This window comes from Nicotiana tomentosiformis, chromosome 8, assembly GCF_000390325.3.
Source record: "Nicotiana tomentosiformis chromosome 8, ASM39032v3, whole genome shotgun sequence".
NCBI classification, from domain to species: Eukaryota; Viridiplantae; Streptophyta; class Magnoliopsida; order Solanales; family Solanaceae; genus Nicotiana; species Nicotiana tomentosiformis.
The window spans coordinates 108,957,118-109,101,296 of record NC_090819.1 but is presented as its reverse complement, the minus strand read 5'-3'; the positions used below and the strand labels follow the sequence as shown (position 1 = coordinate 109,101,296).

The 144,179-nt window shown below is 38.5% G+C and overlaps 5 protein-coding genes across 25 annotated transcripts; 4 read left to right on the top strand and 1 right to left on the bottom strand.

The window, feature by feature from the left end:
- The first annotated feature begins 39,044 nt into the window (after positions 1-39,044).
- Positions 39,045-40,304, top strand: LOC138897977 (uncharacterized). The gene is made up of 2 exons (XM_070184005.1): positions 39,045-39,191; positions 39,696-40,304. The coding sequence occupies exons 1-2, from the start codon at positions 39,045-39,047 to the stop codon at positions 40,302-40,304; spliced, it is 756 nt and encodes a 251-aa protein (XP_070040106.1).
- A 12,559-nt stretch (positions 40,305-52,863) lies between these two features.
- Positions 52,864-53,544, top strand: LOC104101421 (uncharacterized). The gene has a single exon (XM_009608860.2). The coding sequence runs from the start codon at positions 52,864-52,866 to the stop codon at positions 53,542-53,544; it is 681 nt and encodes a 226-aa protein (XP_009607155.2).
- Positions 53,545-66,082: 12,538 nt separating this feature from the next.
- On the top strand, positions 66,083-75,918 carry LOC104095962 (pentatricopeptide repeat-containing protein At5g64320, mitochondrial). Of its 10 annotated transcripts, none has more exons than XM_018770722.3 (5): positions 66,083-66,395; positions 71,453-74,623; positions 75,135-75,163; positions 75,237-75,418; positions 75,691-75,918. In XM_018770722.3, the coding sequence occupies exon 2, from the start codon at positions 71,572-71,574 to the stop codon at positions 73,753-73,755; it is 2,184 nt and encodes a 727-aa protein (XP_018626238.1). In that variant the 5' UTR covers positions 66,083-66,395; positions 71,453-71,571; the 3' UTR covers positions 73,756-74,623; positions 75,135-75,163; positions 75,237-75,418; positions 75,691-75,918. The 10 variants fall into 10 exon arrangements, with proteins under 10 accessions (XP_018626238.1, XP_009600516.2, XP_018626239.1 ...); XM_009602221.4 differs by having other exon boundaries at positions 75,121-75,163; XM_018770723.3 differs by lacking the exon at positions 75,135-75,163.
- A 3,311-nt stretch (positions 75,919-79,229) lies between these two features.
- Positions 79,230-89,583, top strand: LOC104095964 (uncharacterized). Of its 12 annotated transcripts, none has more exons than XM_070182638.1 (10): positions 79,230-79,249; positions 79,819-79,939; positions 81,466-81,600; positions 81,900-82,009; positions 82,526-82,601; positions 83,007-83,102; positions 83,182-83,971; positions 84,076-84,181; positions 84,732-84,937; positions 85,193-85,632. In XM_070182638.1, exons 7-10 carry the CDS (start codon positions 83,262-83,264, stop codon positions 85,305-85,307), a joined length of 1,137 nt encoding a protein of 378 aa, XP_070038739.1. In that variant the 5' UTR covers positions 79,230-79,249; positions 79,819-79,939; positions 81,466-81,600; positions 81,900-82,009; positions 82,526-82,601; positions 83,007-83,102; positions 83,182-83,261; the 3' UTR covers positions 85,308-85,632. The 12 variants fall into 12 exon arrangements, 9 of the variants coding, with proteins under 9 accessions (XP_070038739.1, XP_070038737.1, XP_070038742.1 ...); XM_070182636.1 differs by having other exon boundaries at positions 79,247-79,313; XR_686222.3 differs by lacking the exons at positions 79,230-79,249; positions 85,193-85,632 and adding exons at positions 89,022-89,110; positions 89,334-89,583 and having other exon boundaries at positions 79,266-79,939.
- A 692-nt stretch (positions 89,584-90,275) lies between these two features.
- On the bottom strand, positions 90,276-94,997 carry LOC104095965 (butanoate--CoA ligase AAE1). Its single transcript, XM_009602236.4, has 2 exons — positions 94,645-94,997; positions 90,276-91,880 (listed from the first exon to the last, which is right to left on the bottom strand). The coding sequence occupies exons 1-2, from the start codon at positions 94,840-94,842 to the stop codon at positions 90,414-90,416; spliced, it is 1,665 nt and encodes a 554-aa protein (XP_009600531.1). The 5' UTR covers positions 94,843-94,997; the 3' UTR covers positions 90,276-90,413.
- Between the last annotated feature and the right edge of the window lie 49,182 nt (positions 94,998-144,179).

Here is a 144,179-nt window from a genome sequence, read left to right as displayed (position 1 = left end):
CTCGATCTCGGGAGCTCGATTTTGTCCGGGAACTCGATTTTGTTAGGGGTTCGATTTTTGTCAGGCAGCTCGATTTTGACAGGCAGCCCGATTTTGACAGCATTTCCAGCAGAAAAATTACAATTGTTTTTGCAGTAACTAAGTCCTACTTTTGATCCGTTAACCATCCGAAATTCACCCGAGGCCCTCGGGACCTCAACCCAAAACACCAACAAGTCCTAAAACATCATAAAAACTTATTTGAAACCTCAAATCACATCAAACAACGCTCAAATCACGAATCATGCTCCAATTCAAGCTTAATGAAACTTAAAATTTTCAACTTCTACATTCGATGTCGGAACCTATCAAATCAACTCCGATTGACCTCAAATTTTATACACAAGTCATAAATTACATAATGGAGCTATGAAAATTTTTGGAACTGGATTCTGACTCCGGTATCAAAAAGTCAACTCCCCGGTCAAACTTTCAAACTTTAAATTCCTATTTTAGCCATTTCAAGCCTAATTTCACTACAGACTTCCAAATAAAATTCCGATCACGCTCCTAAGTCCAAAATTACCATACGGAGCTGTTGGAATCATCAAAATTCTATTCCGGGGTCATTTTCTAAAAATATTGACCGAAGTCAAACTTAGCACTTTAAGGCCAACTTAAGGAACCAAATGTTTCGGTTTCACCCCAAACACTTCCAAATCCCGAACCAACCATCCCCGCAAGTCATAAATAATTACAAGTACCTATAGGAAGTTTTATTTTAGGGAACGGGGTTCTAAAAGTTAAAATGATCGATTGGGTCATTACATTCTCCACCTCTTAAACAAACGTTCGTCCTCGAACGGGTTTAGAATTATACCTGGAGTGCTGAATAAGTGTGGATATCTGCTCCGCATGTCTTCCTCGGCCTCCCAAGTCGCTTCCTCGACTGGTTGGCCCCTCCACTGGACTTTTACTGCAGAAATCCTCTTGGACCTCAACTGGCGAACCTGTTTATCAACAATGGCAATTGGCTCCTCTTCATAACCCAAGCTATTATCTAGCTGAACTGTGCTGAAGTCTAACACATGTGATAGGTCGGCATGATACTTCCGGAGCATAGATACATGAAAAACCGGATGAACTCTCGATAGGCTGGGAGGCAAGGCAAGCTCATAAGCAACCTCCCCAACTCGTTTCAACACCTCAAATGGGCCTATAAACCTTGGGCTCAACTTGCCCTTCTTCCCGAATCTCATAATTCCCTTCATCGGCAAAACCTTCAAGAGAACTTTTTCACCTACCATAAATGATATATCACGCGCTTTCTGATCCGCGTAACTTTTTTGTCCGGACTGTGCTGTACGAAGTCGCTCCTGAATCAACTTTACCTTTTCCAAGGCATCCCTTACCAAATCAGTACCATATAACTTAGCCTCGCCTGGCTCAAACCATCTGATAGGTGAACGACATCGCCGACCATATAAAGCCTCAAATGGAGCCATCTCGATACTGGATTGGTAACTGTTATTATAAGCAAACTCGGCCAAAGGCAGGAAACGATCCCACTGACCTCCAAAGTCAATCACACATGCCCTGAGCATATCCTCCAAAATCTGAATTGTCCTCTGTGACTGTCCATCGGTCTGCGGATGAAAGGTTGTGCTGAGCTCTACACGGGTCCCCAACTCACTCTGTACTGCTCTCCAGAAATGTGAAGTAAACTGAGGGCCTCTATCTGATATGATGGAAATTGGCACACCGTGCAACCGAACTATCTCCTGAATATAAATCTGGGCCAACCTCTCTGAAGTATACGTAGTCACAATAGGAATAAAATGTGCCGACTTGGTCAACCTATCAACAATCACCCAAACTGCATCAAACTTTCTCAAGGTCCGCAGCAATCCAACTACAAAATCCATAGTAATTCGTTCCCATTTCCACTCGGGTATGGTCATCTGCTGGAGTAGGCCACCTGGCCTCTGGTGCTCATATTTAACTTGCTGGCAATTTAGACACCGAGCTACATACTCAACTATGTCCTTTTTTCATTCGTCGCCACCAATAATGTTGACTCAAGTCACGATACATCTTAGTAGCACATGGATGAATAGAATATCGAGAACTGTGTGCCTCTTCTAGGATCTTTTTCCTCAGCCCATCCACATTAGGAACACATAGACGATCCTGGAGTCGCAGAACACTATCCGCTCTAATAGTAACTTCCTTGGTATCACCTCGTAGTACCGTTTCACGAAGAACCACCAGGTGTGAGTCATCATACTGGTGAGCCTTGATCTGCTCCAATAGTGAAGATTGGGCCACAACACATGCAAGAACTCGGCTGGGCTCTGAAATATCCAGCCTCATAAGTCTGTTAGCCAAGGACTGAATATCTGAGGCTAATGGCCTTTCCTCTGCTGAAATGAAAGCCAAACTACCCATACTCTCCGCCTTTCGCTCAAGGCATCTGCAACCATATTTGCTTTGCCCGGATGATACAAGATAGTAATATCATAATCTTTTAGTAACTCCAACCATCTGCGATGTCTCAAATTTAGGTCCCTTTGCTTGAACAAATGTTGCAAACTGTGATGATTAGTGTAAACTTCATAAGACACCCCATAAAGATAATGCCTCCAAATCTTAAGAGCGTGAACAATCGCAGCTAACTCCAAATCATGAACCGGATAATTCTTTTCGTGGGGCTTTAGCTGACGTAAAGCATATGCAATAACTTGCCCTTCCTGCATCAATACACAACCCAAGCCAACACGCGAAGCGTCGCAATATACTGTATACATCCCCGAACTGGAAGGCAACACTAACACTGGTGTTGTAGTCAATGATGTCTTGAGCTTCTGAAAGCTCACCTCACAATCATCGGACCATCGGAATGGGGCACCCTTCTGGGTTAATTTGGTCAAAGGTGTTGCAATAGATGAAAAACCTTCCACGAACCGACGATAATAACCTGCCAAACCCAGAAAACTCCTGATTTCAGTCGCCGAAGTGGGACGATGCCAATTCTAAACTGCCTCAATCTTTTTGGGATCAACTTTAATACCTTCGCCCGATACAATATGTCCCAAAAATGTTACAGACTCAAGCCAGAACTCACATTTAGAGAACTTAGCATATAGCTTTTGTTCCCGCAATGTCTGAAGCACTAATCTCATATGCTGCTCATGTTCCTCCTTACTGCGCGAATAGATTAATATGTCATCAATGAAGACAATGACAAACAAATCAATATATGGCATGAATACCTTGTTCATCAGATCCATAAACGCTGCCAGGGCATTAGTTAAACCAAAAGACATTACCAGAAACTCATAATGACCATATCTAGTACGGAAAGTAGTCTTCGGAACATCCGAATCCCGAATCTTCAACTGATGGTACCCCGACCTCAAGGCGATCTTAGAGAATACCCTAGCACCCTACAACTGGTCAAATAGATCATCAATACGCGGCAATGGGTACTTGTTCTTAATAGTGACTTTGTTCAATTGGCGATAATCAATACACATCTGCATTGTTCCATCCTTCTTTTTTACAAATAATACTGGTGCACCCCAAGGCGATACACTCGGTCTGACGAACCCTTTGGCTAGTAACTCTTCAAGTTGTTCTTTTAATTCTTTCAATTTTTTCGGAGCCATGCGATACGGTGGGATAGATATAGGCTGGGTATCTGAAGCCAAGTCAATATAGAAATCAATATCACGATCAGGTGGCATACCTGGAAGATCTAATGGGAATACATCGGGGAACTCCCGAACTATAAGCACCGAATCAATAGCCGGAGTCTCTGCAGTAGTATCCCGAACATAGGCTAGATAAGCCAAACAACCCTTCTCAACCATGTGTTGAGCCTTTATAAAAGAAATAACTTGATTAAATGAACTAATAGGTGAACCTTTCCACTCCAGCTTAGGCAATGCTGGAATATCCAAGGTAACAGTCTTGGCATGACAATCTAGAATAGCATGATATGGAGATAACCAGTCCATGCCCAGAATAATTTCAAAATCGGTCATCTCAAGCAATAGGAGATCTGCTCTAGTTTCATAACCACATAATGTAATAATACAGGACTGGTAGATCCGGTTCACAACAACAGAATCGCCCACAGGAGTGGACACATATACAAGAGTACTCAAGGACTCATGAGAAACACCCAGGAATGTAGCAAATAGTGATGACACATATGAATACGTAGATCCTGGATCAAATAATACTGAGGCATCTTTGCCACAAACAGAAATAATACCTGTAACCATAGCATCTGAGGCCTCTGCATCTGGTCTAGCCGGAAAAGCATAGAACCGAGCTGGAGCGCCAACTGTCTGGCCTCCGCCTGGCTGACCTCCACCTCTAGGATGGCCCCTACCCACCTGTCCTCCACATCTGGGTGGTCGGACTACTGGTGGAGCAACTGGTCCGGTAAGCATAGGCTGCTGACCCTGCTGTACTGGTCTATCTCGAAGCCTGGGGCAAAACCTCCGCATATGACTGGGATCCCCGCACTCGTAATAACTCTTCGGTGCGATGGGCTGCTTACTAAGTGTCTGGCCCTGGAGACCTGAATACCCACTGGGAGGACCCTAAATAGCTGGTGGGCAGTAAGAACTCCCATGGACAGCACTGAGATAAGGTCGCACTGGAGCACCTCGAGGAGGTGGTGGTGCTGGATATGGGGGTCTGCTGGACTGTCCCCTCACGAACTAACCTCTGCCCCTGGACGGAGCACCTCTGAACTCTCCAGAGTAACTGAACCGCTTATCTCTCATAATCTGCTCTCGGCTCCGCTGACGTACACCCTCAATCCTTCGGGCTATCTCCACAACTCGCTCATAAGAAGTACCCATCTCAACCTCTCGAGCCATAGTGGCCTGAATACCAGTATGTAAACCGGCTACAAACCTTTGCACTCTCTCCGCCTCAGTAGGGAGTATCATTAGTGCATGGCAAGATAATTTAGAAAACCTCACCTCATAATCGGTCACTGACATCTGACCCTGCTGGAGCTGCTCAAACTGAAACCACAACTCTTACCTCTGGGAGGGTGGAATATACCTGTCCAAGAAGATACGGGTGAACCTGTCCCAAGTCATGGGAGGAGAATCTGCTGGTCTGCCAAGAACATAAGACTGCCACCATCTACGGGCTCTACCCTCTAGCTGAAAAGTAGCGAAATCAACCCCATGGGATTCCAATATCCTCATGTTGTACAGTCTATCCTTGCAACGATCAATGAAATCCTGTGGATCCTCATGTCACTCACCCCCGAAGACAGGAGGATGTAGTCTAGTCCATCTGTCCAATAATTTCTAAGGATCCGCGGCTACAGCTGGCCTGGGCTCAGGTGTGCTAGACTCCACCCACGGGTAGTGCACCCTAGGTATGATATACAGCAGCTGCTTGTCCATGAGCCTGCGCGGTAGGGGTCTATGCTCCCCCGCCCGCCTGAGATGTGGCTGGGTCTGCCGGAAATAAACCGGCCTGAGTCATATTATCCATGAATCGCAGCATACGACCCATGACATCCTAAAATCCCGGTGCAGATGTGAAGTCCACCGGAGCTGGCTCTGCCACAGGCACCTCACCCTGCTCCTCAATAATGGGATTCTCTACTGGATCCACTAGCGGCATAGAATAGTCCTGGAACGTCCTCGCCCTCTACCACGGGCTGGAGCCCTCCCTCGGCCTCTAGCAACTGGGGGAGTAGCTCTTCCCTGGTCTGGAATCTCATTAGAGCGTGTTCTCACCATCTGTGAGAGAATAAGAGAAGGATATTTAGTACTACATCAATTGCACGATAGAATATGAAGAAAGGTAGTTTCCTAACAACATATAGCCTCTCGAAGATAAGTACAGGCGTCTCTGTACCAATCCGCAAGACTTTATTAGGTATGCCCATAACTTGTGAGACCTACGTGAACCTAGTGCTCTGATACCATGTTGTCACGACCCAATTTCACCTATAGGTCATGATGGCTCCCAACACTACAGCTAGGCAAGCCAACTAATAAGTCATACGTATATTGGTTAAACTTTTATTTCAAGAAAATAATAAAATACCAACTTCTACCAATGTGTGTGTGCCAAGACCCGGTATCACAAGTGCATGAGCATCTAGTAGATTATACAAAACTCCAAATACTGTCTGAAATGAAATAGACAGAATATAAATATAAGAAGAGACACTGGTAGCTGCAGAACGGCTCAGAAAGGCAGCTCACCACTATGCCTCGGGATGACGTGGGTATGTGATTATAGGTCCTCCACTAGTACCTGTCTCAGATCCTGCAAAAAAAGTGCAACAAGTATAGTATGAGTACGTAAACAACGTGTACCCAGTAAGTATCAAGCCTAATCTCGAAGTGGTAGAGATGAGATGACCGATTTTGACACTCACTATGGGTCAATAATAATAACTGAAATATAACTAGAATATTTAAATCAGCATGATTTACAGAATTTACAATAATTTGTTTAATCAGCAGAGATATTCAAATTCCTTCAAATGTAACAATTCTCAATATATTAATTAAATTCCTTCAATTCAAAAAAATTCCAATTTATCAATTTAAATCTCATTTATAGGAGTAACAATTAATTCCATAAACAAGCAAGAATAATAATTCATTAAATTCCAAGGATTTTCCAATTTATTAATTAGCTTCTCAAACTGAAATAAATTATTAAAGTATCGTGTAATTATTATTATTAAGCACGATTTCTGCCGAGAACGTACGGCCCGATCCAGAGTGTCGTGTACACTGCCGAAGGACGTGCGGCGCGATCCATAGATGCATCTATCCTGCCGAGGCGTTCGGCCCGCTCCACAAGAAAGGAGGACATTTTCTTATGTGCCTCCGGAAGGACAGTATGTTTATTATAAGATAAATTTGGAAGGAGAACAATTTCTTTTGATAATTAATTGATTTAAATAGAAAATCAAGCCTATGAAATTTCCATCCTTTAGTATCTTTATCAAACAATTCACAATATATTCATATATGTTAATTAATATTAATTAATCAAAGAATACAATTTACACAAGTAATACATGCTTTGAGTCCTAAACTACCCGGACTTTAGCATTAATAGTAGCTACGCATGGACTCTCGTCACCTCGTGCGTACGTAGCCCCTACAATTAGCAATAATTATTTAATCTTAATCACCTATGAGGTAATTTTTCCCTCACAAGATTAGACAAGAAACTTACCTCGTCTTGCTCCAATTTAATCCACTATAAGGACTTTTCCACGATTATCCAACTCCGTCTGGCTCGAATCTAGCCAAAATAATTCGATACAATCACAAAATATTATAGGAATCAATTCTATAAGAAAATACTACATTTTAAAGAAAAGATCCGAAATTAATTAAAAATTTGCCCGCCGGGCCCACATCTCGAAATCCGGCGAAAGTTATGAAATCCGACAACCCATTCAATTACGAGTCCAACCATACCAGTTTCACTCAAATCCGACTCTGAATCGATACTGAAATCTCAAAATTTCGTTTCTATGAGATTTCTAAACTTTTCCAAATTTCAATCTCAAAACACTAATTAAATTGTGAAAACAATGATATATTCGTATATATTGATCAAATCCGAGTTAGAATCACTTACCCCAAATGTCTTTCCTTGAAAATCTGTCAAAAGTCGCCTCTATTCAAGCTCAAGTTTGTCAAAAATGGCAAATGGGTTGAATGCCTCTGTTTTTATAACTTACAGATCTGCCCAGTTCGATCTTGGGAGCTCGATCTGTCCAGTTCGATCTTGGGAGCTCGATCTGTCCAGTTCGATCTTGGGAGCTCGATCTTGGGAGCTCGATCTCGGGAGCTCATTCTTGGGAGCTCGATCTCGGGAGCTTGATCTCGGGAACTCGATCTCGGGAGCTCGATTTTGTCAGGGACCTCGATTTTGTCAGGGGTTCGATTTTTGTCAGGCAGCTCGATTTTGACAGGCAGCCCGATTTTGACAGCATTTCCAGCAGAAAAATTGCAGCAGCTTTTGCAGTAGCTAAGTCCTACTTTTGATTCGTTAACCATCCGAAACTCACCCGAGGCCCTCGGGACCTCAACCCAAAACACCAACAAGTCCTAAAACATCATACAAACTTATTTGAAACCTCAAATCACATCAAACAATGCTAAAATCATGAATCATGCTCCAATTCAAGCTTAATGAAACTTAAAATTTTCAACTTCTACATTCGATGTCGGAACCTATCAAATCAACTCCGATTGACCTCAAATTTTACACACAAGTCATAAATTACATAATGGAGCTATGAAAATTTTCGGAACTGGATTCCGACTCTGGTATCAAAAAGTCAACTCCCCGATCAAACTTTCAAACTTTAAATTCCTATTTTAGCCATTTCAAGCCTAATTTCACTATGGACTTCCAAATAAAATTCCGATCATGCTCCTAAGTCCATAATCACCATACGGAGCTGTTGGAATCATCAAAATTCTATTCCGAGGTCGTTTTCTAAAAATGTTGACCGAAGTCAAACTTAGCACTTTAAGGACAACTTAAGGAACCAAATGTTCCGGTTTCACCCCCAAACACTTTCAAATCCCGAACCAACGATCCCCGCAAGTCATAAATCATTACAAACACCTACAGGAAGTTTTATTTTAGGGAACGGGGTTCTAAAAGTTAAAATGACCGGTTGGGTAATTACAACAGTACACCAAAACAACTCCTAACAACATATCCACAATCCAACAAAACACCACAATCTATATATCAATAACACTAATCTCATCATTACAAGCACTGTATTATCACAATGATATCAGGACATGAAGCACATCATATGTATGCTCATCACCACATCTTTGGTCTTAAAAGCTTTTCATAATTTATTCCAGCATCATCAATTAATCTCATATTAACCACCACCTCATTTCGAATTTCATAACACTGACAACAGAATGTGAGGCACGAAGACCTCATGATTACTTACTCGGATCAATGAGTCACCTTTAACGCCACATGGGCACTCATCTCATAGGTTAAAACTCAATGTTTACAGCACGAAAATGGCTGAATATGCACAGAAAATATACAAGAACTATCAAATAAGCCTAACAGGCATGACTCCCTATTAATACTATTGTACAATTAAATTTCACAAAGGGAGAATTTTAAACTCATAAATATTTCACCACAAGGACCTCGTCCTTATATAACTTCCATCGTGGCTTGTAGCCCGGTTTAAATATTTCACATCATATATAAAAAAATGCGAGGATCTCGTCCTCAACTCCGAATCACAAGTATTTTGCACATAGTGCCAACTAAAATTTCAATTTCCTTTCTTTCTTCTTTTCAATATATTTCATAAATAGTTTTCACAACACATAATGAACCCTCATATCGGTAGGGCCTATCATTCATAAAAATTAGAATCAATTATTCCGAAACACATTAAACCCACTGTAATGAATAATAAAAATTATTTTTTGGACTTATAGCCCTCAATGGTGTACAAAAATAAAATGACAGACACGGGCTCACATCTTCAAATCTCCCAACAGGGATAAGCATATAAGTGGGTCACAAGAATTACGAAGCTCACCCATAAGTGGAGCATAATAGGAGGATTCACCTCAATATTCAGATCCGAATCGAACTAAGGGAAAATATTCTTTTATAACAAAATCAGGATCGTACCTGTAATGACACCATGTGTATTGGTCTCAGCCAAATCATAGTGATTATATCAACGGGTCGGGCCTCCACCTCTTAGGCGCCTACTACCCGCCTGTCCTCCACCTCTAATTGACTGTGCACGTGGAGTATTAACTAGAATAAAGCTTGTAGCTTGAGTGCTCTGATGAAATTCACCCTCTCCCAAGTTTGGGACAATCTGTCATGATGTGCCTAGTATCACCACACTCATAACAACCCCTCTGAGGTCGTGACTGCTTGTACTGAGTCTGTGCCGGATAATTGGAATAACCACTGTAAAAATCTCGTGTCGGTGGTGCGTGTTAAGAACTTACTGGAGCACTCTGAGTAATCTGATATGCGGACTGAGCTGGCCGACTGCTCGAGCCTCCGCTATAATGGGTCCTAGCTGAAGAGTAAAATCCACTGAACCCTCCAGATCTTCAAGATCTTTTGGCCTCCTTAGACTCCCTCTCCTCGTCTAAAACACCCTCAATCTTTCTCGCAATCTCCACTACTTGTTGAAATGGAGTATCAGTTTGCAATTCTCAAGCCATGCATATTTTAATATCATAATCGAGGCACTCAATGAATCTACAGACCCGTTTTCTGACTGTACGAACCAAGATAGGTGCATGACGGGCTAACTCACTAAACCTGATAGCATATTTTGACACTGTCATAGTGCCCTGATGCAATTGTTCAAACTCTGCGCGCCACGCATCTCGGAGAGTTTGGGGAACAAACTCTTTCAAGAATATTTCCGAAAATTGAGCCCAAGTTAGTGGTGTTGCATCGGCTGGTCTACCTTCTTCATAGATTTGCCACCACTGATACGCTACGCCTGACAGTTGAAATGTAGTAAAGGCAACTCCGCTCACTTCCACAATACCCATGGTGCGGAGAATACGGTAACAATTTTCTAGAAATCCTTAGGCATCCTCTGTAGCTGTGCCACTGAAAGTAGGTGGACTATACCTCTTAAACCTTTCAAGTCTCTTTTGTTCTTCTTCTGATGCCTCTGGCCTGACCTCAGGCCGAACCGGAATAACATGTTGTACCGGTATTGCACCTGAAACCTGATCAACGTGAACCTGCTGCTCTGGAATTGTGGTAGGAGTCGGAGCTACTCCCCCAATTTGCAAAATATTTGGTGCAACAGAGGTCAATCCCGCCTGGGTTAATGTACCAAACATATTCAGGAACAGTGCTAAAGTCTCCTAAAGTCCGGGAGTAACAACAGGTGCTTCTAGTACCTATCCCCCAACTGGAGCTACTGGCGGCTCCTCAACTGTTGTTCTGACAGGTGCTCTAGTCGCGGCATGTGCCCTTCCTCGACCTCTACCTCGGCCCTGGCCTCTTGCAGCCCTAGCAGTATGTGTGGATGACTGCTCAGCTAACCCGGTAGCACGTGTTCTCACCATCTGTGAGAGAATAGAGATACAAAGGCTCAAATTCTACAATCAACAAATCCGCACGACAGGAATGAAAGAAGTGGAAATTTCCTAACAGTTCTGTAGCCTCTCGAAGATAAGTACAGACGTCTCCGTACCGATCCGCAAGACTCTACTAGACTCGTTCGTGACTCGTAGAACCTATGAACCTAGAACTATGATACCAACTTGTCAAGACCCAAAATCCCACCATAGACGTCGTGATGGCACCTAGTCTCTAAGACTAGGTAAGCCGATTATAATTACATTTCAAGCCTCTTTTTTTTAAATTAAATAAGTAATCAAAAATAACAGCGGAACAAATATGAATATAACAACTTCCCAAGACTGGTAGTACTGAGTCACGAACTCTAACTGAATACATGGGATGATCACGAGGACTGAATATACAATAATGTTCGATTAAAAACTAACAGTACAATGAAATAAAAGACTCCAAGGTACTGCGACGACCGAGCAACTCTACCTTGAATTCTTATGATCCCGCTTAAACTCTGCCGAAGTCCGATATCTCCAATACCTGGCTCTGCACAAAAATGTGCAGAAGTGTAGTATGAGTACACCACGGTCGGTACCCAGTAAGTATAAAGACTAGCCTCAATGGAGTAGAGACAAGGTACAGTCAAGACACTCACTAGTCTAATAACCTGTGCAATATGATATACAAAATAATAGGAAACAAATAACAATAAGGGCAATATAAAACAACCAGTGATATGCACAGTAAGACAATAAAATCACCATTAATATTGCTCAACAATTGATAAATATAATTACACCCATTTAAATCAAGTTCTTTAATTAAATATCTTTCACATATAATTCTTACGAATAAAACTCTTTTTCAAATATAATTTTCTCAAATAAATATCTTTCGAATATAAAATTCTTTCACTAAATCTCTTCAAATATAATTCTTTCATATAATTCTTTTTGAATAAAAATCCTTCCAAATAAATATTTTGAATATAATTCTTTCAATTAAAAAGTTACCATGTGACACCTCATTTCATAATCATAAAAATACGGGTCTCAGCCCATTTTCATATTTTTCATAAATACGGGTCTCAGCCTATTTTCATATTTCCACGGCACTTCGTGCCCATAAATAAATCATCATATTTTTCCGGCACCTCATGCCCACTTTTCATATCACAATTGCATGGATAGTTCACGTGCCAATATTATTATCATCATTGTATATAAGATCTGCATGATCAATTCATTTTCAATAAAGTAAGGTAAAAATCTTTAAATCAATTAAGAAATCAACAAAAAGATAAGTTTATTTTAGAAATCGTTTGAGTGAAGAAAATGACATTTTCATTAAAATAAAGCATCAGATAAACTACTGATTTGGATATAAAATTTATTAAATTAAAATATACTAAAAAATTTCTTACACTTAAAATAACTCAATCATCAAAACAAGTACAACCCAAAAATACAAATCCTCAAAGTCTCGTACGAAAAAGTCAAGGTCAACACAATACATCAAGAAATATAAAACACTTAATATTAAGTGAAATAATACATCACGGAGAACACAAGAATTTAGAAATTACGGAAAAATAAAATTACCAAACGCAAGTACAGCCATAGAGAAATATCAACAAAAGGGCACTCCCGAGGTACCGCCTCGTAGTCCCAAATCATTAATAAATTCACAATCTTTCATTTTCTTATATCACCGCGGGAGCCTTCACGTTAAATATTTTTAAAAAATCATTTTTTTCACGAAATAGCATCCCGTGTTTTAGCCACCCTTATCACACCAGAACCCGACATAAGTCAACGCGGGGCCCGCCCCTCGGAACCCGATATATTTTTCATAAAATCCGAACACCCATTCCGATACGAGTTCAAACATACCAATTTTATCGAATTCCATTAACAACTCGACCTCCAAAACTTAAATTTTCGTTTTTGGAAGATTTAACAAAAATCTTGATTTTCCTATATTAGAATCTGAATTAAATGATGGATTCAAAGGAATAATCATGAAAATTAATCAAAACTGGATAAGAATCACTTACTCCAAACACCCCTGCAAGAATCTCTCCAAAAATCGCCTTCTACCGAGCTCCCAATTTAATTTTTGTGTTATGAACTCAAACCCCCGTTTTAGGACTTTTAATTCTGCCCAGGCATTTTTCTTCTTCGCGAATGCAAAACCCCCCTCTCGCGTTCGCGTAGCACAAATCCGTCTGCTGCCCCAAGTCTTCTTCGCGAACGCGATGCTTATCTGGCCCTTAACTTCATGAACGCGTAACACAATTGCAAACGCGAAGACCAAATGCGATGGGTCTCAGCTGCCTCTTCTTCCTCTTCGCAAATGCGAGCTCCAATACGCGAACGCGATGCCCATCTTTATACACCTTCGCGAACGCGGAACCTACATCGCGAACGCAAAGGCCAAATTCAAGCATCACTCAAACTTCCTCTACGCGAACGCGAGAGGACCTACGCGAACGCCTAGAAGGAAAGCACTAGCAAAATCTGATGCTTCAGCTATAACACCAAGCCCGATTCTAGTCTGTTACCAATCCGGAATACACCCGAGTCCCCCGGGACCTCAACCAAATACACCAACAAGTCCTAAAACATCATACGAACTTAGTTGAATCCTCAAATCACATCAAACAATATCAAACGACGAATCACGCCTCAAATCAAAATTTATGAACTTTGAACTTTTAAATTCTATATCTTGTGCCGAAACACATCAAATCAATCCGGAATGACTTCAAATTTTGCACATAAGTCATAATTGACATAACGGAGGTATTCAAATTTTTAGAATCTGATTTCGACCCCGATATCAAAAAGTCAACCCCTCGGTCAAACTTTTCAAAAATTCATCTTTCGCCATTTCAGGCCAAATTCCTTTACAGACCTCCAAATAATTTTCCGTATACGCTCCTAAGTCTATAATCACCATACGGAGTTATTGACATCATCAAAATTCTATTCCGGAGTCGTTTACTCAAAAGTCAACTCTCCGATCAACTATTTCCATTTAAGCTTCTAAATAAGGATTGTTCTTTTCCTTAAATTCCGAATCTTCAGTAAATTAAACTCGATCATATCTGCTGGTCATAATACATATTGCGAAAGTTCTCAAGACCTTAAGTCACTGAACGGGGCATTAATTCTTAAAACAACAAGTCAGGTTGTTATAGTCATCGTCAGAGGCTCGACCTCTACGCGATCGTTCCTCCCGTCCTCCTCGTGATCGTTCCTCCCGTCCTCCCCGTGATCGTTCTTCGCGTACTCCACAAGACCGTTCTCTATACCGCCTTGTAGATTAAAGTTCATCAGATGGTGATGATGATATTGTACAAAACACCCCTTGACCAATACTTTTAAATACTTTGAACTAGACTAATAAAATCAGTTTTGAATTAGATTGAACAATTTTGAACTTGTTGTAATTAGTTTTCACTTGGTTTTAGATTGTTATGTTCAATTGAACTTTAATTTGTTAGTTTTAAAGTATTAATTGGATGTTTGGTTGTTATTGTCGTAGTTTTGGGTTTTTGGTTGGATTTGTGGTGATTTGGTGGTGGTTAGAGTTGAATTGGGGGGTATTGGTATGCTCTTTTGATTTGGCATGTGGTGTAGCTACCAAAACAGGCATTTTCTGCCAAAATTAAACCCAGAAAACCGACCAACCTTGGTCGGTTACTAATAAAAATAAAATTAAATTGCAGTTTACCGACCAATGTTGGTCGGTTAATGTACAATGAATTCCCAGAATTCAACATCACCGACCAACTTTGGGTGGTTTTCTACCTACCCAATCCAGTTTATTGACCAAAGTTGGTCGGTTTTTTTAAATTTTAATAATTTAAAAAAAATATTTTTCAATACCGACCAACTTTGGTCGGTACAAAAAATTAATAAATTTAATACACTGACCGATCTTGGTTGGTTAAGTTAAATTAATAAAATAATATTCCGACCAATTTTGGTCGGTAATCCTATTAAAGTGTCAGATGGTCGTGTAGAGCATACCGACCAAGGTTGGTCGGTAATTTTCGACTAACTTTGGTCGGTATTCCTTTTCAACCTCTAAAATACCGTCCACACGTAAATGGTCGCATTTAAGACGGTTATTGGCCATTACCGACCAAAGTTGGTTGGTTTTTTTGGTCGATTTGTACCGAATTTCTAGTAGTGAAAGCCCTCTGGTACTGTCCAATGTACCCTCCTGAGTAACAATGTACATGGATGTTTCACTCCTGAAATCAACAAAATTATAAAGCTATTTTATTAGTCCAAAGAAGTCTACTGCAAACTAGTAGACTCTGACCTGAATAGCATAGCAAGCATTCGCGTAACGCGCCATGTAATCAATAGTTGAAAATTCAAACATCTCTAGCAAATTATTCATTAGTAGGCAGCAGACCTCATGGCAAAAATTTAGACTGGTTCTAGGCAAGAAAAATTGGGAGATATCTGTTTAGTGTATCCAGTTAATTACTAAGTAGTATAACATTAAGTCTGGCAACTTCTGCTGCAAGATCTATTGCTGATTTTTGGAATCCAATAACAGTGACGCACTTATCTTTGACCAACTCAGTTGCACGAGTACTTCGCATTTTAGCATAATCCATGGAGTGTATAATCTTGCCATCGAACACCTCCGGCCCTTTGTTCATAGGAAAGTGAGGGATATTTGGCAGGCCACTGAACTTTCCAATGCATAAGATTACAAAATCAACTTCATAAACCTACTGATTCACCGTGCTTAGTAGAGTTTTGTTCATGGGTATGTAGGCGCCCATACTTATGATCTTGAGGCTACTAAGCATTTAGGATGTTTTCCTTTTTTTCCTTCCTTGATCGTGCGTTGAGATAACTTGAGTTTGACTTTGGATTGTTTCTTTCGTAGATGGATAGGTCACGCACACCCTTATCTGCTAGACGTGATGCTGGACGAGGTACTACCCGAGGTGGTGGTCAAGTTGGGGCTCATCAGACTAGAGCTCAGACTAGTAGACATGCCGCTCCTCAGCCAGAAGTTGTGAATACGGGTCAACCCCAAGCTACTATGCCAGATCGAGTGCAAGAACAAGTGGTTCATGATGCTCCTCCACCAGTCCCAGTTGATGTGCCTAATGTTACCTTACCTGCAGATGTAGTGGTGAGGTTGTTGAATGTGTTAGAGGCGTTAGTGCCTACTCAGGGTGGACTTCCAGCTCCTCAGACTACTTCGCAGGCGCAAGCACATATTCAGCTGAATGTTGCAGCTCCTCAGATAGCCCCTAAACAAGTCGTTCAACCAGTTGCAAACACGGGGCAGTCTAAGGATCTTAAGAATTACATGGATCTTAAGCCACCAGAGTTTGATGCTACACAGGCTTCTATTGAGCCCCAGAAGTTCATTCAGCGTTATGAAAAGATACTATTTACATTGGGGCTGAAGGAGACTCGAGGAGTGGAGTTTACTACTTTTCTATTTTTAGGATCTGCAGAGTCATGGTGGAATTCAGTTCAGAGAGGTAGACGAGCAGGGTTGCCACCTATTACTTGGTCGTGTAGAGCATACCGACCAAGGTTGGTTGGTAATTTTCGACTAACTTTGGTCGGTATTCCTTTTCAACCTCTAAAATACCGTCCACACGTAAATGGTCGCATTTAAGACGGTTATTGGCCATTACCGACCAAAGTTGGTTGGTTTTTTTGGTCGATTTGTACCGAATTTCTAGTAGTGAAAGCCCTCTGGTACTGCCCAATGTACCCTCCTGAGTAACAATGTACATGGATGTTTCACTCCTGAAATCAACAAAATTATAAAGCTATTTTATTAGTCCAAAGAAGTCTACTGCAAACTAGTAGACTCTGACCTGAATGGCATAGCTAGCATTCGCGTAACGCGCCATGTAATCAATATTTGAAAATTCAAACATCTCTAGCAAATTATTCATTAGTAGGCAGCAGACCTCATGGCAAAAATTTAGACTGGTTCTAGGCAAGAAAAATTGGGAGATATCTGTTTAGTGTATCCAGTTAATTACTAAGTAGTATAACATTAAGTCTGGCAACTTCTGCTGCAAGATCTATTGCTGATTTTTGGAATCCAATAACAGTGACGCACTTATCTTTGACCAACTCAGTTGCACGAGTACTTCGCATTTTAGCATAATCCATGGAGTGTATAATCTTGCCATCGAACACCTCCGGCCCTTTGTTCATAGGAAAGTGAGGGATATTTGGCAGGCCACTGAACTTTCCAATGCATAAGATTACAAAATCAACTTCATAAACCTACTGATTCACCGTGCTTAGTAGAGTCTTGACCATGGGTATGTAGGCGCCCATACTTATGATCTTGAGGCTACTAAGCATTTAGGATGTTTTCCCTTTTTTCCTTCCTTGATCGTGCGTTGAGATAACTTGAGTTTGACTTTGGATTGTTTCTTTCGTAGATGGATAGGTCACGCACACCCTTATCTGCTAGACGTGATGCTGGACGAGGTACTACCCGAGGTGGTGGTCAAGTTGGGGCTCATCAGACTAGAGCTCAGACTAGTAGACATGCCGCTCCTCAGCCAGAAGTTGTGAATATGGGTCAACCCCAAGCTACTATGCCAGATCGAGTGCAAGAACAAGTGGTTCATGATGCTCCACCACCAGTCCCAGTTGATGTGCCTTATGTTACCTTACCTGTAGATGCAGTGGTGAGGTTGTTGAATGTGTTAGAGGCGTTAGTGCCTACTCAGGGTGGACTTCCAGCTCCTCAGACTACTTCGCAGGCGCAAGCACATATTCAGCTGAATGTTGCAGCTCCTCAGATAGCCCCTAAACAAGTCGTTCAACCAGTTGCAAACACGGGGCAGTCTAAGGATCTTAAGAATTTCATGGATCTTAAGCCACCAGAGTTTGATGCTACACAGGCTTCTATTAAGCCCCAGAAGTTTATTCAGCGTTGTGAAAAGATACTATTTACATTGGGGCTGAAGGAGACTCGAGGAGTGGAGTTTACTACTTTTCTATTTTCAGGATCTGCAGAGTCATGGTGGAATTCAGTTCAGAGAGGTAGACGAGCAGGGTTGCCACCTATTACTTGGTCGTGTAGAGCATACCGACCAAGGTTGGTCGGTAATTTTCAACTAACTTTGGTCGGTATTCCTTTTCAACCTCTAAAATACCGCCCACACGTAAATGGTCGCATTTAAGACGGTTATTGGCCATTAACGACCAAAGTTGGTTGGTTTTTTTGGTCGATTTGTACCGAATTTCTAGTAGTGAAAGCCCTCTGGTACTGTCCAATGTACCCTCCTGAGTAACAATGTACATGGATGTTTCACTCCTGAAATCAACAAAATTATAAAGCTATTTTATTTGTCCAAAGAAGTCTACTGCAAACAAGTAGACTCTGACCTGAATGGCATAGCTAGCATTCGCGTAACGCACCATGTAATCAATAGTTGAAAATTCAAACATCTCTAGCAAATTATTCATTAGTAGGCAGCAGACCTCATGGTAAAAATTTAGACTGGTTCTAGGCAAGAAAAATTGGGAGATATCTGTTTAGTGTATCCAGTTAATTACTAAGTAGTATAACATTAAGTCTGGCAACTTCTGCTGCAAGATCTATTGCTGATTTTTGGAATCCAATAACAGTGACGCACTTATCTTTGACCAACTCAATTGCACGAGTACTTCGCATTTTAGCATAATCCATGGAGTGTATAATCTTGCCATCGAACACCTCCGGCCCTTTGTTCATAGGAAAGTGAGGGATATTTGGCAGGCCACTGAACTTTCCAATGCATAAGATTACAAAATCAACTTCATAAACCTACTGATTCACCGTGCTTAGTAGAGTCTTGTTCATGGGTATGTAGGCGCCCATACTTATGATCTTGAGGCTACTAAGCATTTAGGATGTTTCCCTTTTTTCCTTCCTTGATCGTGCGTTGAGATAACTTGAGTTTGACTTTGGATTGTTTCTTTCGTAGATGGATAGGTCACGCACACCCTTATCTGCTAGACGTGATGCTGGACGAGGTACTACCCGAGGTGGTGGTCAAGTTGGGGCTCATCAGACTAGAGCTCAGACTAGTAGACATGCCGCTCCTCAGCCAGAAGTTGTGAATACGGGTCAACCCCAAGCTACTATGCCAGATCGAGTGCAAGAACAAGTGGTTCATGATGCTCCACCACCAGTCCCAGTTGATATGCCTAATGATACCTTACCTGCAGATGCAGTGGTGAGGTTGTTGAATGTGTTAGAGGCGTTAGTGCCTACTCAGGGTGGACTTCCAGCTCCTCAGACTACTTCGCAGGCGCAAGCACATATTCAGCTGAATGTTGCAGCTCGTCAGATAGCCCCTAAACAAGTCGTTCAACCAGTTGCAAACACGGGGCAGTCTAAGGATCTTAAGAATTTCATGGATCTTAAGCCACCAGAGTTTGATGCTACACAGGCTTCTATTGAGCCCCAGAAGTTCATTCAGCGTTGTGAAAAGATACTATTTACATTGGGGCTGAAGGAGACTCGAGGAGTGGAGTTTACTACTTTTCTATTTTCAGGATTTGCAGAGTCATGGTGGAATTCAGTTCAGAGAGGTAGACGAGCAGGGTTGCCACCTATTACTTGGTCGTGTAGAGCATACCGACCAAGGTTGGTCGGTAATTTTCGACTAACTTTGGTCGGTATTCCTTTTCAACCTCTAAAATACCGTCCACACGTAAATGGTCGCATTTAAGACGGTTATTGGCCATTACCTACTAAAGTTGGTTGGTTTTTTTGGTCGATTTGTACCGAATTTCTAGTAGTGAAAGCCCTCTGGTACTGTCCAATGTACCCTCCTGAGTAACAATGTACATGGATGTTTCACTCCTGAAATCAACAAAATTATAAAGCTATTTTATTAGTCCAAAGAAGTCTACTGCAAACTAGTAGACTCTGACCTGAATGGCATAGCAAGCATTCGCTTAACGCGCCATGTAATCAATAGTTGAAAATTCAAACATCTCTAGCAAATTATTCATTAGTAGGCAGCAGACCTCATGGCAAAAATTTAGACTGGTTCTAGGCAAGAAAAATTGGGAGATATCTGTTTAGTGTATCCAGTTAATTACTAAGTAGTATAACATTAAGTCTGGCAACTTCTGCTGCAAGATCTATTGCTGATTTTTGGAATCCAATAACAGTGACGCACTTATCTTTGACCAACTCAGTTGCACGAGTACTTCGCATTTTAGCATAATCCATGGAGTGTATAATCTTGCCATCGAACACCTTCGGCCCTTTGTTCATAGGAAAGTGAGGGATATTTGGCAGGCCACTGAACTTTCCAATGCATAAGATTACAAAATCAACTTCATAAACCTACTGATTCACCGTGCTTAGTAGAGTCTTGTTCATGGGTATGTAGGCGCCCATACTTATGATCTTGAGGCTACTAAGCATTTAGGATGTTTTCCCTTTTTTCCTTCCTTGATCGTGCATTGAGATAACTTGAGTTTGACTTTGGATTGTTTCTTTCGTAGATGGATAGGTCACGCACACCCTTATCTGCTAGACGTGATGCTGGACGAGGTACTACCCGAGGTGGTGGTCAAGTTGGGGCTCATCAGACTAGAGCTCAGACTAGTAGACATGCCGCTCCTCAGCCAGAAGTTGTGAATACGGGTCAACCCCAAGCTACTATGCCAGATCGAGTGCAAGAACAAGTGGTTCATGATGCTCCTCTACCAGTCCCAGTTGATGTGCCTAATTATACCTTACCTGCAGATGCAGTGGTGAGGTTGTTGAATGTGTTAGAGGCGTTAGTGCCTACTCAGGGTGGACTTCCAGCTCCTCAGACTACTTCGCAGGCGCAAGCACATATTCAGCTGAATGTTGCAGCTCCTCAGATAGCCCCTAAATAAGTCGTTCAACCAGTTGCAAACACGGGGCAGTCTAAGGATCTTAAGAATTTCATGGATCTTAAGCCACCAGAGTTTGATGCTACACAGGCTTCTATTGAGCCCCAGAAGTTCATTCAGCGTTGTGAAAAGATACTATTTACATTGGGGCTGAAGGAGACTCGAGGAGTGGAGTTTACTACTTTTCTATTTTCAGGATCTGCAGAGTCATGGTGGAATTCAGTTCAGTGAGGTAGACGAGCAGGGTTGCCACCGATTACTTGGTCGTGTAGAGCATACCGACCAAGGTTGGTCGGTAATTTTCGACTAACTTTGGTCGGTATTCCTTTTCAACCTCTAAAATACCGTCCACACGTAAATGGTCGCATTTAAGACGGTTATTGGCCATTACCGACCAAAGTTGGTTGGTTTTTTTGGTCGATTTGTACCGAATTTCTAGTAGTGAAAGCCCTCTGGTACTGTCCAATGTACCCTCCTGAGTAACAATGTACATGGATGTTTCACTCCTGAAATCAACAAAATTATAAAGCTATTTTATTAGTCCAAAGAAGTCTACTGCAAACTAGTAGACTCTGACCTGAATGGCATAGCAAGCATTCGCTTAACGCGCCATGTAATCAATAGTTGAAAATTCAAACATCTCTAGCAAATTATTCATTAGTAGGCAGCAGACCTCATGGCAAAAATTTAGACTGGTTCTAGGCAAGAAAAATTGGGAGATATCTGTTTAGTGTATCCAGTTAATTACTAAGTAGTATAACATTAAGTCTGGCAACTTCTGCTGCAAGATCTATTGCTGATTTTTGGAATCCAATAACAGTGACGCACTTATCTTTGACCAACTCAGTTGCACGAGTACTTCGCATTTTAGCATAATCCATGGAGTGTATAATCTTGCCATCGAACACCTCCGGCCCTTTGTTCATAGGAAAGTGAGGGATATTTGGCAGGCCACTGAACTTTCCAATGCATAAGATTACAAAATCAACTTCATAAACCTACTGATTCACCGTGCTTAGTAGAGTCTTGTTCATGGGTATGTAGGCGCCCATACTTATGATCTTGAGGCTACTAAGCATTTAGGATGTTTTCCCTTTTTTCCTTCCTTGATCGTGCATTGAGATAACTTGAGTTTGACTTTGGATTGTTTCTTTCGTAGATGGATAGGTCACGCACACCCTTATCTGCTAGACGTGATGCTGGACGAGGTACTACCCGAGGTGGTGGTCAAGTTGGGGCTCATCAGACTAGAGCTCAGACTAGTAGACATGCCGCTCCTCAGCCAGAAGTTGTGAATACGGGTCAACCCCAAGCTACTATGCCAGATCGAGTGCAAGAACAAGTGGTTCATGATGCTCCTCTACCAGTCCCAGTTGATGTGCCTAATTATACCTTACCTGCAGATGCAGTGGTGAGGTTGTTGAATGTGTTAGAGGCGTTAGTGCCTACTCAGGGTGGACTTCCAGCTCCTCAGACTACTTCGCAGGCGCAAGCACATATTCAGCTGAATGTTGCAGCTCCTCAGATAGCCCCTAAACAAGTCGTTCAACCAGTTGCAAACACGGGGCAGTCTAAGGATCTTAAGAATTTCATGGATCTTAAGCCACCAGAGTTTGATGCTACACAGGCTTCTATTGAGCCCCAGAAGTTCATTCAGCGTTGTGAAAAGATACTATTTACATTGGGGCTGAAGGAGACTCGAGGAGTGGAGTTTACTACTTTTCTATTTTCAGGATCTGCAGAGTCATGGTGGAATTCAGTTCAGTGAGGTAGACGAGCAGGGTTGCCACCTATTACTTGGTCGTGTAGAGCATACCGACCAAGGTTGGTCGGTAATTTTCGACTAACTTTGGTCGGTATTCCTTTTCAACCTCTAAAATACCGTCCACACGTAAATGGTCGCATTTAAGACGGTTATTGGCCATTACCGACCAAAGTTGGTTGGTTTTTTTGGTCGATTTGTACCGAATTTCTAGTAGTGAAAGCCCTCTGGTACTGTCCAATGTACCCTCCTGAGTAACAATGTACATGGATGTTTCACTCCTGAAATCAACAAAATTATAAAGCTATTTTATTAGTCCAAAGAAGTCTACTGCAAACTAGTAGACTCTGACCTGAATGGCATAGCAAGCATTCGCTTAACGCGCCATGTAATCAATAGTTGAAAATTCAAACATCTCTAGCAAATTATTCATTAGTAGGCAGCAGACCTCATGGCAAAAATTTAGACTGGTTCTAGGCAAGAAAAATTGGGAGATATCTGTTTAGTGTATCCAGTTAATTACTAAGTAGTATAACATTAAGTCTGGCAACTTCTGCTGCAAGATCTATTGCTGATTTTTGGAATCCAATAACAGTGACGCACTTATCTTTGACCAACTCAGTTGCACGAGTACTTCGCATTTTAGCATAATCCATGGAGTGTATAATCTTGCCATCGAACACCTTCGGCCCTTTGTTCATAGGAAAGTGAGGGATATTTGGCAGGCCACTGAACTTTCCAATGCATAAGATTACAAAATCAACTTCATAAACCTACTGATTCACCGTGCTTAGTAGAGTCTTGTTCATGGGTATGTAGGCGCCCATACTTATGATCTTGAGGCTACTAAGCATTTAGGATGTTTTCCCTTTTTTCCTTCATTGATCGTGCGTTGAGATAACTTGAGTTTGACTTTGGATTGTTTCTTTCGTAGATGGATAGGTCACGCACACCCTTATCTGCTAGACGTGATGCTGGACAAGGTACTACCCGAGGTGGTGGTCAAGTTGGGGCTCATCAGACTAGAGCTCAGACTAGTATACATGCCGCTCCTCAGCCAGAAGTTGTGAATATGGGTCAACCCCAAGCTACTATGCCAGATCGAGTGCAAGAACAAGTGGTTCATGATGCTCCTCCACCAGTCCCAGTTGATGTGCCTAATGTTACCTTACCTGCAGATGCAGTGGTGAGGTTGTTGAATGTGTTAGAGGCGTTAGTGCCTACTCAGGGTGGACTTCCAGCTCCTCAGACTACTTCGCAGGCGCAAGCACATATTCAGCTGAATGTTGCAGCTCCTCAGATAGCCCCTAAACAAGTCGTTCAACCAGTTGCAAACACGGGGCAGTCTAAGGATCTTAAGAATTTCATGGATCTTAAGCCACCAGAGTTTGATGCTACACAGGCTTCTATTGAGCCCCAGAAGTTCATTCAGCATTGTGAAAAGATACTATTTACATTGGGGCTGAAGGAGACTCGAGGAGTGGAGTTTACTACTTTTCTATTTTCAGGATCTGCAGAGTCATGGTGGAATTCAGTTCAGTGAGGTAGACGAGCAGGGTTGCCACCTATTACTTGGTCGTGTAGAGCATACCGACCAAGGTTGGTCGGTAATTTTCGACTAACTTTGGTCGGTATTCCTTTTCAACCTCTAAAATACCGTCCACACGTAAATGGTCGCATTTAAGACGGTTATTGGCCATTACCGACCAAAGTTGGTTGGTTTTTTTGGTCGATTTGTACCGAATTTCTAGTAGTGAAAGCCCTCTGGTACTGTCCAATGTACCCTCCTGAGTAACAATGTACATGGATGTTTCACTCCTGAAATCAACAAAATTATAAAGCTATTTTATTAGTCCAAAGAAGTCTACTGCAAACTAGTAGACTCTGACCTGAATGGCATAGCAAGCATTCGCGTAACGCGCCATGTAATCAATAGTTGAAAATTCAAACATCTCTAGCAAATTATTCATTAGTAGGCAGCAGACCTCATGGCAAAAATTTAGACTGGTTCTAGGCAAGAAAAATTGGGAGATATCTGTTTAGTGTATCCAGTTAATTACTAAGTAGTATAACATTAAGTCTGGCAACTTCTGCTGCAAGATCTATTGCTGATTTTTGGAATCCAATAACAGTGACGCACTTATCTTTGACCAACTCAGTTGCACGAGTACTTCGCATTTTAGCATAATCCATGGAGTGTATAATCTTGCCATCGAACACCTCCGGCCCTTTGTTCATAGGAAAGTGAGGGATATTTGGCAGGCCACTGAACTTTCCAATGCATAAGATTACAAAATCAACTTCATAAACCTACTGATTCACCGTGCTTAGTAGAGTCTTATTCATGGGTATGTAGGCGCCCATACTTATGATCTTGATGCTACTAAGCATTTAGGATGTTTTCCCTTTTTTCCTTCATTGATCGTGCGTTGAGATAACTTGAGTTTGACTTTGGATTGTTTCTTTCGTAGATGGATAGGTCACGCATACCCTTATCTGCTAGACGTGATGCTGGACGAGGTACTACCCGAGGTGGTGGTCAAGTTGGGGCTCATCAGACTAGAGCTCAGACTAGTAGACATGCCGCTCCTCAGCCAGAAGTTGTGAATATGGGTCAACCCCAAGCTACTATGCCAGATCGAGTGCAAGAACAAGTGGTTCATGATGCTCCACCACCAGTCCCAGTTGATGTGCCTAATGTTACCTTACCTGCAGATGCAGTGGTGAGGTTGTTGAATGTGTTAGAGGCGTTAGTGCCTACTCAGGGTGGACTTCCAGCTCCTCAGACTACTTCGCAGGCGCAAGCACATATTCAGCTGAATGTTGCAGCTCCTCAGATAGCCCCTAAACAAGTTGTTCAACCAGTTGCAAACACGGGGTAGTCTAAGGATCTTAAGAATTTCATGGATCTTAAGCCACCAGAGTTTGATGCTACACAGGCTTCTATTGAGCCCCAGAAGTTCATTCAGCGTTGTGAAAAGATACTATTTACATTGGGGCTGAAGGAGACTCGAGGAGTGGAGTTTACTACTTTTCTATTTTCAGGATCTGCAGAGTCATGGTGGAATTCAGTTCAGTGAGGTAGACGAGCAGGGTTGCCACCTATTACTTGGTCGTGTAGAGCATACCGACCAAGGTTGGTCGGTAATTTTCGACTAACTTTGGTCGGTATTCCTTTTCAACCTCTAAAATACCGTCCACACGTAAATGGTCGCATTTAAGACGGTTATTGGCCATTACCGACCAAAGTTGGTTGGTTTTTTTGGTCGATTTGTACCGAATTTCTAGTAGTGAAAGCCCTCTGGTACTGTCCAATGTACCCTCCTGAGTAACAATGTACATGGATGTTTCACTCCTGAAATCAACAAAATTATAAAGCTATTTTATTAGTCCAAAGAAGTCTACTGCAAACTAGTAGACTCTGACCTGAATGGCATAGCAAGCATTCGCGTAACGCGCCATGTAATCAATAGTTGAAAATTCAAACATCTCTAGCAAATTATTCATTAGTAGGCAGCAGACCTCATGGCAAAAATTTAGACTGGTTCTAGGCAAGAAAAATTGGGAGATATCTGTTTAGTGTATCCAGTTAATTACTAAGTAGTATAACATTAAGTCTGGCAACTTCTGCTGCAAGATCTATTGCTGATTTTTGGAATCCAATAACAGTGACGCACTTATCTTTGACCAACTCAGTTGCACGAGTACTTCGCATTTTAGCATAATCCATGGAGTGTATAATCTTGCCATCGAACACCTCCGGCCCTTTGTTCATAGGAAAGTGAGGGATATTTGGCAGGCCACTGAACTTTCCAATGCATAAGATTACAAAATCAACTTCATAAACCTACTGATTCACCGTGCTTAGTAGAGTCTTATTCATGGGTATGTAGGCGCCCATACTTATGATCTTGATGCTACTAAGCATTTAGGATGTTTTCCCTTTTTTCCTTCATTGATCGTGCGTTGAGATAACTTGAGTTTGACTTTGGATTGTTTCTTTCATAGATGGATAGGTCACGCATACCCTTATCTGCTAGACGTGATGCTGGACGAGGTACTACCCGAGGTGGTGGTCAAGTTGGGGCTCATCAAACTAGAGCTCAGACTAGTAGACATGCCGCTCCTCAGCCAGAAGTTGTGAATATGGGTCAACCCCAAGCTACTATGCCAGATCGAGTGCAAGAACAAGTGGTTCATGATGCTCCACCACCAGTCCCAGTTGATGTGCCTAATGTTACCTTACCTGCAGATGCAGTGGTGAGGTTGTTGAATGTGTTAGAGGCGTTAGTGCCTACTCAGGGTGGACTTCCAGCTCCTCAGACTACTTCGCAGGCGCAAGCACATATTCAGCTGAATGTTGCAGCTCCTCAGATAGCCCCTAAACAAGTCGTTCAACCAGTTGCAAACACGGGGCAGTCTAAGGATCTTAAGAATTTCATGGATCTTAAGCCACCAGAGTTTGATGCTACACAGGCTTCTATTAAGCCCCAGAAGTTTATTCAGCGTTGTGAAAAGATACTATTTACATTGGGGCTGAAGGAGACTCGAGGAGTGGAGTTTACTACTTTTCTATTTTCAGGATCTGCAGAGTCATGGTGGAATTCAGTTCAGAGAGGTAGACGAGCAGGGTTGCCACCTATTACTTGGTCAGAGTTTTCAGCTATGTTTATGGATAGGTTCGCTCCACTGAGCAAGCGAGACAACATGAGAAGTCAGTTTGAGTAATTGCGCCAGGGCACGATGACAGTTACAGAGTATGAGACCAAGTTCACTAACTTTACCAGTTATGCACCTTTTCTTGTTGCGGATGAGCATGAGAAGGTTCGTGGATGGGCTTGAGCATCGCTATCGTGGTCTGGTGGTTAGGGATGTTCGAGGTGGTTCCTACAAAGAGTTAGTTGATACTGCTCTTCGTTATGAATCCTATCAAGAGAGGGACGGTACCGAGCGAGAAAGCAAAAAGGGCTCGTAGCACCGGCGGGTTTAGTAGAGCTCCATCTGGAAGCAAGAGTGGTTTTAATCGTTGGCAGTCCAAGCCCACTCAGTCAGAGTCAGTGGTGCAGTCTTCTAGGAGTGCTTATCTAGTTAGACAGAGACAACAGCAAATACAGAGCAAGGGTAATAGCTCATATTAGTCAGGTAAATATCCGAGGTGTTCGAATTGTAGTAGAAATCATAGTGGTCGTTATTTTAGAACAGATGGGGCTTGTTTTACTATGGTCAAAAAGGGCATATTGCTAAGTATTGTCCTAGAGGAAATTCTGCTACTATTCATGCTACTCCCCAACTGCAGAGAACGTTTACAGGTGCACAAACTCAAACTCAGCCAGCTAGAGCCGCTCCGCAGGTTGCTCGTAGACAGTGTCGACAGGGTACACAAACTGCTCAGGGAGCGGGTGGACCGCCGAGATTCTTTTCTATGGCCATACAGGATGCTAAGGCATCTAATGTAGTAGTCATAGGTATTATCACTATCCATTCTTATGGGGCTTACTGTCACAACCCGCACTTTGGGGTTGTGACTTCGGCCAAGAACTGGTGAGAAAAGGCTCTTCTGATTGTCAGACGTAGACTTGTCTACTCAGGTAACTTAGGTTTTTTAATTTTAAGCATATATAATGGGGGTATAGGTGTTGAAAGCTCAACCTGCCTCCCCCACACGTGCTGCCACCAAGCCATATCTAATGAGCGACCTTGAGGGGAACCTCAAGGGCTTGCCTGGATAACTCAAAGGAGTGTCCTAGGTATCCATACGAGTTAGGGAACTCTATGGAGGGTGCGACGCCTTCGGGCTAGCGTTGGGTAACAAACGGGCACTGGAGGCTCGATGTGTGGGACGGCCTGCCTCGCGGGATGCCAAAATATTAGAAGCAGACCTCTGTGTTGATTGGATACTTGAAGCACCTATCTTAGGGGTATCATGTGTCGACTTATGAGTATGGCTTCGGTTCAGTCATGCGAGTAAGGGTCCGTTGGCCTAAACGTGCAGTTGTGGAGCGACACTGCACTATTCTGGATGGAAGTGTGTCGCGAGGGCTATGTATGGGCATGGAATAAAAGACGCGCACGACAATGGCCAAGGACTAAAGGTTGCCTTACTCAGGCGAAGCACAAGTCAGTTGTGGATGCACTAGGCGAGTGTCAAGCTTGAGGATTGGGCTGTGCACGCGAGAGCGATGCTCAGTCTTAGGTGAAGGACAATACATGTCCTAAGCCAACCCTCAGGACGCGCATGGATTATGATCCTAAGACGAGAAGCGCCACAACATATCTAGGGCCAAGTGCCTAGACATCCTACGGGCGGCACAATTAGAGCATGTCTTCCAGGCAGGCTTCACCACAGGCACAGGATCGTGCTTGAAAACCTGGGAAAGGAGATAGGGTGGCCTGCAGCAAGGGGAACTGCAGGCGCCACATGGGCAATTCGGTGCCACTGGCGAGCGTAAGGAAACGGGCCTGTGACATTACACTCTTATTGATCCTGGTTCTACATATTCATATGTATCTCTATCTTTTTCCATATACTTAGAATGAGGAGTTGAGTCTCTTAATGTGCCATATATTGTGGTGACCCCAGTGGGGGAGACTATATTTATGGATAGAGTCTATAGATACTATGTGATATTTATTCAGGGAAGGGACACCGTAGTTGATCTAGTGTTGCCTATGTCCGACTTTGATGTGATTATGGGTATGGATTGGTTAGCGTCATGTTATGCTTCAGTTGATTGTCATTCCAAGCTTATACGTTTTAATTTTCCTGGAGAACCATGTTTAGTATGGAAAGGCATAACTCCTCTGACTCAGGTAAAGATAATATCCTATGTAAAAGCACGTTGAATGATTAATAATGGGTGTTTGGGTTTTTTTGCTACCGTTCATGATACACGCTTGGAGGATGTTACTATTGATAGTGTTCAAGTGGTTCGAGAATTTGTTGATATGTTTCCAGAAGATTTACCCGGGCTACCTCCGATGAGAGAAATTGAGTTCAGTATTAATTTTATGCCAGGAACTCAAGCTATCTCTATTCCTCCATATCGTATGGCTCCAGCGGAGTTGAGAGAATTAAAGGTTCAACTTCAAGAGCTACTTGATAAGGGATTGATCAGGCCTAGTGTGTCGCCTAGGGGTACACCTGTGTTATTTGTTAAAAAGAAAGATGGCACGATGAGAATGTGTATTGCTTACAGGAAGCTGAATATGGTGACGATCAAGAATAAATATATTTTGCCACGTATTGATGATCTATTTGACCAGCTACACGGTGCAACTCACTTTTCAAAAATTGACCTGAGATTGTGTTACCATCAGCTGAGCATTAAGACTGAGGATATATCCAAGACAGCGTTTCGGACCAGGTACGGGCATTTTTAATTTTTGGTGATGTCCTTTGGGCTTACTAATGCCCCCGCAGCATTTATGGTCCTCATGAATAGGGTATTCAAGCCATTCTTAGATTATTTTATGATTGTATTTATTGATGATATTTTGGTCTACTCTCGAAGTGAGGCAGAATATGAACAACACCTGAGAGTTGTGCTACATACACTTAGACAACGAAAGCTTTATGCCAAGTTCTCAAAGTGAATTTTGGTTGGATACAATCTCCTTTTTGGGACATGTGGTGTCACGAGATGGGATTTAAGTTGATCCAAAGAAGATAGAGGCAGTTCGAGATTGGCCTCGACCCACTACTCCTACAGAGATACGTAGCTTCTTAGGCCTAGCCGGATATTACAGAAGGTTTGTTGAGGGTTTCTCAAGGATAGCCACTCCATTGACACGATTGACTCAGAAAGGTATTGTATTTTAGTGGTCAGATGAGTGTGAAGAAATTATTCAGAAATTGAAGACCGCATTGACTACAGCTCCTATTTTGACACTACCTATAGGTGCAGCCAGTTTTACTATTTATTGTGATGCGTCTCGAGTCGGTTTGAATTGTGTGCTGATGCAGAATGGCAAGGTGGTAGCTTATGCTTCTCAACAACTAAAGAGCCATGAAAAGAATTATCTAACTCATGACTTGGAATTGGCTGCGATCGTATTTGCACTTAAGATTTGGCATCACTATCTTTATGGTGAGCCGTGTGAAATCTATGTTGATCACAAGAGTCTGCAATATATATTCAAGCAAAGAGATCTGAATCTGAGGTAGAGACAGTGGTTAGAGTTACTTAAAGATTATGATCTTAGTATTTTATATCATCCCGGGAAGGCGAATGTGGTGACAGACGCCTTGAGTAGAATGTCTATGGGTAGCTTGGACCGATTTACTGCTGAAGAACGACCTATGGCTATGGATATTCAGGCATTGCCCAATCGAGGAGTGCGTATTGATCATACATTATCGGGCAGGTTACTTGCGGGTTTGGTAGCACAATCATCCTTGGTTGGACAGGTCAAAGCTCATCAATTTGAAGATTTTCGTCTTGCTAGACTCCGAGATCGAGTGTAGAATGGTGGTGTTAAGTCATTTGTTGTTGATAGTGAAGGTGTGTTACGTAGACATGGGAGATTGTGTATCCCCATGGTGGGTGATGTGAAACAGTTGATTCTTGAAGAGGCTCATAGCTCCCGATACTCTATACATCCATGTGCTACTAAAATGTATCAAGACTTGCGTGAATTGTACTGGTGAAAAGGTATGAAGTACGATATTTTGAAACATGTGACTAGTTGCTTAAATTGTCACCAGGTGAAATATGAGCACCAAAAATCAGGCGGTGTGATGCAGAATTTGATTATCCCGGAGTGGAAGTGGGAAAGGATTACTATGGATTTTGTAGTTAGGTTGCCACGTAGTTTTAAGAAACATGATTCAGTATGGGTGATCGTGGACAGACTCACAAAGTTTGTGCATTTATACCGGTTCGAGTTACTCATACTAAAGAACAATTAGCAGATATTTACCTTCGAGAAATAGTTTGGCCTCATGGCGTACCTATTTCTATAATATCATATCAGGGTACACAGTTTACTGCCAAATTTTGGAATTCTTTTCAGAAGTCATTGGGTTCTCAGGTTGAGTTGAGCACAGCTTTTCATCCACAGAGGGATGAACAGTCTAAACGGGTTATTCAGATCTTGGAAAACATGCTTAGTGTTGATTTTATATATATATATATATATATATATATATATATATATATATATATATATATATATATATATATATATATATATAGTGCATATGCACCATCATTTGATCTACAAGCATTTTTTATAATTTTTTATGATTTTTAAAGGCTTTAAATAAATTTATTCCAACATTTTATTATATAAATATCTATTAATTATTTTATAAATTATTTTTATGATGATTTTATCATCTACACTTTTCATTTACATCCATATTAGGTTTTAAATATTTTATTTACATTTTGTTATAATTACATTTGTATTTTTAGGCTAAATTGTATATTTTGCAATAATAGCCCTTATGTACTTATAATTACTTTATTTATGCAAAAAATAACTTTTATATTTTTTATAATGTTAAACAATTGTTTTTAATCATTTGCATACACAAATAATATATTTTGTTATTTATTTATTATTTTTATAAATTATTATTTATTAAAATCGGGTATTTAAAATATGACCCTAAATCTATAACTAATTCGGACCTAAAAATCCCCAATACCCCCAACTCAATTACCCTTACCCATTCATTAAATCGAACCCCAATCAGCCTAAATCATGGCCGTTGATCGAAAATGATTAACGACCTACAACTAACGACCCCCTTCCCTTATATCCCTCCTCTCTACCCTAATCCTCACTTTTCTAAAAAATCGCCGCCCTCATTTCCCCTCCCCTGTTGAACCCTAACGCTGCTGCCTCACCCAAATCCTAGTCCTAATGGGATTCTTACCCTATTGCCTTACCATTTTAGGGTTCTTCCCTTATTTGGTGCTAGATTCCGGAATAACTTAGGTACTTGCCTAAATATGGCAAGCACCCCAATTTGATTCCGTCCAAATCTGTGTTTATCTTTTGAATCCGGTTAAATCTCGAGTCCAAGTACGTTATTTGTGATGATTCTCTCATATCTCTCTTGATTCGCACTAAGCCCTAAAGGTTAGGGTTTCAGATCTTCTTTGATTTGAACCAAATCTGGTTCAAACTCTAGGGTTTTTAACATTTCTTCGTCTATATTTGCTCAATTACTTATGGGTCTGTTGATTTTCGCTGATTTTGTGACTTACCTAATTTAGGGTTTAAAACCCCTTTTACTTGAACCAAATATGGTTCGTTTATAAGTTTCCTTTTTTAAGTTCCTATATATGTTTATTTTATGCTAATATGGGTTCTTTTCCTTTATTCTTGCTGATTTTGTGTTTTACCCAAAATTAGGATTTCAGTCCCTTTTTACTCGAACTAATCTGGTTCAATTTCATGTCTCTTTTGAATAATCCCTGTCTACGTTCATTTGTATGTGTTAATACATGATTCTTTGCCATTATTCTCTGCTAATTTCGGGGTTTACCTAATTTAGGGTTTTCAACCTTTTTTACTTGAATCAAATCTGGTTCGATTGAGTATTCCTTTTACAATGATCTCTTGTCTGCCTGATGTGATTCTTTACCTTATTTTCTACTGGTTTTGTGTATTTTTTCACCTAAAACTTAGGGTTCAACCCTACTGATTTAAACACTGACCTCAGTATTTAAGTGAGGAATTCTTTAATGCTAGAACATTATTCGAACCCCTCCCCACTCCCCTTTGAAATAAAGTTTAGAACTCAAGTTCTTTCACTCGTAGCAATACTACTCTGTGCTTTTGATTCCTGGCCGGCTGGAAGCCAAGGCCAGAAATCCTAAACTGTTTTGCTTCTGTTGGTAACAATTGCTACACTATTGGATTCCTTTTTCCTGTTTTATCTTAACTGGTGAGTTTATTGAATCATTTGCTATTCCATTATGATTACCTGCTTAATGTGTTACTGTTATCAAACCATGATACCCCAAGTACTATTACCTGTATTTAAGACATGTTGAACTCAGTTTGAATCTGCCTAACTCTGTGTAATTTAGGGCTATTCTTTAGCCTTAAATACCTTCATACCTTTCCTAAGGACTGTTTAGCTGTGTGTGCCTTAACAGATTCATCAGTTTATTTATTGAACCTGTCACCATGTGAATTGTTTAGTTCTGCACTCACTATGTTATGATACCTCTGCTAAATTATTTAATCAGTTCTTAATACTAATTAGTGTGTTCCTGGCCTACTGTTAATCAATGAGCTTTCTTTCTATGACTTAGTTTGATCTACAGTCTTTGTTATCACTATGAACATGTTTATGAATTGGTCTTATTAGCATGTGACTTTGTTAACTTCTAAAAACTGGATTAAGTCTTCCTAGGTTCAAATGTGTTGCTATTTGTTTGTGTTCTATGTGTGATTCAGTACCCCCTAATCCCATCCTACTCTCCTGAATTCTCACTCTTTGCTGGTTGAAAGCCAAAGCAATTTAGGTTCTTTCCCTTGGCCTCCCTAGTGTGAGCACTACTCAGGGTTCATATGAGACCCTCGTGAACTCTGACACACTAGGATTTGGTCCCTAGTCTTCTTTGAACTATTCTGATCATTCTTCTCTAGTGTGAGCACTGCCCTGGGTTCTTGAAGCCCTTGGGAACTCTAACACACTAGAGATTTGGGTTATGTATGCTTATCCTTGAGATATGGGTGAATCATTCACCGCTGGTTACTGTGTCTCTATGAACATGGGCTTTTGGAGCTACTGTGAGTTGAAGGCCTGGCTTGTCCAGGTGTATTTGGGCCTGCTGCAGGCTTTCTATAGTTTTTATACTTTGTAATTCATTCACTCAATTCTGGTCTGTAATAATTATTTGTAATAACAATTGGGGCATTAGTAAATTGGAAAAGTGGGTTTATTTTAAGATTTGCATGAGAATGGGTAGAAATCCTACCTATATGTGTTTACTTTGCTCATTCTGCTATTGTGTTAGATAACCTGCCTATAGGTGTTTACTTTGATCATTCTGCTATAGTATGTCAGATAACCTTGCTATAAGTGTTTACTTTATTCAAATACATTCTGCTATTGTATGTTAGATAACCTTCCTATAGGTGTATATTTTGCTCGAATATGCTTTGTAGATAACCTGCCTATAGGTGTTTACTTGCTCGAATAAGCTCTGTGGATAACCTTCCTATTCTGCTTTTTAGATACCATGCCTATAGGGAATAAAATAATCAAAGTTCAATTTGCATTGCAGCATATTCATCAGGCACCATGATCATAGTGTCATTTATAAATCTGTATTTTTAAAGTCATGCCCATAGGGCTCTTAATTGATTGATATACTATTGTCATACTTGCTCATTTAGTATATAAGAACTAAAACCAGCTTCAATCATCAAGGGTAGGAATCATGTCTATAGGGTAATCACTATCTGTGTTAAGCGCTAAAATCAGGGTTTAAAACACTGCCTCGTTGAATGCCAGTAGAAAGCATGCCTATAGGAACAACTGAGTAATTCTGAATATCTCTCATGTTTATTACTGCCAAATACTGAGTAAATCACCTAGATAGCATGTTTATAGGTTTCAACCGCTTATACTTATAATCAGTAGACAATTGTGCAGTCACTTAAAAATTACTTTGCATAACTGCTCGCATGATTAAAATCAAGAATCATATAGAAATCATGTCTATAGGGCCTAACGACTTCAATTGTTGAAACTATCAAAACGCCTAATTTGTTTGCGTGCATTTGCTGCCTAAGTGTGGAGGCTAACCTGAGCCCTTATTTGCTTTTACATGAAAGTCTAATTTGTTTTATATGTCACCTAGTTTTTATCATTTTGAGCAACCTAAGTTAAGTCTAGAACCATCCCAAAATAGAGGTCCAAACGCCTCCTGGGCCATAGGCAAGGGATGGGTAGTGCACGAATAAGGTACGATTTAGAATTGATTAGAGCGTTTTAGGTAAATAACTTAAAGATAGTAATCGGGTAGCAGGAGATGATAATTTGTGCCCGCATAATAATATGAGTAACACCCCCATCTTGGGGGAGTTACGAAGTATTATTTATGTTGCACGGGGTAATCCTTTAGGCTAAAAAACTTAGGACCCCCCACTCCTATTAAAATAATTCTTTATGTTTCTCTTATCTCTTAGACTAATACACATGATTTAAGTTCGGTCGGGACCCACCATTGTGAATCTCGAGGAGTGTCTAACACCTTCTCCTTGAGGTAATTTGAGCCCTTACCCAATCTTTGATGACGCAAACTAGTAAACCCGAGTCATTTGCAAAAAGTGCCCTAACGCACCTTAATCCGTTAGGTGGCGACTCTCTTTTAATACCCTTCCTTTTAAAAGAGTTGTCAACGTCGAAACCTGATTTCGCAAGAGAACGGGGCGCGACAGCATGGCGACTCTGCTGGGGATATCTTTAGGCTCTTACCATAATGAACTTGGTCTGTGTGTATTAATCTTCCTCGATAAGCATGTCTTTATTATTTTATGCTCGAATTCACTGTTTATTTGCTACATGCACACCTCATTCCCTATTTTCTCTTTTACATGAATTTACATGCAACTTTTCATTTAACCTTGTTCGCTGGCTTCAATCTTTATGTATTTCCCAACCCCTACCCCTTTTACCGCTTTATTATAATTTTTCCATTATGCGAACTAACTCTTTCTTTGTTTTTCTTTCTTTCGTGTCTTTACATTTATTAAATATCGCATTTATCGCTTTCATCATGCAAAATACTTGATAAGGTGTTGTTTTATTTTTTTCATAATTACATGCTTTGCAATATATTCCACTTGTGCGCAATTAATACCATAACAACACTTGATGAGTGTCCGCGCTCTTCCTATCTTACCCTTTTTAAATTTGGAAAGGCTTATTTGCGGTAAAACTAGTCGATCAGCGGTGCAGTCGACGGTTTTGTGCCTTTCCCTCTCAAGTTGTCCGCTTGAGGGTACCGGTCTAGACTTCTATAGAAAACCCTACTCTGATGTTAACTGTGCATGCATCATGTCCAAACCTAGCATGAGTTAGAATGTTGTTCGCATAATAACTCTCTAAGGAAAGCCTTGTCCAAATTCCATCGGGATTTCCATAATCCCAACGGGCACGATCATCATACATGCATTATTTAGATAAAATGTGTGGATATGCTAATCATTAATGTGTAAGTAGTCAAACCCGGAGGGGGAAAGGGCTAACTTTATTTGTTTTGCAGAAATGAGGCACGAAGTCCCCAGGTTCGGCATGGTCCGAAGTATCTCACCTCTATTGCTAGACTGGTGGGAAAATATCTCGCCAAGCGACAAAAACCATGTGAAAAACATTCTGGGAAATTTACCTTCTTTGCTGGACATTCGGCCAAACAAATGTACTGATCGAGGCCGCTACTATGTTCTGGGATGAAAAGAGGGTTGTTTTCCGTTTTGGTAACATAGAGATGACTCCCCTTCTTGAGGAAATTGGAGGTTTTGTCGGGCTACCCTGGGATAGCCCTGGTCTGTTGGTACCGGAAAATCGTACTTCTAGGGGATTTCTGAAAATGATGGGTCTTAGAAAGAATGACGAGTTAGTCTGCTTGAAGAAGTTCTACATACCTTTCGACTTCCTCTACGAGCGTTATGGGCACAATACATCCTATTGTATCTATCATGATGAGTTTGCCATCACTTCCCTGGGATGGACTCATCGTCAGGTTTTTGTGTTCATCGTCTGTTTTCTGGGTATGATAGTATTTCCAATTCAAGGAGACAGGATTCACACTCGTTTGGCTATGGTTACCAAGACCTTAATGGAAGGGATTGAGGGACAGACTTACACTATTGTCCCAATGATCGTGGCAGAGATATACCGAACTTTGGACTGCTGTAAGAAGGGATTCAAACATTTTGAGGGTTGTAATTTGTTACTGCAAATATGGTTGTTGGAGCATCTTCAAAGAGGACAGTACCGTCAGGAATTTACGCGGCGACCATGGAATGACCACATAGCATTTCACCATCCAAAAAGAATGACTTTCATCCCAGACAGGTTTGCACAATCGAAAAACGTCATGGATTGGGTACACTTCTTTAGAAATTTGACTGATGACAAGGTCCATTGGATGTTCAAGTGGTTCCCTACTAGCGAGTTCATCATCGGGTCCAGGGATGTTCCTCACTTAGTAATGATTGGGTTGAGGGGTATCTACCCTTATGCTCCTATCAGGGTCATGAGACAGGCTGGGAGAAAACAAGTCATACCGCGAGTTTCTAAGATAGTTCACTACAAAGCAGACTTTCAGGGTGGTGCCATTCCATTCAAGTGTGAGGCCCAACACATGTGGCATCTGAAGATTATTGTGGAAAAGGATACCATCGAACCCAATCGGTACCACGTCGGTCAGGTGTATTTCTACCTATCATGGTTGTATGATAACATAGTAGAAGAAGTCGAGCCAGGGATCAATCGAGGAAACAGGGTCATAGACGATGCTACTAAAGCACAAGTAAAATACAAGAGGTTGCACAAGAGAATCCTTGAGTCCGAAACCAGACATTTGGAACAACACAAGATAGACATGGAATCAATCAATGAATGGAGGAAAGTTGCTACAAAATCAACAGAGAGGTTGGAGTACTTAGAGCAGGGTCTGATGGGACTTGAAGAGAAGATGAGGAAAAGGATCGTAGATTGTCAGAATGCAGAGGGCAATGAAGAAGGACACCTAGTAAGGGCGTATCTACTACTGGACATGCACGACCTGGGGAATCTGATCGATAGGGCCAAAAAGGCCAAGCTTGGAGAGGGTCCCTCCGGGACCAAATAGAATAGAATTGTTGTTTATTTGCTTTTCTAGAGTCATTTTAGAAATTGATTGTAATAAGGCAAATGCCACTAGCAACTCTTTATATTATTGTCATTTTAGAGGTTTGATCTATTTATTACATTAATGAAATGAGGCAATTGTCGGCATCAAGTTTCTCCAAATCTATGTGTCACTAGGCCTACCTCAGGCACAATGAGGTCCCCAAATTAGGACGCGAATTTATAATTCCGCAATACATGTTTAAATACTGTAAATATCCTTCCAAAATCTCCTACTACTTGTTTACCTTTTTGCTTTTCTTTGTTTTGATTATTCCTATCCCCTAAGGTTGGTTCTTGCATACTGGCATCATCAGCGTATCATACTAGATCCAGAGGCCCTCCACCTCCTCCTCCTCTAAGTGATCCTAAAAGTAAGGGAAAGGCTAAGATGGATGACATGAGTGGTATCAGGAAAGATAACGCTGCGCATGCGGAAAATGTTGAAACTTCAGATGGTCAGAGTACTCCGGCACAGAATGATTTGGTTCTACAGTTGGAGCAGAAAATACTGGAATTGCAAGCGGAACTTGAGCAGGTCCGCCATTTGGCAAACCTCTCCCTCACCTTAAACGTCAAGGATATTAACCAACAGAATGCCTAAAACCCAACACCTCCTCAAAACATACCAAACCAACATCCACAAAATCCTCCCGCACCTCATCAATACGCCACACCTCCTCAAAATCCTAACCCTCCACCAGTGCTAACTCCTCCTCAACACCAACATCTTCCGACTCAGTATCCACAAACTACTACCTACCATACTCCTCAAAATACACTGCAACCTACCCCCGATTCGCAGAACTCAACCAATGATCATCACTATACCCAAATCCCTGGTATCTACCAAAGTAACTCCATATACGTAGAAACTCTACCTCGCCCCACTCAACAAACCCCATACACACCAGAATCCACCGAGAAGGACCTGCTTATCAAGAATATGGCAGAGGAACTTAAGAAGCTCACAAGCCGAGTCTAGGGTGTCGAAGGGGGTAAAGGCATTGAGGGTTTGAATTATGAAGATGTGTGTATTCAGCCAGACGTAGAACTGCCAGAGGGTTACAAACCTCCTAAGTTCGAGATGTTTGACGGAACAGGTGACCTAGAGGTACATCTAAGGACATACTGTGACAAGCTCGTAGGAGTTGGAAAGGATGAGAGGATTCGAATGAAGTTGTTCATGAGAAGTCTCACTGGAGACGCCCTATCTTGGTACATTAGTCAAAATCCCAAGAAGTGGGTTAGTTGGGTAAGCATGGCATTGGATTTCATGGATCGATTCAAGTTTAATACGGAGAATGTACCAGACATATTCTACATACAGAATTTCAAGAAGAAGCCAACGGAGACTTTCCGTGAGTATGCTACTCGATGGAGATCGGAAGCTACGAAAGTAAGGCCTGCATTGGAAGAAGAACAGATGAACAAGTTCTTCGTCCGGGCTCAGGATCCACAATACTATGAAAGGTTAATGGTTATCGAGAATCACAAATTCTCTGACATCATCAAATTGGGGGAAAGGATTGAAGAAGGGATCAAGAGCGGAATGGTAACTAATTTTGAGGCATTACATGCTACAAACAAAGCATTGCAGTCAGGGGGTATATCCAAGAAGAAAGAAGTAGGGGTCGTGATGGTAGCCTAAGGTCCAAAATCTCCTCTTACAAACCAAACACCTCCACCCACATATCAACCTTCACCTCCTAGATATCTATAACCCGCCACTACCTACCACATTATAACACCCATCCAGCATATTATCACTCACCGCCAGCCCGCCAAAACTATCAAAAACCAAGACCAAATTTCGACCGCAGGCTACCTAGACAATACACCCCTATTGCTGAACCCATCGATCAATTATACGAGAGACTGAAAGCTGCTGGATATGTCACCCCTACTCCCGTTGTTGCCATGGAAAACTCTTCTCAATGGGTCAATCCAAATAAAACATGTGCCTACCACTCCGGCATGAAAGGTCATACTATTGATGAATGTCACACCCTGAAAGACAAGATCCAGACACCAATCGATGCCAAGGTTATACAAGCAAAGGAGGTTGCACCTAACATCTGCAACAATCCCCTCCCGGATCATAGGGGCGAGGGAGTAAATATGATACAGACTGATGAAGAATGGAACCCAGAAGGGTCGATTGGGCTTATTCGAGAAGGGAATGACCTAAAGAAATATGCGGTCACTCTTACTCTTATTGTGGTATAGATACAGTCATCAATTGAAGTTGAGGTAGCTGCACCAACTCCGTTTGAGGTTGAAGTAACAACACCCTTCACCGTGATGGTAGCACCTACACCATCTTATAAGTCTAAAGCTATACCATGGGATTATGTTGCAGAAGCAAGAAGGAAAGAAAAGGGGAAAATGGAAGAAACTGGTGCAACACAAGGTATGACCAGAACTGGTAGGGTTTACACGCCCGAGCATTTGGGGGGAACAAGTAAAGAAGCCGCTTCCAAGCAGCCCATCATTGAAACTGGCCCGGATGATCTTTGGAGAAAGGTGCAAGCAAGGGAATACTCTGTAGTGGAACATCTTAACAAAACCGCTGCTCAGATATCCATTCTATCATTACTGCAGAACTCTGAAGCACATATGAATGCTTTGATGAAGGTATTGAATGAAGCTTACGTGCTCAACAATATTACCAGTGGAGAGATGGCCAATATGGTAGGACAAGTGTTGGAAAACCACAAGATCACTTTTCATAAAGACAAGCTACCACCAGAAGGACTAAGTCACAACAGGGCACTGCATATCACAGTGCAATTTGAGGATAAGTTCATTTCCAGAGTCCTGATAGATAGGGGTTCGAGTCTTAACATATATCCACTAACTACTCTGAAAAGATTAGGTAAAGTCCTGCATGAGATACGAGCAGGAAGTATGAATGTGAAAGCATTTGATGGGTCTCAAAGGGCCACAATTAGGGAGACCAACCTCAGCCTACATATGGGCCAAACCTAGTTTGATGTTGAGTTTAAAGTGTTGGACATATATGCTACCTACAACCTATTGTTGGGACGACCTTGGATACATGTTGTTAGGGCCGTAGCTTCTACTCTACATCAGGTCATGAAGTTTAAGTGGAACCATCAGGAAGTGATCATCCATGGGGACGGAAGTAATCCCATTTACACTAGTCAAACTGTTCCGCTCATCGAGAATAGAAGGGAGTTGGATGGAGAAACATACCATCGCATCGAGCGCGTCAACGCAATTGAAAAGGACAAATGGTAGAGCAGTAAGATAGAAGGCATATTGGCATGGACAGGGTATGAGCCTGGCAAAGGTCTCGACAAGAATCTCCATGGGATCACCAAACCAATACAGCTAAAGCGTCACGGCACAACCTTTGGGCTTGGTATGAATACACCTGGCACTAGTATCAGAATTTTGTCGCCATTATGGCGTGGTCCTTATTACCCTCTAGAGCAACCAGTACCACATTTGAGCCAGTCATTTCACCAAGCTGACATGATGTGGGAGTCCGAAGAAGATGAAGTTCTAGCCGGTATAAGGAATCTATTTCTGGATGATGGAGACATGGATTGCAGTGCAATAGTTGAGGAGGAGGAAGAGGAAGGCCTCATTATTCAGACCATAGAGAAAGGAGTTGTTCTCAAGAACTGGACTGCTGCACCATCAAGGGCCCATCAAGTTCCTGGGTAGCCTGGCAATTAGCATCACTTATTTTTAAAAGCAATTTTTATGAGCATTTAAGACGTTTTCAGCATTTTGTTTTAAGCATGTTCTGTTTTGAAATAATTGCTCGGGTCATCGAGCCGCACCTGTTTGACGTTTTAAAGATTTATCTAAATGCATTGATGTTTTTAGTATTTATTATTATTCTTTACGTTTTTTTTATCTACAGCATTATTATTACTTATCCCGATGAACTTACGACTGTGACATGTAATGAGACAACGCAACATAAGGATAATGATTCAGAGGATTTGGAAGAGGATATAATACCCGGGAAAATTGTCAAAGAAGTGGAAAACTTTAAAAACAAGACTAATTCCAATTTGGATGAGACCGAAACATTTAATCTAGGAGACTCCGAAACAGTCAAGGAAACACGTGTAAGCATTCACCTGTCACCATCAGATAAAGAAGAATACACTCATTTCCTGAAGGAATATGAGGATATCTTTGCATGGTCCTATAATTATATGACCGGTTTAAGCACGTCCATAGTGGATCATAAACTACCTACCAATCCAATGTGTCCGCCAGTAAAGCAGAAGCTCAGAAAGTTCAAGCCACATATGAGTTTGAAAATCAAAGAAGAAATCACCAAACAAATCAAAGCTAAGGTTCTCAGAGTGGTTGAATATCCAACTTGGTTGGCTAACATCGTGCCAGTTCCGAAGAAGGATGGGAAAGTCAGAGTATGCATCGATTATCGGGACCTAAATAGAGCAAGTCCCAAAGATGATTTCCCATTACCCAACATACACATACTGATCGACAATTTCGCCAAGCATGAACTCCAATACTTTGTGGATTGCTTCGCGGGATATCCTCAGATCTGGATGGATGAAGAGGATGCTGAAAAGACAGCTTTTATCACACCATGGAGGGTGTACTGCTATAAAATGATGTCGTTCGGTATGAAGAATATTGGGGCCATTTATATGAGGGCCATGACAACTATTTTCCACGACATGATACATAAGGAGATAGAGGTATATATGGATGACATCATCATCAAATCCAAGAAGAGTACAAATCACATAGTAGACTTGAGGAAATTTTTTGATCGGCTTCGGAGGTATAATTTGAAATTGAATCCCGCAAAATGTGCCTTTGGGGTCCCCGCAGGAAAGTTATTAGGGATCATCATCAGCCGCCGAGGAATTGAGCTAGACCCATCAAAGGTCAAGACTATCCAGGATTTGCCGCCTCCAAAGAACAAGAAAGACGTGATGAGCTTCTTGGGATGTCTTAATTACATCAGCCGCTTCATAGCACAATCAACCGTGATATGTGAGCTAATTTTCAAAACGTTAAAGAAGGATGTCTTAACCAATTGGGTTGAAGACTGCCAGAAAGCTTTCGACAGAATCAAAGAATATTTGTCCACACCGCTAGTTCTGGTCCTGCCAGAACCTAGTAGACCACTGCTACTCTATCTCTCTGTATTAGATGGGGCTTTCGGTTGTGTCTTGGTACAACACGACGAGACGGTAAAGAAAGAATAGGCCATATACTATTTGAGTAAGAATTTCACACCCTACGAAGCATGGTATTCTTTGCTGGAATGCACCTGTTGTGCTTTGACCTAGATAGCCCAGAAATTGAGACACTACTTCTGTGCCTATACCACATATCTCATATCAAGGATGGACCCTCTGAAGTACATCTTCTAGAAACCCATGCCTACAGGAAAGCTGGAAAAATGGCAGATATTGTTGAGTGAATTAGACATTGTCTATGTGACTCAGAAGGCGGTTAAGGGACAAGCATTAGCGGATCATCTCGCGAAAAATCCTGTAGGAGGAGAATACGAACCACTAAAAACGTATTTTCCTGATGAAGAAGTATCATTCGTAGGAGAATATATCGTCGAAGCCTACGACGAGTGGAAAATGTTTTTCGATGGAGACGCAAACTTCAAAGGAGTGGGTATTGAAGCCGTTTTGGTGTCAGAAATAGGTCAACATTATCCGGTATCCGCGAAACTCAAATTTCCGTGCACCAATAATATGGCAGATATGAGGCTTGCATATTGGGGCTTAATTTGGCTGTTGACATGAATATCCAGGAATTACTAGTAATTGGCGATTCAGATCTGGTGGTACATCAGGTGCAGGGAGAATGGGCTACAAAGAATATCAAGATATTACCATATCTATATCATGTGCAAGAGATGATAAAGAGGTTCACGAAGATAGAGTTTAGACATGTCCCGAGAATCCAGAATGAGTTCGCAGACGCATTGGCCACTTTGTCCTCCATGATACAGCATCTGGACAAGAATTTCATCAACCCCATTCCGGTAAGGATTCATAATCAGCCGTCTTACTACGCTCATGTTGAAGAAAAAGCAGACGGGAATCCATGGTTCCATGATATCAAGGAGTACTTGGCAAAAAGAGAGTACCCGAAGCATGCAAATCATACTAAAAACGCACGCTCCGAAGATTATCCAACCATTTATTCCAAAGTGGAGGGATTATGTATAGAAGGACCCCAAACTTAGGATTATTACGGTGTGTTGACGCCAAGGAACCTTCCAAATTGCTCGAAGAGATACACTCTAGAACTTGCGGCCCACATATGAATGGTTTCGTCCTAGCTAGGAAGATACTCAGAGTCGGATACTTTTGGATGACTATGGAAACAGACTGCATCTGGTATGTCCAGAAATATCATCAGTGCTAGATACACACAGGTATGATACGGGTACCTCCAAATAAACTTAATGCAACAAGCGCACCTTGGCCTTTTGCTGCCTGGGGAATGGATGTCATTGGACCGATCGAGCCCACCACTTCAAACAGGCACAGGTTCATTCTAGTGGCCATCGACTATTTCACAAAGTGGGTTGAAGTTGCATCTTACAAAGCTGTAAGCAAGAAAGTCGTCGCATATTTTATCAGGGACTGTATTGTTTGTTGATTCGGGGTTCCAGAATCCATCATCACTAACAATGCCGCCAATCCCAACAGTGATCTAATGAAAGCCATGTGTGAAACCTTTAAAACCAAGCACAAAAACTCCACAGCATACCGACCCCAAATAAATGGAGCCGTGGAGGCCGCCAACAAGAACATTAAGAAAATACTAAGAAAGATGGTAGAGAATCACAAGCAATGGCATGAGAAGTTACCATTTGCCTTATTGGGATACCGCACCACAGTCCGCACGTCAACCGGGGCAACTCCTTATCTATTGTTCTACGGTACTGAAGCCGTCATCCCCGCCGAGGTAGAAATTCTTTCTTTGAGAATCATACAAGAAGCTGAACTTAGTGATGCATAATGGATAAAGAGCCGCTATGAACATATAGCTCTCATTGACGGGAAAAGAATGAATGCAGTGTGTCATGGTCAGCTCTATCAAAACAGAATGTCCAGAGCTTTCAACAAAAGGGTCAAACCTAGACAGTTCGCACCGGGGCAGCTGGTGCTGAAACGGATCTTTCCACATCAAGATGAAGCCAAAGGAAAATTCTCACCCAATTGGCAAGGACCCTACATGGTTCACAGGGTACTAACAGGAGGAGCACACATACTCGCAGAAATGGATGGAGAAATTTGGCCAAAGCCTATCAACTCAGATGCAGTCAAAAGATATTATGTTTAAACTGTTTACATTTCTTCATATGATGTAATTGAACTACACTTGACCTGATTCCCGTTTAAGAGGGGATACGTAGGCAGCCCTGTGGGTTCGATCACAATTCAATAAAATTTCATTTTCCCCATAATCGGAAACTGGGGCAGAATTTTGAGGAGGACCCTCAAAATTCCGAAGCAAGTTCAGCCAATGGCACCGTATGCGGAATAGCCAGAAGTTCGTCTAGATAACTGGGGCAGAATTTTGAGGAGGACCCTCAAAATTCTATGCCAAGAAGGTCGCAATGTCTCTAATAATGTCACAGTTACCGGTTCATCTAATCAATTTTAAATTGCATATTACTATGTTTTGAATAACTATGCATGCATATTTTTCAAAAACTTTATTCTTAGCCAGATGCTACCCATGGTAACTCGGACAAGATTTCAATGTGGAACAGAGCAAAGCAAGCAGACAAAGGCATGAACCAACCTCCCCCGCAAAACTCATTATTTTTCTTTGAATGCAGAAACAACAAATAGTCGACAGTACGTGCGCACCTTAGAATCACTGTCTTCATAACAACAAAGCTACTGAACTCATCTCCAGCTTAGAAATACTCCGCTATCACTTATTATCTATTCATTGCATGAGACTAAGCATTGTCTCAAAATTTTCATGAGGCTAAGCCCTGCATCCTCAACTACATGAGACTAAGCATTGTCTCAACCTTGCATGAGGCTAAGCTCTGCCTCCTTAATTGCATGAGGCTAAGCACTGCCTTCCCACTGCATGAGACTAAGCATTGTCTCAACCTTGCATGAGGTTAATCCCTGCCTCCTTAATTGCATAAGGCTAAGCTCTGCCTTCCCATTGCAAGAGACTAAGAATTGTCTCAAACCATTTCATGAGACTAAGCATTGTCTCAAATCTTTGCATGAGGCTAAGCCCTGCCTCCTTAATTGCATGAGGCTAAGCACTGCCCTCCCATTGCATGAGACTAAGCATTATCTCAAATCTTTGCATGAGGCTAAGCCCTGCCTCCTTAATTGCATAAGGCTAAGCTCTGCCTTCCCATTACATGAGACTAAGCATCGTCTAAAATCTTTGCATGAGGCTAAGACATGCATCCTTAATTACATAAAGCTAAGCACTGCCTTCCCATTGCATGAGACTAAGCATTGTCTCAAATCTTTGTATGAGGCTAAGCCCTGCCTCCTTAATTGCATAAGGCTAAGCATTGCCTTCCATTTGCATGAGACTAAGCATTGTCTCAAATATTGCATGAGGCTAAGCCCTGCCTCCTCAACTGCATAAGGCTAAGCATTGACTTCCATTTGCATGAGACTGAGTATTGTCTCAAATATTGCATGAGGCTAAGCCCTGCCTCCTCAACTGCATAAGGCTAAGCATTGCCTTCCATTTGTATGATACTAAGCATTGTCTCAAATCTTACATGCGGCTAAGCCATGCCTTCTTAATTGCATAAGGCTAAGCATTGCCTTCCATTTGCATGAGACTAAGCATTGTCTCAAATCTTGCATAAGGCTAAGCTTTGTCTTCCCAGCATGAGACTAAGCATTGTCTCTCCTTGCATGACCATAAATGTTGCTCTATTCCAAACCTTGCATTATACTCTTCTCTCGGGACTAAGCTCTGCTCCCAACTCTACATAGGACTAAGCTCTATCTCGTTTTATCTCAAGCATCATGTCTCTGCATCTCATGGGCTGACATATAGCCAATTTGTCCGAAGGCGTCATAGTCCAAAGGCATCATCCTCATAGCCGGAAGACACCATGCCATGGCCTGAGGATCTCTTAATCTTGCACATCATTATTCAAAGGCATCATGGTTCAGAGGCACCATCTTCATAGCCCGAGAACATCATTTCTTGGCTTGCGGATACTTTACCGCACAATTCATGGCCCAGAACATCATGGTCTAAGGACGTCATCCTCACCATCCAAAGACAATCTCCATGGTCCAAAGGAAATTTGTATCATGTTTAAATTTATGCGATAATCTATATGCATGCATCGTATTTTGAATTTGCAGGTGATCCAGGAAGTAACCGTTATCGTAACGGGAGCAATCTTCGCTCCAGTTTCCATTCAACGTCCATATCCTTCAATTATTTCAAACGTAACCAATCATCGTCCGTTACCCATTCTCATTTGATACCTACTAAAGTATCCATAACCATTCTCAATCCCGATTTATCCTATCCAGAATATTTTGTCCGTTCTTACAACAACTCCATCAGTTCGTTCCACTGTTGGATCCAGAACTACACATGGCCTGATTCCTATAAAACCAGGGATATGTAGGCAGCTCAGAGACCAAAGTGCGGCCTACATTTTTTCAAATCACCCCATTCGGTCAAAATCGGTCATCATTTCTTTACCCGACAACTCTTTCATCCTTCCCGGGTAAAGAGGGGCAACTGTTGATCCCCAATTTTTTCCTCATATTTTTCTATATATATATATATATATATATATATATATATATATATATATATATATATATATATATATATATATTCAAAATAGTGCATATGCACCATCATTTGATCTACAAGCATATACAAGCATTTTTCATAATTTTATATGATTTTTAAAAGCTTTAAATCAATTTATTCCTACATTTTATTATATAAATATCTATTAATTACCTTATAAATTATTTTTATGATGATTTTATCATCTACACTTTTCATTTACACCAATATTATGTTTTAAATATTTTATTTACATTTTTTTATAATTATATTTGCATTTTTAGGCTAAATTATACATTTTGCAATGATAGCCCATATGTACTTATAATTACTTTATTTATGCAAAAAATAACTTTTATATTTTTTATAATGTTAAACAATTGTTTTTAATCATTTGCATGCACAAATAATATATTTTGTTATTTATCTATTATTTTTATAAATTATTATTTATTAAAATCGGGTATTTAAAATCTAGACCTAATTTTATAACTAATTCGGACCTAAAACTACCCAAACCAGGCCAAGCCCAATACCCTTAACTCAATTACCCTTACCCATTCATTAAACCCAACCCCAATCAGCCTAAATCCTGGACGTTGATCAAAAATGATTAACGGCCCACAACTAACGACCCCCTTCCCTTATATCCCTCCTCTCTACCCTAATCCTCACTTTTCTAAAAAATCGCCGCCCTCATTTCCCCTCCCCTGTTGAACCCTAACGCCGCCGCCTCACCCAAATCCTCCCAAATCCCGGTCCTAATGGGATTCTTACCCTATTCCCTTACCATTTTAGGGTTCTTCCCTTATTTGGTGCTAGATTCTAGAATAACTTAGGTACTTGCCTAAATATGGCAAGTACCCCGATTTGATTTCATCCAAATCTGTGTTTATCTTTTGAATCCGGACAAATCTCGAGTCCAAGTACGTTATTTGTGATGATTCTCTCATATCTCTCTTGATTCGCACTAAGCCCTAAAGGTTAGGATTTCAGATCTTCTTTGATTTGAACCAAATCTGGTTCAAACTCTGTTTTTTTTAACATTTCTTCGTCTATATTTGCTCCATTACTTATGGGTCTGTTGATTTTCACTTATTTTATGACTTACCTAATTTAGGGTTTCAAACCCCTTTTACTTGAACCAAATCTGGTTCGTTTATAAGTTTCCTTTTTTAAGTTCCTATATATGTTTATTTTGTGCTAATGTGTGTTCTTTTCCTTTATTCTTGTTGATTTTGTGTTTCACCCAAAATTAGGGTTTCAGCCCCTTTTTACTCGAACTAATCTGGTTCAATTTCATGTCTCTTTTGAATAATACATGTCTACGTTCATTTGTATGTGTTAATACATGATTCTTTGCCATTATTCTCTGCTAATTTCGGGGTTTACCTAATTTAGGGTTTCCAACCTTTTTTACTTGAATCAAATCTGGCTCGATTAAGTATTCCTTTTACGATGATCTCTTGTCTGCCTAATGTGATTCTTTACCTTATTTCCTACTGATTTTGTGCATTTTTCACCTAAAACTTAGGGTTCAACCATACTGATTTAAATACTGGCCTCAGTATTTAAGTGAGAAATTCTTTAATGGTAGAATATTATTCGAACCCCTCCCCACTCCCCTTTGAAATAAAGTTTAGAACTCAAGTTCTTTCACTCCTAGCAATACTACTCTGTGCTTTTGATTCCTGGCCGGCTGGAAGCCAAGGCCAGAAATCCTCAATTGTTTTGCTTTTGTTGGTAACAATTGCTATACTGTTGGATTCCGTTTTCCTGTCTCATCTTAACTGGTGAGTTTATTGAATCCTTTGCTATTCCATTATGATTACCTGCTTAATGTGTTACTATTATCAAACCATGTTACCCCAAATGTTATTACCTGTATTTAAGACATGTTGAACTCAGTTTGAATCTGCCTAACTCTGTGTAATTTAGGGCTATTCTTTAGCCTTAAATACCTTCATACCTTTCCTAAGGACTGTTTAGTTGTGTGTGCCTTAACAGATTCATCAGTTTGTTTATTGAACCTGTCACCAAGTGACTTGTTTGGTTCTATGCTCACTATGTTATGATACCTCTGCTAAATTATTTAATCAGTTCCTAATACTAATTAGTGTGTTCCTGACCTATTGTTAATTAATGAGCTTTCTTTATGTGACTTAGTCTGATATGCAGTCCTTGTTATTACTGTGAACATATTTATGAACTGGTCTTATTACATTTGACTGTGTTAACTTCTAAAAACTGGATTAAGTTTGCCTAGGTTCAAATGTGTTGCTATTTGTTTGTGTTCTATGTGTGATTCTGTACCCCCTAATCCCATCCTACTCTCCTGAATTCTCACTCTTTGCTGGCTGAAAGCCAAAGCAATTTAGGTTCTGTCCCTTGGCCTCCCTAGTGTGAGCACTGTTCAAGGTTCATATGAGACCCTCGTGAACTCTGACACACTAAGATTTGGTCCCTAGTCTTCTTTGAACTGTTCTGATCATTCTTCTCTAGTGTGAGCACTGCCCTGGGTTCTTGAAGCCCTTGGGAACTCTGACACACTAGAGATTTAGGTCCTGTATGCTTATCCTTGAGATATGGGTGAATCATTCACCGCTGGTTACTGTGTCTCTATGAACATGGGCTTTTGGAGCTACTGTGAGGTGAAGGCCTGGCATGTCCAGGTGTATTTGGGCCTGCTGCAGGCTTCCTATAGTTTTTATACTTTGTTATTCATTCACTCAATTCTGGTCTGTAATAATTATTTGTAATAACAATTGGGGCATTAGTAAATTGGGAAACTGGGTTTATTTTAACATTTGCATGAGAATGGGTAGAAATCCTGCCTATAGGTGTTTACTTTGCTCATCTGCTATTGTGTTAGATAACCTGCCTATAGATGTTTACTTTGCTCATTCTGCTATTGTATGTTAGATAACCTGCCTATAGGTGTTTACTTTATTCAAATACATTTTGCTATTGTATGTTAGATAACCTGCCTATATGTGTTTATTTTGCTCGAATATACTCTGTAGATAACATGCCTATAGGTGTTTACTTGCTCGAATAAGCTCTGTGGATAACCTGCCTATTCTGCTTTTTAGATATCATGCCTATAGGGAATAAAATAACCAAAGTTCAATTTTCATTGCAGCATATTCATCAGGCATCATGATCATAGGTTTATTTATAAATCTGCATTTTTAGAAGTCATGCCCATAGGGTTCTTAATTGATTGATATGTTATTGTCATACTTGCTCATTTAGTATATAAGAACTAAATTCAGCTTCAATCATCAAGGGTAGGAATCATGTCTATAGGGTAATCACTATTTGTGTTAAGCACTAAAATCAGGATTTAAAACACTGCCTCGTTGAACGCCAGTAGAAAGCATGCCTATAGGAACAATTGAGTAATTCTGAATATCTCTCATGTTTATTACTGCCAAATACTGAGTAAATCACCTAGATAACATGTTTATAGGTTTCAACCGCTTATACTTATAATCAGTAGACAACTGTGCAGTCGCTTAGAAATTACTTTGCATAACTGCTCGCATGATTAAAATCCAGAATCATATAGAAATCATGTCTATAGGGCCTAACGACTTCAATTGTTGAAACTGTCAAAAAGCCTAATTTGTTTGCGTGCATTTGCTACCTAAGTGTGGAGGCTAACCTAAGCCCTTATTTGCTTTTACATGAAAGTCCAATTTGTTTTGTATGTCGCTTAGTTTTTATCATTTTGAGCAACCTAAGTTAAGTCTAGAACCATCCAAAAATAGAGGTCCAAACGCCTCATAGGTCATAGGCAAGGGACGGGCAGTGGACGCATAGGGTATGATTTAGAATTGATTAGAGCGCTTTAGGTAAATAACTTAAAGATAGTAATCGGGTAGCAGGAGATGATAGTATGTGCCCGCATAATAATATGAGTAACACCCCGTCTTGGGAGAGTTAAGAGGTATTATTTATGTTGCACGGGGTGATCCTTTAGGCTAAAAAACTTAGGACCCCCCACTCATATTAAAATAATTCTTTCTGTTTCTCTTCTCTCTTAGACTAATTCACATGATTTAAGTTCGGTCAGGACCCACCGTTGTGGACCTCGAGGAGTGCCTAACACATTCTCCTCTGAGGTAATTTGAGCCCTTACCCGATCTTTGGTGACACAAACTAGTAAGCCCGAGTCATTTGCAATAGGTGCCCTAACACACCTTAATCCGTTAGGTGACGACTCTCTTTTAATACCCTTCCTTTTAAAAGAGTTGTCAACGTCGAAACCCGATTTCGTAAGAGAACGGAGCACGACACTTAGCGTTTGTGCGATTGATTTTGGTGGCCATTGGGACGATCAGTTGTCGTTAGCAGAGTATGCTTATAATAACAGCTATCAATCGAGTATACATATGGCGCCGTTTGAAGCTCTATATGGTCGTAAATGTCATTCACCAGTTGGATGGTTTGAACCTGATGAAGCACAGCTATTGGGTTCGGATTTGGTTCAACAAGCTTTGGAGAAAGTTACATTGATACGAGAACGACTTCGGACAGCTCAAAGTAGACAAAAATTCTATGCAGATAAGAGAGTTCATGATTTGGAATTCATGAAAGGAGAAAAAGGCTTTTTGAAGGTGTCCCCTATGAAAGGAGTCATGAGATTCGGGCGCAGAGGCAAGCTAAGCCCGAGGTATATTGCTCCGTATGAGATTTTAGATCGAATCGGATCGGTGGCGTATAGACTTGCTTTGCCTCCGAGGTTATCTATAGTTCATCTTGTATTTCATGTGTCTATGCTTAGACGATATATTAGTGATGATAGCCATAAGATTCAGCCTGAGGATGTGGAGCTTGATGAGGACTTGACTTATGAAGAAAGTTCGATAGCTATTCTTGATACGCAAGTGCGACAATTGAGGTCGAAGAAGGTTGCTTCAGTGAAAGTGTTGTGGCGCAACCATCCCACAGAAGAAGCTACGTGGGAGTGTGAAGCAGATATGCGAAGCAAGTATCCTCAGTTGTTTGAGACGTCAGGTACAATTTCTAAATGGTTCGAGGACGAACGCTTGTTTAAGTGGGGGAGAATGTAATAATCCTAAATATTTTATACACTTATTAATTAGGAGATTGGAGAACTAATTTAATTTATAGATATTGGGGTCAAATATTAAGTTATGGAAGGAAATTTTGTTACTATATGAGATATGATACTAAATAAGTGGTTAGTGGCTATTTTTTAAAACTATACTTATATAGTTGATTTTGGTTATTTATTAAATAAATAGGAGTGGGCTAAGCCCATTATCTTATGGCTGCCACGTTTTTAGTGACCTAAAGAGTAGAAAATTTGGGTAATTAGTTCCTGGCTCTTGAAACAAAGAGGCAAAATACTCAGAGAAGATTCGTATTGGGGAAATTAGCAGCGGCATCGTAAGACGCTAGGTGGTTAGCTTTTATAGTGTATGTATGTCGATTAGTTCACTGCTGTATAAATAAAAATTATTCTGCACATTAGTTTTGGTAAAGAAGTGTAATGATGGTTCAATACCAAGCCATGATGTGATATTAATTAGGGGATACAATAATTATACAATGATGGGCAATTCTTTAGAACAAAAAGTTAGAGAAATTAGCTGTGCATATGTGTGAATTTTCGGCACTGTTCAAACTCTCCTCACAGTGCATCAATTTTTAATTGTTTTACAAACCTTAGGATTTTGGCCATAATAGGTGTCAATCATTCTGTAATGATTAGTAGGATTAGAGATAGGGATTTGAATTTTTAATGAGAACTCCATTAACAAAATTTGCATCAGATTTTTTACTCAATTATTTAATGAAAACTTATTTGAATTTTTGGACTTGCCCCTTTTAGCTACTGCTCATTATTTTTCTAATGTATGAAGAATCGTTTGGATATCTTCCCAAAGGCATAGGATACGAGCAATCACATACTAGGCTAAACCTTACCTTACTAATCATATTGAGGCATAAAATAGCCTCTCCTATTAGCAAGCATGAAGAAAAAATGAACTACTAAGAACTAAGAACTCTATGATTTTTACGGTCCCTTCTATTTCTATTTGATTTCATTTATTATTTAGTCAAATATAAAGGCTTTTTCATAAAATTCTCTTTGTAGTGGGATTAGTCTAATTATTTCTGATAGACATTCTAATATATATTCTATATATTCTATATCTTGGGTTCTTTGATATTCTTCTATATTAGTTTTTACTAGATTTGTCAGTAAATTTATATTATCGGTAGTTTGTTGCCAATATTGTAGATATGTATGATTCATTATGTGTTATCAAAATATAGATCTAATTCATATAAGTCTGTTTCTGGTATAATTAATTCTGTCCAATTTTGATTCATTAGTTCTGTTATTTCAGTTTTAAGTAATTTCTCATAGATTGTTCTTCTTACATCATTATCGATATTTCTTAGTATATACAGTATAAGTGTTTTATAATTAAGATCATCATCTATTAAATAAGTGTTCATTTTATCATATGATTTGCTAAACATATTCCTTTTAATCTCTATGTCTATTATCCTTATTCATCATATTATAATAAGTTATTTTAATCATCTTTTCCGGTCACTACCATGATTTTCTGCTTCAATCAGTTACCCTAACAGCGCTTCAACTTTTGTTTACTCCCCTAAACGGCCTCTCTGCCTACTGGTTTCAACCTTAGGATGCATAGTCTGGGCTTACCTACTCTTAGCATATTTTCATGGCAAACTTACTCAAGATGATTTCTATAACAGTACTATTATATGATGGATAATTATAATTTACATGTAAGAGATTATCAGGAATATATCAATTTAGCTACTCATGATTATAGTGTGACATACCTGTTTTTGTAAGTTCTTGATATCTTCTTGTTGATCCATAGCTTTCATATCTTCTTGTTTATCCATAGCTTCCCTGTATTTTATCTTTGAATATATTAGAGAGAAGAGAGAGATTTGGATGCTAAGTTGCAGCCTGTTCTTTTATTGATAATTGAAAGACTTATTTAAAGATTACAAAAGTGACTCTTACTGTTCATGAACGACCTTTACTGTTTATGAGACTGACTCTTACTCTTACTATTCATGAACGACCTTTACTGTTCATGAGACTGACTCTTGACTCTTACTATTCATGAACGACCTTTACTGTTCATGAGACTGACTCTTACTATTTGTAAAGTAAAAGACTATTTACTTTACGACTTTTACATTAAAGAAAAGAAAAAGAAAAGAATCTAGTAATTCTTTCAGAAAAGAAAAGAATCTAATAATTCTTTTACTTTATCTTGTCTGCCATAGCTTTTGTCGTTTTTTGTCGTCTTCTTCTTCAGTAATCTTCTTCTCGATTATTCCAGTTGTACGTCTGAAACAATGTTATCTTCTCCTTTGCATTTTGAGCATATGTGGTCTGGATATTTGTGACTGATTAGCTTGCAGTATCTTGTTAACAGTTCTGGAGAAATGAAATTCGTCCTTATAGCTCTTGTAGTTATGTAGGTTGTTCTGGTTTTAAAAGACTTAAGACCCATTGTCTTAATTCTTCCATATCTGCTTCTCGTATTTCTCTGCAATTTGAATATATCATTGTTTGTTCTCTTGAATAATAACTCCAAATCGCATTCTGGTTTAGGTAGTTGTTTGCCAGTTCATTTAGTATAGTAGATATTCCAATAATCCTTTTATTTGCATAAAAGTCTGGAATATTTATTTTTTCTATCTCTTCTTGTTCTTCTATTCTTTCTGGTATGAGCATTTCTCTTGTAAGTCCGATCTTGATAACTTGTATGATAGGCTTTATTTCTTCATATAATATCTCTGCTGTAGCTGAATAAAATCGTATATAGAATAACGTTCCTTTAGTTATTCTTCTGTATTGCATAAATGCTCTGTGTAACTCCGGTATGGTAGCTATCTCCTGTCCTGTTTGTGTGTATACAGTATCTAGTAATCCATAATTGTAGCAAGTGGCTACTAGTTTTGCATTTGTATTTGGTAGGGCTATTAGTTTATTGTATCCTGTTAGATAATGGGTAATATAATCTTTATTTTGGTTCTGGGTAGTTTGGGATCTTGAGTTTTTGTTTAGAAAGTTTTGTATTTTGTATATGTTGTCTATGTATGTACGGGTTATATGGTTGTATGTCTTTTTGGTTTGGTTCAGACTTTCTTTGTAGGTGTTTGTTTGTAGTGGTATGAATATTTCGTTCTGGGTATTTTGGATATTTTTCTGTGTGAATGGTTTTGAAAATAGATTGTTCATATTTATATTTGTGTATTTGGGTTTAATTTCTTCCTTCTTCTTTGCAGATGAACTGCTAGCTGTGCTGCTTCCTGCAACTGCATTTAACAAACTGTTATGAGTTTTTAGGTGTTTCTCAACGTCACCTTCTAGCTCTGGAATTTTAGAGATTTCCGATCGTCTTATCTCCGCATTTTTTGAGTCATGCTGCTGACTATTAGCTGTTTTCTTTATTATCTGTATCTCTTCGTCCATACTTTCCACTTTCTTACAAAGTGTAGTCATGGCTAAGAGTAGATTTTCCATTGTATTATCTGGTTCAGTTTGGGTAGCTTTGTCTTGACAAGTAATCTGCAACAACATTCTTGTTAGTAGTAATTATTTCAATTGTAAATGTAAAGTTTAATATATTTAATACCAGTCTTCGTATTTCTTTTGTTGTAACTGAATCTTGTACTTTTCTGGTTATCCACCATTTTACTTGGGTATTATCTGTTCTTACAATAAATCTGTTGTAAACTATATATGGTTCAAATGCTAATAAACATTTATATAATGCAAATAATTCTTTTCTATTTATTTCCCATCTTTCTTGTGGTTCAGTATAAGATCCTGAATAATATCTGCAATGATGTTCTATTTTTTCTTTATCATATTTATATTTAAGAACTCCTCCATAACTATGATTACTCGAATCTGTTTCTACAATATAAGTAAATTTCTTATTTTCATCTGGGAAGTATAATTTTGGTAATTTCTTGCACAATATTTTAATCTTCCTTATTTGTTCCTTATCTTTTTCATCGAACCCATATTCTACATCCTTTTTTAGTTTTTTCTGTAAAGGTTTTAGGTTTTCTGCTAATTTAGGTATATATTCTCTTACTTGGTTTACTAATCCTAAAAATGATTGTAATTTCTTTTTTGTATCTATGTTTTCATCAAGATTGATTATTTTTTGTACTATGTGTGTTTGCATTTTTATTCCATTTTTATCTATTTGTATTCCTAAAAATTCTATCTGATTCTTCATAATTTCTGCTTTGGTTTTGCTTAAGCTTATACCAGAGTTTTCTATAATATGTATGAATTTTTCTAATAATTTTATATGTTCATCTTGTGTTCTTGAATATAGTAATATATCATCTATATATACTATACAATTCTCTAGTTGGTTAAAATAATTGTCCATAAAATATTGGTATCTTCCTGGTGCATTTTTATATCCAAATGGTAAAACATTCCATTCATAAAATCCTTGTGGCACTGTAAATGCTGTTAGTTTTTTAGATTCATCTTCTAGTTTTAGATGGTAAAATTCTGATTTACAGTCAAATTTACTAAAGTAATTATATCCTTGGATTTGTCTTATTTTTAATATCTTGTTAGGTATTGGGTAATTATATGTTTTAGTTTTTGCATTTAAATTTCGGTAATCTATAACCATTCTACTTTTTCCTCGTTTTTGTTCACTATGTTTATTTACTATAAATGCTGGACTTGTATGTTTACTATTACTTTCTTGTATATAATTGTTATCTAATAGTTCTTTTATATGCATTTTAAATTCTGCTAAATCATCAAAGTTATATTTTAAGGGTTTTTGTGTTATTATACTATTTTCTTCTATTAATTCTATTTTTATTTTTGTCTTATGTTTATTCCATCCTTTTAGAGGGTTATCATTATATAATTTTTCTTAATTCATTCTGGATTATTTTTACTTTGTCTATTGTGAATATAATAATTTCTAATTGAGTAGTTGTATTTTTACTTATATTTTCTAATTTTTGTGTGATTTTTTCATTTCCTCGTATCCATTCTGTAGTTTTTCGTTGTTTATTATTTACTCTTTTTGCTCCTACTTTATTTTTACATGGTGTGGTAAACCACCAGTATGTTCTTGTTATTATGTGTGGGTATAATTTGTCTAAAAATGGCATTCCTAGTAATATATCTTTCGTAGTGAATTCAAAGTTATATATTTCTTCTATAGTTAATATTTTATCCCATACTTGTATTTTTACATTTTTGGCTTTGTAGTTAATCATACTACCTTCATTATTAAATCCTGTTACTACCATAGGTGTTTTTAATTTTTTCCATTTATCTGTTGGTAAACAATTATATTTACATATATTAGCTTCTGCTCCTGTATCTATCATTGGTGTATAGTATCTATTATAATATCCTTCTACTATGATTTTTGCGAGTATATATATTTTCATTCTTCTGTTCTTTTTATTATTATTTTCTTATCTTTGTATGTTATGGTTAATTGCTTATCTCCTAGACTGTATGGTTTTACTTTTTCTAACCATTTTATTCCTAGTGTAATATTTTCATTTTCATTTTCTTGACATATTTTAAATTATATTATTAAAGGTATTCCTCCAATAATTATTTCTTTTTCTGTTATTTCTTCATTTATTATTAATTCTTTAGGTAATTCAGGGCATAATTGTTCAGTAGTTATTATTTCAGTTTCTGTTACTAATTCTCTTGTGATATAGTTTTCTTCTTGTCCTGTATTTATTAATATTTGATATTTTCTTTGTTCCATGATTTCAGTTATATAGTAGTGGTATGTATTTATTTTTTCTTTTGTGTTTTTTATTAAATTTTTTGGGATTATATATTCTCTTCTTGATGTACTTATTCTTGATGATGTTGGTGTTTCATAAGTTAATTGGTTTGGTATACTTGATGTACTTAATCTTTCTTTTACTATTTCTAAATCTTCTTCCATGTCAATTTCTTTATAACTATATTCATTATTGTCAATAACTGTAACTATTCTTTCAAACGGGTTTTCTATTTTGATTTTATTAATTTTATTTTTTGCTGCTATTTTATGTTTTGTTGTTAAGACGTATAGATTTTTACATCTAGCTGTAAATATTTTACTTCCAGGTGTTAATTCTATTCCTGACATTTTCCAGTATAATACTAATGATTTATCTATATTCTTATCGTTTATTGCTATTGAATAATTGGTACTTATTATGAATTTGAATTTTTGATATATGAGATTTCCTTTTATTGCACTTATTATGCTTTTTTCTATAGGTTGAATTATTCTATCATCTGCTAAATATATTTCTATAGGGGTATCTATTCCTTCCCTGAAACATGCTTTTATTAGTATTTCAGTTCCTCCTAGGTGTACATATTTAATTGGGTTTTTTGCCTTTATATCTTGTATTTCTTTATTTATTATTCTTTTGTTTATTATTGGTATTTTGGCTTTTTCTTTTGTATATTTACAGTCAATTATATGTTCTTTTTGACTAACCACGTAATATTCTTCTTTTTGTCTTTTGAACCAATTTTTTATTGTAGGTACTTCAAATATTTTTTCGACACTGAGGTCTAATTCTTTTTCTTTTATTTGTTCAAATATATTATTATCAAATATAATTTTTTGTTCTGAGGATTCTTCATCTTTATATTCTTCTCGTGTTATTACTTCTATTTCTTTTTCAGTCATTAGGTTTCATCATCTTCTTTAGTTATTTCATCTTCTATATCTGATATTTCATATACACTATCTTCACTATCTAGTTCATAATCTATATATTCCATCTGCATATATTCTTCATCATTAATTATGATTTCAGTTATTTATTTTTTCTTTAAGTTCCTAGGTGCTTTACAGTCTTTAGCTATATGTCCTAATTTTCTACAGTTATAACAAGTACATTCTGTTAGCTTCTTTTTTGGTCTAAATAGTCTTTTAGCCTGATAATTTTTTACATAATATCTTTTTCTTAGTTTTTTATTTTTATATTTTGACTTATATTTATTATATTTCTTTATTTTCCATTTTTTATTATATTTATCTGTATCTGTACATCCGAATTGTGGTGCTGTTTTATTTTTACAACATCTTAAGTTTTTTATTAATGTTTTTTCTATTTTTGTTTCTTCTTTATATTTTTCACATATTTGTATAAACCATTGTTGTAGAAATTTTATTCTAGATCCTAAAGTATCTGTTAATCCTGCTTCATTCCAATCTTTTATTATTTTAGAATTAAAAGGTTCTGGTAATTTTGTGAAATATAATTTTCTTATTTCTTTACTTTCTTCTGTATTATATGTCCCTTTATAATAATATTCTCTAAATGCACAAGTATATTCGTCTATATAGCACATATTACATATTGCTAATTTTGTTATCAGATTTCTATTTGTTTGTTTTTCCTTATTTTGTTCTTCAATTTCTGTAGTCATACTACTAAATTCGTTTCTTATGGTTATTTCATATTTATATAATATTTCTATATTTGTTGTTGCTATTTCACCATTAAATTTTTTATTATTTCTTAAAGTATCTATACTTTCTCTAGTTAAATTGTGTAACCATAATTTTACTGTTCCTATGAGTGTTCTTTCTATATATCCTGGTGTTTCTGCCATTCCTATTTTATTATCTACCAATTGTTTAGATACATATCCTATCCATAATTGGATTGTTTTATTTATATCTGCTACGCAATCTAAATCTAAAAAGTTATATTGTTCTGATATTGGTTTTGATGTCCATTTTTTATTTAATCTACTATCCCATAGTGTATTATATCTATCATGTTGTTCATAGTTAGCTGTATAATAATTTGGGTATAATTCTTTTGGATTTTTTACGCCTGATGTACTAGGTCTTTCTTCCATATTTACATCTCCTGTATTTACTTCTATATTTTTTATTTTTTCTATACTTTCTAAAAGTTCTGTATATGTTTCACTTATTTCGCTTGATTCTGACTTTTGGTCATCTATATTGTTATCTATTTCTTCAATTCTGGGAGTTGCTTCTTCTGTTTGTAATATTTGTTTAAATTTATTTATTTCATCTGTTAATTCTATTTCTTTGTTTTTCTCTCTTTGTTTATTTTCATATAGTGCTTTTAACATGTTTAATTCTTTTTCTAGTGCTATAATTTTTGTATTTTTTATTTCTTCTAATTGTTGTATTTCCTTGTTTGCTTGGTTTTTAATAATTTTAATTTCTTTTTTCTTATCGATTTCTTCATTTTCTTTACTTATTCTAGTCATAGCTGTCAGGCTATCTTCTAATCTTGCTGTTTCTTTTTCTATCATTAGGTATAATTGGTCTCCTATTTTTTTTATATCTTCTGCCTAAATTTGAAAATATTATTTTTATTTTCAATCCATCTTGGTTTTCATATATTTTTTCGTCTACAGCAAATTCTTCTTTGTTCATTCTTAATCTATAGCTCTGATACCATTTTTACGTTAGAGATATTGAGTTTGACCTATTAAGTGATATCGTTTATCAATATATTGTATAGATTGAGACCATTGGAGGCCATTTGGTTGGTGTTCTAGACGTTGCAAGGTTGGAAAATTTTTCGTTAGCGAGGTAAGTGAGACTTTAAGCTTTGATGCTTGCTTTTCTAAAACTCGTTTTGAAAATTTATTTTCTTTGCCTGGTCCATGTGTTGGGACAAGCGTGCGCTTGGCAGAATCGATGGTCTTAGACTAGCCGCAAATATATTATTTTATGAAAAATACAAAAACAAATTTATTTTATAAGTTATTTGATGGCATGATACGGTTGTGAGCCATGATGTTGAGTTTGATATTTTGATACGGCAGTGAGCCATGATGTTGAGTTTGATAGCTTGAGACGGCTGTGAGCCATGGTGTGGAGTTTGATACGGTTGTAAGCCATGTTGTTGAGTTTGATACGGTTGTGAGCCATGGTTAGGGCTGCTTATTGGGCGGATCAGGCGGTTATTTACTCTTAACGGTTTGGCTTATCGGTTATCGGCTTTTAAATATATTAATCCGATAGCCACCCGATAAGATATCAGACGGATTGGTATCGGTTTAGTTATTATCGGACGGTTTATCGGCCTAGTTGAATCTGTATTACAGAGGCTTATTTTGGTCCTTCATGTTACACTGTTACTAGTAAAAACCAGCAAAAAGCCAATTTACTTTGCATGTATTCCCACAATTTTTTACCATTACCTTCAATGGTCGTAAAACACAAGCCATTGCTTGTTACTATCTTCTTTTGGCCAATAATTTGGTCCATCTGGTGGCATTAGGATCCCATTTACCTATGCAAAGAAGGAGATTGTGGGCATGTTATAGGTTTGAGCAACAGAAAAAAATAGAAATTTTTCAACCGTGGATAAGTGGAACTGTGGAGGGGATATTTAATATATATATATATATATATATAATTCTTAACGGTTTAATGGTTTATCCGATAAGAAAATTATAATCCTCCCCTAAACCGATAAGTCGCTAAAAATAAAATTTCAATCTGTTCCTCATCCGTTAAATCGATAACCCGACACCAATAAGCCATTAAGCCACTTTTGCAGTTCGATTTTCGGTTTCGGTTCGGTTTTGAACACCCTTAGCCATGGTGTTAAGTTTGATACGGATGTGAGCCATGATATTGGGGCATTGTGTATGCCTTTGTACATCACCCGAGCATTGTGTATGCTTTTTGATATTTTATATATGGGGCATTGTGTATGCTTCAATGAGCATTGTGTATGCTCTATTACATATTTGAGGCATTGTGGTGCCGTTGTAGACTCGTAAAGGTATTGTTTAATTTCTTTCATTGTAGTCATGACAAGTCCTTAGTGTATATTGTGTTAAAATATGTGTATTCTTGTTGATTAATTCTTATTAACTCTGTTGATAAATATGTATTGAGTTATTGTATAATTATCGTATCTATTATATCGTTTTTGTTGTGGTGTGTTTGTATTTTCTAACACTTGTTCCAGAGATATTCAAAGTAGCGGGTCGAGAATCTTACTGAGTTATATTTACGTATAATTCACTCCTTACCTGCATCTCTAAGCAGGTACTATTGCGGGCGATAGAGCTAGTGGCTGAAGAGTTCGTTCGGGCCGATTCTGTTGATGAGGTGAGCCACCGCATTGTTCGTGGAGGTTGTCACTGCAGCTTTATCTAGTTTATGCTAGTTATTTCCTTTTCTTTGGGGTTTTCATATCCGTCACTAAAACTCATATTACTCTGTTAGATGCTCTATGGTCTTAGTGTGGGATTTGGGCTAGAGTTTTATTATTTGAGTGATTGTTGGTTTTTTTATCAATTGACTAAGGTATTAGGTGATAATCATTTCCTCTTTAATTATTAATAATACTTTTAGGCCTGCACTTTTTCTCTCAGTGTTTGTATAAATAGTTAAATGTTAGAGAAAGGGGTTCGCCTGGCAGATGGTGTTAGCTGGGTGCCAGTCACGTCTAGGAGGTAGTTTTGGATGTGACATGTAATCCCCTCACTGTTGCCCAAGCTTATTAGATTAATCCCTCCCAGGATAGAACGGAACAACTATTCTGTAATTCTGACAATGAAAGTTACAGAACTTCGTCGAACTCAACAAACGGCAGTAAACCACACTTATGCTTACGTTTTACTTCGAAAAACAGTACATAAATGCAGAAGAGAGAGGGGAGAGTATGCAGATATTCGGTGGTAAAAAATGAGAAAAAAATTCTGAATTTATAGCCAAACAGTCTGAGTTGAATAGGTGCGAAGGTGCCTGTTTACCTGATGTACCATTTCGGCAGAAGTCAGGTTGCGAATTTTAAACCCAAAACGACTATTAGAAAATTTAACCGCGTCGTAGCCGAGTGAGCGACGGAGACGACTGCGCCAGGCACCACTTCTTCTCTACTCTTTAAGAGCTAGAAGATATGCTTCTCTATTTAAGCACAAATATTTTCTTTCCATCTTTTGATGAGGGACAATGTGCATTAGTAAAGGAAAATACTTCAAACTTTTCATTTCCTCTTTTCCCTCCATTTCCCATTCAGATCTCTTATCTAATTAGATAAAAAAAACCAACAATTTGTGAGCACGTAATTTTTGACCGATATAAAATTACTCCTAAAACATTCCAAAAATAGCTTTTATGCCTTTTATAGAGTTTTAGGAATTTTTTTCTTATTTTTACTTGATTTGTTTGGCATTTTTATTTGCATTTATATGCACATTTAGAATTGTTTTAAATCATAAAATCATCAAAAAAAAAATTACGTTCTTCATTCGTCACATTCTTTTTAGATTATAATTGCATTAATAGCTTTAATGGCTTGTAGTTATACTTTATTTAAAAAAAACAATAAAACAAAATCACAAAAAATAATAATACACCAGTAATTTTTATTAATCAATTAGTCTTAGTTTAATAATTTATCGTTTAATTAGTTTAATTGTTACATGAATTAGATAGTCGAGTTAATTTTGCAAAGAATTGGATTTAAATTAGAGTTTCAATTTAGGTGGCAAAATCTGAAATTAAAACAAAGAGAAAGAAGCTGCTGGTTGCTATGAGCAATTGGGCCAATGCACTTCAAACCCACACTTCTATGGATTTCCCACACTTTATTCACACTAGTGTTAAGCTACGCACGTATAATCAACTCTCAATACTATATTGTAATTAATGTTGCTCTATTTTTTTTATTTCTTTAATATTCAATGCTCTCCTTATAGAAATAAATTTATGCACGCCAAAATTTTTGCAATTACTTATATGATGAATTTGTAAAAAAATTGAATTTGATTCTTTAACAAATTAGTTGATTCAAAGAGTTATTTTGTTAAATCAATTAAAAATTAATATGTACACAATTTGCATGCATATTTATATATTAAATTTAAATTATTGTGATTAAGTAGTGTTAGAAAAGTGATGTTAAACCACTCCTCCCTAAGAACATTAATTAATCAAATTATTGGAAAAAAACTTTTTATGTAACTATGAAAATATTGATCAAGACAAAAATTTAGACTGTGTGATAAAATCATGCAATTAAGTGTAAAAAAACAGCAATAACTGCTGAAGATAAAAGATACTTTAATTTTCTAATAGAATTTTCATGATGAAAAAAGATAAATAATACATTCCTAGAATTTCTAAAAAAAAGATAATAGAATCCGAGAATCATTTACATTCAAATCCTATCATTAGTTTACTTCTTTGTTTACGATAAAATTTTGGACATATTTTTCAAACATTTCTTTATTCACCTAGGATTTCTGGGATATTTCTTTTTAATTTCGTACATAATTTAGTTGTCCCTAAATTTCAAAACTAATAAATTCTTTTATATAAAAGTTGACTTCAAGTATTAAGTATTAAAAAATTAATATATAAGGTGTTATAGTTATATTAATACAAGGAAGTATAAATTTATATAAGGTCAAATGTTAATGAATTTTAAAGTCCTACATATTAGGACTTTTTATATAGTTCAAATACAAAAAGATTTAATAATAAATTTTAGTTTATTTTAAAGTATTAAATAACGAGAATTCACACAAACACACGAAAATTCCCCCACACTCCTCTCAGACACGCTCATTCTCACCTCTCTACAAAAGCACACAAAATAGCTGGGAGAGGAGAATTCAAATCCAGATCTGAGAATTCAAAAGAGCTCCAAAATAACAAAACAAAAATAGAAACAAAAGAGTGATTTCAAGGCTATTTTCAACTTCTGCTTTCTTTGCTTCATAATTTTTGGGAATCCGAGTGTTATTTGAGCTATAGAATTGTTGTCCGCTGCTGTTATGCTGTTCCTGTTCTGTTGACTCACCCATTCTGCCTTTATTTGGTTATTTTGAGATCTTCACATTGCTGTTGAGGTGTGAACTTGATTTAAATCATGTAATCGTGATTGGATGCTACAATACTATGAACTTGCAGTAATTTTCTCTGTTTCATGTGTTCAACATGTTTTCCAATATCACCTGCCAACTTGATTTAATTTTGAATTACTCTGGTGCATGAAATTTATACAGATCCATGTAGAAAGGTGCTCTGTTGTTTGCCTAAGCATTCATATTGTAATCAATTTGTGCGCAACATGAACATGAATGTTATTTAAAGTAGGATTTGAAAGTGAGATTTTCAGATTATTTTGAGAGTTAAAAAACCTAGCAGTCATCTTTTCTTTCTAAGTTTCATAGCCGCAACTTCTTCTCTAAGGGAAAAACGCAGCCACCACAAATACCATCTTCTTTCCTCCATTCCCAGCCATGTCAACCACCTAAAAACTCCATGGATTGATAGCTCCAAGGTTCCATTACTGTCCGGCCCTATTTTCCACTTGAGACACCCAAAATAGCCATGAAACAAGATGAAACTTCCCCCAAGATCACCATAAAGCGTCCAGCCATGGACTCCATCGAAGCAGCCAAAAACGTCCCCAAAAATACCCCCAAAACGTAGCTGAAGTCACCCTCAAAACACAGCAAAAAGTAGCTGCTGAACAGCTCAAAAACAGCTGCGAAAACAGGCGAAAATAGCCTCAAAACCGGCCACGAAAATCTGCTCGAAAACAGTCCAAAAGAGCTCTGAAAAGCCATCAAAAACCAGCTCAAAACACCTTAAAAACGCAGTTAAAACCCAGCCCCGAAATCCAGCTGAAAGCAGCCCCAAAACACCAACCAAAAGCACCAAAAAACAGCCCCGATAACCAGCTATGAAACCACAGCTGGCAGTCTCTGACACCCCAAATTCGAACCACAACTACACCGAAAATCCAGTCGAGTTGCCGGTAAAATTTCCGGTGACAACAGTCGTCCATTTGAGTTGTTGGTCAAGAGGTCTGTTAGCAGGTTTCGGTTCGAGGTCGTCAAGCTTCAGTCAAGTTGTTCATCTGTGGCCTAGTTCACTTTTGAATTGTAAAGCTGTGAAATATTGAAAATTCAGGTTCATATTTTTAGGTTCATTTCTTGTCTCAACCTTGATTAATGTTGATTTAGTGTTCAAATGCTATGGATTTTGTGCTTGAATGAAACACTATTCCTGGCTCATGATAATATTTTGTCTCTATGCTTGCCTACTGTTCATTTTTGGCTATTTATGAGTTAAGGTAGTTCTATGATTAATCAGTTATTGTGACTTCAGAATAGTTCAAAGATCTTTGTTTGAAACTTAGTTTCATATTAGCTGTTGCTTCTCTTGGTTAGCCGATCATTTTAGACTAGTATTGGATTGTCAAATATGAGCCATTGAGCAATAATGGGCCCTGTGAAGTTGAACATGGGTTCTGATATTGGCCGTGTGATTTTTTGGTTTTAATTATTGAAGTGCTGATAGGAATTTGTTTAACTGCCTGTTTCAGTAATTAGGCCTCTTAATAATTGGCTATATAATTGAGAAAGAACCCAAGGTGCTTCTTTTGATTGATTTAGGCCTAGGTTAGAGGCGCGGCCCCATGTGTAATAGAAAGAATAATTGTGAGTGAGAGATGTGGGTTGCGGTACATCCAAGGTCCATTACATAAAAAAAAAAAGAGCGGAAATAACTATTGTGAGGGAGTGAGGCGAGTCGTGAATCAATTCAAGACTCGTCGCAAAAAGAGAAAGGGAAGAGTGAAGATAGACAAAATAATTGTCTCGGATTTGCAAGAGATAAATAATTTATGAATATCGTAGTTTGCTTTAGGCACGATCAATAATATGAATTGTCATGGCTATGGGTACAGTTCCCGTGGCATAGTCATGACATAACTAGGGGTGGGCATAAAATCCGAAAAACCGAATTCCGAACCGGACCGAATTAATTCGGTATTTCGGTTTCGATTTTTTCGGTATTAAATTTTCGGTTATTCGATATTTCGGTAGATCGAAATACCGAATTATTTAAGTATTTCATGTGTTTCCTAATTCCTATCCTAGTCCTACACTGCCCTAGCCCAACCCAAAATTTTATGTTTGTATTTCTAGTCCAATAAGACTAAGCCCAAGTCCCTTACTCTCTTAGTCTCTTTCCCTTGTTTCTAACGATAGGAATTAGAATTAGGTTTCTCTCAAATCTCAAGGAAGAACTAAGAAGTGAAGAACAGATCGTCTGCGATTGCGAGTGCTGCGAGTGCGATAGAGACGGCGTCACGGTGACTTCACAACCTCGGCGCCGACGACTCTCAAGTGTGACGGCTTGTTTCCTCATTTTTTTATCTTCATTCTTCAATCTCCAACTCTTCAACAGGTTCACAACTTCTTCAATCTTCAGTTTGTATTTTGTAACCAATAGCTTCTTTTTTGGGTACAAAAGGCGGTATAAACTATAAAGTATAAACGTATGTATTGACATAATGTTGTTTGTTAGCCACAAATATTTGACGCTGTTGTCACTTTAGAAAGGGATGTAAAGCAAAACTCTTAAAGATTAGTATTCTGTTTTCTTCTCCTATGGTTCCAAAATATAGTTCCTTTTGCCTTCTTTCTTTTTTCCCACACCTTTGGACTCTATGGCAATTTGTTGATTTATTCAACTTGGGCGTAGTCCAAATGAATTTTATAACCTTTTAGGAATGCAGTGCAATTTTGTTTCTGCTTGCTTAGGCTCTTAGCAGTGTTAGCACAACGTGATACATTATGTATCAAACCGAAACCGTACCGAAACCATATCGAACCAAAATAAGAAATACAGCACCGTACCGAACTACTTTGGTACGGTATTTGGTATACACAATTGATAAACCGAATACCGAAATACCGAATCGAAGTACCGAATGCCCACCCTTAGACATAACTCCAAAACTCAGGGGTACTTTCGCATGGCTTGACCCTATAACTTCAAATCATTTAGTAAAAATAAACATGTCGTAAATTGCTGGTGCGTTTCACGTGGCGCGATTTGCGGTATGTATAGAACGGCAAGTGTACGACATCGTAACTTGTTCAAATAAATTCCAGAAATACTAAAAGCGGTTTAAATATATAATAAAAGCGGTAAAAGGTAAAAATGCACATAGGTCTAAAACATGTCATAATCAAGTAATTAAGCCAAGTGTAATTGTAAAACAACCGTGCTAAAATCACGGAATCCGGGAGTGCCTTACACCTTCTCCCGAGTTTACAGAATTTCTTACCCGGTCTTCTGTGTTCGCAAACCGTAAATAGAGTCAACTTTCCTTGAATTAGGATTTTAAAATAAATGGTGATTTGGGACATCTTAAATAATTATTCCAAGTGGCGACTCTTCTAAAAATAAAATAAAATCAATCCCATTTCAAATAAAGTCACTTTAATTGGAAAAACTCCTTTGCCCCGCAAAAAGGAGGTGTGACAAAGTTTAAGCCAGAAGATGTACAAATTAAGCTGTGCTCAACTTGACAATTACAACCAAAAGTGGAGGATTCTTATTCCACTTTTTCAGCCTTTTTCTTTTTAATGATGTTATTCCATTCTTTCCTCTTATCCTAATGCAACCAGCAATGAGGATAAACAGATGCAAGCAGCAATGCAAACAACAGCAGCTAGCTCTAGTAATAAAATTAGCACATAGAAGTACAACAAAAACAATAAATAAATGCTAGTTGGAGTCGGCTATATGAATCATTTTTTATCCATTCTGCTCTATTTGAGCCTGTTCTCAATTAAACTTATGTTCAGTCATTCCCCATTTCTTGGGGTAAAATTGAATACAACAACATATTAACTACTAGAATATTCAAGGATAATTGCTTTATGTGGTACTTGCATCATCTAAGATGTATAAGTATGCCAATATGGCTTTAAAACTGTTCGTTCTAATATGAAACAGAAATGCAGAACTTTATTCAGCGTATGAGAAAGAATATTATTAGTTTGACAATTTGTGATTTTTTTCTTTCAAGTTTTTCAAGGTTGCTGAACTCATTAAATTCTCTTCTTTCACTTGGGACAAAAGGCGAGGGCAAAATATTGTATTACAAGAAAACTAAAGGAAGCATGTCAATGTAAAGGAAAAAGACGTGAACAATCCTAGAATATTTGCCAAACAATCATTATATTAGTGGCATACAGATAGGGATAAAGATAGCACCTTTAAATGAGTCAAACGTTAATCTATCTATCATCCATGAGAAGAAACAACAAAAGTAACCATAAGGAATAAAGCACGATGGTCTACTTGAAGGACAGGAGATTTAGTAGAGAAATTACCTAAAAGCGAGATCAGGATGTTGCTGAGAGTAAGAGATTTCTAGGGGAAGCGGAGATTATTGCAGTTTATGAGAGATAAGAGAGTAATACTTTTACTCCTTGTGACAGGAATGGCATCAGAACTGATGGAAACAAGAGTTTGGGAAATCCTCTGTTTTCGCTATTTTTTGTGTGAAAGAAGAATGAATTTTGCTTGAAATTGAAGCTTTCCCTTACCGAGATGCTATTTTGCAAGAAAAGAAAAACTCTAGGCGGGCAATGTGCTGTGAGTTTTCAGTCATCACGTTAAGTTTTTGGTGAAATCAACAAATTTTCCTTTGTCTCTTAGAAACTCGATCTTTTGGAAAATCGTGATTGAACTTGAATTGAATTGGATTGGTAAATTGATTTGGCTTAAAATTTGATTTTGAATTGTGATTTGTGAATCATTATTAAGAAAAATTGTGATTTTTGAACTGAATTGAATTTTACTAGAGATTGATACTATAGTTTGTGTTCACTATACAAACACTCGTTCAAACGATTGTGAAGTAAATTATGTTCGGAATGATAGTTTGATACTAATAAATTGTTATTCTGCAATTGTTTTTTATTTTATATTTAAATTATATTGTTTGGTTTTACGTTGTTATGACTGGCAAGTTTCTGTGGAACAGTGGACCTCAATTCCTGTGTCCACAATTTCTATTAATATATCTCTTTGGTTTTTGTTTTTGTACATTATCAATCTGGTTGATGGTTTTTAATCTTATTCTTGAATGTTGTAGGAAAAGAAATGTCTTCGCTTACAATGTGGAGCTAAAATGGGTTTATTCATAAACCAAATTGGAGAAGCTATCTTGGCAATTCTTGAATAAGTATCTGAATAACATATAATGGCTAGTTTATGAAATTTCTGCACTGCCCATTTGAAGGTATGCTGAAAAGGTCGAAACTTTTGATTCACATACGTGAAGAGCTAGGAACTCTGTATAAGAACCCTTCTTTTGCATTTTGTACTTGTATGACTGATGACAAGTGTGGTAATGCTAAAGGCAGTGGTGGGTCGGAGTCCGAGAATGAATGGGAAAGATTGCTTAAGCCTTTTAACCTCAAGCAACTCCGAAGATCACTTAATAAAATTACCCCGTATCAGCTCAATAAATTATTGGCACTGCCTTTGGATGTACCAACATCGATGGAGCTATTCCAGTGGGCTGGTAGCCAGACGAGCTATTGCCACTCATTTGATGTCTACTATACATTGATTGACAAACTTGGGGCTGCCAAGGAATTTAAGATTATAGATAGATTGTTATTACAGATGAAAGATGAAGGGGTAGTTTTCAAAGAGTCCCTCTTTATTGTGATAATGAAGCATTATGGAAGAGCTGGTTTACCAGGGCAGGCAACTAGAATACTATTGGATATGTGGAATACTTTCTCATGTGAACCCACATTTAAGTCATATAATCAAGTATTGGATATTCTGTTGGCTGAAAATTGTCCAAAAGTTGCTCCGAATGTGTTTTATGAAATGTTAGGGAAAGGTATTTCTCCTTCTGTATTCACTTTTTCTCGAGTGATACAAGCATTATGTATAGTCAATGAGGTAGACTCTGCTTGTTCACTTCTTAGAGACATGACAAAACATGGGTGTGTACCAAATTCAGTGATTTACCAGATTCTTATTCGTGCACTTTCAAAGTCTGATAGGGTAAATGATGCATTGAAACTTTTGGAGGAGATGTTTCTTATGGGTTGCATACCCGACATCAATACTTTCAATGACATTATCCATGGGCTTTGTCGAGCTGATAGGATTCATGAGGCTGCAAAACTGGTGGATCGGATGCTTCTCCGAGGTTTCACCCCCGATGCTATAACTTATGGCTTTCTGATGCATGCTTTATGTCGAACAGGGCGAGTTGATGAAGCAAGGGTTCTTCTCAACAAAGCACCTGAGCAGAATAATATCATCTTTAATATGTTGATTAATGGCTATGTGACTAATGGGCGGTTCGATGAAGCAAAAGTCATTCTGAATGAGAACATGTTGATTAAAGGTTATCAACCAGATGTTTATACATACAACATTCTGATTCGAGGTCTTTGCAAGAAGGGATCTCTGTCTTCGGCTCATGAAGTTGTAAAAGAAATGTCATCCAAAGGTTGCCAGCCCAATGTGATCACGTACACAACCTTGATTGATGGCTTCTCCAAGGCTGGCCGTCTACAGGAAGCTTATGACCTTGTTACTGAGATGTCAGCAAAAGGTCTCAGCCTAAATATAGTGGGTTTTAACTCTCTTATATCAGCTTTGTGTAAACAAGGAATGATTCAACAGGCATTAGAAATTTTTGGTGACATGTCAAGCAAAGGATGTAAACCAGACATTTTCACATTCAATGCTTTGATTTCAGGTTTTTGCAAGGTAGACAAGATGGGTGAAGCATTGGGGATGTATCGAGATATGTTCCTTGAGGGAGTTATTGCCAATACAGTTACCTACAACACATTGATTCATGCTTTCTTGAGGAAAGGTAAAACCCAAGAGGCGCTTAAGCTTGTGAATGATATGCTATTCAGAGGATGTCCCCTTGATGAAATCACATACAATGGCCTCGTAAAAGCACTTTGCAATGATGGAGCAATTGAGAGAGCAGTTGGACTTTTTGAAGAAATGCTGACAAAGGGAATAAAACCTAATCATGTAACATGCAACATCTTGGTCAATGGCTTTTGTAGAATAGGGAAGGTTCAAAATGCCCTTGAGTTTCTGAGAGACCTGGTACATCGTGGATTGGCACCTGATATAGTCACGTACAACAGTCTAATAAATGGCTTTTGTAACAATGGTCGAATTCGAGAAGCTCACAGCCTCTTTGAAAAATTAGAAGTTGAAGGAGTTTGTGCTGATGCTTTCACTTATAACACCTTGATTTCTTCCTATTGTAAAATGCACATGCTTGATGATGCTTATACCCTGCTTACTAGAGGCATAGCTGTTGGTTTCATTCCCAATAATGTCACATGGTACATACTCGTGAGAAATTTTGTTCGAAAGAGTTATGAGTCACTAACGAGTTAGGTTAGTCAATATGAGCAAGAATTGACAGGTGGCTAAGCATCTCTATGTTTGCTGTTGATGGAGCCTCTTTTGAGTATGATTATACTTGTGTTGCTTCCCCCCCCCCCCCCCAATTGTTATTTTTGTTGTCTGTTAGAAATATACCACCTGTGCACATATTTCAGAAATTGTCTTGTTATGATATCAATTAGGCAACCATGACATGTTACTTTATATGCTCGCACCTCTTTTTTCTCTTTCCTTTTTCTTTGTGGTGGGGGGATTTGCATTGGTTCACCTCATAGATGATGCTTGTGATTTGTATCCAGTCATAGAAGGATTCTTTGTGATGTTGTTCAAAGAATCTTGTGAAGCTTGAGCTTTTTCCCCATCTTATCTCTAGAGAAACTTGACGTAGCAGATGATGTCTATGAAATTTAATCTTGTTATCGCTGACATTATTTAGCTGATATGAAGCAAGCCAAGGATAACAATTGGGGTAAACTAGAGCAATCATATCTACCCTGATTATCAGCTGTTACTAAAGAATGCAGATCTGGTACTGGTGCTGAAATAAACAGTGACCAGAATATCCCCAAACAATGCATTCTGTTTTACTTTCTGCATGATGGAGGTATATTATGCACAAAGTTTGGCTTCATTTTTGCTGTGTTGTGCACTTCCAAATCTGGGAAGTTCACCAAACAGTGCATGAGGTCAAATGTGCCACCAAGTTGTGTGAACAACAGCTTGAACCTTGAAGCATCTTTTGTCATTGAGAATCCATAATATCTGCTCTCGTCTTCTCTCTCCCCCCAGGTACCTTCTCTTCTATCCCAAGGTCAAATAGCAAATACGAGTCCCTCGTGGAAGATTCTTAAATGTTGAGGTGACTCTCCCTATCTTATATAAATTTGTTTCTAGTTGCTTTATATTTGAACTTATACCTTGCTTCCACAAGTACTTTGTGTAGTTTCTTTGTCATTGCAATTGTTGAATTTGATTCTTTCTTCTTTTTTCTTGTGAACTTTGTCTTGGATGTCGTAAAATCATCTCCAGGCAAATGGGATGGACAAGATACTCCTTGTTCTCCCTCTCTTTTTGGTGCTGCATTGTTGCACTTCTTGGTGTTATGCATTGATATGAACTTGAAGCAGGCTTTAAAAAAAGATTTTTTAACCAGATTTTCCTTTGCACCAAATCATATTTAGTATTGTGAATCCTCTGTGGTTATTGAGTTTCTAAGTTTGGATGCAAACAACTGAATTTCTTTTTTCCCTATCCTTTGGACGGTCAACTGACAAGTAACCTGTAGATTTACTCCGTTACTGCCTTAGACTAATATTTGATAGGTCTTTCTGACTCTACACATTTTGAAATAACTAGAATTTCTGATCCAGACGCTCCATCCGATGATGACAAAATGAAGGTATCGGAAATTCACTCTCTCATTATCCTTCCTTATCGGCCGTCTAATGACATTCCATTTGGTTGACGCACAGGATGTCTTTCAATTAATTGTTTCATCCTTTGAGAATTTTCATGACGAGTGCAGCAGATCATATAGTAAAAAGGCCTTGGTCCTTGAGACTGTGGCCAAGGTCAGGTCATGTGTCATCGTGCTTGATCTAGAATGCGATAAGCTCATAACAGAGATGTTTCAGCATTTCCTTAAAGAGATAAGGTACCTCCATATATCTTATTGCTTTAAACATAATTTTGCTATCAAGGACATCTTGACTCCTATGTACCTTTGTTCTTCTATTTGTAATCTACTTTTTCCTCACAAAAAAGTGATTCTGTTTGATTGAAAATTTTGACTATAGATGTTCGCCACGGTGAGCTTCTATTGTTTGCTCTTTCAAGTATGACTTGTAATTAAGATTGAAGTCTTTTCCCAAATATTAAAAATAATTTTCTAACAATGTTTTTACTCGTATATTCTTGGATTTGCAGATTCCTTAGACTGCATCTGAAGTTTATGATCTCCATATTATCTTTTATGGGCGAAGTTTATGATCCATATACTTCTATAATTTTTTTTCCAGGACTTGTATTGTTTATAGAATTGCTTATTTATGTACATGTAATCGTACCTTTATTGGGGTTTAAGCAATTTGTTGGAGGCCAGAGTTGTGCCAAATGTGTTATTTGATTTTATGCCGAAAAGTCTCTTACTGTCCACATCTGCTTGCATACTAACTAGACATCCATTCCTCGCATTCCTCACTAAATTGAGCAACGTGATAGTGCACGTATTGAGATTCAGCTTGACCAGTATCCATGATGGAACTGGAGGGTCAATTATCCTATCAGCAAAACGGCCTATGAGCCACTTAAACTTGCATCAGTTTGCCATCTTGGTAAATAAACTTACACTTTTCCCGTTTAGAAATTTTAACTCATTTGTTTGTACTGTAATAAACCCTCCTTTGAAGCGTCTATCTCAATCGCCTTACATGAATAACACGTCAGATAGTAAGACCATTTAGTGCTTGACATTTGTAATCTGTGGGCCTTATTTTTTTTTTTTTTTTTCAAAATCAATTTACTGAATTTCTAATTTTTTCTTTCTTTCCTTTCTTCATCACCATAGCTCTGCCAGGAGCCCGCCAAACCCCCCAAGACATCATTTTCAATGGTCAAAGTGTGACTCAACCATAGAACCTTTAAGTACCACCGAATAACTCGTTTCCAATGTTATCGACGGCTTTGCCAGCATATTCGTTCTGAAATACTTTGTTGTCCGGCAAGAATATCGTCACCAATAAGTCACAATCTGTTCCTATGCTGCTCATTTTTTAAGTTTCGATTCCTTTGTTGTGAAATACTACGGATTTTATTGATTCAATTTTAAGTTCTAAGATTTTTTGCTTTGGAACTATGAACGACGGAACATACAGAGGAAGAGGAAAAAGAGTTTTCTTTTGTGTCAAGACAGAAGAAGAATTGGAAGGAAAGGGGAAATGTTAACGAAAAAAATAAAAGAAAAAGGAAGAGATAAGAGGACTGTGATGAGAGGGGTAATGAAGAAGATGGGGGTTGGGGGGGGGGGGGGGTCATTTGGGTTTTTCTTTTCATTTCTAGTTTCTGTCTTTTTTTAGTATTTTTTATTTCAATAAAGTGAATTCACGCGTCTAATTCGCGTGATTGGCACGCACTATTGCCACATCACACACGGCATTATCACACAAGCATGGTCAACGTTTAGAGGTATTTAGTAATACTTATTCTCTCAACTTTGAGTATCTAAATGAGAAAGTTGTAAGTTTGTTTACCGGGATAGCAAAATGATGCAAGTTTAAGTGGCTCATAGGCGTTTTGATGATATCTAATGCTGCATTAAAGTAGTGAGGTAGGAATTTTTTTCTTGAATGTTGGTAAAAAATGAAAAGTTATATCTAAATAAGCGATGATGTTCTAATTGAAATAGAGGATTGCATTTTCTGTAATTCTCGTCAGCTACTTCTCGTTCTGCTTGTTGTAATGAATTTGTGAAGCTTTATTAAACCGCTACTGATGAATTCTAACTATACTGATGGGCGTCCCTGGGATGAAACCTGTTGCTGGCTGGATTTTAAGTCTCTTGGGGCTCGTTTGGTACAAGGGATAATGAATAATTAATTTCGGGATTAAATTTGAAATGACTTTATCCCATGTTTGGTTGGGATAAAATCATGGTATAACTAATCCGGGATTAGTTATCCCGGGATTGTAGTGATAACTAATCCTGGGATAATTAATCATGGGATAACTTGTTTTCCCAACCAAACAACCCCGTGGACTTATACGCTGTTAAGGATCACAAATTTTGTATGTCATGCTGCAGTTGTTAGTAGATACTATAAAATAGTGGCATTTACTCTATGGAACTTGACTTTTACTTTGTTTTCAGTAGCATTTCCATGTTAATTATCAATTTAGCATTATTTTTGAAATAATTGTTGTAAACCTGGTAATAAATTGTTCAACATCAATGCTTTGTGAATGACGTTAGGGTAGACATCGTGAAGTTAATCAATTACTCCCTCCTCTCATATTAATAGTCATGGTTATAAAAAATAGTTGTCTCGAATTATTTGTTATTTTAGAAGTTCAAGACAAAATTGATTATTTTTATCTTTTTTTACCCTTGATAATAATTGTTCTTGAGGACAGAGATAACACATAAATAGAATAAATATTTAATGAAGAGAGATTATATTTTAAGATATAAATAAGGATAGAATAGTTTTATTTATTTATTAATTAATATTTTTTAAATGGCGTGTAAAAGAGAAACACGAGAGATAATAGGACGAGGAAACAGTTTAGTGCCCTGTTCTAGTGCGTGTTTGCATGCAACAAGACCACTTATTCCGGCGCCGATGATTCCTATTTGCTTTTTCCTTTTTCCAACATCGATTTCTCCGTTTACGTGTGTCTCCATGTTAAAAAGACAATAATATCCAAATTCCAACTCCACAAAAAAGGAAATTGGAGAATTGCCTACTATTTGATGGCTAAACTCAATTTTGGGACTTGTCAAATTATTCAGAGGACAACTGAAATTCTTTTACTATAGCAACCAACTCAACAGACGTCATTAATCCAATGTACATGGCATTTTGTATTTATATTATCCCGTATAGTAATTCAGTGCACAACGCGAATTCAAAATTTTAATATCTCGTATTTATACAGTGTAATAGACGCGAACCCAAAATTTTAATACGACTGGGCACTACTATTCTACTCAACCGATGTCCCTAAACCCAAAATTGCTGGGTTGAGTACTCGTACTTTAATTGCTGGGTTTAGGGACATCGGATGTTTAAGTCCATAGGCCAAATACAAATGAATTCATAAGTTGGCCTATCTTTAAATAAGCATTAATTCAAAACATCTTTTCCATAATTCTTTATCCATAAATCATATCACAATAATCTCAAACTAGCTTAGGACAACAACTCTTGAATACTGGTAGAATTCTTTAGGCACGCTTTTAATCTATTATCCTGATTATGTATACGCTCGCGTGACATAATTATGGTTTCCAAAATAAATCAAAGTATACGTCCGCGCGACTTTGGCCAAACAATCTTAATAAATAATTAAGTGTTATTAATTGTGTATACGTACGCCTGACATAATTTTGACACACCAAACAAAATAGATATACATACACGTGTTTTATTTGAAGATAATTCCATAATTGTAATAATCAAATAATTAAAAGCGATAAAAGGCAAAATATACATAGGTTTCTAAAATATGTAATAATCAGGTAATCAAGTCAAATATGATTGTAAAGCGACCGTGCTAAAATTACGGAATTCGAGAGTGCCTAACAACTTCTCTTAGGTTAATAGAATTCTTACCCGATTTTTTGTGTTTCGCAAAATTATACTGAGTCAAATTTCCTTGAATCGAGAACGGTGACTCGAAAAAACTGTTTCCCCGTAAAAAAAAAAAAAAAAAAAAAAAAGGTGTGACAGCAGGTTTATCACGGTAACATTACAGAGCGTGCTTGCAGGTGCCTTTCAGTCCTGTTTATCTTCCTTTCTTTTCATCTTCTCGGCGGGATATTCTAATTTCAAGTTTGATCTTCCCTCAAATTTGCCCAAGTTTTAGTCTCTTTTTTATTTATCTTTTTCATTTATTTTTCGTGATTTTGTTGGGTTCTTCTCATATTTTTTATAGTCATATTGTTGTCAATTAATTTTCTCCTTGCTTAATTTATGCTCTCTCGCTTTTACTTTTTCTTATGGGTTTTCTCCGGTGTTGCTTTATTGTTTATTAGAAATCACAATTTGGGGTGTATTAGTTAGTTTCTAATTATTTTGATTATAATTTCTTGCTAGAGCTTTTAGGTACATATTAGTAATTGTGCCTGATTTGCATATGTATCATGTCTCTTTGATGAATTTTGTCTTTGCTATCAACTACTTAGTGCCAAAAAAAAAAAGGTCTTATGGAAAATTTAACGTATAAAAAAATGACTGGAAGTATGAAGTGGATTGTGCACTTAAGTGTTTGTTGATATGCTCGAGTCATCTTAGTTGGAGTAATTATATTGTCTTTGACCTTTTTGGGTTGTAGCAGGAAAATCTCTAGGTGTGACTGTGCAAAGACTCTCGTGAAGAAAGTTAATTGGAGTATTTCGATTGATGTGGTTCTTGAGCTTGCTCTTGAATTTTGTTAATGCAGCAACATGACTTTTTAGGTATTGCTTAATGCTCTGATCTTCGGATGTTGAATTAAAATTTTGTGCTCCTTTAGAAAATCTTTCACGATAAGATGAATTAGGGTAGTTATTTTGGATAGAGATCAGGACAAGCAGGGGCGGATCTACCTCTTACGAGGTAGGGGTACCACGACACCCGCTCGCCTCGCTAAAATTCTTACTATGTACATAATATTTCTGTGAAGAAACGTATAAATTGATAGAATGACACTCAGAAGTCGGAAGCGGGTGCCATTGGTTCAGCCTTCCCTTTGAAGGCTTTCCTTAGCCTCATGAATGCAAGTTCGATTCCCTGTTGGAGCAGCTCCTTTAATTTTTCCTTTTTTCTATTTATTAAGATTTTTTTTATTTTCAGTTGAGCCCCAGGGCCTCACCTCTTTTCTTTCTTTTTCTATTCTTTCCTTCCTTTTATTACTTGTTAAGTCTCTCTTCTTCATTTTTTTAACTTTCGGTCCTCATTTTGTTTCTATCATTATACTTTACTTTATGAACAATTATTTTCTATAGGTAATTTGAATTGTTTTTAATTAGCATATAATTTCTTTATTTTTAATGAAACGATATTAATTTATATATTGGAATATAATTTGAGCAATATCTTCTATTGGGTTTTGAAAAAAATTAAATGGCTTGATTGATAGTCGTTTTGAGTCGAATATCATAGGTTGAATGGTGAAGGTTTTTCTTTGAAAATAATTGTCATATAACTCAACAATTTAGATGGAAAAATAAACAAATAACAATACAAGTAAGTTAATCTAGTCAAACAATGAATATATAGTGTAGTTAAGGTATTCTTTAAGCAAATATTTATATTGGAGGCGCTCTTTCATGAAATGTTAATTTTCTTTTGCATTTTTATTTAGAATGTGTTTAAATTAAGCGTTACAAATTTGAACTAAAATCGAACTTATTTGTTTTGTGAATGAAAGGCATATTCAAATTAATCAAAAACTAACCGAACCGACCCATTATTCCTAATCTGTCTTTGTAGCTACTGACATGTATACTGTATGCATAACATGGTGGCACCGGCAACCTTCGAATCCTGGATCCGCTATAATTGGTGACTTTGTGAAACCTATGTCATTTGAAAACCTTTAGGAGCATTATGAGCTCTCCTTATTATCAGAAAACCATCACAAAGAGGTTGATCATCACACTGCGTGGAGAGACTAAATTGTTCTGGTCATCAATTTACTTATATTAAATCTTCAAGAGTTGTTTAATTAGTGCATTAGAAAAATGTCTGAAGAAATTATGATGTTTCCATGTCTAATGCTTCTCCGGTTATCATCTGTTAGGAATTCTGAAGAGCTACATGCTATCAAATTTTTCAATTAAAAGTTTATAACTTGGTAGCAATTCTAGGTCCCTTGAACGGGCATTTGTAGATGTATATGATGTTAACAACTTTTTATGCAGTATTACAGTTTACTACTTTCTACTATAATTTATACCATTTTATTAATTATAGAAGCTTATACTTTGTTTGTCTCTGTCAGCGGAGTTTCCTTTTTGCCGGTAGATTCAAAAGACTATTCAGCATCAGAAAGTTCATTGGCACTTTATATGAAAGTGACCGACTGTTCGGGATATACAAATTTATTTGTTATTAGATCATATATTCATATTCAAGTGTAAGCATCTCATTCTTCTAACTTTTCCTTCCCTTTTGGTTCTTCAACAGGACATTATCAATGTTTCCGATGTAGCCTAAAATAGAAATATGCTTGTATTTTGGGTAATTTTATATTGTTGGTACCCATTGTTAGCTATAGTTGCTGGTTTTAGTTTCAATGATCCCTTTTTGACACTACTTGACAAGAAAGATATAAGTAAGACCTTTTTATATGTTGTTAAAATATTGATTGGTCAAACTTTTTAAGTTTGATCAGTCATAACTTCCTATGTCATTATTTTCATCTCTTCTTTTCAGCTTGTGAACCCTGCTGAAGCTGAAAGAGAAATGAATGATGCTAAAAGAATCTTTTGCCGGCGCACTCTAAGAGAGCTAATTCTCTTAGAGAGTTTCACTCTTTGCTCAAGGTACTGATGTGTTGACAACATCAGTAGCATTTATGATTATTGGAGTTACAACTAACATCTTCTTTGAGCAATTATCTACACTTGATTTCAGACTGGGTACAACCCAAGGTCACCATTCCCTTTGGTTTTCACAATCAAAAAATCATTTGAAGGTTTACAAGAAGATAAAAAAGAAGAGAATGTAATATAATATATTGTGGTAAACCATAGTGTCCTAAATTTTTTATTGCATTGTAGGAAGTATGAAATTAAAACAAGATTGGCAAATTGCCGGAGGCCTATGCTTTTTTGAATCCAATCGTAGATATTATGCTACTTCTTTTCGACATTAAGAAAAAATAATTATGTTCTTAATGATGATGTTGTTGAACAAAAAGAATAAAAGTATGGCAATCCTAAAGCTCGGAATTCTATGCAATTTATAGTAATTATAGTTGTTATTGCTATTGTTTAGCGCTTCCTTTAACATCTTTCTTGCAGATGAAATAATCAAAAGTTTCTTTTTTCTTTTTGCAGTTAAAATAATCCAGCATGATGTTAATCGTGTTCGTGAGTCCGGCAAAATCAACCTCATAGAGCCTCGTGTATCTAGGTATTTCAATAATGAATAAAAATGAAGCATTTTACATATCATGTTATCCAACTATTCTGAATCAAATTTTGGACGTTAGCATAAATCTGGATAATGTTCAAGTCAACGTGGACCATGTTTGATATCAAATTGGATATTTGAAAGACACTATAATACCTAAGAGGCATTATACCAAATGAAGAAAAAATACTTACAGAGAAATTATAGGGAGTGAGTGTAACTTGAAGGATACCATCATGCTTTAAAGGCATTATGCCTAATGGAGCGCCAAGTATTGCTTTATGTTCATACTTCAAGTTGTCATTGACCTTTTGGTCTTCATCTGTGCCTTATTAATCTCCTGATTTTTGTGACAGCACACGCCTTAACAACACAAAATTTGATTACTAAGGGAATTTGACGCAGGTGACAGTTATATAGAGTTGTTGGTGGGGCTGTCAAAATATATTGGCAGCCCTATTTCTTCCAAGAAAAAACACAAGACCAACTTAAACAAAAGAGGTATCCTGTCTACCATTTAACTTTCTTTTGAATTTTGTTCATTGAAAAAATCATTTCTTATTTTTGGGCCATGGTTTAGTGTCTTGCAGGAAAATTATTGTTGTTTGTATGAGGGTTGTCTGATATTGGTGTGCAAATTGGGGAAGGCTGTATATCATCATGGCTTCGTTTTCTGGAATCCTCCAAAGACCTGTAGTTGCAGCATCTGCAGTCGCTATAGCTTCTGTATCTACTGATCTTCATGAAAAATTTTGTCCCTCAAAATCGATAGAGAATTCTTCTTCTGAAGCATTGCAAGAAAAGATAACATCATGGGTGTCTCAGATATCCGTATCTAAGCTTACCAATTTGTCCTTCGTCACCAGAATACGTGTTCCAAGTCCCAGCACCAGCACCAGTTCTGGTTCTGTTTCAAATCTTTCGTGTTCTTCCCTAGGCACTTCTTCCGTGTTGGTCAATTTTTATCAATCAGCAGCATTGGCCAAGTCTGCAAATCCATCAACATATACTTATACAGTTCCTTATTCGCCTTCGGAGGTGTTGTATAGATGGCATTTACCAGAGCCAAATGCCATTGATATATCAGGGAATTCTGATTGTTCATCAGTAAAGTCTAGGACTGTGGTAGTATTGTTGGGATGGTTAGGTGCAAAACAGAAGCATCTAAAGAGATATGCAGAGTGGTATGCCTCAAGAGGATATCATGCCATTATATTTACTTTCCCAATGTCTGAGATTTTTAGCTATCAAGTCGGGGGAAAGGCTGAGCAGGATATAGAACTGCTTGTGAACCATCTTGCTGATTGGTTAGAAGAAGAGCATGGAAAGAACTTGGTCTTCCACACTTTCAGTAACACGGGATGGTTAACGTGAGTACTCTTTGACAATCATCAACTTAGAAACAGAAGTATATGCGCTTTTCTTAAAAATTGTCTGAATTACTGATCGAGTTCTTTTATTCTTGGCTTTATAGTTATGGTGTCATTTTGGAGAAGTTTCAGAAACAAGATCCTATTTTAATGACAAGAATCAAAGGTTGTATTTTTGATTCTGCTCCTGTAGCTGCTCCCGATCCACAGGTATTGCTGTCTCTGAAATTGCCATCATATGATTTCTTTTTCATGCAAGTGCTGGAAAGAGTCTTTCTACATGTGTAGTTTATTTATGAGGTTTAATGCAAAGCAATTGTTAAGAGCCATATTTTTCTATTGAAATCCAATTATATCATCCTTTTATCGGATAAGTATTACAAGTTCTGTATACATATCACGGTCTAGCCATTTTGAAGATTGCTTAATTTGTACTCTAATCAGGACCGATTGTTCTCTTAATTTAATACTGTTGCTTTCTTCTATCTTAGGCCTTAAACTATGTTGGTTGCTTGGCAAAAGATATTCTTAAACTTGATAATGTGGAAGTTATTTAGAAATGCCATCTTTCTACGTCATCTCATTCGTGCTTTAGTCTTTTTCTCCCTTTCGCGGCTGGGAGTCAGCTGTGGAGTTTCGGGGGAAGGGGAGGTGGTACTTGTGTAGTATTTAATAAATGTTAAATCATATTTTGGGCGCATGGAACTTTGATTTGATAAGTTGAAATTAACACAATCAAGTTCTCATATTTTGTGTCAAGGTATGGGCTTCTGGATTCTCTGCTGCCTTTTTAAAGAAGAATAGTGTTGCAACCAAACGCATCATGACTTTAAGCAACAAAGATGCAGATGTGACAATAGAAACCAAAACTTCTGCGGATGCTAAGCCTGCGGTAACTGAAGCAGCTTTACTAGTAGTACTGGAGAAGTTCTTTGAGGTGGTTTTGAACCTTCCCGCCGTAAATAGGTAAGGACATCTCTTTAGATAAAGTCTGTTTCCAGAATTGCCTTTTCTGCGAGTGGTTGTGATAAAATGTTTTTAAGCCTGCAGTATTTAATAGAAGTACCAAAATTGTATCTACTTTTCGTCTTTGTACTCACCTATAAAGTAGACCTTGTCGATGTCATGTCCACTCTCCAATGGATTGCAATTAGTACGTGTAGCAAGTGCCAAAGATAGGTCCCTCTATGTACTTACATTGATCTTTGGATGAAATTGCAGGAGACTTTATGATGTTCTAGATCTATTGACATCTGGGCAACCAAGTTGCCCACAATTGTACATGTACAGTCAGCACTTTCTACACCTCATGTTGATCATTTCAGAAATGACCTAGAATTATATACTTTACAGCTTACCCAATTTCTTGAGGATTCCATTCTAAGCTCTTGCAAACAGTCTTCCTGAATAATTCCTAACCACATTCATTCTTTTAGCCTTTTCTTCACTTTTTACCAAATACTTTGGTAAAACTTCTGTTTTCCAACTTTAAAACAGATATACATTTATAATACATTGGTGTAGGTTTGTTAAATATACAGTAAGAATAAGATTCTTTTATTTTATTTTAGTTGTTTCTGTGGTCTCCCAGCAATAAAGTTGCTGCATTGTAACCCAATTTTATATATTTATGTAATTATGCTACATGCCATTCTTGATAATCTTGCCATTGACCATTTCTCCTTGGTAAGAGCACAGTTAGGAAAGAAACTATTAACATGGATAAGCCTAACAACAGATTCTACTCTTTACTTTCAATGTTTTAAATTGTTTATCCACTTCTTTAGGATTGTACAAAATGATGACTCCTTGCTAAGAACTTTTTAGTATTTTATCCATGTTTCTGGACTGTGTTTTATAATCAGCCTGTACTTTATAAGACACTATGTTCTCTAATTTATTTGGTATAGTTTGACTTGGCTTAAAGTTTAAGAAAAACAATAAAGACTTTTAAAACTTATGGTTTTAAATATGCCATAAGAACTCTTAAATATGCTATAGCAATTGTATGGCTATAAAAGTCTCATCATACTATACTAAAAGTTGAAAGACTAAAATGTCCATTTAAAGCTAAACGACATTTTTGCCCTTTAATCAAACACAATTGTCATAATACTAATGTACACAATCGTAAAATTAAAACTCTTCATGGTAGACACTATCAAGAGTCACAAAGTTAATGGAATTGAGCCTCTTCTACTACCCATCATTAAGTATGGTACTACCAAGAGTCATAAAATTAATGGAATTGAGCTTCTTCTACTACCTATCATTATTAGATGTTGTAAACTATAGGTAGTAGATAACCTCGATTAAGAAAGTATGTTAAGTGAATTTAAACTACAATGCAAATGAAAAGACATTGTTATAATTATCTCATCTAGGCTCTTGAGGTTGATATAACTCCGTTTAGATACATACGACACTTTGATACACTCTTTAAAACATAGCAAAAATCTTCTTCAGAGAACTAAGGGTTTGGGTTGAATCAAAATATTAAAGGAGAGGAGAGGACAGAGAAAGCTAGAGCAAAAATCGAGAGAAAGAATGATAAAGAAACAAAAGTAAAAATGATAGAGCTAATAGCAGTATTGTTGGTGTCAGGAGGCCAAAATTAGATCTCCCAAGCAGAAAATTAGTAATCACACTACTGTCTCAAGCAAAAGAATTCTGAAGGCTTTACAATTATCTTCCCGGGAAGAAGAGCATAGTTGTTTTATATGCCCCTTGGCAAAGGTCGCAAAACGATTTTAAGCGTGGCATTTAGCTTGTGGAGTGTGTCTTCAATAGACAAATTTCTTATGGTAAATTTTATGGTACCATGTTTTAGAAATAATAGTGAATTTCACTTGCATATTACTTTAGTATGTAATTCTGTTTATTGGTTAAATCTGTTTTAGGATGAATAACATATTATGAAGAGCTTGGCATACTTGACACTAAAAGGAACAAAGAAGTCTACAGTAAACAAATTGTTTTCTTTCGTTCTCTTTTGTTCTTTTTCCGAGTTACCTATTATCAGAATTACTCTTTCTTGTTCTGCCAATCGAAGATCCTCTCAATTTATTATTATTCTATGCCCAGTAATATCCCACACTATGGAGTCTGGGAAGAGTAGTGTGTACGCACAGTGGCGAAGCCAGGATTTTCATTAAGGGGAGTCAAAATATAAAGAAATAAACTCACCAAGAAGTTAAGAGGTGTCAATATATAGTATATATACATATATTTTTTTTAAAATTATCTAGCTACATAGTGTAATTTTTCGATTAAAGGGTGTCGGTTGACACCCCTTGAGTGCATGTGGCTCCGCCACTGTGTACGCAGACCTTACCCCTACCTCGTGAGGATAGAGAGACTGTTTCCGATAGACTCTCGGCTCATGAAGATCCTCTCAAGGCTTTTAATTTTAATTCATTATTTTTGATACCGGTGTTGATGGTCATATTGCTACTATATGTGCAGTCCAGAAATTAAATCACTCTGGTGTGCTCAAATTTGGTTGATTGTGCCTTATACTTGGATGATAACTCAATCGTAGATAACATTAAAAAACTTAATTGACGTTAGGGCAGAGCATTTTGTGTGGCTTGTTTTATAATATGGAAAAATAATGACCACTATATTGCATTTAGCTTAATAAATCGTTGCATTAAAGATTTGATCTGAAGCAAAAAAGATAGAAACGAAAATAGAATGTGACTAAAATCGATGCATAGACAAAGATCATATGCAAGGGCGAGATAAAATGAAAGAAGTTCAGGTGAAGACGGATAATTACATCTAAATTAAGTAGTGAGAAAGTACAATCTGATTTTTTTATTCTGCAAGTATTTTTTTCTATTTAAATGTAAGTTTAAGCATTACCATTATTTTGAAGTCAATATCTCGAGAAATCATTTGTGAAACTGGATTTAGAAATAAAAAATATTAAGCATGTTGTGCTACTCTACAAATTAAATGAGTACAACAAATTTAAAAGCTACGGCTATCTCCAACTTATTGAATCATTTACAATCTATTATTTGTTATGAAGTAATTCTTAATTTTGATTTGAGCAGTAGAATACTATGACTGCACAAAAATAATTTATTTTGAAGCTACGAAAAATATTATCTAATTAATTATTTATTTTTATATAATATGTTGTGGGAGATCAGAAGGGTTACTTTTTTTGTTCTTTGAAGTTTATACATAGTTCCAGATGATTTTTCAACTAATTTGTTTGAGATTTTTCACTAAGAAAAGCTGAGTCTTGCCTCATGTATTAATACATAGGTTATTCCAGTCAAGTCAGGTCTAGAACAAGTCGGGCTTAAAAATACCCAGTCAAGTCAGGTTTGGAAGTTTTATTTTTATGTTATAATTTAACAAATATAATACGATATATTTTTTATTTGAATGTTATGAAACTTCTAAATTATAATAAATAAATTAAACATCAAACTTTAACGAGTAAAATATTACAAACTTAAAGTCTTAAATAAGATTTTTAATGTATATTAAGTAAACTTAAAACATAACCACTAAGAACAATATTTGAATAAAAATTTCTCAGACTTAAGAGCTTTATATTTTATTAAAATAATATCTTAAACATGAATGTCACGACCCAAAATCCCACCAAAGGTCGTGATGATACCTAACCTCTGAGACTAGGTAAGCCAATCACACTAACAACATTCAATAATCAAAAGTATATTTAAAAATTTGCTCATTGCTGGCCATTGGACTCAGCAATACATTGAAAGATTAGAAGAGCATATTTTAGAGTTTACTTCTTAGAAGGATATGAGGAAATATATTTAAAATAACTTATTACCTTATCAAAAAGTATATTTAAAATTTGCTTATTCTAGCAAGAGGTCTCTAAAGATTACCTTTTTGTGGTTCAAAATGGTATTGGAATGGAAGCTCAATACAATTCAAAAAAAATTTATAACTTCTTATTCTTTGCAGTAGTTGGTGTTTTGTCTACTTTGAACATTAAAATTTGTAAGGTCCATGGTTCTTTGGTTAATTTTAACTTGATACGTTTTCTTTTGTTTAGGAGGCATAGTTAGTATTGGCAATTTGCATTTCTATTATGTATAAGGAAAGAAGCAGGCTACTCTTCTCGACATCTCTGCTTCTGGGCAGGTATGCGGTTATGTTTTTAAATATATTACCCTTTGGATTGTTGATTTATGCTAACTAGAAAAAATATTTCATAGGTCATTTTGAATTTGGTAACCTTGACAATCTCTACTGTGGAAACTTTATCATTTTGCTCTGCTGCTTTCAATTTTCCCCAATAACTGCTAATGGGATGGGCTATCACACACTATTCATTTAGTATACCCCATTTTCTGTGTTGCAGCAGCACTATCAATTTTTACTGTTAAGAAAAAAAGGTGGTACAAATATCGTTGAATGGAGTATTGTACGCAATACCAACCTACAATATTGCGCAATTACATACAATTTGAAAAAGAGAACAAGTGGAGTTGAAAGAGCATTGTTTTTTTTGCAGATACTGTAAATAGAAGAGCAAAATTAGGCTCATATAGTATAGAAGAATCTTTTGGATTATGGTCATCTATTTTGATTTCAATATTAGAGTATTTTATCTACTATCATCACCACAATTGAAAAATAAAACTAGATACATGTTAGGCCCGAGCTGGCACAGGCCATCGCCACCTAGTCTTTCAAATAAAAATATACTTACATGAATTGGCATGTCCTTTGGAGAGGATATCTTCGAATGAGAAGAGAGAAAAAAAAAAGGACAGCTCGGTGCACAAAGTATCCCGTATTCATATAGGGTCCGGGGAAGGACCGTAGCCAAGAGGTATGATGTAGACAGCCTACTCTAATGCAATCATTAGCAGCTGCTTCCACTGCTCGAACTTGTGACATATAGGTAACACGAAGACAACTTTACTGTTATCCCAAGGCTCCACTTCCTTTCAGTGAGAACATATTTTCAAATGAAGTCATGCCCTTAACAACATTGGCGGAAGCAGAATTTTCACCAAGGCAATTAAAAAAAAATAATAAAAAAAAAAATTTAACCTTATATACACAGTGTAATTTTCGGTGAAGGGTATTTGACCGAACACCCTTCTGCCACCTAGCGCCGCTCCTGCTTACTGGAGATAAATTTTCATGAAAAATAATATCCCTCCAGAAAACCACAAGGTCAAAAAGTCACATAGGTTGGTATGTTGTAACCAAAAGTCACCAAGATACCACAAGTTAACTTTTAATGAAACAATGCTATAAGCATTTACTTGCTAACCTTGCGGTTGTGCAGCTTAAATGGCTGTGAAATTTGTAGATTATCATGTACAACAGGCATTCCCACAGCATAAATGTGATTCAATCAAATAAAACAGAGGCCACTTCTCATTTTAGCAATAATGTTATCAGTTTATCCACAACACTGGAAAGTTATGAATTATAGTTTGCTGGCCTTTGAGATACTCCCCAGAGCTTTGGCCTTGTGTCTCAAAACAAATTTTTGTGTCTTTCCTGTAGAAGTTTTGGGCAAATCATCGAAAATTACTGTTTTAGGAGCCATGTAATGTGGTAAACGATCACGGCAGTAGTTGATGATTTCATTGGCAGTTGCATTATTACCATCCTTTAGTTTCACAAAGGCACAAGGTGTCTCACCCCAGTAATCATCTGGTTTTCCGACCACAGCAGCCTCAAGAACGGCTGGATGGCTGAATATCACCGACTCCACCTCAATCGTGCTAATGTTTTCTCCACCTGAAATAATGATGTCCTTTGTGCGATCCTTCAATTCAATGTAACCATCGGGGTGTTTCACTGCAAGGTCTCCACTTCGAAACCAACCCCCTTTGAAAGCATCTTCTGTGGCTTTGAGATTCTTCAAGTACCCATTCATTACAGTGTTTCCTCTAAACATTACCTCACCCATGGTTTTTGCATCTGGAGGTATGCTCTTCATTGAAGCTGGATCCTTCACATCTACTTCCTCCATGCCAATGTGGTGCAATCCCTGACGAGACTTGATCTTTGCCTGCTCATCAGGTGACAAAGAACTCCACTCAGGTTTCCAAGTGCAAACCGTTCCTGGACCATAGGTTTCAGTTAGACCATATGAGTGAGTTACATCAAAACCGAGCTCCTCCATCTTAAATAGCACTTGAGGAGGTGGTGGTGCACCACCAGTCATCACTGCTACTTTCCTTGGAAGTGACCTCCGAACACTAGGAGGTGCATTTATTATCATGTTTAAAACTGTAGGCGCACCACCCATGTGGCTCACTTGGTGCCCAGCTATGCTTGTAAAAATTCCTGCGGCTGTAACATTCCTAAGACAAACATTTTTGCCGCCCTGTGCTGCGATGCCCCAAGTTAGACACCATCCATTGCAATGAAACATGGGAACACACCATAAGTAGACAGGCATTAAAGGCAATTCATTGAGAAGAACTGCAGCAAGAGAATTAAGATATGCTCCTCTGTGACTGTAGACAACCCCTTTTGGACTGGATGTTGTACCTGAAGTATAATTCAGAGCAATGGCATCCAATTCATCAATTGGCCATACTATCTCAAAATTTGGTTTCCCGGTCGCTAAAAAGGACTCGTATTCCAGATCTCCCGGTATCAATGCCCTATTAAGAACACTAGACAGCTGCCTGTCGCAGTCGGGGATTAGGACTAGATAAGGAAATTTGATCCTTTCCTTCGAAAGAATCTTTAATGCCCCCTTAGCAATATCAAGGAACTGATAATCTACAAATATGACTTTTGCCTCTGAATGTTTGAGCAACACCGATACCATTGCTGAATCGTGACGAACATTAAGAGTACAAAGAACTGCCCCAGCCATAGGCACCCCAAAGTGTAGCTCATACATAGCAGGAATATTTGGAGCCAAGACAGCAACCTGCATATAATTGGTAAAAATTAAGAGCAACATGAGTATGATAATGTGCTTCTAAATGAGAAGTTATTTCCTTTCTAAGAAAACATGAAGTACAATAAAGGTGATCAAAACTGTTCAAAGACATAGAACAGAAACAAGGTTAGCTAACACTGAAAGAGAAGGCAAATGTTTAGCAACTTCTAACTTTGTTTACGTTCTCAAAGTAATTGAAACTTGATAAAACAAAGAAATCATCATCCTGTATATAATTATCCAAAAGAATAGGCCACTTATCTTTGAGCTTAGACTCAATCACTCAAAAGCATAAGATATTCTTTGACATAATGCACTAACTGCCCTCATTGATTGCGAAAGATTTTAACTTTTAATCCCTCCCCACGCAGCTGTTATTTTTAACAGAGTAGTTATGTGAACACGGCTTTGACGAGATAGATCTCGAAGATGAATATAGGGTTTATAGGCATTGGTAAGATGACTCCATCTGATGTTATGCATCAACTCGGAGACACCAATTACACTAAGGTGCTTGTAGGTGGTTTGGCCTGGTAGGCTCAAAGAAGGCCATGAATAAGTACTTTGAACAGTCTGGTGAAATCTTGGAGGCTGTTGTCATCACGGGTAAAGCTATTGGAAGATCTAAAAGATAGAGTGTACACAAATATTTCCATCTCTTTAACTTTCTTTTTCTCCACTTACTTTTTCTATTATATGGGGTATTTGTTAAAGGCAACTTTTGTCTTTTCTCCATCTTTAAGTCACGTCTCAGCGAGTTATTTCCAAATTACGTAAACATGAGCAAGAACAGCCACGAGAGCTTGTGTAGGTGCTGCTCCAGTCATTGATAGCACAAGGGCTTATTGCAATCTCACCTGAGCAGCAAGTGAGCTGCTCCCTCTGTCAAAAAGTAATGTTGCTTGCCGTGGACCCAAAGTAGGCCAGTTTGGTAAACAATAAGGAATATCAGTGCTCCATGCAAAAGAATATGAATTATTTTGAGTGTAAGCCCAAAGATAAGGGACGAGCAAAAGAATATGAACGATTTTGAGTCTAAGCCCAAAGATAAGGGACGACTTTTGGATCCTACATGCTTGAGAAAATTCTTCCTGAAAACCAGATCAGTCCTCCAAGAAAGTAGCATATTTACTTCATCAGTCACTATGGGAAGATTCGCCTACAATAGTATCAACACTCATCATAAAGTTCACTAGTATGAATTCCAAGAGGTAATATCAAGGCTACAATGGGTGAAAAAAATATCAAACTGAATTATTTGGTAATTTAAATACCACTCCATATATTAGTGGAATCTACACAAATAATAATCAATGAAGAAACTTGTTTGCTGTATAATGACAGCTATAACAATTTGCCGTCTTTTGCACAAGTCAGTGACACATAAAAAACTAGGTAGGGAAGCCCTATGGTCCATTTAAAGCACCAAGAGTAACAAAATAACAAAAACAATTAATAATGACTTGTCCATGACTGGGCATCCACAACAATTGTTCCAGGTCCCCAATTTGGAGAAAGCAGCTCCAATTAACACCGAATCAAGATGAGAAAGAGAGAATTTCTCACCCACATTCAGAGCAAAAATAAATTATTTGCAAATGATCAGAGAAAGGACATATTGGAAAGGAAACTTCAAGAGAGACTAAAAAAATCCAATTAAAGACATACCACATTCAAGACTGATCATAATTACACTATTTTTTATCCGTCGACCTACCCCGTTCATAATTAAAACTATTTTATCCACCAAACTCTGGCTTCATCTGGGCTCAGTTTTGCAGACACATATAAGTAGAGTTAAAGGGAGAAAGTGAATAATTAAGATTAAAAAGAAAAAAGATACACCCTCCGCCTTGGAGTAAATTTCACCAATGGTCATTCAAGTTAGAATTTATGACACAAAAATCACTTTTTTTTTGTAACATAAAATTCATCTTTCTAAAATTTAGTTGACAGAAATATAAGTGGCAGGAAGAAGTCATTTTTGGCTGGAAAACTGACGTGACAATCTTAATTTGCATAATAAAAAAAAGGTCATATAATCAACCCATTTTAACACCCAGCATGACCCATTTTACTGAATATACAGGTTCTTAGTTATATTTAAACATAGCTATAACAGCGAAAAAATGATGGGGAGTCCATTGAATTTGCAGTCATAACAATAAATTCGAATTGTGATATCTAATGAATCAAATATTTCTCGTTGACATTAAATTATTGCTGTTATAAGAAATTAATGAATAGAATCAAATTCAGAGTATAACATTCCCGGTTAATTTAACTAGATCTAAACTTAGTATTGTCAAGTTGGGAGTTAAGTGATTAATTGTGGATACTAGTATTTTACTTGGTAAGAAATTAGTATATTCATAGATAGTCACTTTTCTGGTAAAAAATGCATTTTCCGGCCATTTTTATATTTCTGTTAATTAGAACTTTAGAAAGAAGATTTTTGTGTTACAAAAAACAAATGAATTTTATGTTACAAAACTTAAGTTGAATGACTCTAATTTACTCTCGACCCTTCCATCATGAGTTGTTTAACCGAGCACGTAGTTTTTATTAATTTTTTTTAAAACATTTTTGAAACTCATGGTTTAAAGCAAGCCACAAATTATTTTATTAAGCATAAAATAATAAATTTGAAGTTAAAATGTGATTGAAACTTTATAATTCGGAACGGAAGTACATTTTTTAGACAGAAAACAGAGGGGGGGGAAAAGGAGGGGAAGGAAGAGAAGAACATTACGACATCACAGCGAGAAATCCCAAGCTGGATCAGAGCTGAAGCGAGTTTGAGGCACCTTTGGCGGGTCTCTGCCCAAGTAAACTTAACATCTCCGTAAACAATAGAAACTCTGTTGCTGTAAACCACTGCTGCTCTTTCCAAAAAGCTTATTGGACTCAACGGCACATAGTTTGCTGAGCATCGAATCGTCCCCTCCATTACAAATTTCTGAGATTTTTTTCAAAATTTAGAACTAATTTCGAGTTGATTTCATTCAACACCTCTGCTCACCAGTTCCTGAAATTAGAAAGTGCTACTAGGAAGAGAGAGAGAGAGAGAGTCACTAGTCAATAGTACAAGTTAAAATGCAACTTGGATATGTGAAATGTCAATTTCAATACATGGAGAGAATTGTGGTTGTAACATTAAAGCAGTGACAACACGAAAAAGTTCCAAATATGCCCTTATACTTATACAAAATTAAGCATATTTATCATTCGTTAATATTTTAGCTCAAATATGTCCTTACCGTCACATACTTGATTCATATATGCACTTAGAGTTACACAGTTGGTTCATATATGCCCTTTTCGAAACGAAATTCACCCAAACTAATTAAATCTTTCGTTAATTGTATTAAAGTGTATTACAAACATTATTTCTTTTTTATTAGTACTTTTTTTCTTTACCTTTCTCTTTTCTTTCTTCTTTTTTCTTTTCTTCTCTTTTTTTTTTCTTTTTCTTTCTCCCTTATCCGTTTCCTTCATTAATGATGTCTTCTCCATTTTCGTCACCAATTTCACTTGACAAAACTCATAAATTCCAATTACTAAGAAAATTCTCCCATAAGGTAATCAAGTTCTAATTTCACTGGCCCTCTAAATAAACGAAATTAAATTGTCCAAAAATTATAGTTTAAACTTTAAAATAATAAAAATATCTCAACCTTTAACAATACTCAAAAGACCAAAATATTTAAATTGTTTCCACAAAGATAATTTAATGATTAAAAGTCTAGAGTTCAAGTTGTAGTGTTATAAATTTGAGTTATTAGTTTTTTTTCATCTTTTTTCAGCTGGACATTTTTTTTTATTAACTATGTAAATTAGGGGTGTACATGGAACGGGTTGGTTCGATTTTTATCAAAACCAAACCAAACCAATTATATCAGTTTGGATTGTTTGGTTTTGTTGGATTTTTGGGATTTTTTGTTACATAAATATTATTTCAATCTTACTTTGTTAATTTTTTAGAACTAAATATATGTTCAGTAAAAATTAAAAAATTGACAAACTTTTGATCTATAAAAATATTATTATGGGAGAATTTTCTTAGTAATTGGAATTCATGAGTTTTGTCAAGTGAAATTGGTGACAAAAATGGAGAGAACATCAGTAATGGAGGATATCGGATAAAGGAGAAAGAAAAAGAGAAGAAAAGAAAAAAGAAGAAAGAAAAGAGAAAGGTAAAGAAAAGAAAGTACTAATAAAAAGGAAATAGTGTTTGTAATACACTTTAATACAATTAACGAAAGAGCTAATTAGTTTAGGTGGATTCTGTTTCGAAAATGGCATATATGGGCCAACTGTGTAACTTTAAGGGCATATATGGACCAACTATGTGACGGTAAGGGAATATTTGAGCTAAAGTATTAACGAAGGGCAAATGTACTCAATTTCGTATAGTACAAGAGCATATTTGGACCTTTTCCGTTGACAATATGATTACAGCTACATGTAATTGGCAATGTTCCATTCAAAAAGGTAATTGGGTATATTTCTTAAAGAAAATATCAATATGCCCTTTGGATATATGCATTCAACATATAACAACAACAATAACAACCCAATATAATCCAATAAATAATATATGAAGAGCATAGTGTATACGCAGCTTTGCAACATACTGAGAGAGTTGTGCATCAGTGCATATAATTTCAAATTAGCACATACATTACTGATTATAAGTAGAAATGGCTATAATAAAAGAAATATTTGCAAATAAATATGTTAATATATTAATACATCCCTTACACTTTGATGGGATAGAGAAAACCCCCCTTGATCTAAAAGCAAAGGCTAAATGAGATAGTGTCACGACCCAAAATCCCACCACAGACGTCGTGATGACACTTAGTCTCTAAGACTAGGTAAGCCGATTACAATTACAATTCAAACCATCTTTTTAAACATATGATTTAATATAAGTTTCGAAACCAAAAGCGAAAATAATTTTAACAACCTCCCAAGACTAGTAATATTGAGTCACGAACTCTAACTGAATACATGAAATGATCTCAAGGATCGAACATACAATAATGTTCGAATGATAATTGACAGTACAATAAAATGGAAAGACTCCAAGGGACTGCGACGGCCAAGTAACTCTACCTTGAATCCTTGTGATCAACACACTAACTCTGCCCCGAGTCCGATATGTCCAATACCTGGCTCTGCACTAAAATGTGCAGAAGTGTAGTATGAGTATACCACAGTCGGTACCCAGTAAGTATCAATACTAACCTCGGTGGAGTAGTGACGACTGACGAGGTACAATCGAGACACTCATTAGTCAAATAATTTGTGCAATATAGCAGTATACGAAAATAATGGAAAATAAATTGCAGTGATGGCAACAAGAATCAACCAAGGATAATAACAGTAAGGCAATAAGAACACCATAAATATTGTTCAACCAAATAAGGAACACAAGTATAGTCAATGAAACAAGCTTTTCAAATACAAGTTGTTCCACAACAAAGTCACTATGTGATACCTCATCTTATAGTCAATAAACATGGGACTCAGTCCACTTTCATATTCTCACGACACCTCGTGCCCATATCTCTATCACGACCGCACGGAACTCACATGCCAATAATAAAATCATCATTTACTCGCGGTACTTCATGCCCACATTTTATTTCACAACTGCACGGACAATTCACGTGCCAATAATAAAATCATTATATACCCACGGCACCTCATGCCCATATTTTCAACACGAATCAAATAATTATCAGGTTACGTACTCGTGAGCTAGTATATATGACATGCTACGGTGTATTCATGTGCAAGTGTATTACTGCAACCCAAATCAATAAAAAAATATCAAGGATATCAATTAACTCACCGAAAATACAAGTCAAGTTACACAAAGTGTATATTAAACACAAGGAGAATCGCAATATCGCACAAAAATCACCAACACAACAATGCTACGTCATCACATAAAAATCACCAACACAATAACTCCACATCATCACATATCATCCCTGATATTGCCACCCTTATCATCTCTCCTATAGCCACATGTATCACTCTGCCTAGACAATATCAATAGCTAACCTTATCTCGCCTATAATAGCCTCCCTTATCGCTCCGTATAATAGCCTCCCTTATCACTCTATATAATAGCCACTCTTATCACTCCCTCCCCCCAGACAATATCGCAACACACATAACAATAGTGAAATGCCACCCTTATATTCGCATAATATCAATAGTGAAATGCCACCTTTACGTCCGCATAATAATAACCCAAATCACACAGCAATTCACACGGAATATTATCACATCAACACAACATATCAATTCATATTACAAATTGCAACCTTTTCAAAGGAACAACTAAATCAAATCATCTCACAACAAATTGCCCAAGGCTCTACACAACGTATATGAAATCTCAAAACAACAAGGATGAAAAAGTAACTCAGCATAGAACAACGCCTTCTTTAATCCAAATTTTAGGTAAGTAGATTAATGCTTCCTTTTTAAATTTTTATTTAATTATTTGTAGATGAAAAATCCATAATGAAATTATTTTCACAAAATGGTAACTCAACAAAACACAAAATTCACGTAAAAGTCAAAGTAGCAGTTAAACCAAATTATCATATAAACAAACTCGTCAAGTAAGGAATGAGGCATGTAACAACAACTTCCAAATAAAGCATGTAATAGTGAACACGGCCAATAAAGGGTGTAATATGTGCCTACAATCTTCAACTAATACATAAAAGATGCCTAAGAGTTTAAATCAATAGAATTTGCACATATAAGCCCGAGTACGTACTCGTCACCTAGCGTACACGACTTTCACACCATACAAAATTTTACATAAAACTCAATGCCTAAGGGATAATTCCCCCACACAAGGTTAGGCAAGATACTTACCTTTACGAAGTTAGGCCGATACTTTAAAATAGCCTTCTCGCTTGAAACGGCCTCTGGACGGCTCAAATCTAGCCAAATTAATTACATAGCATTATTAAAATTCATCGGAAACAATTCTGGATAATAAGACGTCGACTTTAAATTTCACATTAAAAAGTCAACCCGGGGCCCGCATCTCGGAACCCGATAGAATTTTATGAAATACGAATACTCATTCCGATATGAGTTCAACCATACCAAAATTATCAAATTCCGATAACAAATCATCCTCCAAATCCTCATTTTTTTTTTGAATTTTTTTACATTTTTTCTCAATTTGTTCCACAAAATTCGAATTAAACGATGAATATAACCATGAAATGATGAAATATAATCACTTTCGGATATAGAACACTTAACCCAAACAAGCTTGTGAAAAATTCCTCCAGAATCGCCCAAACCGAGTTCCAAAAATCCAAAACGGAAATGGAGAAATGACCAAGTTCGATCTTTATGTTTCTGTCCAGTTTCGCACCTGCGGAACAAATTTGCGCTCTTGCGAGCTTGCTTTTGCGAGACCAATCTCACTTCTGTGAAGTCCACTGCCCAGCTGATTAATCGCACCTGCGGCAGGAAGTCCGCTTCTACGCAAACGCAAGTGCGAGACAAAATTGCGCTTCTGCGCTTCATATCGCTTCTGCGTTGCCATAGACCGCATCTGCGATTACTACCTTGTTCCTTCCCCAGCCGTTTCTGCGATTACTACCTCGCTTCTGCGACCAAGACTTCCCAGAAGCGATTGTACCAGCAACAAAATTTTCAACAGCTTCAACAAAGCTCCAAACGATCTGAACCCCGTCCGAAACTCACCCGAGCCACTCGGGACCTCGTCCGAATATACCAATAAGTCCTGTAAAATAACACGGAACTACTCGATGCCTCAAATTACATCAAACAATGGCAAAATTGCGAATTGCACCTCGAATCACACTTATGAATTTTTAGATTTTCCAATTTACAAAACTCGTGCCAAAACGTATCAAATCAATCCGAAATGACTTCAAAATTTGCACACGACTCATAAATGACATAATGGAGATGTTCCAATTCCCGAAACCGAAATTTGAACCCAATATCATCAAATTCAAATCTCGATCAAGCTTCTGAATATTCCAAACCTTCAAATTTTTAATTTTCGTCGAAATAAATAAAGTCAACCTACTGACCTCCGAATCCAATTCCGGACGCACGCCTAAGTCCAAAATCACAATACGAAGCTATTGGAATCATCAAAATACCATTCCGGAGTCGTCTACGTGAAAGTCAAACTCCGGTCAATTCTTTTCACTTAATTTCTATAACGAGAATTTTTTTTTCAAATTGACCCCGTATCACCCGTAAACCAAACTCGACTACACACGCAAGTCATAATACATAATACGAAACTCCTCGAGACCTTAAGCCGCCGAACATGGTACTAATTCTCAAAATAACCGATTGGATCGTTACAAATATGCATTGAATCTTCCAAAGGTTAAATGACTCTCAATAGTACTATAAATTATAGCATGCCTAATTGCTACTATGTAGAGCTTCTTGAAAATTAAAAGGCATGATAGGGTTTTGAAAGTCTAAGTGATAGAAATGTAAATATGTGATCAAATTTATTGGTAAAGTTTATAAGAAAAATACTACTACTGCTTAATGAGATACGTCCTCTTCTCATTTCACCGGTCTAAAGAAACACGTGGTCTTTTCATTTAATTCACGGGTCTAAGATCCAAGAAAAAATATACTCTCTCCAATTCAAATTATTTGCTGGACTTTTTAAAAATATTTGTCTCAAATTATTTATTATTTTAGAAGTTTAAGATAAAATAAATTATATTTTTTTCATTTTACCCTTAATAATAATTGTTCTTGAAGATGGAGATACCACATAAATATAATAAATATTCAATAAAGAGAGATTATATTTTAAGACATAAATAAAGGTAAAATAGTCCAACTCTCCTTCTAAATAATATTTTGTAAGGAGCGCGCGTAAAGGAGAAATACGGCAAATAGTTTGAGACGGAGTGAGTATAAGAAAAGAAAAGTAATAAAAGAAACACGTGCTCTTTTCATTTCACGGGTCTAAATTTACGTGCTTAATTCAATACGGCACCCAAAATCTACAGCCCCACTAAAAAATTTCAAATTATTGATTCCAAACATACTATAGAGAAGTTGCAAACTAATCACATAATTCACACAATTAATTAAGCACACCGGTAAATATCGATTAAAGAACAAATATAAAATTCACAGGAATAGCATAAAGATATACTAATGATCTTTCAACTAAATCTGCTGATCTAATCAAACAAGAAAAAAATAATAACCTGTTTGGCCAAACTCAAAAATTAGTTTATTTTGAGAATTATTTTTTTTCAAAAATACTTTTGATGAGAAGAGTGAGTTGCTTTAGTGGTGAACACTCTCCACTTCCAACCAAGGGGTTGTGAGTTCGAGTCACCCCAAGAGTTAGGTGGAGAGTTCTTGGAGGGAGGGAGCGGAGAGTCTATTGGAAACAGTCTCTCTGCCCCAGGGTAGGGGTAAGATCTGCGTACACAGTACCCTCCCTAGACCCCATTAGTGGGAGTATACTGGGTTGTTATTATTGTTGTTGTTGTTGTACTTTTGACAAGAAATAATTTGTGTTTGGCTAATTAATTTCAAAAGCACTTTTAAGCAGCAACGAGTGTACATACCTAATTTTTTCCCTTTCTTCTTCTCCTACACACATTATAACTTTATTGTGTGTGTGTAAATTTTAGAATTAGATTATTAAATAATTTGTTAGGGGAATTAGGGAATTTGTAGTGTCATTTTAAAGCCAAAATTAGCCCAAACATTGGACCAAATTGGCAACCCAGGACCCCGTCCAAATACTTTGGCCCAGAAGACGAAAAAACAACGTCGTTTTAGTAAGTGGATGAGATTCAATCTCAGCCACTGATCTTCACTTGATTCAAAGGCCAGACATCAACTCTCACCCTAGGTATTTAAAGCATAGAATAGCCAAAAATTTGCCCCCGTTTTTCCTTTACTCTCTTTCTCCTCCCTCTCTTCTCTCTATCATTCCCTCTCCCACTACTTAGCCCGCTGCCGCCCGCCGGAATTTGCCACTGGCGGCAGCCGACCTCCAAACACCCCCAAATTATCACCATACACTCTTCTCAACCTCCTCTATTCGAATCTCCAAATCGAATTTCTCAAACCCCCTCTCAAACTCCACGATTAGTAGATCTAAGAAACCCTAGCCGCCACCTATTTTCCAAATTCGTGAAGCTCCGACCACCTTCGCCCCATAACACATACATGAATGAATAGAGCTCTATGATACCTACACTTCCCCTCTAATTTCACCCATAAACCCCGACCTCCACCATTGCCGACCTTCGGGCACCACCACCACAATCGCCCCTAAACCACCGCTGTTTTGCCTGAAGCTCTTCTCCTCTACGGCGTAGGATTCACTCCAAACATCCTTTCTTGTTGGTAATGAAAATCATAGCCAAAATTCTGGTTTGCCAACATTCAAGGATACGATTTTCACCAATAAGAAAGATGTGTTTGATAGTCGAGCTAGTGTCACGACTGCTTCAATGCGCTCCGATGACCTGAGCCAATTTTTGGATCCCCGAGCTTTGGTAAAAGCCTCCCTTTTCTGATTCTAGCTACTAGTTTAGTTTTTTATTTTATTTTTATGTCTTGTTTGTGTTTCTATGATTTTCCATTGTGTTATGAGAGTAGTCATCTAGTTTCGGATAGTTTAGTCGTCTATATGTTCTAGTTTAGCAATATTATTTTATCCTTCACTACTGATTATGTCAACTACGGGTAGTCATTTTATTGATTTAGATTCGTGTATATTAGTTTGAATTATTATTAGTTCAGGTTATTTAGATTGTGTTTTAGATTCAATTAGCTGATTAACATATTGTTTATCTTGTCGTTGCCTTTGGTAAAAAACCTCTTTTTCATGATTTCAGTAATTAATTTAGTTTTAAAGTTCAGTTTTTGTTTCTTGTTTATGTCTCTATGACTATCCGTTGTATTATGAGAGTGATCGATTAGTTTCAGATAGTTAGTAGTTTATATTAATTGAGTTAGCTATATTATTTTGTTCCTTTTTACTAGTTTGGTCAATCACCGTTATAGTTTATTTGTTTGGTTTACATTAGTTTATGTGTTGATGTTGTTTTGGTTTTAGTATTTTGAGAGACGTGTTAGTTTAGTTTATAAGCTTGTTTGGTGGGTTTGATAGCCATGCCATTGCATTCTGAATTCTAATTAGTAGTAGTTTATAATAGGGACTGCCTTGTTTGTTTTAGACTTTGAATATTTGAGTTAAATGAGAGGAAAGGGGAAGAAAGGGAGAGTACTTGAGTGTAGGGTCCATGGTTTTAGTTTGGTTTCTTTCACCATTTCAAAAGCTATTTGGATTACTCCAAACAATGTTCATAGTTGGTAAAAAGTTTATCGTTTGGACAACTTTTGACTAAAAACATCTGTCCTTCGAATATTTTGGACGTATTTTTGGTGAAAACTTTGTCCTTTAGACAGATTGATAATAATAATTCAAGGTCCCTCTCCTCTAAAGAGAGGGTCTTCCTTTCATAAAAATAAAAGTGGGAGACACTCTATCACACTTAGAAGAGGACAATCTTTACACACTGAAGTTGAACACACAACGTAAGAAGAAAAATACAACATCTGAATATCCTTGAGTAGGAAAAATGGAGAGCTTTTGAGTGATTTTTATTACGATTAAAACATTATAAAAAACACTTAAGCTCTTGAAGCTAGTCTTGGATTTTCTTTTCTAAAGTTTCTAAGGTTCTTGTGTAATGACACAGCCAGTCGTTTCGAGAGTTGTAGCCCCGTTCCCCCATTTACTGTTTATTTTATGCTTTATAGCTGTTATGTGACTTGCCGGGGTAGTTGGTTCGGGTCCGGAGGTATTTCGAAATGAGTTAAGACACTTAGTCTCAAGGTTGGAAGCTTAAGCGAGAGGTTGACTGTATGTAGACGTATATGTAAACAACTACAAAATGGAGTTTTGATGGTTCCGTTAGCTCCGTTGGGTGATTTTGGACTTAGGAGCATGTCCAGATTGTGATTTGGAGGTCTATAGTTGAATTAGGCTTGAAATGACGAAAGTTGGAAATTTAAAAGTTTGATCGAGAGTGGACTTTGTGGTTATCGGGCTCGGATTGGAGTTTCTGGAGTTGGAGTAGGTCAGTGGTGTCATTTTTGACTTGTGTGCAAAATTTGGGGTCAATCGTACGTGATTTGATAGGTTTCGCCGTTTATAGAAGTTGGAATTTTCTTAGTTTCAATAGGCTTGAAATGGGGTGCGATTCATGTTTTTGATGTTGTTTGAGGTGATTTGAGGGCTCGACTAAGTTCGTATCATGTTTTAGGACTTGTTGGTATATTTTGTGGAGGTCCCGGGGGCCTCGAGTTGATTTCGGATGGTAAACGGATCGAAAATGGGATTTAGTGCATTGTTGAAACTGGGAGTTTTCTGGTGTGATCGCACCTGTGAGGGGTTGGCTGCAGGTGCGATGCCGCGGATGCAGCTGGAGTAACACAGAAGTGGAGGTTGGATTGAGGACTATTGAGCGCAGATGCGGAATGATTTCCGCATGTGAGGACACTCACCTGCGCGTGGAGTGTCGTAGAAGCGGCAGGGAGCCGAGGAGACTGCTCCGCAGAAGCGGATGATTTGCGCAGATGCGCATCCGTAGAAGCGGGGTTTGCGACCGCATAAGCGGTAGGTCGACTTTGATTGAGTTCTGCATATGCGGATGGTCGATCACATAAGCGGTGCCGCAGAAGCGACTAAATGAGTCGTAGAAGCGAAAAGCCTGGGCAGAACACTTAAATTCGAGGGTTCGTGATTTTTCTTCATTTTTAGACATTTCAACTCGGTGTAAGGCGATTTTTGAGAGGACTTTCGAGGATTTTCTTGAGGTAAGTCACTTGTGCTCATTTTTGTTCGATAATCTTGTTACCTCATTGATTTTTCCACCTAGATTGTGTGGTTTTAAGGTGTAATTTGGGGAGTTTAAGGCTAGAGATTTGGAGAGTTGAATTTGGGTTGGGGATTTGGGTGGTGATTTGGTGTCGGATTTTGGCAAATTTGGTACTGTTGGACTCGTGATTGAATGATCTTTCAGGTTTTGTAACTTTTATCATATTTCGAGACGTGGGCCCGGGGGCCGGCTTTTGATCCGATTTTTGACTTTTGATTAATAACTTAGTATTTTCTTATAGAATTGATTCCTTTAGCCCGTATTGATTGTATCAAAATATTTGTGACTAGATTCGAGGCATTTAGAGACCGACTCACGAGGCAAGAACGTATTGGAGTAGGGATTGGCATGGTTTGAGGTAAGTAACAGTTCTAAAATTAGTTTTGAGGGTATGAAACCCCGTAATATGTGTCATGTGATTGGTTTTGAAGGTGACGCACATGCTAGGTGACGGGCGTGTGGGCGTGCACCGTTGGAATTATGACTTAGTAAATTCCATGGAACTGAGTAGTTGGAGAATCTATTGTTATCCGTATATTCTTCATGTGTTATAGAAAATGAACAGCAAAGCATGTTAGAAATCATTTTTAGACTATGTGTTAGCACTGTAGGGACCCACAAAGGTCGTGTACATGTTGAATTATCTACTAAATTATTGTTTGGTACTCAGTCACATTTTGGCTTGCATATTACATCTCAGTCTCTATTGTTCATTATTGATGCATCATATCATTGCTGTTTGGGTTGATTAGCATATTTACTGAGAGCCCGAGAGATTGGGGAGGTTGATGACTGAGTGAGGCCGAGGGCCCAATTTTTGTGAGGATATTATGGGATCGGACTGCACGTTGCATCATGTTTTATTGATTTGTGCTATGATTGGCTTGTTATAGTGCTTGGGCTGAAGGATCCCCTCCGGCGTCTGCGCACCCAGAATGAGCACAATGGTTTTATATTGAGGGATAGATCTTCCTTGGGCATGGACGTTGCACGAATCATCTATATATTTTGGATGGATCTTCCCTGGGCTGGATTGACCTTATACAGTACTGAGTGACTGACTGTCAGTCGATACATATATATTTGGGATGGATCTTCCCTGGGCGGGAGTGGCCATATATAGTACTGAGTGGTTGAGTATTCCGAAAGTGTGAGTGCACGAAACTTCTAGTGTGGTGCATTACATACAGCATGTACATTGGCATGTAGATATGGAGAGGTCGTATTCCTCATATCATTCAGTTGATCTATTTTACTTGCACTGAGTTTAACTGTTGAACTTGAAAGCATGTCTATCTTTCTATGTTGAAATTTGTGTAATTGAATTATATATGTGAAGCTCGTCACTACTTTCAGTGCATTATTTAGTCTTGTTACTTACTGAGTTGGTTGTACTCACGCTACACCTTGCACTTCGTGTGCAGATCCACGTGCTTCTTGTTACGGTGGGTGTTGATTTCTTTGTGCAGCTTGATCATTGGAGATTCCAAGGTAGCTGCCCGGCGTTCGCAGACCTTGTCTATCCTTCCTTATCTTTCCGCTTTATGTACTTAGTTTTAGTCTTTTATAGACAGTATTTCCAGACTTGTGTTGTATAGACGCTTATGAACTCAGTGACACCCCGATCCTGAGAATTTCTGTATTGGCTTTAGATTTTCTATCCATTGTTTTGAGGGTTTTGATGATTTACACCTGTGTTATTCTTATTTTTCATTTAAAAGTGTTGGAAGTATTTTGAAGTGTAGGCTTGCTTAGTACCACGTTTCCATCATGACAGGCTAAGTTTTGGGTAGTGATAAGTTGGTATCAGAGCCTAGGTTACATAGGTCTCTCGAGTAATGAACATGTTTAGTAGTGTCTTGCGGATTGGTATGGAGACGTATGTACTTATCTTCGAGAGGTTGTCGAACCCTTAAGAAACTTCACATTGTATTCTTGTCTGCGAGTTTGTTGATTCTGGTCACTAAAATTTTGTTGTTCTATTCTCTCACGGATGGTAAGGACACGTACTACCGGACAGGACAACCAGCCACCAGTACCACCAACTAAGGCCATGAGAGGCCGAGGTCGCGATAGGGGCCGCGGTAAGGGCAGATGTGTAGCTCGTACATCAGCTAGAGCAGCATCTGCAGATCCACCAGTTTCTCCAGCCTAGGAGTAGGTTCCGGATGTGATTGAGCCAGCAGGGCCAACTCAGGCATCAGCTGTGACCATTGTGATTCCAGGCCTTCAAGAGGCTTTGTCCCAGATATTGACTATTTGCACTGGCCTTGCTCATGTGGTTTTGGCTTAGGTCCTACCAGCCATTTCTCAGGCCAGGGGAGGTACTCATACCCCCACTACTCGTACTCCAGAGCAGGTGATGCAGGGACTTCAGACATCGTGGGTACTACCAGCCCAGTCTGTTGCAACTGCTCAGGCTCATGTGGGTCCTATTATGACTGATGATGAGCAGAGTAGACTTGAGAGGTTTGGGATGCTCCATCATTCAGTGGGTCTGAGTCTGAGGATGCCCAGGACTTTTTGGACAGGTGCTAGGGATTCTTTGCTCGATAGGTATTCTAGAGACCAATGAGGTCTCATTCACTACTTTTCAGTTTACTGGGGCTGCCTTCAGATGGTGGGGAACCTATGAGAGGCGCAAGCTAGTCGTTGCAGAACTACTTACATGTCATGAGTTCTCCATTCTCTTCTTGGAGAAGTTTGTGCCACAGTCTCGCAGGGAGAAGCTGTGCAGACAGTTTGAGCAGCTTCGTCAGGATGGCATGTCGGTGACCCAGTACGAGATGAGGTTTTTCAGAGTTGGGTTGTCACGCAGTTTGGTTGGTTCCCATGGACAAGGAGAGGATATCTGGTGCTACCTTCAATGAGGTAGTTGATATTGCTAGGCAAATAGAGATTGTCCGTAGTTAGGAGCGTGAGAAGAGGGAGGCCAAGAGGCCTTAAGGTTCGGGTGGTCCTAGTGGTGTTCATTCTGGGGGATAGTCTTACCACAATAGGGGTCGTCCGTCTAGGCCCGCTCAGATGGCTCATCCAGTTCACAGTGGTGCATCATCCAGCCATGGTTTCATACAGTGCTCATCAGAGTCAGTCATCTCTCAATTACCTTCTAGCTCAGAGTTCGTCCCGTGCTCCTTCAGTTCAGGGTTCATCTACAACGGGTGCTTCTAGCGGGTATTCTGGTTCTCGAGGTCCTCCTCAGTATTTGTCGCTATTTTCATAGAGGGGTTGCTTCGAGTGTGTGGGTCACATAAAGAGATATTGCCCTCGCCTTTCGGGAGGTTCAGCTCAACAGAAGAGTCAAACTACGACTTCAGCACTAGTTGATTCACCACCCGCCTAGCCAGCTCGGGGTGGGGCTCAGTCAGCTAGGGGTCTCCCAAGAGGGGGAGGCCGATCAGGTGGCGGTCAGACCCAATTCTATGCTATTCCTGCCAGACCAGATGTTGTTGCTTCAAATGCAGTGATCACAGGTATTGTCTCAGTATGCCACAAGGATGCCTCTGTATTATTTGACACTGGCTCCACTTATTTGTATGTATCATCGTATTTTGCTCATTGTCTGGATATGCCTCGTGAGTCCTTAGTTTTAACTGTTCATGTATCTACGCTAGTGGGTAACAACATTATTGTGGAGCATGTATATCAGTCGTGTGTAGTGACTATTGGGGGATTAGAGACTAGAGTTGATCTCTTATTGCTTAGTATGGCTGATTTCAACGTGATCTTGGGTATTGATTGGTTGTCTCCATGTCATATAGTTCTGGATTTTCACGCTAAGACCGTGACGTTGGCGATGTCGGGGTTGCCAAGGATTGAGTGGTGAGGTTATCTAGACTATGTTTCCAGGAGAGTGATTTCATATTTGAAGGCCCAACGGATGGTTGGGAAGGGTTGTTTATTTATTTGGCATCTGTGAGGGATGTTGGTACTGATACAACTTCTATTGATTCTGTTCCGGTGGTGTGAGATTTCCCAGATATGTTTCCTGTAGACCTGCCAGACATGCCGCCCTACAGGGATATTGACTTTGGTATTGACTTGGTGCCGGACAATTAGCCCATTTCTATTCCTCCATATCATATATCACCAGCTGAGTTGAAGGAATTAAAATAGCAGCTTCAAGAACTTCTTGATAAGGGGTTTATTAGGCCTAGTGTGTCGCCTTGGGGTGCACCAGTCCTGTTTGTGAAGAAGAAGGATGGTACTATACGGATGTGCATCGATTATAGGCAGTTGAACAAAGTTACAATCAAGAACAAGTATCCTTTGCTACACATTGATGATATATTTGACCAGCTTAAAAGAGCAAGGGTGTTCTCTAAAATTGACTTGAGGTCTGGGTATCACCAGTTGAAGATTCAGGATTCGGATATTTTAAAGACAAGATTCACGACCCGTTATGGTCATTATGAGTTCCTTGTGATGTCTTTTGGGCTGACTAACTCCCCAATAGCATTCATGCATCTAATGAACTGTGTATTTCAAGCCTTATCTTGACTTGTTTGTCATAGTGTTCATTGATGATATCCTGGTGTACTCTCATAGCCTGGAGGAGCATGCCCATCATTTGAGAGTTGTGTTGCAGTGGTTGAGGGATGATAAACTAAGCCAAGTCCAAGTGTGAGTTTTGGCTTAGTTCGATGGCGTTCTTGGGGCACGTGGTGTCCAGTGAGGGAATTCAGGTGGATCCGAAAAAGATTGAGGCGGTTCAGAGTTGGCCCAGACTGTCCTCAACTATGGAGATTCAGAGCTTTCTCGGCTTGGCCGGTTATTTTCGTCGCTTCGTGGAGGGTTTCTCATCTATCGCATCGCCCTTGACCAAATTGACCCAAAAAGGTGTTACTTTCATGTGGTCAGATAAGTGTGAGGAGAGATTTCAGAAGCTCAAGACTGCCTTGACCACAACTCCAGTTCTAGTTTTGCCTTCAGCTTCAGGCTCTTATAAAGTGTATTGTGATGCTTCTCGGATTGGTATTGGGTGTGTCTTTATGTAGGATGGTATAGTGATTGTTTATGCTTCGCGTCAGTTAAAGCCCCATGAGAAGAACTACCTTGTTCGTGACTTGGAGTTGGCTACCATCATTCATGCATTGAAGATTTGGAGGCACTATCTCTATGGTGTGACTTGTGAGGTATTTATAGATCATCGGAGTCTCCAACACTTATTCAAACTAAAGGATCTAAACTTGAGGCAACATATATGGTTGGAGCTGCTAAATGATTATGACATCACCATTTTGTATCACCCCGGGAAGGCCAATGTGGTGGCCGATGCCTTGAGTAGAAAGGTGGTGAGCATGGGTAGCCTTGCATTCATTCCTGTTGGTGAGATACCTCTTGCAGTTGATGTTCAGGCTTTGGCCAACCAGTTCGTGAGATTAGATATTTCGGAGCCAGTCGGGTTCTAGCTTGTGTGGTTTCTCGGTCTTCCTTGTATGACCGCATCAGAAAGCACCAATATGATAATCCTCAGTTGCTTGTCCTTAAGGATACGGTTCAACACAGTGATTCTATAGATGTTACTATTGGGGATAATGGGATGTTGAGGATGCAAGGTTGGATTTGTGTGCCTAATGTAGATGGGCTACGTGAGTTGATTCTTAAGGAGGCCCACAGTTTGCGGTATTCCATTCATCCAAGTGCTGCGAAGATGTATCAGGACTTGAGACAACATTATTGGTGGAGGATAATGAAGAAGGATATAATGGAATTTGTAGCTCGGTGCCTTAACTGTTAGCAGGTGAAGTATGAGCATCAGAGGCCCGGTGGATTGCTTCAGAGGCTAGAGATTCCAGAGTGGAAATGGGAGCGGATCACCATGGATTTTGTAGTTAGGCTCCTACGGACTTCAAGGAAGTTCGATGCTATTTGGGTGATTGTTGATCGACTGACCGAGTCCACGCACTTCATTCCAGTTGGGACTACTTATTCTTTGAAGCGGTTGGCTGAGTTTTACATCTATGAGATTGTTCGCCTTCACGGTGTACTAGTATCCATTATTTCAAATCGGGGCATGCAATTTACATCGCAGTTTTGGAGAGCCGTGCAACGAGAGTTGGTCACCGAGGTTGAGTTGAGTACAATATTTCACCCTCAGACGGACGGACAATCTAAGCGCACTATTCAGATATTGGAGGACATGCTACGCGCTTGTGTCATTGATTTAGGGGGTTCTTGGGATCAGTTTCTGCTGGTTGCAGTGTTTGCCTACAGCATCAGCTACCAGTCGAGCATTCGGATAGCTCCGTATGAGGCTCTATATGGGAGGCGGTGTCGATCTCCGGTGGGTTGGTTCGAACCGGGGGAGGCTAGGCTATTGGGTACTGACTTGGTTCAAGATGCTTTGGAAAATGTTAAATTGATTCAGGATCGGCTTCGCACGGCGCAGTCCATATAGAAGAGTTACGCCAATAGGAAGATTAATGACGTTTCTTTCATGGTTGGGGAGAAGGTACTGCTCAAAGTGTCACCCCTGAAGGGTGTTGTGGGGTTCGAGAAGAAGGGCAAGTTGAGCTCTCGTTATATTTGGCCGTTTGAGGTACTTCAAAGGATTGGAGAGGTGGCTTACAAGATTGCCTTGCCACCTAGTTTGTCGAGTGTACATCCAGTGTTTCATGTTTCTATGCTCCGGAAGTATGTCGGCGATCCGTCTCATGTTTTAGATTTCAGCACGGTTTAGTTGGATGGTGATTTGACTTATGATGTGGAGTCGGTGGCCATTTTGGATCGGCAGGTTCGAAGGTTGAGGTCAAAGGACATAGCTTCAGTAAAGGTGCAGTGGAGAGGTCAGCCAGTTGAGAAGGCTACTTGGGAGACCGAGCGGGAGATGCGGAGCAGTTATCCACGACTATTTGAGACTCCAGTTACGTTTCTAGACCCGTTCGAGGATGGACATTTATTTATGAGGGGGAGGTTGTAATGACTCGACCGGTCATTTCGAGAGTTGTAGCCCTGCTACCCCATTTACTGCTCATTTTATGCTTTACAGATGTTATGTGACTTGTCGAGGTAGTTGGTTCGGGTCCGGAGGGATTTCAGAATGAGTTAAGATACTTAGTCTCAAGGTTGGAAGCTTAAGTTAAGAAGGTTGACCTCATAATGACGTATGTGTAAACGACTCCAGGATTGAGTTTTGATGGTTCCGTTAGCTCCGTTGAGTGATTTTGGACTTAGAAGCGTGTCTAGATTGTGATTTAGAGGTCTATAGTTAAATTAGGCTTGAAATGGCATAAGTTAAAATTTTGAAAGTTTGACCAATAGTGGACTTTGTGATTACCAGGCTCGGATTGGAGTTCCGGGAGTTGAAGTAGGTTTGTGGTATTATTTGTGACTTGTGTGTAAAATTTGTAGTCAATCGGACGTGATTTGATAGGTTTCAGCGTCATTTGTGGAAGTTGGAATTTCCTTAGTTTCAATAGTCTTGAAATTGGGTGCGATTCGTATTTTTGATGTTGTTTGAGGTGATTTGAGGGCTCAGCTAAGTTCGTATCATGTTATAGTACTTGTTGGTATATTTGGTTGGGGTCTCGGGGGCCTCGGGTTGATTTCGGATGGTTAACGGATCGAAAATGAGATTTAGTGCATTGATGAACCTGGGAGTTTTCTGGTGTGATCACACCTGCAAGGGCTTGGCCGCAGGTGGGATGCCGCAGGTGCGGCTAGAGTAATACATAAGCGGAGGTTGGATTGAGGACTGTGGGGTGCAGATGCGGAATGATTTCCGCAAGTGCGGACTCATACATGCGCGTGGAGTGTAGCAGAAGCGAAAGGGTGCTGGGGAGGTTGGCCCGCAGAAGCGGATGATTTGTGCAGATGCGCACCCGCAAAAGCGGGGTTTGCGACCGCATAAGTGGTAGGTCGGATTTGAGTGAGTTCCGCAGATGCGGATGGTCGACCGCAGAAGTGGCTAAATGAGCCGCAGAAGCGAAAAGGCTAGGCAGAACACTTAAAATTAGAGGGTTCGCGATTTTTCTTCATTTTTGGACATTTCAACTGGGTCTACTGCGATTGTTGAGAGGATTTTTGAGGGGTTGCTTGAGGTAAGTTACTTGTGCTCATTTTTGTTCGATAATCTTGTTTCCCCATGGATTTTCCCACCTAGATTGTGTGGTTTTAAGGTGTAATTTGGAGGTTTGAGGTTAGGGATTTGGAGAGTTGAATTTGCGGATTTGGGTGGCGATTTGGTATCGGATTTTGACAAATTTGGTATAGTTGGACTCGTGGTTGAATGACCTTTCAGTTTTTGTGAATTTTATCGTATTTCGAGACGTGGGTCCGGGGCCCCACTTTGGAGCCGATATTTGACTTTTGATTAATAACTTAGTATTTTCTTATAGAATTGATTCCTTTAGCCCGTGTTGATTGTATCGAATTGTTGTGACTAGATTCGAGGCATTTAGAGGCCGACTGACGAGGCAAGAGCGTATTGGAGTAGAGATTTGCACGGTTTGAGGTAAGTAACAGTTCTAAATTTGGTTATGAGGGTATGAAACCCCATAATATGTGTCATGTGATTGGTTTTGAAGGTGACGTACATGTTAGGTGACGGGCGTGTGGGCGTGCACCGTAGGAATTATGACTTAGTCAATTCCATGGAACTGAATAGTTGGATAAGTTGTTATCCGTATATTCTTCATGTGTTATAGAAAATGAACTGCAAATCATGTTACAAATCATGTTTAGATTATGTGTTAGCATTGTAGGGACCCACAAAGGTCGTGTACATGTTGAATTATCTACTAAATTGTTATTTTGTACTCAGGCACAGTTTGACTTGCATATTACATCTCAGTCTCTATTATTCATCATTGATAAATCATATCATTATTGTTTGGGCAGATTAGCATGATTACTAAGAGCCCGAGAGACTGGGGAGGTTGATGACCGAGTGAAGCCGAGGGCCCGATTTTTATGAGGATATTATGGGATCGGGCTGCACGCAGCAACATATTTTATTGATTTGTGCCATGATTGGCTTGTTATAGCGCTTGGGTTGAAGGATCCCCTTCAGAGTCAACACACCCATGTTAGGCGTCATTACGATAGACTAAGTTTTGGGTCGTGACATCTAGGGTTTAGTTTGAAGTTCTTTCCTGGGCTGTCTTGTTGCTGCTTCGCTGCTAGATGTTTGGCTGTGTTCATTAGTTTGCTCTTCCAAAGTTTTCTATTTTCTGCAATCCAAGTACCCTTTTAACTTCTGTAATTTCAGATTTCCATTTTAAATAACAATGAGAGTAACTTGAGCTTATTTTGATGTTTAAGCATGTCCGATTTGATTTTTATCTTGACAAAAATAAGAGTTCGTAAGTTATAATTATGTGTCAAGCCTTAACTTTATTATAATGTGTATATATAATTCCTTAGGATGTTCTGAATGCCAAATATTATACATTCATGTTTAAATCTGTTTAGACAATATAACTTACTTTTTATTGTGTCTGCAAATAAGTTTAATTAGTAGAAAGGGTTGTGTACCATTTAAATAAGCATGAGAAAATGCTGTACGTGTAATTGTGTACTGCCTATGGTGGCCCTTCATGCAGCATAGGATTCTTAAGTTCAACTTTATGAAATTTAATTTAGCACATCAATTGAAAATGAATGGGAAGCACTGATTTTTTTTAAGTTAGAAAAGTGAAGTTTATTCATTAATTGAGTCGGAATCGTTTGAGCCGTTGGAAAGTGGAGTTTTACTTCATTGTGTTTTAGCTATTCTAGTCAATACTTTATTATATTTTTTTAATTATTATTACGTTTTTTTTTTTGGAATTGACTATTAAATTTCTAAGAATATTGGGTTAGTTTTCCTATAGTATTCATTTGCCTTGTTTGATAAGGCAACAGGGAAACTGAGCTTTTACAAAGTCAGGTAATTTGGACATTAGAATTGAATAGGTCAGTGATTTTCGTTAACTTCAGTGGGTTGTAGGAAGATGTTTGTTTTTTATTAAAAGAGAAAAAAAAAAAAAAAAAAGTTTGGACCAAAAGCCAAATTCTGCTAGGCCCCCCCCTTCTCATGAACCAATAAAGCAGACCCATTGTCATCATTTTTTATAATGATTAGCTGGCCCATTTTTGTAATGATTTCAGCTGGCCCATTTTATTTAATGACAAAGCAGCTCATTATTTAAATTGATAGAAGCTGGTCCAACTTTTAAATACCATGGATGACCAATATTAATCTGACATGTCTTCTTCCATAATAAGATCCAAAAAATCAGCTTTCTTCTTAATTAAATAACTCAACCGCTTCTAATAATATAATTGCCACTTTAATAATAATTTGTGTTTGATCACGTGATCATACTCGTTCCTTGATTAAACAAAAATGATTAAACAAAAAGACATAGTGTGCTTGCATGCTCCTAGGTTAACACAATTAATAAAATTCAGTTAATAATTGAGCGACGATAGACAATCGTAATCTAAGGTAAATAACAATTTTAATCAATAAAAGTGACTGTGCTAGAACCACGGGATTCGGGGAGTGCCTTACACTTTCTCCCCGGTCAACAGAATTTTTTACCCGATTTTTTATTTTCGCGGACCAATAAAAATAGAGTCGAACCTTCCTTTGACTAGAGATTCAAATAAAAGGTAACTTGGAACAACAACAAAATCAATTTTAAGTGGCGACTCTGTAAATAAAATAATCCCTACTCAACTTTGTCACTTAAATTGGAAAAATCCTTTAATCCACAATCCACATAATATTATTTTGTGGGTGGTAAAGAGGGGACGACTCTGGCGACTTTGTTGGGGAATCTACTATGTGCTAGAATTCGAGCTTTTGTTCATTCATTAATTTTTTGGCATTTTTTTTATATTACTGTGTTTGTGAGCCTAATGTGTTAATTCTCGCTCATTTACTGCTTTGATATTGTTTGAACAGTATTATATAAACTGCCTTCTCTCGCACCATATTCGAGTCTTTTGATAAGTAATAATGTCGTGTGTGCTCACCAGCTCCACAAAATTTTCTGTCTGAGATAAATCCAATGTGCATACCTACTCCTGGTGAAAGTTTTAGTTACATATGTTTAGGCAGGGAGAACTACCAGTAAAGTCGGAACTACTATAACGACTCAACAGGTCGTTTTGAGTATTTGCATGTCGCTCGGTAATTTGAGGGCATGGGTAGCTCTATATGATGTATTGTGACTTGTGTGAATCGTCGGTTTTGATTTTCAGGTTAATCGGAATCGATTTGGCTGAATGAATTTCATGATTGAAGCTGTAAATTGGAACAGTTGACCAAGTTTGACTTTTGTAAATTTGACCCCGAAATAAAGTTTTGAGGTCTCCGTTAGGTCCGGATGGTGATTTTGGAGTTGGGCGTATGCCCGAATTTACATTTGGATATTTCTTGAAGGTTTCGGCGCTAATTGGCGAAAGTTAAAAATTTGAAGGTTTGGAAAGTTAATGGGTTTGACCGGTCATTGACTTTGATGGTATTAGATTCGGATTGGGGTTCCGGGAATTGGAATAGCTTTGTTATGTCATTTGGGGCATGTGTGCAAAATTTGAGTTCATTCCGGGTTGATTTGATATGTTTTGGCGCGAGTTTTGAAAGTTGGAAGTTTAAAGTTCATTCAAGTTTGAATTGAGGTGCGATTCATCATTTTGATGTTGTTATGTGTGATTTGAGGCCTCGAGTAGGACCGTATTATGTTATGAAACTTGTTAGTATATTCGGACGGGGTCCCGAGGGACCCGGGTGAGTTCCGGGAGAGGTCCGAACCATTTCTCATTCTTATTTGGTTGCTAGTAGCTGCTGGTACTGGTGTTGCGCACTTGCGGTTTAATTCACACATGTGCGATGGTCGAAGGAGCGGATGTCGAGCTGGAGCAGGGATCCGCAGATGCGACAGTTGGGACGCAGCTGCGGAAGCGCAGAAGCAGTGCGTTGAGTCGCATGGGTGAGGAAGTTCACAGGTGTGATGGCAATGCCGCATCTGCGGTCGCGCATATGCGAAGTGTTATTCCGCATATGCGGTGTCAACTAGGTTCTGGGGTTCTCGCAGAAGCAAGATTGAAACCGTAGAAGCAGTGGTCTCAGATGCGACAATATGACCGCATATGCGGAAATGCTAAGCAGAACTATATTTTCGAAGTCTTGGTTCTTAATTCACATTTTGGGATTTTGGAGCTCGATTTGGGCGACTTTGGAGAGGAAATTCACCATATGACTTGGGGTAAGCATTCTTGACTCACTTGTGATTATATTTCATGAATCTATTCTCGCTTTTTGGCATTTGATTGATGATTTCAAAAGAGAACTTGGGAGTTTTAGCCTAAAGTGTCATAAAGTTAGTTTTTGAGTTTTGAACATCGATTTGGAGTCGGATTTGAGTGAAACTAGTATGGTTGGACTCGTAATTGAATGCGTTATCAGATTTTATAAGTTTCATCGAGTTCCGAGGCATGGGCTCGGGTTGGACTTTTGGGTTGATTTTGGGCTTTTGATTAAAGATTCGACCTTTATCGATTTGAGTTTGTTTCCTTTGGCATTAGTTGATGTAATTGAGTTGCTTTTGGCTAGTTTCGAGCTGTTCGGAGGTCGGTATGCGCGGGATAGAATTTTTGGAGCATCGCTTGGCTTTCTCGGTATTGGATTTAGCTTGTTCGAGGTAAGTAACACATCTAAACTTGGTGCTGAGGGTATGAAACCCCGAATTGCGAGTTATGTGATTGATGTTGAGGTGACGCGCATGCTAGGTAACGGACGTGTGGGTGTGCACCGTGTGAATTGTGATTTAGTCGATTCCATGAAACTATGTAGCTATCTTATCTGAATATTTTTGACATTACTCTATGTGTTAGAGCACTTGAGCTGTAATTTATGCTAGAAATCATGTTTAGGCTATACACTTGTACTATTGGGACCCACAGTGGTCGTTCTTTGTTGTTGAGTTATTTGCTTAATTGCAGTTATGTACTCAGTCGCATTCATCATTTCATATCTCAGTCTCGGTTATCGTATATTGTCACATCTCGTATCATTGATTAGGGCTGCTTAGCATGAGTGTTGTGATCCCTAGAGACCGGAGAGATTGATGATTGAGTGAGGGTGAGGGCTTTTGTGAGTGATATTTATGGGATCGGGCTACACACCGCATCATGCTTTATTGATTCACGTCAGGATTTAGCTTAATATAGCGCTTGGGCTGGATCGGCCCCTCCGGAGTCTGCACATCCACAGTGGGTGCAATTGCGAGCAATCATTTACATTTGGGCTTGATCTGCCCTGGTTCATTTGCATTGGGCTGGATCTGCCCTAGTTTATTTGCATCTAGGTTCATTTGCATTGGGCTGGATTTTCCCTAGTTTATTTGCATCTTTAGGCTAGGTCTTCCTTGGTTTATTTGCATTTGGGATGGATCTGCCCTGTACAGTACTGAGTGACTGAGCGTGCTGAGTATTGAGCATGATGAGTGAGAATACGAGACAGTGAGATTGAGTACTCTGAGAGGGTGAGTACACGAGTTCATCATTGTGATGCATTGCATTTGACATGCGTACTTGAGATACATGCATAGAGATGCATTTCCTTCTGCTACCCGACTTTGGTGACATTCATGATTTCACCTGTATATTGACATGTAGGCATAGAGATGTATTTTCCTCATGCTATCTTAAAATGAAACATTTTATTTATTGTTGAAAAGTTCTTGGAAAAAATTACGGTTTTCAAACTTATCCATATGCTTTTGGTGTTTTCGGTGAAATATTTGAGATTTACTATTATACTTGAAAATCATGCCTATCTTTCCTTAATTGTGAATGAGTTGAGTATCTTACCTCTCAAATATTTTCATGTATCATTTTATTATTATTGTTATGGTTGTTGCTGGTTATTGGAGTTGGACTCTAACCGTTGTCCCAACTCGTCACTACTTTCAACCTAAGGTTAGGTTTGTTACTTTTTGAGTACATGGGGTCGGTTATACTCATATACACTTTTACACCTTGCGTGCGGATGTTGGATGCTGATGTTGCTGCGTACGTCGGGAGCTGGATAGGAAGATATACCCGCATTCCAGTTATGGCTATCACTAGTCCTTGGTAACATTAGATTCAAATTCTGTTCATTTACACTTCAAATAAATGTTGTAATTATTTCAATTCAGTTTTTGTAAAGAAATCTAAATCTTAGACGCTCATGATTTGTACTACTAGTACTTGGGGAGTTGTATAAAATTCAGTTGTCTCATCTTTGACTCACATCTGTATTATTATATTATGTTTTATAGTTAATTGGCTTACCTAGCGGGTTGGGTTAGATGCCATCACGACGGTTTGGATTTTAAGACGTGACATCTACGACCGGCATGCTGATGCTCCTCCGCTTGGGTTATCCGCCCGAGTATGCCACGTCTAGATACCTTCTCCTGTAAGATTTAAAATCTAGAAGAACAAGCTACATGCTTGGTTATCCCTAGTAGGATCATTTTGCTACATCATGTGCATTCTACTTAGCGAAGCTCGGCACAGGGGTCAGGTCTGTATAGGATAGGTATCCTCCTTGAGACCATCATGTTCACTTATGTGCTACTTGGTACATCATTTGGAAGGCTTGTTTACATTGTTGACCGGCTTTAGAAAAATTAATTGAGCAGAAGTGAAAAAATTTGGTATGACCATATGATTTTTACTAAAATCCATTGTAACGTGTTATAAAAAATAAAAAAAATCAAAATTTTCAGAGTTGGTCAATTTTTTTTAAGGTCTTGCCTAATCTACGCGAGTCTGATTCTCACAAATCTAGTGGGAAACGTAGGGAACCTCCATCAGGTTCGGCCCCCAATTTTGCAAAAGCTTTTGAAAATCGGTTTGTCCATAATATTTTATTTTAAAAATATATAATAATAATAAATCGATAATTTTGTCATTTTGTCATTGTATCTGGCTGTTTTTTTTTAATACAGCTCTAGTATCTTTCTCGGAAGTACCGAATGGTTGTTCTCGAATAAATAGCCATTTTATCCTCATTTGCGACAATTTTTACTGTCTTGCCTTTTTGTCTTGCCTTTTCTGCCAAAGCAGCCTTAAAACCTTCCTCGTGAGTTCCGGGAAATGTTTCGTAAAATAGTTAATTTTTCTATTTTTATCCATTTTTTTTTTATTGTTTCACTCATGTGTCCGGCCATTTTTGCCGAGACATTCTTAAAACCTTCCTCGTAAGCGCCGAAGGGCTATTTTTGTAAAAATAGTTGATTTTTCTATGTTTATCCATTCTTTTTATTATTTCACTCATGTATTCAACCGTTTTTGCCGAGACAGCCTTAAAACCTTCCTCAGAATAATTGAAAGGCCATTTTCGTAAAACTAGCTATCTTTGACCATTTTTCCCTTTGTCTGGCCGTGACAACCTTGAAACCTTCCTAGGAAGTGCTGAATGGCTGTTTACGTTAAAATAGCCATTTTGTCTTATTTTTTCTTAGGGCCCCTCATGTCCCACTGTTTTACCCAAACTTTCATAGAGTAGATGTTTGCTTTCAAATATTATTTGCGCAAACTGCATGTACATATCTTTTGCCTTTAAGGTTGGGCACGTAGGTAACCTATCTAAGGCTCGTTTCCTTTCCATCTGAATTGGACGGGCCGTGCAACATTAATGTCCGGGAGTCAGAGAATCAAGGAATTCAGGATTTGGGTATCAATTAGGTCTAGATAGGCCCTAACCTCGTGCTTTCCTTGTGTAGGTACAACATAAGTACAAAAAGTGAAAAATCTGAAAAGAGGCCTAAAGACGAGGAGATACCACAATTTTATTGTCGATGAGGTACCTGCACTTCTATCAATTTAGTAGAATGATATAGAGGATTATGATTAATGAAAGATAAAAGGCTACTTAGGACATCTTGTTCACATCATCATTTCACAACCAAGAAAGGATGTGATAGAAGCTCTAATTCCCTGCTGGGACCCCGGATAACAACGTATTTCACTTTAATGATTATGAAATGACGCCCACACTAGAAGAGGCAGCGAGCTTCATGGGAAAAGGCTAATATCTTCCCCGTGATAGACTTATAGTACCAAAGAGAGTGCGGGCATGCAAAGTTTTGGAACTCCTGAAGATCAATCATGAAAAGTATCAGGAGTTATCCTATCGATGGGTCACCTTGAAATTTTTGTTTGACAAATATAGCGATAGAGATGCTTTTGAAAACAACTTGGGTCAACTAAAAAACAGAGGGGACATAGAAACATGGAAAGTGCACAAGCATTTAGCTTACATGGTCGCATTTTTGGCCCGCATGGTTTTCCTAGATGTAGAGGGGTGTATCGATATCCGATTAGATGGGGTAGTGTAAGCTTTGACTACCATGGAAAAATCGAATCTTGTCTTTGTGATTCTTTCAAGTATGTTCTAGGCTTTGACCAAGTGCTAAGAGGGACATAAATATTTTGAGGGCTGCAACATATTGCTGCAAATGTGGATTTTGGAACACTTCTACTGTCACCCTGTCATCGAGAACTTCAACCCGCATTGGCCCAATTTTGTCCAAAACCATGAAGGGAGGATCGAAACATGTGAGTTTCCTGAAGCAATTGGAGATTGGAAAGAGTTACTACTCACCTTGACCGCAGACTGAGTCACTTAGAATTACAATTGGTCTTCTATAAAAGACGTTATTTGTGAATCCTCTCATCAACCTTTTCTGATATTAATGGGGCTCAACGGCATCCAACCTTATGCTCCGCTTTGGGTAATACGCCAGTTAGGCCGGCGCCAAGAAATACCACCAAAAAGGGATATGAGCAAGTTCGCGTATGACATTTCTCTGAAAGAGCTAGTCGATGACAAGGAAGTGATGAATAGTTGGTTTGGGAGCGGAATTTTCGAGTTCCATGAGATGGTAGAAAGATCGCGACAGAGGGGAGGTGGTACCCAGATACCTTGCTTGGTTTCATGACCCTTCATCATTGGCAGATAGGCTAGAAGGGTCCAACAGAAGAAGAAGTGACTACATAGTCGTACAAAAGTTGAAGCAAGAACTACAACAAGCTATGAAACCATCTTTCGACAACATGCCCAATATCAGGCCAACATCATTTAAATCCGGCCAGAGGTTAAGAAAGACTACCAGGCCTCCCTACAGGTTATGGATAAGGACTTAAAGACCGATCGTATTAATCTAGCATGTTTGGAGAAACAGTTGGCAAACAGGGTCAAGTTGGCACAAAAGAGAGATGAGAGGGGCCGACTCTCTAAAATTCACAGGCTACAAGAAGACTTGAGCATCGTCGAGGAAGTAGTGAACCAGAACAAATGAAGTTTGATCTACAGAGGGAGAAATTTGAGTCAAGTAAGAATCACCAACTAGCCGAGTTCGAGATGGAGAAGCGTCATTATCATGAGATAATTGGCCGACTGCAAAATGACTTGATAAAAGCCATGAAATAAAGGAAATCCGCATTGGACCGCGAGGAAGATGCCCTTGGGAGGCAAATCGCTGGCATGTTTGTGTTCTAGGAGAATGTCAAGAAGAGGATACATGAGACAATCGAGTACACTGCTCTGGGGTGCGCATATTGTCAAAAAATGAACAAGAAAATATTTATCGAATTCGCAATCAACCTCGTGCGCCACATTGCTACAGATATGGAGGTCATGTACAATGATCTATCCAACCAACTGGGATAGGGAGCGCCCCAACCGAGATGATGTCAAGCGGATAGTCTGCAAATTTGGAGTTTCTCTATTGCATTCACTTTCTAGGATGTTTTAGTACGTGTATTTTTAGTTTGAGTCCATAGGGGATGTCACAACGGAAAATTCAAGTAGTTGTGATGGCACCTAACCTAACCCGCTAGGTAAGCCAATTAGTACCAATCTAATTCAAATAAGATTTACTGAGAAAAATAAATGATGAAATAACTGAACTTTTATACAACTTCCGAAGGACTGGTAGTACGAGTTATGAGCTTCTAAGATTTAGAGTTCACATAGATAGTATGAAATAAATACATTATATAATTGAAATATACATAAACAGATTTATAAATCTAAAGTAACCAAGAATAAGAGGCAGCTATAACTGGGGCGCGGGTACATCTTAAATGCCAGCTCCCGCCATATATAGCAACATCAACTCCAGAATCTGCACGCAAGGTGCAAAAGTGTACCATGAGTACAACCAACCCCACATACTCAATAAGTAACAAACCTAACCTTAGGTTGAAAGAAGTGACGATCTTGGACAACGGTCATAGTCCAACACCAATAGCCAAGAACAACTCGTACCAATATAATAAAAGCAGTACAAGTAATAGCTCAAAGATCTGTTGCTCAGCTCGTTCATAGTTACGGAAAAATCGGCATGTTTTTCAGGTGTAACAGTAAAATCCCAAATCTTTCATCGAAATCATAAAAATATGAGAATATCAGAAAACAATGATTCTTCCCAAAATATTTTAACAACATATTAGATATTTTATTCTGAGATATCATAAGGAAAGTACATATCTATGCCTACATGTCAATGTGCATGTGAAGTCATGAATGTCACAAAACCGTATAGCATGAGGAAATGCATCTCTATGCATGTATGTCAATATGCATATCAAATGTAATGCTCACAATGATGAACACATGCACTCACACTCTCGGAGTGCTCAATCTCACTGTCTGGCACTCTCACTTATCACGCTCAATCACTCAGCACACTCAGTCACTCAGCACTGTACGGTACCTGCACTAACTGATGGTATGTCAGACTTCGGAGGGGCGAATCCTGCCCAAGCGCAAATATCAAGCCAATATGGCCTGGTGCGGCGTGCAGCCCGATCCCATCAATAATAATAAAGCCTATAAGGCATGCTGTGGTATGCAGCTCAATCCATATAATAATAATAATATATAAAGCTAATATGGCATGCTGCGACGCATAATCCGATCCCATCATGAATCAATAAAACTTGATGCGGTGTGCAACCCGATCCCGTCAATGTCACTCACAATCCGGCCCTTAGGCCACAACTCAGTCATCAACCTCTCCAGTCTCTCGGGCTCACAAATCTCATGCCAATAAGCCCAAACAATGATAACATGATGTGACAATAATTAATAACAGAGACCGAGATATGATATGCAAATGAATGAATATGACCGAGTATATAATTACAATTTAAGAAAATAACTCAACAGCAGAAACGACCTCGGTGGGTCTCAACAGAATAAGCATATAGCCTAAACATAATTTCTTACATGATTCACAGCTCATATAATCAAACAAGTAGTGAAAACATGGATGTAACAAGATATAACAACAAAACAAGTCCGGTCATAGTCTAACTATCAATTAAAATCATAATTTCCCTAGTGCACGCTCACACGCTCGTTGCCTAGCATGTGTGTCACCTCAATACATCTCTTATAGCATAGTTCGCAGGGTTAAATACCCTCAAATCCAAGTATAGATATGTTACTTATCTCGAACAAGCCAAAACCAATACCGAACAAGCCAGACAATACTCTAGAAATGCCATCCCGCGCATATCAACCTACGAACGACTCGAAACTAGCCAAAAGAAATTCAAAAACATCAAATAATGGCTAATGAAACAATCCCAAATGATAAAGGTCGATCTTTACTCATTTACTCAAAGTCAACCAAAAAGCCAAACCTAGGCCCGCACCTCGAAATGCGACAAAACTCACAAAATATGATAACCCATTCAATTACGAGTCCAACCATACCGGTTTCACTCAAATTTGACTCCGAATCGATGTTCAAAACTCAAAAATTTACTTTAGGGAAATTTAGACATAAACTCTCTATTTCTCTTTAACATTCATAATCCAAATGCCAAAATCAAAGATAGATTCATGATATATAATAAAAAGCGAGTCAAGAATGCTTACCCTAATACATGTGGTGAAATTCCTCTCCGAAGTCTCCCAAAACCGAGCTCCAAATCTCAAAATATGAATAAAATGACCAAGCCCTCGATTTATAGCTTCTGCCTAGGCCTTTTCGCATATACGGAACAGTAGCCGCTTCTGCGGCATTGCTTTTGCGACCAAAACAAGCTTCTATGGAGAATCAGTGAAAACTCGCTGATCGCACTTATGGAATAAGCCCCTCTTCTGCGTACATGCAGGTGCGACAACAAATCGCGCTTCTGCGCTACACTTCACTTATGCGCCCCATGCCCCGCATCTGTTGTGTCTCATATGCGCTAAAAATCCCGCTTTAATGGAGATAGACCAACTCCAGCCTTCGTTGCAGGTGCGACCCAATTTCCGCTTCTGCGACCACCGCACCTGTGCAAAACCAGCTGCAAGTGCGATCACACTAGATCCTACCACAAACCAGCCTTAACCAATAAGTTCCAAAATGATCTGAATCATGTCTGAAACTCTCCCGATCCCCTCGGGACTCTGTCCGAACATACCAACAAGTCCCAAAGCATAACACGGACCTATTCGCGACCTCAAATCACACATAACAACATCAAAACCACGAATCGCACCTCAAATCAAACTTCATGAACTTTAAACATCCAAAACTCGTAACGAACCATATCAAATCAACTCGGAATGAACTCAAATTTTGCATACAAGTCCCACATGATATAACGAAGCTATTCCAATTCCCGGAACCACAATCTAAGCCCGATATCATCAAAATCAACTCCCAGTCAAACTTATGAACATTCCAAACCTTCAAATTTCTATCTTTCGCCAAATAGTGCCGAAACCTTCTAGAAACGTCCGAATGCAAATCTGGGTGTTCGTCCAAGTCCAAAGTCGCCATCCGGATCTAATCGAACTATCAAAACTTTGATCTGAGGTCAAATACTCAAAAGTTAAACTTGGTCTACTCTTCCAACTTAAAGCTTCAAACATGAAATTCATTCTTCCAAACTAATTCCAAAACACCTGAAAACCAAAACCGACGATTCACATAGTCATAATACATCATATGAAGCCTCTCAAGACTTTAAACGGCTGAACGAAATACAAATGCTCAAAACGACCGGTCATGTCGTAACATTCTCCCTCACTTAAATATATGTTCATCCTCGAACGTGCCTAGAGTCGTTCTAAAGCCATCAAATTGCCATGTAACCTTACCATGCATATACCCGGGGGTGATCCCATGTCACCCCAATCCATGTAATCCTGACAACACAACATAACTGAATATCATTACTTCAACCTTAGTCTGTAAACCTTAGAACTCAATTTCCAACATTCGGAATCCATTACTAGACCCGAATCTCTCGTTTACACCCTGTATAAGCCTGAACAAGATATATCAAGCCATAACCACAACCCAAGATGAAATCACATGATATACCACATAACTCGCATACTCGTAATAATAATGTCCAATCACTGTTGCTGCTCAAAAATAAACTTTGTACCGGTAATGAACCTCATATCAAATAAAACTTCGTTCAAAACCTTCATACACTGCTGATGATGAAAGAAACACGCAAAAACTCTTAACCACTTATCAGATCAACAAGTCATGGAGCTCTCTCGCCCAACCAGAACCATAGCCCAAATTCTAAGTTGACTTCTGATATTACTCTTCTAAAATAATTTAATCAAATTCGATAGCAATCACTTCAGGCCCAAAGACTTCATCTCATCAAATACAAGCTACTCTAGTGACATACCACACCAATACTACCTAGATCCATAAACTGTGCAATCCGTGCACCATTAAGCAACAACACAAATGTACTCAAATAAGGAAAATGATTCAAATGAGAGAGCTGTCCAGCAAGCTCATCAAGTACCACCACAAATGCAAAGTGCATTATCATAACCATGGAGAAACAGATATCACAATATACCACCTACAGGAAAAACCATAACCAAGGCACAATCAGCTATTCAACACCCTAATAACCATCTCGCTTGAATTTCACTGCACGGCCCAAGCAGAAACGAATATAATGTGCAAGTAACCAACAGATCACAACCCATTGTAGCATAGAAGAGTAACACATAAAACATAGCAGATACGAATAAGATCAATTCTAATCGAATGGCACATCCCTCAACATTAGAAGTACGGAGTCAACCAATCCGACCCGATGTAGAATACGCATCCTTATTAGGCCTACTAATGAGCCTCCAAATCAACCCCGGTTATTTACAAATAGATAAATAACCCTCCAAAAATCCACAATGACCTAAACATAACACATACTACCATCTGGCTTACTTTGGTCACATTTTCACAGTCCACAACCACGAAACAATCTACTTATGAGAACTCCTAGTCTCCAAATTCATAGAATACACGAATCACCATAATTAATCCTAACTCCACCATTCGAATGTTTAACATATCTCTCATACACGATCATCCCATGAGGAATACTTCTATATTCTTTATTGCCATATAGAAAAACTCTGAATATCAGCAGTCGATCAACCAGGCGAGTACCGCAATATTATGAAGCTTCCATAGGTCAAAATTCAGTGCGCCTTCTGAATATTCACTCTTCTAAAGTAATACCAAATAGTGCCAACATTTTTCTCACCATCTGAAATCGCATGTGCTATATAAACTCATGACCTTCTTCTTGAAACTGAACTGTATACTTGCACATACAAATCCCAGTCTCACAACACGCATCTCCTCTATCAGACCATCATATAAAAATACGAGAACCTCATTATCAACTCTGAGTCTCAAGCATAATACATACTCAATAATCTAGAAACCTTCCACTTAATCCCATCCAGGAGAAAATTACAATACCCGACACACTCCTCATGCTGGTTGAAAATATCAATCTCAATCTATGGTAGAAGTCATCGAGAACTCTACGAAACCCATATGCACATAACCAAATCCCTCTAACTCAATCAAATCACTCAGGTCTCCAAACACAAGAGTATTGCCACAAAACACTGGCAAAGCCTCACTACATCATAAGAACCAAAAGTATCGATCTTATCTATTACCGTGTTGATCCAACATGCTCCCAAGTTGTCCTATTTCTCCGAGTTCCTCCCGAATTACACCTCAATTTGATACTTCTCCTTGCCAGAATACCACGATTCTTACTTGAAGATCACCACCATAGATCCTAGAATAAAACCACACCGCCTTAAGGCCCATAAGCTGTTGTATTCCCATTTTAACACTAAAAATACCGCATCTGATATACCAACTACGAGGATACTTATATGAATTTAATGTTATTACTTTTACCATTCTGATACTGAATTGTAGAATCCACAGTGATACCTAAATACCGCAAGTCCCGGCACCATCCAATGCAAATCTCAAAAATTAGCCATATACAAATTTTTAAAAAAATCTCAATTGCCACATATAAATCTTGAATCCATTAGAACCTTCTCGAGAGTCATCCACTCTGTTCAAATCTCAATTGCACCGCCCAAACGGGCCGAACAACATGTTCCCCATTAGCACAATAAAACCCAAAGAAGTAATGCATACCTCTAAGCCACCGAGTGAATCCTTTTTCTTGGTATATTACATCTATCACGAAAAGCAACCCTAGACCATTTCCAAGACTTCTATATATCCACAAGGTGTAATACATCATGCATCCAAAAATTCCTTACTAAAGTCATCCTCAAAACCTACCTCTGCAAGTCATAACCGAACCACAAGTATGCCTCAGGCCGAAACCAATATAACACATAACCATGAAATTAAATCGCCGATGGTAGACTCCCCCACTTGGCTCAAATCCATAGAATAAAATATCTGATAATTCACAATACCCATACTCTATTATTGTCATACTCTCGCAGTGAGATTCAACTAAATCATTCACAAGCTCCTACAACACAACCCATAAAATGCCTCAAATCATCTACTAAGCTCACATTCCTCCTCGTGATAATCAGATCAACTTTCTCTGCCAATCCAAACTCAAATCGCAACACATATAACCTATTGGTAGAAAGAAACTCTCCACAAAATATCATAAGGATCACACATTTATAGATTATCCCGCAGGTGATAACCACCTGCTTAGCTTCAAACTGACATCTCCCTATACCCTTTCACAACCACCAATAGGACACAATCACTTAATCTTCCTGAGTCTGAACTCATCCACAAGACATGTGAATCTACTTCGTTTAACAAACAAATGATATGAAAGATTCCTCAATATGATAATAACTCGAACTGTACAACACATCAAGACAGAAGTCAAGCACCCAATAGTCCTTTTCACATCTCAAGCAAACACTTCTCATCACATTCAAACAATCTGAATACATCCTGCAGTCACATCATACTAATTATGTATCCACCCAACCACTCACCGAGCTACCAGTCTCACTCATATGGACACCATCGAACATAGAAGTCCAAAAGTACATACTCACATAGCTAAAATCACCATACTCAAGCTACATTCAAAACCCGACCGTAAGTCCTCTGGACTGGCCCCTCACCAAAATATGGAAAACATACCTCGCACTTTATCCATGGAACTACGAGCCGTCAATGCACAGCTGGTACCGAGCGCTCATATGTCATATGAGTGAGTGGAAGGAACTCAAAGATACGCTTCAAGCTGAATCAATGCCGCACGATAAGGAAAGAAAGATGGGAAGTTTATCCTAAATGCCATGAAACCTCTCGAAGATAGGTATGAACGTCATCATACAGATCTGCAAGACTCTACTAGATACTTTCTCATGACTTGTAGAACCGATATGCAACATTTTACTTTGAAAAATATTGTAAAGCAAAAATAAAGTGCGTGTTTGCTTATTGGATAATTCGAAAATGAACCCAAAAAAAGAGGAAAAAAAAGAATGATTTTTTTTTTTGTAAATAAAAAAAATCAATCAAGTGTCTTACGTCCCTGAAGTACATAATGATCTGATTCATGCGGCGACATAATACGTAGGTAACCTCTAAAAGGTTCAATCGAAATATTTTTCAATGACTCTAAAATCAGGGATCAAAATGAGGTAAGTGAAAAGAAAAGAAAAAAAAGGGGGGGAGGGGGGTGGGGGGAGGAAATATTAAGAGCTTCAATAAGCCGCAACCTTTATAAGTCGGAATGAAACATGAAGCCTTCCAAAAGCATGTTAGAAATGGTGATAATGTTAAGAGCATGGCATATTACATGTGATTCATTTCTGTAAAATACTTAACCCTAACATATTTGTTCTCTCTCATATAGTAAGCCTAATGTGGTTGGTTTGTGGTAAAAACTGGCAACAGATCATTACTTTACCAAATCCAAGGGAAAGATAGCAATGGCTAATAATGATGAATTTGAGTTGGTCAGTAACGACCCCCAAGGTCAATCAGTTGAGCAAGAGTCGGAGAAAGTAAGAAGATTGAAACAACAACTGTCTGATGTGTATTAGGCGTGGGTCTCCGGTCAGCCTCCGCCTCAGGGTCCCTCATAGGGAACTTTCATTGTACCCCTGGTTACTCAACCGCCGCTCCATGCAAAGAGAGATCACATTCTACCACCAAGGTATGTGCCAAATTACAGATTCCCTGCTGCCCATGGTACCTCTAATGTGTGACCTCCAGTTGCACCGGTCAGGAACACCCCCTCGGCGTGTCTGGTGTGCCGGCATATATAGTCCTGCCACCACCTCCGATGACGAGGCCAAACAATAAGCTACCATCGCATGCTTATGATGGCCAATAATACTCTCCAAATATGGCTTTCAGAGTCTCAGCTCCATACAATCAGACTCCTCAGTACGAGTCACTAGTGAAAAAGGAAAAGCCTGTCAAGACGGTTGAGCCGGGTGAGATGGCCAGAAAAATGAAAAGTCTTGAGCAGAACATAAAGAACATACAAGGACTATGTGTTCACAAAATCATTTCATTCAGTGATCTATGCATGTTCCCTTACATCCATTTACCACTAGGGTTTAAGACCCTGAAATTTGAAAAAGATATTGGAAACGGTGACCCTATCACCCATTTGAAAAGGTATTGCAACCAGCTGAAGGGTGCAGGAGGAAAAGAAGAATTGTTAATGGCTTATTTTGGGGAGAGTCTAGTGGGAGTGGCTTTTGAATAGTTCATTGACCAAGATATCTCTCACTGCATATTTAGGACGACATGGAATAGGCCTTCGTCAACCAATTTCAGTACAACATTGATATTGGGCCAGATCGCAATTCCCTATCCAATATGAAAAAAGAGCCGACTGAAAGCTTTAGGGAGTATGCCATCAAGTGGATGGAGCAAGCGGCTAGATTTAAGCACCCATGGATAACTACGAGTTGATCACTATTTTTCTTGAGGCTCAATAGCCTGATTAATTTAAGAACATGATGTCCGCGATGGGTAGACCTTTTGCAGAAGCTATCAAAATAGGGGAGATGGTCGGAAATGGCCTCAAGACTGGCAGAATTGTAAGTCAAGCTGCTCTCAAAGCCACCACCCAAGTAATCCAAAATGGGTCAGGAAGTTCAGCAAATAGAAAAAAGAGAGATGAAGGGTCCATGATGACTTCAGGGTCTAGAGAAGTTCAAAGAAGGGCATCGCACCCTTATGTGCAAGTTCAGCAGTGGAAGTTCAGCTACCCTCACCATTACTATCCCCCATCAATTCCTCAATACTCAATTGGCCCACCACAATACACAGTGTTTAATGCTCAGTCTTATGCTCGGCCTCCTAATCAACAGGTACGAGCGCCAGCTCCAAGGATACCCCGTTCTCAGCAGTAAAATTTTTGGGGACCCTACAATGCTCATCCCAGGCAAGATTATGGTCTAGAGCATAGGCCGATGGAAAAATTCACTCCATTGCCTGAATCATACTCTAGTTTGTTCCAGAAGTTGAAGCAGATGGGCGTGATTGGACCCATCGCTCCCCACCATATGCATCCTGATTAACATTGATTTTAAGCAAATGCTAAATGTGAATATCAATCAGGTGCTCCGGGGTATAGCAAGGATGACTGTTGGACTCTGAAAAGATCCATAGAAAGACTTATCGCTAAAAAGTTGATTGTGGTAACAAATGGCGAGGACCCTCCTAATGTGACAAACAACCCATTGCCAGCACATAATAATGTTCATTTTGTAGGAATGATTGGCTGAGGTAAAAAATACAAGCCAGTTGGCCGAGCAGAAATGACAATGGGAATGATTTAAGAAGGAACTGGACTGGAAGTAAGTCCAAGCTGAGATATGCCATTGATTGTGAAAGGCACCCAGTTTTCCAAGCCCGAGGTTGTATGTCCTGGGACGCCACCCCACAAACACAAAAACCATTCCTTGGAACTACAATAAAGTTATAGTGACCTACAAAGGCAAGGAAATCATAGAACAAGTGGGGGGAACTGGAGGTTTGACTCGATCAGGGAGGTCTTACTCTCTAGGATAGTTGAGGAAGGCCAAGCAAATCAGAGAAGGCCAAGCAAATCAGAGAAGGCCAAATGCCAATAAAGAAGCCAGTCACCGAAGAAGAGGAGGAAAAGTTTTTAAAAAAGATGAAAGTTCAGGATTACTCAATCATTGAACAGTTGAGAAAGACTCCCGCTCAAATTTCTCTGCTATCTCTGCTCATACATTTAGAAGAGCATGCCCGTGTACTAATCAAGATCCTGAATGAGGCATATGTCTCAGAGAAGACCATAGTAAATCAGTTAGAGAAGATGGCCAACAGATATTTTTAGGTGAACAAAATCTCTTTTACGGACGATGAACTCCCCGAGGAGGGAGCCAGGCACAATATTGCTTTGCACATGACTGTCAAATGTGAGGGGCACTACGTAAAGCGAATCATGGTTGATGGAGTCTTACGTAGATGTATGCCCTCTCTCTACTTAGCAAAGTATAAAGATCAATATAGATAGAATCTGACCCAGCAATGTCCGTATTAGAGCTTTTATGGCTCAGCGAGAGACACCATTGGGAAATCAGCCTCACCGTGACAATTGGGCCGATTGATTTTGAAATTGTCTTCCAAGTAGTGGACATGAAAACTTCTTATAACTTTCTTCTTGGAAGGCCATGAATTCATATGGCTCGAGTTGTGCCACCCACTTTGCATTAGATGCTCAAGTTTGAACATAACATGTAAGAAATTATTGTTCACGTAGAAGACGAGTTATCCATTTATAAAGACCCGTTAATCATGTGTATTGAGGCCAATGAAGGGTATGAATCCATTGTCTATCACAATTTCAAAGTGGTTGTTGTGGACCATGTTGAGGAAAGAAAGCCTATTATGCATCCTCGTCTTTCCGCCACATCAGTAATAGTGGTGCACTTATGCTAAGATAGGGTTATGAGCCAAGAAAAGGCCTGGGTGCATCATTGTAAGGAATTTCGGAACCCATTTCTCCCTTTGGTAAAAAGGGTACTTTTGGCTTAGGTTTTAGGCCAAGACAAGCAGATGAAGACAAAGCCAAGCACCGCAAAAAGCATGGGTGGGTCTTGCAGAAACCGATTCCTTACATTTTCTACACTTTTTCCAAGCCACGACTCCAAGAGGGTCAAAATTCTCGGCACAGGTAAACATTGGTGAAATTTGCCATGGCCTCAGCCAGATATTTTCTGAAGTGAGTATGATCCAGGCTGGTGAAGGCACTAGTCATGCCGATATGCAACTAATTAGCCTAGACACCATGCTCAATAATTGGGAAGGAACTCCTCTCCCCATAAGGAAGGAGTCTTGGTAGTTTGCTTTTGCAGCTTCTTTTTTGTATTTGGATTACTTTCAGGGTTGTAATCCAAACATCTCAGTATGCTTATTTTGTTTTGATGTTAACCCTTCTATCCTTTCAAATCCAAGGAAATGTAGTTCAGTTTCATATTAAGTTATGTATCTTTTCCTTTTTTTTCTTTCTAATTCCTGTCATTTTGTTTCCATTTCAGTTTGGTTAATGTCGGCTTTAATAACATGACATGCATGTGGAATTCACGCCAAGATCTTAAAAAGTTATCTATTTCTGAAATAATGCATCAAGAGATTGAATATGATGAAGATGAGGTTGTTGGGGAAATAAAAAAGAGAATTGGAACAATTTGAAAACAATCATAAGCCCAACCTCAATGAAACTTAGCCGATTAATATCGGAAGTCATGAAAAAGTTAGAGAAACAAATATAAGCATACACACTGAATAAAAAACTAGAGATACCTTGATTCAACTTTTATTTGAATACATAGATATGTTTTCTTGGTCTTATGATGATATGGCGGGTTTAAGTGTTGATATAGTGGTTCATAAGTTTTCCACGTATCCTAATTTTTCACCAGTCCAACAAAAGCAATGAAAATTTAAAACGGCCATGAATGATAAAACCAAAGAGGAAATGATGATGCAACTGAGCGCCAATGTAGTTAGAGCCGTCCGATACACCACTTGGGTGGCAAATGTTGTGCTTGTGCCTAAGAAGAACGAAAAAACCAGAGTCTGTGTTGACTACAGATACTTGAATAAAGCAAGTCCAAAAGATAATTTTCCTTTACCAAACATTCGCATACTGGTAGATAATTGCACTAAGCACGAGATATAATCTTTTGTGGATTGCTATGCTAGGTACCACCAGATTCTAATGGATAAGAATGATGCAGAAACGATCGCTTTCACCACTCCATGGGGTACTTATTGTTATAGGGTCATGACATTCGGTTTGAAAAATGTAGGGGCAACTTACACGAGGGCCATGACCACCAATTTTCATGACATGATACTTAAAGAGATTGAAGTATATGACGATAATGTCATCATAAAGTCAGAGACACATGTTGATCATGTACGCGATTTGAAAAGTTCATCGAATGGTTGTGGAGGTATGACCTTAATCTCAATCCAGCCAAGTGTGCATTTGGGGTTCCGTCTATGAAACTCCTCGATTCTATAGTCAGTCGTAGAGGCATCGAATTGGATACATCTAAGATAAAGTCCATTCGCGATCTAACACCCACGAAGAACAAAACTGATGTCATGAGTTTGCTCGGGAGGTTGAACTACATCAGTAGATTCATTGCTCAGCTCACAACCACATGCGAGCCTATCTTTAAGTTATTGAAAAAGGATGTTGTTGTTAAGTGGACAGACAATTGCCAAAAGGTTTTTGACAGGATAAAAGATAATCTGTCAAAACCCCATGTACTGATCCCACCCGAACCTGGTAGACCTTTGTTTTTATATCTATCGGTGATGGATAATTCCTTGGATGCTTTCGGGGGCAACATGATGCTACAGGAAAAAAGGATCAAGTAATCTATTATTTGAGCAAGAAGTTCACCAATTATGAGGTTAAGAATACACTTTTAGAAAGGACATGTTGTTCTTTGACTTCGGTCGCTCAAAAGTTAAGGCATTATCTTTTGGCCTAACTACTTACCTCATATTCAGAATGGATCCTTTGAATTACATCTTTCAAAAGCGAATGCCCACTGGCAGGCTCGCAAAATGGCAAATTCTGCTCACAATGTTTGACACTGTCTATGTCACTCGTACCGCAATAAAAGCACATGCTTTGGCAAATCATTGGCAGATAATCTAGTTAATGATGATTACGATCCACTGAGCACATACTTCCTAGACAAAGAGGTCAACTCAATAGAGGAAGCAGTTTCGGACGACAACCAAGTATGAAAAATGTATTTTGATGGGGCTGTTAATATCAAAGGAGTTGGGATCGGGGCAATCCTCATCTCACTTATTGGACAGCATTACCCTGTAATGGCTCGAGTTTGGTTCTACTATACCAATAATACGGCAGAATACGAGGCTTGTATCATGGGTCTAAAAATGGCTCTTAGTCTGGATGTGAATGAACTATTGGTTATGGGAGATTCCTACTTGCTTATCCAGCAAGCCCAAGGTGAATGGGAGACTCGAGACATCAAGCTTATTCCATACAGACAATGTGTGCAAGACTTGAGCAAAAGATTCAAATCCATCGAGTCCAGGTACATTCCCAGGTTTCACAACGAGCTAGCCGATGCCTTGGCAACCTTAGCCTCGATGCTTCCATATCCAGACAACAACGCATATTCATCCATTGTAAATCTAAGTGTAGAATCAACATGGTTACTACAATATAATTCAGGCAGAACTAGATGGTGAACCATGATATCATGACATAAAACGATTCCTGAAAATAAGGGAATACTTGGTGCATGCCAAGGGAGATCAAAAAAGAACTATAAGGCGGCTCGCCTGTGGTTTCTTCCTAAATGGGGAAATCCTGTACAAAAGGACCCCAGACTTGAACATGTTGAGATGCATAGATTCCATAGAAGCTGAGCGGATCATGAGTGAAGTGCATTCAGGAGTATGTGGGCCTCACATAAATGGATATGTTTTGGCAAAGAAGATTCTGTGGGCAGGGTATTATTGGCTTACTATGGAGCAAGATTGGTTTAGTGTTGTTCGCATGTGTCACCAATTCCAGATTCATGGTGGCCTGATTCACTCGTCTACGTCGGAGTTGCATCCCATTTCCTCTCCTTGGCCTTTCATTGCTTGGGTAATGGATGTTATTGGGCCAATCGAGCCAAAGGCTTCAAATGGGCATAGATTCATTTTAGTCGCCATTTATTACTTCACCAAGTGGGTAGAGGTTGTCACTTTCAAAGCAGTTACCAAGAAAGCAGTGGTAGACTTTGTTCATTCCAACATCATCTGTCGCTTTGGTATCCCAAATACCATTATCACTGACAATGCAGCCAATCTAAATAGTCATCTGATGAAGGAGGTATGCGAGCAATTTAAAATTGTGCATTGCCATTCTACCTCTTACTGATCAAAAGCCAATGGAGTCATTGAAGTGGCAAACAAGAACATCAATAAGATTCTCAGAAAAATTATCCAAGGGTCCAGGTAATGACATGAAAAGTTGACTTTTGCTCTTTTGAGATACCGCATGACTGCTCGCACATCTGTCGGTGCAACTCCTTATCTGCTGGTATATGGAATTGAAGCTGTAATACCGGTTGAAGTCGAAATTCTCTCTCTCCGAATCATTGTAGAATCAGAGATTGAAGCTACTAAGTGGGTCAAGACCCGATTAGAACAACTAATGTTGATTGATGAAAAACAGCTACCAGCGGTGTGTTTTGGCCAGTTATACCAGCAAAGAATGGCACGCGCTTATAATAAGAAAGTGCGCCCAAGGCACTTTGAGGTAGGCTAGCTCGTTTTGAAACGCATCCTTCTGTAACAGGTAGAAGCTAAAGGAAAGTTTGCCCCGAACTGGCAAAGACCCTACAACATGAAGAAAGTGTTACCAAAGGGGCTTTGCACTTGGTTGATAATAAAGGACGGGTACCAGACATGAATATTAACGCAGATGCAGTCAAAAGATATTATGTTTGATATATACCTACTGTAGAACTTTCACGCATGATTTTATCAGATAGAGATGAAGAAGGCTATCATTGTTCACTATCCCTAATAGGTGTCACCCTTTTGTTAATCATGTTCGAGCCATATTTGTCTTTTTTCCCTCTTTTTGGAACCTGTGTACTTGTAAAAAACAAAAAAGAAAAAAATAACAAAAACAATATTAAAAAAAGAAGAAAAAAACAAATCTTCTAAGTCGGTGAACTACGTTCGACCTGATTCTGAAAGGATACGTAGGCAGCCCTACCCTGGGTTCGGTCCTATCGCAACAGAAAATCCATAGCCCAATACTTCAAAATTGGGGTAGAAGTTTGTTTTACTTTTTACGGTCTTCTATTAAAAAAACCGTTCCAAAAGTTGTAATTAAGTTCAAGGTTCTTTTGCCTTTTCCCGTTAAGGCCTTCTAATCGATCTCTGAGAATGTTGAAGTCACCATGCCAAGGGCGTTGGACAACCTGCTGCATGCAGTATCTTAGTCAAGGGCGGTGAAAGCAAATATGAAAGAGTCTTATCGATGAAAATTCGTATGGGCATCGTAAGGCGACAGTGAGAAGAGAAATGAGAGAGATCGGTTATCGAAAACCCGCAAAGGGCGCTACTAGCCGATTGGGGGTCTTTGATACTCCGGCATGAGCCCAACCAAGACAGTTTCAAGATGAAGGTTTGCGACAAATTTTGAGAATTAGACAGCTAAGACCGATTAAGCGCCTAGTCCAAAATGCATGTCATGATTCATTGAAGTCGGCACATACCTCTGGATAAGTCTCCCTATTCTTTTCTCAGAAAGGGACACCTTTTGTTTAAACACAGTTCTTTTTCACTTTCAATTGCTCTTATTTTTTTTTCCATAATTTTTGTTTGAGTCCTTTTCAATCTAATTCTTGCATCAAAAGTAAAGCAAAGAAATGGCACCAAAACTTGCTACAGTTTCCCCGTAATACTGAGCACAATTTGGGGCATATGCGACATTGACAAAGGCACGAATCCATTTGTTATCTCCTCTGATAAATTGAATAACGTGTTTCAAAGAAATCAAAAAGGTCGCCAAGCAAGACTTGCTTCATGGGCAAAGCTGATAGCGCCACACACACAAACTGGCATCAGGTGCATGATATTCAAGTTTTATATTTAAAAGAAAAAAAAATCGCCAAAGTAATGACTTGCTTTGTAGACAAGGGTCAGCAGCACTTTAGACATCCGGGTATGAAACAGTTGGGGCAATGTCGGAAAGTCAAGGTCTCCAGAAAGCAATACAGAGTATCTGAGCACCTCGGTACCACATTGACAGAATCAGTTCTTCTATAATAGAATGATCGAGAATTTAAACTACTCAGGGCATCAAGACCATAAACCAACCACCATTTTGAAAACTCACAAATGTTTCTTTGTTTGAAGCAGGAACACAACAATACAAAATGGTGATTCTCAAAGGACGAACGTCACCAAAGGTAAGTTCCTCAAAATCTTCATTTGCTTTTACTTTCAGTATGCATCCCTACTGTTCATACTTCCCATTTTCCGTAGCTTAACTCGGGTAGAACCTTTTCTCCTAGGGGGATTCAACTTATGGTTCTAGGTAGAAGTACTCTTCGCTCAGGCTGTTTTACGTAGCTTAACTCGGGTAGAACCTTTTGCCTGGGGGATCCAGCTTATATTTCGGGTAAAAGTATTCCTCGCTTGGGCTGTTTTACGTAGCTTAACTCAGGTAGAACGTTTTCTCCTAGGGGGATACAGCTCATATTTCTAGGCAGAAGTACTCTTAGCTCAGGCTATTTTATGCAGCTTAACTCCGGTGAAACCTTTCTCCTAGAGGGATCCAGCCCATATTCCGAGTAGAAGTATTCTTCGCTCAGGTTGTTTTACGTAGCTTAACTGAGGTAGAACCTTTTAGCCTAGGGGGATCCAACTCATATTTCTGCGTAGAAGTACTCTTCGCCAAGGCTGTTTTACGTAGCTTAACTAAGGTAGAACCTTTTCTCCTAGGGGGATCCAATTTATATTCTGGGTAGAAGTACTCTTCGCTCAGGCTGTTTTACGTAGCTCAACTCGAGTATAACCTTTTCGCCTAGGGGATCTAGCTCATATTTTGGGGTATAAGTACTCTTCACTCAGGCTTTTTTACGTAGCTTAACTTAGGTAGAACCTTTTTACCTGGAGGGATTCAGCACTTTATCAGTAATACATGGTACCAATCCCTGGTTACACTCCTCCTTAGTGATACAAGACTCCAACCCCTGGTTACGTTTTCCTTCAATAATACAGGGTACCAACCCCTGGTTATATTCCTCCTTGGTGATACAGTGCGCCAACCCCTGGTTACGTTTTCTTCAATAATACAAGGTACCATCCCCTAGTCACGTATCTTTTAAGTAATATAGGGTATCATCCCCTAATTTCATTTCCTTTTGGAAACACAGGGTACTACCCCCAGTTGCATATCCTCACATAGCTAGTTTACACTACTGTCTTTGTCTTACTTTCTAAATTAGATAATTTATAGCTTTCTCTAATAACTCATAAATATTTTCTAGTGCCAAACTGGGGCAGAAAACTTTTGTTCATTTTTTTTTGTCTTTGATGGTTTTAAGTACCCCGCCGTAAAGCACAGATTGTGACGATTAAAACTTGCAGTTTCAGTTCTCGTCAGAAAAAAGAGGTCTTTCGATCACAAGATAATCGGAGTTAGCTTTGATAATGTGTCAACATTCCAGCTTCTCAAGTTTCATTTTCCCAAATTTTGATCGAGAAATCAAGCAATCGAGAATGAGCCATAATCTTTTCTTCAAAGAGCATCAAGATCCAATCTAAGGTCAACATAAGCAAGCAAGTCAAGAATCAAGATTTGACTCAAAAAGACACATAGATAGGAATTTTGTAAGTCTTAGTTTGCAGACATATGTAGTTCCCTTCTCCTTCTTCTTCTTTTTTGATGTAAGTAGCAAGTAACAATAACGGTAACAAGTAACAGTAACAACAACAACAACAACAACAACAACAACAACAATAACAACAACAACAACAACAGTCTTAACTCTAGTGTCTAGTAGTACCAGCTACCAAAATATTTCCAAAACTATATTGACATGATTCCTTTATCGCCAAGGATAAGTAGGCAAGCTCGGAAGCAAGGTTCGGTCACCTTTTTTCAAGAAATGCTTTCATTGGACTAGTACATGAGAAAAATTAGCTATGAAAATCATTTTCATTGCACGAAAACTCTTCATGTTCTCGAGCAAAGAGAGGCAGTTGTACATACCTAATTTTTGCTCTTTCTTCTTCTCCTACATATATTATTACTTTATTTTTTTTTGTGTGTGTGTGTGTGTGTGTGTGTGTTTGTGTAAATTTTAGAATTAGATTATTAAATAATTTGTTAGGGTAGTTAGGGGATTAATAGTGTCATTTTAAGCCAAAATTAGCCTAAACATTGGACCACATCTGGCAACCCAGCAACCCAGGACCCGATCCAAATGATTTGGCCTGGAAGACGCCAAAACGACATCGTTTTGGTAAGTGGATGAGATTCAATCTCAGCCACTCATATTTACTTTATTCAAAGGCCACAAATCAACTTTCACCCTAGGTATTTAAAGCCTAGAATAGCCGAATTTTGCCTCCATTTTTCCTTTACTCTCTTTCTCCTCTCTCTCTTCTCTCTCTCATTCCCTCTCCCTCTACTTCGCCCGTTGCCGCCCGCTAGAATTCGCTACCGGCGGAGGCCAACCTCCAAACACCCCCAAATTATCACCATACACTCTCCTCAACCTCTTCTATTCGAATATCCAAACCGAATTTCTCAAAACCCCCTCAAACTCCATGATTAGTAGATCTAGAAAACCCTAGTTGCCGCCTATTTTTCAAATTCGTGCAGATCTGACCACCTTCGCCCTATAACACATACATGAATGGATAGAGCTCTATGATACCTACACTTCCCTCCTAATTTCACCCATAAACCCCGACCTCTACCACTGTCAACCTCCGGATACCACCACCATAGCCGCCCCTAAATCACCGTTGTTATGCCTGAATCTCTTCTCATCCAAGGCGTAGGAATGACTCCAAATATCCTTTCTTGTTGGTGATGAAAATCGCAGCCAAAATTCTTGTTTGCTGACATTCAAGGCTACGATTTCCACCAATAAGAAAGACGTGCTTGATAGTTGATCTCGGGTCATGACTGTTACAATGCGCTCCGATGACCTGAGCCAATTTTTGGATCCCCGAGCTTTGGTAAAAGCCTGCCTTCCCTAATTCTAGCTACTAGTTTAGTTTTCAGATTTAGTTTTATGTCTTGTTTGTGTTTATATGTTTGTCCATTGTGTTATGATACTAGTCGTCTAGTTTCAGATAGTTTAGTCATCTATATGTTCTAGTTTAATATTATTTTGTCCTTCGCTATTGATTATGTCAACTACGGGTAGTCATTTTATTGGCTTAGATTCGTGTATATTAGTTTGAATTATTATTAGTTTAGGTTATTTAGATTGTGCTTTAGATTCAATTAGTTTATTAGCATGTTGTTTATATTGTCGTTGTCTCTGTTAAAAAAATCTCTTTTCCCTGATTTCAATAATTAATTTAGTTTTAAATTTTAGTTTTCTTTCTTGTTTATGTTTCTATGACTATTTGTTGTATTATGAGAGTGATCAATTAGTTTCGGATTGTTAGTAGTTTATATCAATTAAGTTAACTATATTATTTTGTTCCTTTTTGCTAGTTTGGTCAATCATTGTTATTGTTTATTTGTTTGATTTCCATTAGTTTATGTGTTGATGTTGCTTTGGTTTTAGTATTTTGAGAGACTTGTTAGCTTAGTTTATAAGCTTGTTTGGTTTGTTTGGTAGCCATCTTGTTGCATTATGAATTCTGATTAGTAGTAGTTTATAATGGGGATTGTCTTGTTTATTTTAGGCTTTGAATATTTGAGTTAAATGAGAGGCCTAAATTAAGCGGAGATAGCAGACTTACTTTCATAAACTTCTAAAGAAAGAGATCAGGATATTGTGCTAGGCGAGTTGGGGAATTCCGAAAGTCACCGCGATTTTGGGTATTGTAGGCGCATCAAGGTTGAGGAGGTCATGGGGCTATGCGTAAGATGAGCAGGGGTAGAGCTACCAGTCCTGACGAGATTCCGGTAGAATTTTGGAGGTGTGTGGGTAGAGCAGGTTTGGAGTGGCTGACTGGGTTATTTAATGTTATTTTCGGGATGAAGAGGATATCAGACGAGTGGAGGTAGAGTACGGTAGTTCCGTTGTACAAGAATAAAGGTGACATCCAGAGTTGCAATAACTATAGGTGTATCAAATTATTGAGTCATACCATTAAAGTTTGGGAAAGGGTGGTAGAAGCGAGGGTGAGGAGGACAGAGTCTGTATCAGACAACCAGTTCGGGTTCATGTCGGGTCGTTCTACTACGGAAGCTATCCACCTTATCAGGAGGTTGGTGGAATAATACAGGGATAGGAAGAAGTATCTGCACACGGTGTTTATTGATCTGAAGAAAACGTATGACAAGGTTCCTAGAGAGGTTCTTTGGAGATGCCTTGAGACTAAAGGTGTGTCGATTGCTTACATTAGGGTGATTAAAGACATGTATGATGGAGCTAAGACTCAGGTTAGGACAGTGGGAGGCGACTCTGAGCATTTTTCGGTTGTTAGGGAGTTATACCAAGGATCTGCGCTCAGCCCATCCTTATTTGCCCTGGTGATGGACGTACTGACATAACATATTCAAGGAAAGGTGTCATGGTGTATGTTATTCGCCGATAACATTGTTCTGATTGATGAGACGCGTAGTGGTGTTAACGAAAGGCTGGAGGTTTGGAGACAGGCCCTTGAGTCTAAGGGTTTCAAGTTGAGCAGGACGAAGACGGAATATCTTGAGTGCAAGTTCAATGCCGAGCCGAGGGAAGCAGGCATGGACGTGAGGCTTGGATCGCAGGTCATTTACAAGAGAGGCAGTTTCAAGTACTTTGGGTCGGTTATCCAGGAGGATGTGGAGATCGACGAGGATGTCACACACCGTATAGGGGTGGGGTGGATGAAATGGAGGTTAGCATCTGGAGTCATGTGTGATAAGAAAGTGCCACCGCTACTCAAAGGTAAGTTTTATAGAGCGGTGGTTAGACCGACCATGTGGTATGAGGCTGAGTGTTGGCCAGTTAAGAACTCACATATTCAGAAGATAAAAATAGTAGAAATGAGGATGTTGAGGTGGATGTGCGGGCACACTAGGATGGATAAGATTATGAATGAAGATATTCGGGAGAAGGTGGGCGTGACTTCCATTGATGACAAGATGCGGGAAGTGAGGCTCAGATGGTTCGGGCACGTACAGAGGAGAAGCTTGGATGCCCCGGTAAGGAGGTGCAAGCAGTTGGCATTGGTGGGTACGGGGAGAGGTAAAGGGCGGCCTAAGAAGCAATAGTGAGAGGTGATCAGGCGGGATATGGCACGGCTTCAGATCTCCGAGGACATGGTACTCGATAGGAAGCTGTGGAGGTCGAGCATTAAGGTTGTAGGTTAGGAGGTAGTTGAGCATATTTAGTCTATCAGTGTGAGGCTAAGCTGATAGGATTATTCTTAGATTGCTAGTGGTTAATGTTGTGTTTACACTACTCTTCCGTTTTCACTGTGACAGTTGGTTGTGGTTGATACAGTATATATATGTGGGAATCGGGTGGGAATGATCAGACGGTGAAACTTATCGGTGTGGGTGGAAGGAATAATATTCAGTTGAGAGGGTGTTGTCGGGAATTTGTGGATTTGAGTGACGTGGGATCATCCGTGTGTCAGGCCTTATTTACTGATTATTATTTCTACTTTTCATCTATTCACTGGTTCTTGTGATATTATTATTTCTATGGTTTTTTGTTGACGGTACTGATATTTTATCTCTTTCGTCTTCTTGAGCCGAGAGTCTATCGGAAACATCATGGTTTGGTTGCTTTCACTGTTTCAAAAGCTATTTGGAGTACTCCAAATACTGTTCA

Bases quoted from the DNA above. Each gene is read 5' to 3' on its own strand.
- LOC104095964 (XM_070182638.1), top strand. From the start codon at position 83,262: ATGGCTTCGTTTTCTGGAATCCTCCAAAGACCTGTAGTTGCAGCATCT. The intron at 83,972-84,075 runs GTGAGTACTCTT...TTGGCTTTATAG, and splicing joins AGTAACACGGGATGGTTAAC to TTATGGTGTCATTTTGGAGA. The intron at 84,938-85,192 runs GTAAGGACATCT...ATGAAATTGCAG, and splicing joins AACCTTCCCGCCGTAAATAG to GAGACTTTATGATGTTCTAG.
- LOC104095962 (XM_018770723.3), top strand. From the start codon at position 71,572: ATGAAATTTCTGCACTGCCCATTTGAAGGTATGCTGAAAAGGTCGAAA.
- LOC104101421 (XM_009608860.2), top strand. From the start codon at position 52,864: ATGGCGCCGTTTGAAGCTCTATATGGTCGTAAATGTCATTCACCAGTT.
- LOC104095965 (XM_009602236.4), bottom strand. From the start codon at position 94,842: ATGGAGGGGACGATTCGATGCTCAGCAAACTATGTGCCGTTGAGTCCA. The intron at 91,881-94,644 runs GTAATGTTCTTC...AATTATATGCAG, and splicing joins GGATTTCTCGCTGTGATGTC to GTTGCTGTCTTGGCTCCAAA.
- LOC138897977 (XM_070184005.1), top strand. From the start codon at position 39,045: ATGGATGACATGAGTGGTATCAGGAAAGATAACGCTGCGCATGCGGAA. The intron at 39,192-39,695 runs GTCCGCCATTTG...GTGTGTATTCAG, and splicing joins TGCAAGCGGAACTTGAGCAG to CCAGACGTAGAACTGCCAGA.